This window comes from Nymphalis io, chromosome 12, assembly GCF_905147045.1.
Source record: "Nymphalis io chromosome 12, ilAglIoxx1.1, whole genome shotgun sequence".
In the NCBI taxonomy this organism is placed as follows: domain Eukaryota; kingdom Metazoa; phylum Arthropoda; class Insecta; order Lepidoptera; family Nymphalidae; genus Nymphalis; species Nymphalis io.
Window position 1 is genome coordinate 8,517,927 of NC_065899.1, and position 144,179 is coordinate 8,662,105.

Genomic DNA, 144,179 nt, shown 5'->3' on the forward strand with positions numbered 1-144,179 from the left:
TCAAGCAAACCAATCTTTGAATATTTTTTTTTAATCATTGTTAACTTCATTATAATTTGGAGAGAATTCATAACTGTAATAATATTTTTTAAAAAGGAAATATAAGAAGTTACCAACTATGAAAAATATGGCTAAAAAGCGCTTTAAATTACTACATCAGCCAAGATCAACCATACTATGCGGCAGTCACGATATCACATGCAAATGGATTCTAAGTTTCCTTGTTGGAGTAGAAATGAGTAATGCAACTTTAAAGCACATTTGCAGGTGCGCTACATGAACTAGACTTAACGACTTGTAACCAAAGTACTTTGTGTGTAAATAAAACACTAATAAATAATTCGTTTAATAAGTAAACTAAAAACAAAAATTACAACTTAATTAAAAACTAATAATAACATCATTAAAAACAGTTTATGCTTCAAATAAGTGTACTTTTAGATATATCATCTATTTACCTGAATATTCAATGATTTTATTTTTTTACAATTGCAACATTTTATTTTTCCATTTATTCAAGGTAACGTTATTTTAGCCTGTATGCGTTAAGAACCTTATAATTCGATTTTTAATATATAAACAAACATGTAAGTATTCTTACGCATACATATGTATCAATAAATAATATATACAATTATAATCAAACACAAATATTAACGTGCATTACCTAAACTGTTTGAAATGTCCATTTGATCAAAACCGAATAACTATTCGAATCAAATTTGTATGATATTAAGCAATCTAAATTATACGACAAAGTTGAAAAGTTTTAACGAATTCACTTCAGCCAACTCAACCATAAATGCCACCATCTGATTATACTCGTAGTTCGGTCAACTTAGACCATTCCAGATAGAGTTCCTAAGTTCATCCATAAATTAGCTCGGAATAGGTATTGAACGTTCTATGACATACATATGCTATGCTTAGACACTTTTCGAATACTAACTCAAATTCTAATGAATGTTATTTATATACTAGTTCTTATATGTTATTTATATATAGTTCTAGTATATACTAGTTCTTATTAGTATGTATCAATCTTAGTTGTAAAAAGCCAAGATGGCCTAGTGGTTCGAACGCGTGAATCTTAACCGATGATCGTGGGTTCAAACCTGGACAAGCACCACTGAATTTTCATGTGCTTAATTTTTGTTTATAATTCATCTCGTGCTTGACGGTGAAGAAAAAATTGTGAGGAAACCTGCATGTGTCTAATTTCATTGAAATCCTGCCACATGTGTATTCTACCAACCCGCATTGGAGCAGCGTGGTGGAATAAACTCCAAACCTTCTCCTCAAAAGGAAGAGGATGCCTTCTCCCAGCAGTGGGACATTAACAGGCTGTTACTGTAATCTTAGTTGTATGTATCAATTTAGAAAAAAAAAATCAAACGCATTTTTATTTATGGAACTCGGCAAATCAAATCTTATGTACCCAAACTGGTTGAGATTACAAGTAGCTATTTACAAGTTTCACTATCCCCCCGCTATCATCCTCTATCACCAGCCGTGGTACTAAATATTGTACTGTCGAGTTACATAATATACATTAAAATTAAAACAAACAAACACAGCCAAATATTGATCTCTTTTTTATGTCTAAAATTATTTTTTTCTTTTTGGGTTTTCTGGGAAACATATTTTTAAGAGTATATGCATTTATATTTAGTTTATTTTGTATTTTTTATCTGTTATTTTTGGAATGTGTAAGATAAATTTAATATTTCCATTTAAACCAAAATGATCGTTAATTTCTGGTCAATGTTAATTAACCAATTTTCTTCATTTTTACCAAACTAGATGTCAGCGGAATGTGTCCTTATCCCAGTCAGATAATTTCTCAAATAAAACTCTTTTTATACAAACTCCTTTTTATTATTATTTATATATTTTTATCCAACCTTATTTTCTTCGGTCTATTCTCAATTTTCATTCACAAATATTCTTTTGTAAGTTAAATCCTCCTCACTAATAAGGTGCTCACGACGTCTCTCTCTCAACTTTTCTATCTCTAACATCTCTTAATTTTATTCTTGTCACCTCACAGCTCATATCTACTTTCCATTTCAGCTGAATGGCAATCGTCTTTTAACCTCAACATTTTGATCGATACGTATATAAGATATTTACTAGCCAAGCCTAAGATATTTATTATCCTTAGCAGATTCCAATGTGTAAATCAAATGTTCAGCTTAGCAAGCAAGCGCTTGATGCCGTTTCGATGGAGTTTTAGTTTTTTGTGTAGAAATTAAAGAAAGCGCTTGCAAGCTTAACTTACTAAGCGTTTGGTCCACGCAATTTTACAAGCGTTTAGATATAATATTATAATATTTATAAGGCATACTGCAGTTAAGCTGCGTTCCGTTATAGTTGAATAGCTTTATTGGTTTTTTCTTTTTCCCAAGTTGCCAGTACCAAAACTCTAATATATATATAATTAGTAACATATTTGGTCTTTAACAACAAAAGTAAGACCAAAAGTAAAATTTCAAATAATAAAAAGATATTAGCTTGCGGATACCTTTATACAATTAGGAACTACAGTTATAGTTAATAGCACACCTCAGTAATTTAACCAGGTCGCAAATCGTCGCCAGGTAATTTTCATTTACAAAATAAAAAGGTGTAAAACACAATGTTATAAAGTTTTTTTTTTCATTCTATGAAAAATTGTAATATTGAATAAAAAATGATTATTTATTATCCGAATAGTACTCGTACTTAGACGAGGCGCTATTTTTATTTTCTTATAAAAGATAATTTGTTGAAATAAATTTATTAACACTTTCTTAAAAGCCTTATAAGTTTTTGTTTTTATAGAATAGGAAGCCGAACGAGCATATGGGCCATCTGATGGTAAGTGGTCACCAACGCCCATTGAAATTGGGATTGTAAGAAATGTTAACCATCGCTTATATCACCAATGCGCCACCAACCTTGGGAACTAAGATGTTATGTCCCTTGTGCCGGTAATTACACTGGTTCACTTACCCTTTAAACCGGAACAGAACAATACCAAGTACTGCTGTTTTGAGGTAGAATATCTGATGAGTGGGTAGTACCTACCCAGACGAGCTTGCACAAAGCTCTACCACCAGTATGATAATATTAAAGAAAAGATCAAAGTATTGATTAACTACGAATTAAATAGTTATTACTCTAACATTTTCTGTTGTACTTAACGGTATCATTAGGATATTTTTGGATAATTTACAAAATAAATAATATTTATTGGATAATGTATGTTTTTGCCACTATGACATATATACACACTAACTCAAATTCATAAAATTATTATACAAATTATTATATAATTTAATTATTATACATATACTTATATACAATATTACTAATATGATTTCGATAACGGTTGCTAATAGAGAACTACGAGGACATATTAGTAAAGTGCTCAATTATCCTATATTCCCTCCCTCTCATAATCATGGAATGGCAATCCGACACGGCTGTGAGAATTTCATGAGCAGGACGAACTGCTTTACATGTTTTCTGAAGCACGGGTATATTAACATTGTCAAATAAAAAAAATCGGGCTGCTATTGAGAATTTCTTGAAAGATTATTCTAATTTTTTTTGTTGTACTGACTCTACCTGGGTTCTGAACACAGGACTTCGGGTTTTGCAGCCTTATAAGCAACCAGATCAACGAGTCTGATAACTTTAACCAACTTTAGAGAATAAAACGAATAAAGAAGAACAATAATACAAATGACTATAACATATAACAAAGTTACACAATTCGAATCCACTAAAATGCTTTGTCTGTTTTCTTTTAAAAATAAAGTCTGTACCTACGACCGGCTCTGACCTCGTGCAGCTCTGATTAAATGTTTTAGCAAACAACTTGTTCCACTGTTTATCCGTTTAATGTAATTAACTATCAATTTAAGACTTTTTGGGTTTAAAATACTATTTTATTTAGACTATGACGCAAAAAATAAAACACAATCGACGTTTTTTATTAAGTTTCCCTCGGTTGTTAAGAACTTAAATTAAAAAAAAAAACGCCCTAAGCATGCATCTCCTATTTTGTAAAAAAACGACTTTTTATCTATTGTAATGACCAGTAACTGCATCAATGACGCTCATATTTATTGTTATCGAAGTAGTTTGTTGTTATGATTTATAAGATTTTCAGTTGAAAAACAAGAAATCTTGTTATTTTTAATTCCATGGTGTTGATATACGAAAAGCCGAGATGGCCTAGTGGTAAGAACGCGTGAATCTTAACCGATGATCGTGGGTTCAAACCCGGGCAACCACTGAATTTTCATGTGCTTAATTTGTGATTATAATTCATCTCGTGCTTTACGGTGAAGGAAAACATCGAGAGGAAACCTGAATGTGTCTAATTTCACTGAAATTCTGCCACATGTGTATTCTACCACCCCGCATTGGAGCAGCGTGGTGGAATAAGCTCCAAACCTTCTCCTCAAAAAGAGGAGAGGAGGCCTTTAGCCCAGCAGTGGGACATTCACAGGCTGTTGCGGTTGCGGCGGTGCGGATATACGAAAGGTTACTGATGTCTGAAATACAGATATTTGTAAATATGTATTATGTATACATATAGAGTAAGTTTAAATTCCGTTTCCGCTCAATTATAATAATAAAATAAATTATTACACGAATAAATACTACAAATATCAAAAGAATACATATTTTTGTTAACAATAACTTTCTAAAAATACAAAAGAAAATATAATAATAATACACAAGCACGATTATTAGTATAATATCGATGTCGAATATATTATCCGCAATAGGCTATTATACGTAAAATTGGAAACGTACTACAATGAAACGGTTACGTAAAATACAAAGCACAATAAATTCCTATCCGACTGGATTATAGCCTTCGTAATTCGAGCCTTTAGCTCCTAAGCGTAACTATCGCACTAATAGAATTGGCTCGCAAAACGATTAAATAAATGCGCGCCGCCAGTAGCGCGGAAAGCGTTCGATAGAATGGCCTATAAAGCGACCGTGTGTAGACTAGCCTGCCTTACTTTACATTCCTATGTATATTAAACTATATAATGAAGTATTAGTACTTTTTTAAAAAAATATTATGCTTACGATAAAATGCAATGAACATATAGTGCAATCAAATTGTATAATTTATCAATAAATAAATATCATATTTTTCTTATATAATCATAGCAAATATTTTTCGTAATAAAGAATTTTCGGTAATGACCATAAACGCCAGATAATGTTCCTATGTATATTTGTTTTGCAAGACATATTAACCACTCCTTATATCGCTAATGCGCCACCAACCTTCGGAACTAAGACTAAGTTATATGCTTGTACCTGTTACACTAGCTCACTCACATATTTATTCATTTTAGTCTAAGTAGCAATAGCAATATTTAAAATATATTAAATAAAACATACAAAAATCGATACGAGCAATACCCATTATATATGAATGTATTGAGCATATATTTTAAAACACAGTTACTGGTGGTAGGGCTTTGTGCAAGCTCGTCTGGGTAGGTACCACCCACTCATCAGATATTCTACCGCAAAACAGCAATACTTGATATTGTTGTGTTCCGGTTTGAAGGGTGAGTGAGCCAGTGTAATTACAGGCACAAGGGACATAAAATCTTAGTTCCCAAGGTTGGTGGCGCATTGGATATGTAAGCGATGGTTGACATTTCTTACAATGCTAATGTCTAAGAGCGTTGGTGACCACTTACCATCAGGTGGCCCATATGCTCGTCCGCCTACCTATTCTATAAAAAAAAAAAAAAAAACAATATCGATTAAGCTTCACTCAAATTCATAGAATGTAAACTTACAACAAACAAACAAAATTTACTCATAATACTTAATATCAGTATGAAGTTATAAGATTATTTTATAATTGCTCGTGTTAAAATTCCCATAGGACACAGAAGCCTTTCACACTGTACCTAGAGGCGAGTTTATTATCTTGTTCTTTTAGAACAAAATAAAATATAATAAATTGTACACCAACTTATATCTATACTGTTAAGAGTCTTCCGACGGGGTGTGGCCTAGCGGCGCGACTTGATCACGTGATGATCATCATAGTGGGATCTGGCCCTGCCGAGCTCATCGGCCGGCCAGGCTGGCTTTAGACACTTCTGCTTGGACTCTCGGTTGTGGCGGATATCTCATATATAAATAATATTTCAGTTGCTCAGTCTTGATTTCTTTTTTTACTATTTGTGTGTGTAAATTGTACGTGTCTGTCTACGTTTACTTTATTGCTGTATAGTTATTTTGATTTATCTCTTTTAAAAAACCTATTTCTATCTTAATTTCTAATAATACAATAAACAAGCAATTATTTACATTGAGGACTCCAATAAGTATATACATGTATATACAAATAAAAAATAATATATTTGTATGAAAATACTACTACTTAACTGCAGATATTGTGATCGCATGGTAGCAAGAATGCCAGCAGCATTTCTCCGTTGAATCCCTTGAAGTTATTACTTTAAAAGATTTTTATAGCTTTAACTGTAAGTTATCACTTTAATAATTTATATTTCATATACTTTTTTTACTTGCGTGCTGTTCATGCAAATAAATATTTTTAGCCAAGAATTTTAAAAGTTTGAAATAACTTGTTTTCGGAACAATTGCGCCGCTATCACAAAAATACAAGTAAATACGTGCACAAACTCAAATCTATTAAAGAAATGTTTGACCATTTTTTATGCTTCGTTATGATAAGTATATGTGTTAGAAGTCATTATAAACATTATTTTTAATTATATTTAAATCAATTGAGAAATTAACTTGTATTAGTAAATATCTTAAGTATTTGAAATAAGAATTAACTAACTAAACTAAAAAGCTAAGAAACATTTCAGACTAAAATATCGTTTGAATAAAATTCAAGAACAAAGATTTATTCTCTTATCAAGAACTAGAAAAGCAATAGTAAGTAGTCAACAAGTCAACAATATCAATCCTGCGTCGTCTTCCATCCGATAATGGGCTAGCATTAAACAGTTCTAAAGATATTGTAAACTGTTCTTGGTAATGGAAAGGATAAAAATCCAACAAATGACGTATATCTACATATATTTGAGTTAAATTTGGAATTTGATACAATGGGAAAAGCTTATTCGAAATTGCAATATCGTTTCTGATGCTGTTCAGCAAGCATTAAAAGTCTCATAACATTTAAAACATGCATAACCAAATGGAATCACTGTCCATTATATTAATAAACTTCTGCATACCTTGCTTTATTACATTATAAAAGCAATTAATAAGATTATAGAAGGCAAGATTATATAATACTTTGGTAAGTTTTTAATGAAAATATTGAAGATTACAATCCTTTGATGCATACAGAAGTACGTTGGCTCTCTAATACTGTTTATCTAAATTTTGCTTAAAAAGCATTGGTCTTTAGAATATACAGAGGGAAAATTGTGCAAAAACGTCATTACGTAAAAAAATTAATCGCTTTTTTAACAAATCTGCTTAAAACATTCAATCAATTCATTGTTGCTGTTAGGGGAAAACTTCTATTGTAATTAAATGTAGGGGCGTATTATTAGCAGTCTCTGCAGAACTGGAAGACTTACTTACACATTGCCACTATACTTAAAAGTTCTTTATGAGGATTTTACAGAGCATTTCTATCATATTTTAAATATGGATGATAAATTCTTAGAACTCATGCCTAACAAATAACTCAACTAAGCTTTAAACTTGAATACCAAGAATTCTAGCTTCGAACATTAATATCAGTTCCTGAATAATCGTGGGCAATAAATAGTACATCAAAGAAAAGCTACAGACTACACATCACTGAACTAGGCGATCTAAGATTGATGTTAACGAAATTAAAGAATTTATGTCGAATACACAGATTGTTAAAATTCCGCCAGCCTAAGCATGTCAAATATTTTTATTAATTCTTTTTTCGTTTTGTATATTGATTGTGTTTATTTTAAGAAATTTAATAAACAATTTTGTGTACATTATTTTGTTTATGTTTTTTATAAATTTTATCTGATTAAATGTATTAATATTAAGCAATATTTATGATACTTCATACAAAATGAATGAGTTTTGAAAAAAAAGGTTTTGATAGAATAGTAATGAATAAAACATTTTCTATTTTTAATATTTCGTGTAACTTTTTGAAATAATTTACGTCTTCTTTTACATATTGTATTTATATGGTTTTATTTATTTATGTTTGTATGTGTGGTCAAATTTTTCAGCTGAATTTTATACCCGTTCAATCCAATTGAGCTAAAATTTTTTACTCCGGTTTGGAACAGGTGACAATACAGACAATCTTACTGTATAAAAAACTTAGATTTGTTTTTAAAACTGTTTAATTTGAATTTAGGCTTATTTCATATATATAGCTAGATTTTGATATATTATTGGATTTTTTGTAATAGTCCTAATTGTGGACATAAACAATACACTTTATATTTTTTTCAATGACAGTATTTTTCTAATTTTAATTAAATCATCAACTTAATAAACTGGCGAAACTCATTATTTGGATAGATCCCACTCTCTTCTTCCAACTCGTCATAATTTTATTTTTTTCGAATCCGTAACGGAATATTTTTAAACGTATATATTCAACACTACAAGATCCACGAGATTTCATCGTCTGAGCTGTCCAAATAAAAGAAACTTTACAATTCAAATAGCGCCTTAGGAGCACTCCTGTAGACTAACGGTTCTCTAATGAGATCTGCTTATTTTTTTCTATTCCAATTCACAATTTCCTTTGGCGGCGCGTAGCTGATAAAAAATGTAGCCACACTCATTTAAAACGGGAATTTTCCGCTCGTCAAAGTGAATGGACACAATTGCATTGTTCAGTCTTTTTTGTTTGCTGTCACGGATAAGAAATTCTTGAAGTTGTCATTTGTTATGACGGTGTATTTCAGATGAAACAATTTGTTTGTGCAATCTGACTGTTCTTGTTTGGTCTTTTATTTAAAGAAGTAAAGACATAAAGAACTTTTTTTAAAGGACTTTATAATTCCGTCTAGAAAAAGTATAGTTTTTAATTTCGTTTTTAATTTAATTACCAAAACAGTTGCAGCACTTTAAGAACTTTTTTTTTCATGTAGTAGAAGCCTTCAGAAAGGTACCCGGCTCCCATGGTGTTTCAACCTGGTTGTATGGGATTCTTACCCACTAAAACTGCTATGGCTGTTCTCGGCACAGATCGGAGAGGCTGCGGGATCGTGTTGATATAACGCATCCTAGGCCTCTCCCGCGCTGTGCTCAGCTAGTGCGTACAGTAGCGCAATCCCGGCTGTCGTTCTACTCAGGGCCGTCTGGAATAAGATACGCGCTCCACCTCACGCATCCACGGTCCCAGGGTTAAGTCCTATCTTTTAAACCCCGGGTGTCAGAGCTGTGGGAGGGCTAAGACGATATCGTCTCTGCCAATCAGGATCGGCCCTTTACCGTTCCCGCTCCGCCGTCTCCTTCTGGATCATGACGTACGAAGCATCGCCGACACGATTGCTCGTAGGGAGAGGTCATGTTCGACATCGCGGACCAGGACCAGCCTCTCCGCGCTCCACGCAGGGCTCGCCACCAACGTATGCTGGGCAATGTCCAGATCTGACTGTGACGCACAGTGGTGGGAACATCACTGTTGATTCGCGTCCAATCTTACACAGGTATTCTCCATAATAACCGTGACCGGTCATTACCTACGTAAGGTGACTCGTCGCTTTTGTCTTATTAAGGCTTCGAAGGCTGGCAGGATTGCTCCGACGACGCGTTTGTGCACGTACCATTCATCACAGCGACGGTCGCGCCACGTCATAAGAGCCTTCCAATGTTCCGCCGCTTCCACGCCTCGAGCGCACTCGGAGTGGCCGTACTTTCACTGTTCTGACGGAGGATGCGGGTCTGTCGATATACTCTCGTGTCCATCTCCGCCAGAATATCTAAGGGCGGAAAGCATACTAGGACGGTTGCCGCCACGTAAGATATCGTGTGATTTACCCGCACTATTCGAATGACCACTCTCCGCTGCGAACTTTGGATCTTAGTCCTGCAGTAGTAGTTACGGGTGCAACGTAGAGGGCCATCGATCGCAAAACACCGAACTTCCTCCCTCGTGCACTCTAAGAACTACACTAAGCTAACCTAACCTATTCGTTATACGAAATATATATATATATATAATAAAGTTTAATATATTTATAAGTTATTATTATAATTTCAAGAATTTGATTTTTTATTTTACTAAATGTAACATAAATAAATAATAAATCATTAAGATTTTAAATTTTATTTTATAAATGGCAAAAATACAATCACTGCTATAGCATTTTAATTATAAAGTTAGTTAATTTTGCAAAATTTTCTGTAGCAAATTTAGTTTCGCAATTAATAACTATCCTAATGTTAAATATTCCACTTTTAATATTAAATTTTCATACCAGTAGCTCCTCATTTCGCACGTAACTTATTAATTAAGATGAAAATCGTTTCTAAATTAGTATTGCATCACACTTGATAAATATATATTGGACCGTCGATTGTAAGGCGATTGTTTATTTATGACAAGATATACAAGATAGATACATATTCTTAATAACAAGAGACTATACAGTAACATGTAATATATAAGGAGTCTCGACATCAGGATTGTCTGTTCCCATAAAGTGTGGTTATGTATTCGGAAGGAATCTCGACACAACGATGCATTTGAGGTGTAATATATTGCTTTTGTAGAGTATAAATAAGCTAGCATCCGTGGTACCTTCTAGCCATTATTAGAATTAAGCTGCATACCACTGGTTCTAACTTATGGGTATCAGAGGTGCTTTAAACAATTAAATACAACAAAGCATTTATTATGCGATGAAATGCTTTACCCACGAGTTGATTAGCGTGGTGTGATATGTAGATCCACTGTTTATAACCCTCTTTGTATATAATCAGTACACTGCAGACAGATTGACATTTAAAAAATGTTTATGTTTTTGAAATGAAATGAGAATATTTCTGTTTACATAGGTTATGACACTAGTATCACAACAAGACACACACACACACACCACTCACACGAGAAAGAGACAAAATTTATTTACTAACAAGTACATGTGTACTTATTATAAAAATGGACATGTATTTACGATTTTGTTAAGAATTACGGATATGAACTTGATGTATTTATTAAATATATAGAATAAAAAAATCAATTTCTTTGTCATGTTGAACGCATATTGAAATTTCGATCTTAATAAACAGTTGGTAGCGCTTCATGCAACTCACGTAATAGAAAGCAGTGTCGCGTCAAGACTAAAATAGACAAGATAAAATTTGCGAAGGTTTCCCGTGGCGCATGAGGTCTATTTATTAAGAAAAAAAAAACATATTAAATTTTTAATTCATAAGAAAATAAACTATCTAAATATAGTATGATTTTGGACACCATTTCATTGAAGACATTTTCTGCGTTTTTATGTGTTATAATATATTGGCAACATTGTGCATTTAAGGGTTATAGTCTGATGAAAGTGTTTTTTATCGTACTCTTTTAAGATATTTGAATAAATTAATGTTAATGTTAATATCCTAAGCCTAGCTCCATCCATCGGTAGTTTATCTCTAAATTTAAGAATCGCGAGGCATTTTCTAGCTCGAGCCCGTAAGGCCGTGTTGCCCACGCTTACACCACTCTTCGGCTTAACGAGCGAATTAGTTAATTTCAGATATAAGAAACGTAAAATCTTAGTTCCTATGATTAGTGACATATTTACTGGTGGTAGGGCTTTGTGCAAGCTCGTCTGGGTAGGTACCACCCACTCATCAGATATTCTACCGCAAAACAGCAATACTTGATATTGTTGTGTTCCGGTTTGAAGGGTGAGTGAGCCAGTGTAATTACAGGCACAAGGGACATAAAATCTTAGTTCCCAAGGTTGGTGGCGCATTGGATATGTAAGCGATGGTTGACATTTCTTACAATGCCAATGTCTAAGAGCGTTGGTGACCACTTACCATCAGGTGGCCCATACGCTCGTCCGCCTTCCTATTCTATAAAAAAAAAAAAAATCTATTGGGTAAAGAAGGATTATTATTTCTAGTACAAATGAAAAAAACTATTACACTATAAAAATATTTTTATACTATAAAATAGTATTTATACTATAAAAATATTTTTTAGCACCTTTAAGCTACAACATAAATTTAATTTCCTGTTTATTATAGCAATGTTTATATTATAATGTTCCGAGTCAATTTCGCAAATAAAATGTATAAATATTAAGTAATTATGTTATTAATGCGTCTGTGGGTCGTCGAGGTAATAAATCCAAGGCAGCTCCGATAAGCCTGCTTAATTCTGTGCTCGGGGAATACCCACTCGCAAAGTAATAAGAATAAATTTCAATACGTAATTTTTCCTACAGGGTAATAATTTAAACGTATATATGGAGTGCTTTAAGTATACAACCAGTCTAGAACTTTCCTAATGCTGGGCTGAGGCCCTTTCTTTTTTTGAGGCCCTTTTGTTACGAGATCACGATGTTTTCTCTAACACAAATTCATCATATGAAATTTCTGTAGTATTTGCCCGGGCTTAAATTCGCAATCTTCAGTTAAAATGCACGAGTTATTCATTGTATACCTATTACCAGAGATATAAACTGGCGTAATTTATCATAAATACTGATACATATATTAAAATTAATATATATCTAGCCAAAATATCGCACGTTCCATTGCGTTCAGTTGCCAGTGTAGGTGGTTCCGACAGATTAACATAGCTATCCTTTATTTTCATACTACGTAGTTATATATTATATATTACGTAGTTGATGTATCTAAGACACGTACTATACGATTTGCTTCCTCATTTTTAATACGCACCGCTTAGATCTGGAATACCCTCCCGATCTCCGTTTTTTCCACCACCACCACCACAATATGGGTACCTTCAAGTCTAAAGTGAATAGGCATCTTCTAGGCAAGCGCGCTCCATCTTAGACTGTATCATCACTTTCCATCAGGTGTGATAACAGTCAAGCGCTAGCTTATATATAAAAAATAATAAAAAAAAATAATATAAAATTGTCTTATCAAAATGAATTATAATAGAGAACCATACGTCGATTTCCGTATGCTATAGGTTCGTATAACAATAGACACACAAAAGGTGAACGCATCGTTACTTGTACAAGATTTATCCCTTATTGCGAGGGTGCGGAACCATAAGTTACGATGTCCGTCCACTTGTCGACGACATGTGCGAATTGGGATGGTAAAATGTTGCTACGCTGGAGGATCTTTTTGATAATATATGACGATTATAATTGAGAAATACTTGTATTAAATAAAATAATGAATGTATTTCTTTATGAAGACACCAACAACAGGTACCCCTGATTCGGGATTCGGCATGAAACAACTTTAACAGATACTCTGGTGGAGCTTTGTGCAAGCTCGTCTGTGTAGGTACCACCCACTCATCAGATATTCTACCACAAAACAGCAGTTCTTGGTATTGTTGTGTTCCGAGTTGAAAGGTAAGTGAGCCAATGTAATTACAGGCACAAGAGATTTCTTACAATGCCAATGTCTATGGGCGTTGGTGACCTCATATGTATGTGTTGGTGAATCATGTGGCCCTATGCTCGTCCAACATATTCTATTCTATTACTTAAAGTTTTGTAGCAATTTATAGCCATTTTGATAGCAATTTTTGTTTTGTCTTCGTCTTGTTAAGTGTTATTTATCTTTACTGTTGTTGTGTATTGATCTTAGTGGGATCATGAATTTATAGGCTGTTTTGATGGTATTCGGCCAGTCTGACCATGATGGGATCCATCTCTATTATGGAGCAACACCTTATTCATCAGATTCCCCGCCCCGTTGACACTGTGGTCGATGCAAATAAATTCTTCAAAACTGCGTGAAATCCAATGAACACTAGTATCATATATTTTTGATAAGCTTTAACTTTATAAATTGGAAATTGTAATGGTACCAGCGGAATTTTAGTATAGAATTGAATATGTTGTACTCCAAGAAGGATGTGTTGACTTTCCGAAGTCGGAAACTTGTTGTTATAGTTTGTGTTTACTTCTAGTAGTTATACAATATTTATTCTATTTCTACTTAAATTCTAGTAAATTAAATTCTAGTAAATTCTTAGTAGCGTGGAGTTCGGGAATTAATGGAACACGTAAAGTCATTGGTCCTGCGAATGAAGAGTTCAAGTGTCTGTTGTGGTGGATAATCGGCTCATCGAGTGTATAGCGATTGCATCTACGTTTGCGAATACACTTTTTCACAACATAGCAATAAATAGCACTAATATAGGACTGATACATAATTTCTACATTTTGAACCTACAAAATTTATTTATTTTGTAATCCAACTGTTAACATAACTTATTATATTTAAGTGTTATATAACATGTATCCAAAACCAAAATGGGATTACACAATTAGTTTAAACATATATTGAATTACTAACTAAGAAGACGGTAAGTTAAGTTAAAACTATTAAGAGATGAGAATCTAATGAATGTGTCATTGTGAGTGCGTGTGTATGTGTGTGTGTTTTTTGCGTTTGTATTGTGTTGTGTGTGAATTGTATTTATAGTAGTTTAAAGTAGTATTTTTATATATTTTAAGTATAGCCTTTTTACTTTACTTTCTGTGTATTGTGCATTATATGTATTTACCAAGCGATTAATTACAGAGTTGCGTGCGTTTACTTCAGGTGAGTTAAAAAATGCTTTGCGACGGTTACGTCGATTGGAAACTTGAAAATATAAAGCAATCATTAAATAATTGCAATCTATATGTCCTGATATTATTGCTTGTAACATACCATATTGTCGATGTGTCGTTACTAATGTTTCAACATTATAGTGCTTGCATATTCCGATATGGACGTTAAATTTTTTTTTTTTTTTTTTTTTTATCGCCGGGAGGGCAAATGACTCTACTCCACCTGATGGTAAGTGGTAGTAGAGTCCAAACGCGACGACGGCCAGTACAGACGGGAAAAACGTTCTGCACTAGCCGCCTTCGCCTTGCCGGCCCGCAAGATGCCTCTTCACGCCTCGTTTGAAGGAACCCGGGTTGTAAGAGGAGGGGAATACGTGAGCTGGTAAGGAATTCCATTTTTTGGAAGTGCGACAAAGAAAGGAGTTGCCAAATTTCTTTGTTCGCGATGGAATTGATGTCACAGTTAGGCGGTGACATCGAGAACCAGCCCGCGTGGACTTAAGAAGGAAGGGGGAAGCAGGAATTAGAGAGAATAATTCCTCAGAGCACTCGCCGTGATACAGTCGATAGAAAGCGCTCAGTGCTGCTATCTCACGACGCAATTGTAAAGGTTCAAGGGTGTTTGTGACCTTTACGTCGCCAATAATGCGTACGGCACGTCGCTGCAACCGGTCCAAGGCCTCAAGTAGGTACTTAGCGGAGCCATCCCAAAGGTGCGAGCAATATTCCACGCAAGACCGTACCTGTGTTTTGTACAGCAGGCACAGTTGTTGTGGCGTGAAAAAGCGCCGCACCTTGTTCAGAACTCCGAGTTTCCGTGAAGCTGTTTTTATAACAGCCTCGATGTAATCCCTTGGACTAAGGTCGCAGCGAACGTCAATCCCCAGCATGGCGATTTTGCTTTGCATCACCAGCGGAGTACCACAGAGGGAGGGAATAGGGGAAAATGTTGACTTTTTCGCCGTGAGAGCGCATACCTGTGTTTTCTTGGCATTAAACTCAACAAGATTATCAGAGCCCCATTTGGCGATGAGATCTAACGTCCTATCGAGTTCAATGACAAGATTCTCCCGCCTCTCCTCAGTTTCCGCCCGCCCAGCCACTGCGCGTCCGTGGTATCCACCATGCACTGTACTATTATCTGCATAGCAATGTATGTTCCCAAGGGAGAGCATATCATTGATATGCAAAAGAAAGAGTGTGGGAGATAGCACAGATCCCTGGGGGACCCCAGCATTCACTACATAGAATTGTGAAGCGCAACCATCTACTAAAACACGAAGGCTACGCTTGTGTAGGAAGCTGGCAATCCAGGTGCATAGCTGAGCAGGCAGACCATATGCCGGTAGCTTGGAGAGAAGACTTCTGTGCCAGACCCTGTCGAAAGCCTTGGAGATATCGAGGCTGACAGCCAACGATTCTCCATGCTTGTCGATAGCTTCACCCCAGAGGTGTGTTACGTACGCTAGAAGATCACCTGTGGACCGTTTTGGTCGAAAACCGTACTGACGATCATTAATTAGACAGTGATCTTCTAGGTAATGGATCAGTTGGTTGTTTAAAATCCGTTCCATCACCTTACAAAGTACTGAGGTGATAGCTATTGGCCGATAATTTGCCGGGTCAGACCGATCCCCTTTTTTGGGAACCGCTTGCACATTAGCTCTTCTCCAAGCCTCCGGCACACTTCCCGAAGAGAGAGAAAGTTGGAACAGGCGCGTTAACACAGGAGACAGCTCCGCTGCGCACTTCTTCAGCACTATGGCCGGTATTCCATCGGGACCGCCAGCTTTCCGTACATCAAGTGATTGCAGCTCCGCACGCACATCACGTTGCCTGATTTTAATGTCAGGCATCGTATGGCCACATGCAGGTATTGTAGGTGGCAGTGCACTACAATCATCGATGACGGAATTGTCGGCAAAGAGTTTAGCCAGGAGATCAGCTTGCTCTTGCGGACTGTGAGCTAGCGATCCGTCCGGATTTCTGAGCGGTGGCAGCGAAGGTTGGCAGAAATTGTTTTGCACAGACTTGGTCAGACGCCAGAAGCTACGGGAGCCCCTAGGATGCGAAACAAGGTCATGACCAATCTGTACAATGCGCTGTGCATCCGCTCTCGTGTATGCCTTTCTACAGGACTTGGAATTTTTATTATAGTTTGCTTTCAGTGAGTCAATGTTAGATGCCCCGCTAATGCAGCCGTTGATCCACTTGCGATATGCCGCCTGCTTAGCTGATACAGCATCGGCACATTCACGAGTGAACCAACGGTTACGCGTACTCCTACTGACGAGATCTGAGCTAGGAATGTAGTATTCCATTCCCAGCATGATCTCGCCAGCAACAGCAGCGGCACTAGCTGTCGGGTCATTCCCACTGAAGCAACGTTCCTTCCAAGGGACCGACGCATAGTAATCGCGCATACCGTCCCAATCCGCCGACTTATAGTGCCAAACGCGACGTTTGCATACCGCTAGTGGCGGCAGCTTGGCCTGTGGCACTCTGGTAGAAATAAGGCTGTGATCCGAAGAGCCAAGAGGAGCCTGAACCACAACCTGATATTCCACCGGGTGAGAAGTCAGCAGAAGGTCCAGTAGAGAAGGTGCTTGCCCATCAATGTCTGGGATCCTGGTGGGCTGATCGACCAGTTGGGTCAAGTCATGTGTGAGAGCAAAAGCATGAGCAGTCCTTCCAGCATGGTCAGTTTTGAGGGATTTCAACCAGGATTCGTGGTGAGCATTAAAGTCCCCCAAAAACACCAATTCCGCGTTAGGAAATTGCTCTTGCGCAGCATCTGCCACCCGACTAAGATGGTCAAATAGTCGGCTTGTCTCCAAGTCACCATTGTGGGATCTGTAGAGGCACACGTAGACTCGGCTCTGACGAACCAGGTCCACACGTACCACCAACATGGAGAAGGAGGGGTCCTCCAAGCAGCGCAGTCGGTGACAGCAAACATCCGTCCTGACGAACAAGCATACTCCGGCTTTCGCTTTGAAGGATTCTTCAAGCGTGTAGCCGGGATAATTAAGGTAGCTGGTATCGGCAGGACGGAGTATTTGTGTCTCCGTGAGAAACAACATTGCTGGCCGTGCTGTCTCGAGATGGTGGTGGACAGCGTTGAGGTTAGTGTGGAGTCCTCGGATGTTAGAGAACTCGACCTCAAACAGCGAGGGTAGGGTGGGGGTGAGCACCGCTGTACGACCGTTATTTCTTTTTTGTTGCGCCATTTGGGAGAAATTAAATGGAAAAGAGACGTGAAGCGAGCGACGTATTGCCACGATAGGGATGGGCAAAGTGTGGAGGCGTGTTTCCCCAAGTGGTTGCCAAAAGGAAAAATACACTGACCCGCCGGACGGAAGGGCCCCCGAACCCCCCCGGAAGTGGCCGCCGGGACCCCACCTACCGGTCACCAACCGGCACGACGGTCCACCCCGAGATTATGCGTGGCCTGGTGGGGCAGCCTCACGAGCTGGTTAGGCACGCTCGGGCCCCTGTACTATGCCACGGGCGGCCAGCGGAACAGCCGTTTCTTCGGGTCTCCCTGACCGGCAGGTCAATACAGTTTCCCCCGGCATTGGTTCAACAGCCGTCTCCAACCGGACCAACACCCATCGCGGCAATACTCGCTCGGGCTCTGGCTGTACGCTGGCTGACCTCGAAACGCGGCTGCAAGCCACTTCACGAGTTTTTCACCATGCGTACGGTGGTAACAAGCCAGGCGGATGTTAGCATCCTACCACCAGGTGAGCAGATGGTCGCTCAGATATCCCTTAGTCGCCTCTTACGACACCCATGGGAAAGAGAGGGGTAGTGAAATGTATTCTTTCTCCGTCACTGCACGGATATTATATTAACCATAAAGCCGTCCGCTTATCCGTGAGCTGTATTAAATATAAAGCTAAGTGAAATACCGAAAATGTTTGAAAACAATTATAAGCCCAATATAATAATTACAAGTGAAAAATTCCATAATCGAACATATTTCTACAGAAAGTAAAAATAACAAACGTCTCTCTTATTTCATTCGTATATCGAAGTATGTGTATTTCGAAACAATGGTGCCAAAAACATAATCCGCCGCGCAGCATTTTACTCGCCGTCACCGGCACGTGTCGCGCGATCTTTATTAGCGCGGTTTCAACAAATAGCCCGCTTTACTAGTCACCGCCCGTCTGAAGCGTTACCACGGTTTTAACAAACAAAAACAATATCAAAAAACTAAAATACGAATCTTTCTTAGATTTAATTTATTGCTTATTCATTTCTATAGCTTGGATTAATTAAAATTAAAAAAAAATAGGAGATCTTTCATTATCAATAACTTAGATATTTATAAATTAATCGTTGTAATTAGGTAATTCATTTAAAATATTATAATTGAAATGGAACATACCATTTATTTTTTGAACTCCACTATTCTCTCTCAGTTCTCGAAAACAACACAAATTCATGGTAGTAGCTCAACAGTGCGGATTATGACGCACGCTGTAACGTGTAGATAAGTCATTTGTTAAATACATCCAATGAAAAGTTCGTTCGTATTGCGCAATTATGAAGACGCGCCATTTTGGCTATTGCGACTTAACTGCGGTACAGTGTATGTGAATTAAACTAAAGTTATTTGAATTTATTGTTGACGTTAAATTAAATACGCTATTATATGAGTAGATAAACAATGTTGGTTATAAATAAGTTTTTATTTTATAGCTATACTTAGTCATAAAATTTGTTATATGTATTTTAAAATTAGTACTTTCAACCACTTTGAAATTGTTCTCTTAAATAATAGCCTGTCAAGCTAAGGTCTCTTATGAGAATGTTTTGAACATATTTCACTAAGCTGAACACACATTTGATTTTCAATGGTCCTTATCCAAATTTGAATCCGCAACCTTCGGTTAAGTTTCATGGGTCTATAACACACTATACTAAGCGCTACTGAGCTACTAGAAGTTACTATCAGCTTGGAGTATAGATTCTAACGAGAAGCAGCTGAGTCACCAAAGAACTCAGCATTACTGTTAATAATTAAAAAACGTAATACATTATGATCATTTATAGTTAACTTTAATTATAATAATTATTAATTAAGACATGCTTTAATTTACTTAGATTTACTTAGTGGGAAAACGAATCATATTCCAAGATATTTTTAAATTCAAATAAGTTAACTAATATTAGTATTTCGTCAAGATGTACAAAAATTATTTTTTCTTATATAATTATATAATATAATATATTCTGTATCATAAGACCATTAAAGGTATTTTCTTAAATGAATCATGTTTTATTTGTTTATTAAACAAATAACTAAAGCATTGCAAAATTTTAATTTTCTATCACTATGCATATATTAATTAGTACGTATTTTAAATAAAAACAATTCTAAAATAAAAATATTTTATATATCTCTAACTTTACGTGTTTATTATCAAGGGACTCATTTCTTTTCTCATTTTTGTTTTTCGAAATAAATGTAACGTGCGATGTTTCTGCTGCTTAATTAAAAAGGAAACTGTAAAAGGACACAAATATCACTAGACTTCCTCAGTGCAAAATGTAATAGGAAATGGGGTACGTTAATTCGCTACGATATAACGTAGGCAGAATTCGTAGCTCTTTGCTACGAAGCTCTACAAACGATGAAGTAATTAAGCTATACATACAACTCATTATATAACCTAATAACATTACAATTCTACTTGAACAATGTAAATTGATTATTAATAGCCTTAAAATTTGCAGTAGCTTTTGACTTAAAGTTAAGTGATATATATTGCATAACTCAAATTACACGAACTTTCCTTGACTAAAAGTTTATTTATATGAAACTTACTTCGTGAATATGATTTTTTGTATTATTAATATTAATTGTATTATTAAACTTATTAGTGGCGGCTAGGACATAAGTATGAGTCATAACTCACTGAAATATTAAAAATTGCCGAAATTCGTTGTTAAGTTCTATGTAAAATATTTACAGACTTAATATAAAAAATTGGAAGGAGACATTAATTGCATCTAACTCAACAAATAGGATTTCATATTTTTTGCATTAATAAACATATTAAAAATATAACAAGAATATAATATTCTTTATACACTACTTTGAAATTATTAAGTGTACGTATATATAATAATTTTATTGAAGACAATAATGATTTGTATAAAATTGAAATGTTTATTTTAAGAACTTCTGATAAGGCTTACAAACCTACTTCCGTAACAGCCTGTGAATGTCCCACTGCTGGGCTAAAGGCCTCCTCTCCTCTTTTTGAGGAGGAGGTTTGGAGCTTATTCCACCACGCTGCTCCAATGCGGGTTGGTAGAATTCACATGTGGCAGAATTTCAGTGAAATTAGACACATGCAGGTTTACTCACGATGTTTTCCTTCACCGTAAAGCACGAGATGAATTATAATCACAAATTAAGCACATGAAAATTCAGTGGTGCTTGCCCGGGTTTGAACCCACGATCATCGGTTAAGATTCATGCGTTCTTACCACCGGGCCATCTCGGCTTTTTTTTACCTACTTTAAATATAATATCGAATATAAATCTGTTGACAATCTCCTACTTCACTGTATGATCGTATATCATAAAGTATGATCATACTTATTCCTGCATACTTATTCCTCCTATAAGAAATTTATTAGAAAGCGTTGTCGCCGAATACCAATTGTTAAAAATTAAAGCAAACTAAATTGACAATTATGTATCGTCAATAAGTTACAATTTTGTGTGCACTGTTATTCCAGTTAGAGCAACGAGAACCTTTGTATGTGGTCTGTCATAACATACAGCTGTTATACAGAACTTATGCACGAACATATCAATCACATTGACAATAGATGTCACCGGGAACTGGATCTCTGAAGAAACAAAGGCATACTAAATTGTTTTAAATTATTATAAATAAAGTTAGGTTTACTTTATTCATAATTCATTAGACTATATATTATTTTAAAAATAATAAATATGAAATTTAACAATATATGATAACGATTTTTGAGAAATGAAACTTTGTGTTCAATTTCTGATCGGTACCTAAATGTATTATTTTTAGAATAGCCTAGGAGTGCCCGAAACCTAAAGTAAAAAAAAATACTATATTGTCTCTCAGTGTATGCGACATGAAAACCAAGAACATACTGTAATGAAAATTAGTTTAATGAATAATTTAACTTATATGATTCTTTTAACCATTGCTTTCATGTTCATGAAAAAACTTTTAATTTATCTCAAATTCTACGCACAAAAATCACAAGCTATAATAATATAGCATATAATAATTTGTCGAAAGAAAATTGTACAAAACTTAAATAAATTTGCTGAACTAATCAGAGTAATCAGAGTAAACTTGAAGATTGTAGGGAATTATAATTTCAATTGGGAATATATCTATAATATTTTTTATATTGAATACATGTAAATTTTGCCACACTTTAGTCATATTTGTATGTAGTTTTATATATAAAAATATATATAATATTTAAGTATCTTAAGAAGATATTCTTATCTATTTTGGTTTTCCATAAAATATCACAAAAATATTATTTTAATGAATTAATAATTTATTTTATATTTTACAACGTAACGCAAATAAAAGACAGTGATCACATCACTATCTTTTATTTTTCTCTGTTTTCGTTTCCCGCGTTCCCAGTCCGAAATAAAAACACATTTTTTTAGGGAAACTGACAACGATATGACACTTACAGCATAATAATATAAAATTATATATATCAAATAAGTTTCCTATAATAATTACATACATACCTATGTGATCATGTAATTATTATAGGAAACTTATTTGATATATATAATACGTAATATTATAAAAGGGATTATAAATAAAAAATATATTTATTGCTTTGTTTTTTCCGGATTCTCAGAAAAACTATTGATCTGATGGATATGAAACTTTCATATAATGGCAGTTTATATTTCCATAATACATCTAGGCTATGTCATGTCTTGCTTAGTTTTTGAGATATAGCTTATTATGGCATCATAGTCAGTGGAAAAAAATGTCGCGTATATAACAGATTCATGAGAACTTTGTGTGAAAGATTGTTAACTTTGTGTTATCTCTAAAATGTCCGTCTGTCTATTGTAGATAAGTCACAATCGTAACCCTTTATATAAGGTTTTATGTTTGAAATAAAAATGAAATAAAAATAACCATTCATAACATATTCATTATTAACGTATAACAATATAAGGTCACTTAAATAACTAATAGATCGCATGTCTCGACGCTGTTTTATTATATTTGTTTATTTCTTATTATTAAAAAATGCTTAGTATTTTATTAATATTACCTTCGCTAAGGCGGCAAAGATAGACGTACATCATTTAAAAATATTCTTATTAAAGTAATAGTTTGTTCTCGTGTTTAGTATATTTATTTATTTACTAAACGGCATAACATTGGACTGCGGTAAAAGGCGACCGGTATTATATGTACATATACGGTTCGAGACGGTTCCGTAGGCTCGAATACGCGGGATTAGAGCACGGATTACATATCTGGAACGGTTCTGTAACCGGCTGGCATTAGGGTAAGACGATTGCGTAAGGCTTTTGTTTTGAGTTAATCAAAGCGAATGATTCGTTATCTATTTTGGTAAACAGAGTATTAAAATCACATATTAAGCTATATATTATTTGGTTTAAGCTAGTACATACCATATATATTTATATGTAAAAATGTATATATTCGTTAAGACCCAATAAATAAACCACATGTTATATCATCATTCTAATATGGTATATTCGTATTAAAAATAAAAATCTCAATAATAAAAAAATATTATTGAGATTTTTGTTGAGGGACATCATATTTGGTAAAGTGTTATCTTTCATGAGCCAATTATGGAAAATAATATATTTTTATCCCGGAAAAAACCAAATTAACAAAACCGCAGTCTATAAAACGAACTCTTTGTATTTGTATGCAGCACGTATAAGCGACCTAGTGACATCAGTAATGAAATACAAGAACGATGTTGTGCACAATTGCGATAGTAATGAGAGAAAATTCAATTCCGATATCGCATTAGGTCTCTTTATAGGAAACCTGTTTCAGCTCGAACTATAATTAGATTTGTGTTCTAAGAATATATGTTTTAGTTTTCTTAAAAATACTGGTTTAAAATTTCAGCTTTTATTTCTTCATAGTAATTTGTCAGATGAACAAACGTCGTCAAAGAAGAGACACACAGAACACGCGATCTGCGTTTTACTTTCAAGTGTATAATCACCGAGCTATCTAGGTATTTTTTGAGGGGCATTAGAATGTTAGTATTTTTATGTTCTTTACAATTGTATTCCGTATTAATAAATACATATAAAATAATAATTGAAATAAAAGGATATGGTATACAGAAATATTTAAATTTTTGCTACAATGCTTCGTTTAACAAACCGTTTTTAGTACGTTTAAAACAGTGACAAGCGTAGACAATACCCGTGTGAAACTCGAGGTGCACACGACATTTACCCTTTTTACCTACAATATATTTTATGTTATAAAATTCTTGCATTCTCATCCTACAAAAATAACATTTACATAAAATTCGAACCGTAAAATAACCAGACGTTTTGTGAAGCAATGGTAATATTTAATTGGTACCAAAAATCTATTTTCTCCTATTAATATTTATATAAATATTTACAAAATAATCTGATAGCTTTTCTCATTTGGGTTTTCAATAATACTTAAAGATAATAGGACCTTTTATTTAAAACGAAGTTATAAAGCTGTAAAAAATTAGAAATAGTAGTACGTAGAAAATTTAAGTTTCCACTATTCTATATAGACAAAGTTTTATATGATATGGTTTTTATCGAATGTAACGTTTGTTTTAAATAAATAATTTTGTACGATATTCTCATAATATCGCATAAACTATTGCTTTGAAAATTAAAAATATTTTTTTATTTTTTTATTTTATATAGATCACCAACAAAATACACACTAAAAACATTCCAGATACATGAATAAAAAATAAGACTAGTTGTATCTTACTTATAGGTGATAACAGCATGCACAAAATAAGAGTTAAGCGACAACAAACAGAAGGTAAAAAAAGCTAATTAAAAACCGTTATATAACAACAATAAATTAGAATAAAGACAAGAACATAAGTAAACTATCTAAACTAAACAATTTTGAGTATTTTTAATTAATATTTTATTTTTAAATTTTTTCATATTACCGAAAATGTCTAAATCTTTGTCTCCGCTTATTGAATTATCTCATAATTCTACAACATGCACATGTATATGTTCGAGTATATTGTAAAATAATTTATGAATTGCAGTAATTCTGATTTGATTTGTTTTGGGAAAACTTTTAATATCTTACTTGTGGGGTATTTACTTTTGAGGTCGCTAATAAGGATTTGGTAGATTAACAGAGTACCTTTCCTTTTTTAGCGGTCAGCTAGGAGATCCTTGTGCTGGTGGATTGATTTAGATTTAAAAGTGCAGGATTTCTACTAAGCTCTATATTATTTTGCCGAAAACCACACGGAACACTTACATATATTCAAATCAAATCGATTTAAGTATATAATAAGTATAAGGAAACATTGTTTAATTGGAAGGGACATTTAATTTTTTAATAGAATCTAAAATTATCACATAATTTTATAAGAATTTCAAATACTACACATCTCAAAATTAATTCACCAACTGCAACTGCATTGCACTACAACAAAATGATATTGCCTCCGTACGCCAGTAGACGCATAAAGAATAATGAAAAAGATTTTCTTTATTACGGCGCGGCCATGCTGCAACTTTATCTGGTTACGGAGGGTCTTAATTAGATAACTTGAAGTTAGGTGGCCCCGCTCATACTGTTTGCTATAATATGAGCAACGGCTTTATTAAGGTTACGGCAGTTCATACTCGGTTAAATTCTCGTTGTTAAAAGTGTTAACTATTTCATGCATATTTACGTAATGTAATTTTTTTTAATGAATCCACATATTCAGGGTGGCTTTGAAGACCATTTTTTAAGCTTTATTTTGATAAAGTTTCTTACTTTATTTACCATATTTTTATTATTCTTTTTACTTGATTACTTAATATTTCCTAAAAAAAGTATATCGTATGTTTTCTTCTTTAAATTACCATCAGCCCCAGATATTTGCATAAGCCTACATGGCACCAGCTAAGAATTATATAGTTTTACTGCAATCGCTTCAGAATGGGGGGCCTCAAATATTAAAATGCATTCGATCTCTAAGTACGGGTCTGATTATCATATAAAAATATGTTTACGATACTTATAAAAAATATGATTTATTATAACTTTATAGATTTAAATAAAATTTATGTTAATACCTCTATAATTAATAAAATAAATGTCACCTACCATTATTATATTATGTTCACATTAAAATTATAATTACGAATGAACATTAGAATTGTTATGCAGCGAATTAAAACTTGTATGGTAGTTATTAATAACCTTAAAATTAATAATCATCTAAGGTTGCAGACAACGAATTTGCACGTAATTGGCTAGGTAGGTTGTAGTTAAATATATTATGCTATACAGTCATTTTTGCTGAGTCACCGAGCTAAACTTTGTACGCTTTGTTACGGGCCTCATTACTCCGAAAGGATGTTTTATGAACCATACATTAATTAGTACAGCTACCTTATTAGGTATAAAATTAATATATATAAACAGTAACAGCCTGTGAATGTCTCTCTGCTAGGCTAAGGCCGCCTCTCCCTTTTTGAGAAGGTTTTGGAGCTTATTCCACCACGCTGTTCCAATGCGGGTTGGTGGATTACAAATGTGGCAGAATTTGAGTGAAATTAGACACATGTAGGTTTCCTCACGATGTTTTCTTTCACCGTCAAGCACGTTCAAATTATAACGTCCCACGATCATCGGTTAAGATTCACGCAGTCTTGTCACTGTATATATGTGTGTGTGTGTGTGTGTGTGTGTGTGTGTGTGTGTGTGAAAATTAATAACTTCGGCAATTCCTTTTATAGAATTATTAAATTATGCTATAATACAATACTACTCTTAAAAAAAATTAATTGTATTTCAGTGTAAGAAAAAAAGTTGTTTTCATTTGTTTTTATTCTTCGAACGTGCTTGAATTGACAAATACCAATAATAATCTAAATCACTGTACTTATGAGATTCCTCATCAGTTATCTTAAGCGGTATCGAGAAATAATTAATTGCATCAATATTAAAAATCAATTTTTTTTACTTTACAGCCATAAAATAGAATGCCACAGGACAATCATTTAGACTGCGTGTTTTTTCTATAAATTTGTAATGTGTTTTTTGTTTTTTCATTTATTTTTATTTTATATATTATAAAAATAACTATACTGCCGTAAAATAATTTAATAATATAAAAACAAAACATTCTTTATGCCACTAAAAATTAAATTAACAATTTGTTTAGGAGGTCAAATAATTAATTATTCCTTTATACATGATTGCATTCATATCGCATTGATTCTGACATAAAAGATTAGTCTTGATAAAATTGACTTCTATTTGAATTTCAGAAATTAGTTTGGACGTGCATAATTTAACAGACAAGTATACCAACGCCACGAGAGAAGTTGAGGCTAGATCCAGGTAGATGGCATTTTGCTTTTTTAACTTTGGACTTTTAACTGCTCATTGTACAATACACTAAAAGAAAATAAATAAAATATTAATGTTCTATAATTAAGTTTTCTTAAATTTGTTAGTGGCAGATACGGTATCGGTGTGTCAATCAATCAATCAACAGCCAATCGTTGTCCACTGCTGAACATAGGCCTCTCCCAAGGTGCGCCAAAGCTCCCTGTCCTCCGCCTTCCGCATCCAGTTGGTGCCCGCCACCTTCTTAAGGTCGTCGGTCCACCTGGCTGGAGGGCGCCCTACGCTGCGCTTGCCGATTCGCGTATCGCGATTCGCGATCGGTGTGTATGTTCCGTTATTTATTTAGTTTTATTTTTATCAATGCAAATCTGGTATACTTATTATTATAAAAACATAAGTTGATAAATCAAAACTATAACGTGATATTAATTATGTTTTTGTATTTTATTAATTAATATGGCATTAACCATGCCATGTAGCTATTATATATTATTTAAATAATATTTTTGTAGGTGTTTTATACGCAAGAAAAAAGTTAAATATTTTGTATACAATATTCAGTCCAAAAATGAAACACTTTCTTTATTTAATTCTTATTTATAATAAAACTGAAATATATTCATACTCGTACATATATTCAATGCACCTTCTACAATTACTCATTAAAATTCCAATCGCTGACTACTAGAGTTCAAATACCGTGATAAAACGTATAATCTGCTTCATGAAAGCAGTAAATTTCTTCGAAATCCCTTTGTTATTTCATTATACAAAGTTTGTATTCGGGGTTGAACGCACATAAGTCCGACGATGAGTCCCTAGACAGCTAATGCGACGGACCTTTCCAGAGATTAAGCGAACAAATCCAGTCCAACGCTTCAATTAAAATTTGCATACTGTCAAACATTACAAGAGAAAATATGCTTATGACCTTGAGGATTAATTAGATTAACTAAATATATTTATAAGATATGGATGTCATGCTTTAAATTTTAATTCAGATTTAGCTTTAATAAATAATTATGAATTATATAATAATATCCTGGAACATTTTTGACACACGGCTATCTGATTCCGATTTAAGCTTGTACAAATCTTGTACTATGGAAACCAGACAACTGATATACTAAATATATTCTATTTTTCTTTTGTAAATACATACTGATATAGATAATTACACCTAGGCTAGGCTAAATTTCTGTCCTGGGTGGGAATCGAGCCCACAATCTTCGGCGTGAAAGGCAAGCAACCAACCAACCACGCCAACCTGCTCGTCATATATGCTATATGTAAATAGGTTCCATATTATGCACCTCAAAAGTAGTTTAAAAAAATTAAAAACTTAGTAAATTAAACAAATATAATATAAAGTAAATGTAAAAAAACAGATAATAAAGCATAGAAATAAATAATTCACTCAACATAATATATTTCACAATTTAGAACAAAAAAACAATTGTATGATGACCATTTTATTTACAAAGAAAATTTCACATCTGCGCCACTGGCATAGGTATACCCTAAACTCGTTAACTAATATGAGTTACAGAGTCGCACTGTTTTTCAGTGATTGCGGGTGGCAAAGACAAATTAGAATAATAATATATATACATCGGTTTAAGGCAGACGTAAATCTAAAACCTATAGGTCTTGGACTATGAAAATAGTCGTACATAATAAATTATTTACATTTTCTATGAAAACTAACGACTTATAGCCCAAACCACGCTTATCACTAACTACTTATGCTTTATCTGTTCTATCTTAAAATAGTAACGCTCGTTTTAAAGGAACAATAAAAATAGGATAACATATCTGATCTTATTGTTTACAATGCATTTACAGTACAACGAAATCGAAGCCCTTCGTTTACCCTTTTTGTATTTTTTTATTATTATTTATTTATCATCATTGATCATCTTAAGTTAAATGCATTATACATAAAGTTTTCTATAAAATAGGTTATACCACTTGGTAGCTGGGCTTTGTGCAAGCTAGTCTGAATAAGTACTACCAATTCATCACAGATTCTACCGTCAAACAGCAATACTGAGAATTGTTATATTAACTTCAAACACAAGGGACATAACATCTTTGTTTCAATTTTGGTGGCGCATTGACGATGTAAGGTATGGTTTATTTCTTACACGGGCAATATAAGCGACGGTAACTATCGACACCCATTTACCTTCAGGTGGCCCATTTTCCAGTCTGCTTTCCTATATTATATAAAAAAAATATATAGAAAAATATTTTATATTATGAACAAAACAATAGTGACTGGAACTAAAATATGAAAAAAAACACGAGTGCAAAACAAAGCTAACCTTTATAAAGTTGTTTGAAGCTTTGAAACCGATCGGTCACCGTCGTACCAAGCTTCAGTTATGTGTGTTAGTGAGCACAACATTTGTTTATAGTTATTTTTTTCATTTAAATCTGTGCAACTATATATAACCTGTGTTATAGTTATGTGTAGTGCTTTAACTAATTAATATACAGAATTTTCTATCTCCCGTAAATACAAACCTTATGAGTGGTTAACAAATTATGATTATTATTTTTTATTTAAAATAATAATCGTTTAAAACTACTTAAATATTTGATATTAATAGTTTTTGAAATTGCTGTAGAATGCTGTGACATAGTAACGAAATAGCGTTGTTTTGTTTTTTATTGTGTAATTAAGCTTGAAATATGTTTTGCTAACGGCGTGTTTCTGTTCCGGAATAAACTGCACGAATTTTTATTTGCTTGTAATTCAGAATGTCGATGATAAAAATATGGTAAAATAATAATGACGTAACCTAATAATTTATCTATATAACTGTGAATTATGGTATCTATTTATAGATATGCATAAGGCTGTCTTCTCTATGGGCGTTCGTTAAGGATCTAGAAATATTGTATTGATTAGTAAAAAATGTTAGTACATAAATCTACTTTTGGTAGCGTTCGCGTGGAAAACACCAGGCCTGGCAATTTGTAACTTATAATCATACACTATATCTACTCTAAAACTATAAACGAATATATAATATATATAAGTTCCATTTCAATCGGATTAATAAATTTTAGGTTAATTCGGAATGAATAAACAAACAAAACTTAGAATTTCAATTAAATTAAGAAATAAGGATTGATATATTTATACTACAACAATATATATATATATATATATATATATATATATATATATATATATTATATTTTATCTCCTGACGCGAATATCTTTAATTTGGTCCTGCGAGCGTGTACGATGCAATTCTATCCGGATACAATAAAAAACCTTTACATTATCATAATTACAACAATACCTATAGAACATAATGCCGTAACCGTAACAGCTTGTGAATGTCCCACTGCTGGGCTAAAGGCCTCCTCTCCTCTTTTTGAGGAGAAGGTTTGGAGCTTATTCCACCACGCTGCTCCAATGCGGGTAACATAATGCCGTAATTAATTTTATTTAAAAGTTATTAATTATGTTATATACAATACAATATATATTTATGGTCTATTTTACTGATTAAATAATTTTCAATAGGCCTCCTTTATGGATAGAACCCTATGTCTAACTTAAGAGTTTAATATTAAAATACCTTTCTGAGTACTCATCGAACGAAGATAACAATAATGAGTTACTGTAACACTATGTGAGGAGGGGAGATACTGTTACGTACCGTGTGTCCTTTTCGGTACCCTTGACAACGTTTATATTGATTTCATGATGATCGTTTGAATAGTTAAGTCGTGAAAGCAAAAAACTCACAAAGAGTTACTTTCGCATTTATAATATCAGTAAAAACTTTTTTGTATTTAATCTGTAATCAATTAAATACTGTAAGTAATTACAATTCACAATGTTACAAAATCTTTGTAATCATACGCATTAAATAAAACATAGTTTCCTATCTACCTATTCTATATTGTGTGCTTATATATAAGTGAAATACTATATTTCTTTCAGTCTTCTAAAAACTCCACTTTAGGGTCTTCATTACCATTTAAAGTGCGGCAAACGTTGGAACGCGATAAGAGATTATGTAAATTTAAATCAAATTGTTAGTGGCCAGAGATTTGTCCAACTAAGCCTTAGATGGGCTCCGCATACGTATCTAAGGTTTCTTTTATGTTCCAAGAAACCTTTCGAAACTTCGTTTTTAATCCCTGAATTAATTTAAATAAATTATTACTTTTTTTACTTTATTTATCGTTGCTTAGTTCGTTAGCTACGGGCGTTATCGAAACCAGGATCGCTTTTTTTTCAGAAAATACTATGAGGAACTGTCGACTTTTTTATAGAAAAGGAAGGCGGACGAGCATATGGGCCACCTGATGGTAAGTTGTCACCAACGCCCATAGACATAGGGATTGTAAGAAATGTTAACCATCGCTTACATCACCAATGCGCCACCAACCTTGGGAACTAAGATGTTATGTTATGTTCTTTGTGCCTGTAATATACAGAACAATACCAAGTACTGCTGTTTTACGGTAGAATATCTGATGAGTGGGTGATACCTACCCAGCTTGTATAAAGCTCTACCACCAGTCAAACTTATTGTGTCGTGACAGCAGCAAATATATCACTTGGGTATAGTAAGTATTACCTACTTTGTTTTATAGAATATAAATAATATACACTCAATGTGTAAATGACATGGCGGAATTAAATATATAACAAAAATAAGCTCCTATGCCAACGCATTTACTGTACCAAGACGGAAACTCGCAGCTTCTATTACGCGTATCAACAAATCAGTCCTTAGACGGTTTAAAAAAAATGTTATCGTTGTTTTAAATTCCAATATAAAGAACAATGCCCGAAACTCTACAGAACTTTGCCCAACTCGAAACTTCCAATGAACAACCAACTGATATATAGCATTTTATTGCAGCTTTATTAATGATGACTAATAATAAGATAAAGAAGTTAATAAGTAAAAATAATATGATGACATAATGACATTTAGGTTATTTTTTAAACAACATTAAATACTATCGTTTATGTCGTTTATTTTTACATTGCTATCCTAGGGGAAATTCGACTATAAAACTAAAAAAATAACGCAATACATACCTGTTGCAAAGTTTTCCATTTTGCGAGGACAGTTAGCACCGAATATTGTAACGAAGACACAACATGTCTTAGTATCCTATCGATGCACAGGCGAAAATTTAGGCACCTCAATATCATTAATTTGCGAGTTAGCGCAAATAATAATAAGAATCTTTAGTAGCACAAAATCAGCGAGTAAATGAGATCGAAACCGTCCGAAAAAAACAAAAGTCGTCAGCAAGTTGAAACAGTAATAATAACACAATAAAAAATCGTGCGTTACAGCAAGTACACTTCAGGATTAATGATACAGATTGTCGTTATTTGTATTGTCACCATTAGTCTTGTTTTGTTTATTTAACTATCCACTATTTAAGTGTTAATAGTCACAGAGTTAACCGGCACTGATTCTATCCATGTCATTTTATCTAATCAAAGCTCGGATTCGGATGAAAATATAGAAAATTTAGCACTTTTTAGTGATTGGACATATTCCTAATATTATTATATAAAAAGGTTCCATTCTCTGAATTTAAAAAGCCGTTTGAAATTTTAACTTGTATAATATGTAGGTACCCACTAATTAAATAATCAAAGAGGTATTTTCCGTTGTTTTGCGGATTCGCGCAAAGAAGTTTTAATCCGATGGATGTGAACGTTGTACATAATGGTAGGCTTTAGTTAAAGACCGGACATAGCCTATATATTTGTATGGGTGAAAGAACGCTACAAAAATTATAACCGTTACACGTCAACCTTTTTGAGTTGATATATATACTTATACCGTAATATTTAAGATAATTCGCATATATTTTTGTATAAATATTACCATTTAGACTGTAATTTTGATCAGTGGTTTGACAAATATTACAAGATATTTTCATAGTATCGGTTGAAAACGGATATAGATTAATAGTAAGATGTAGTATAGTCCAGTCCATTATTATAAATAGTAAGTAGGTATATAGGATTTGTAGGCATAATTCGCGGTTATCCTCGACCTCGACGTTCGGGGTTCGTGCACACCTATGAATATAAAATATCATGAAATTAAAAAAATCACATGGTAAAAAAAGTCAAATTCATAACATACGAAACTTTTTTTTGTATGTCTTAATTTGACCTCGTCGGACTATATGTAATACTGCTTAAATTGCCTACGCGCCACCAACCGCGGAATCTGCACTTCATCCTTTATGCCTGCAGTTACAATGGCTTACACAAACAGAAAAACTGGAGTACCAAGTATTACCGTTTGGCTAAAAAAAAATTAACAATTGTATACCACAACTGCTAAATTTCACAGGGTACACCACTTGGTACTGCATTTGTTTATATCTTATGATTTTAAAACAACCATGGGGTAAAACGAATATAAATTAAAACCAGTGTATCTATTATATTTACATGTATATTTTGTATATGAGATTTCAATAAAAACAACGAAACAAAAACAAGAACGAATAAAATATACTTTAAATAAAATTAGGATATACTTGCGTGACCATGACCGTGACATATTGTCAGAAAAAGGAGAACAAAATAATATATTTAATCAAAATATCGATTTTATTGTTTATTTTGATTGTCAAGCACACCTGAATAAAACTTTCGTCAATATTATACTATGCTTATTGCATTGGTTCAGAAACTATATTATTTCATTTTTAAGCCAATATGCTTTTATTGTTTGGGATAGTGTGTCGTCAGTAGTTGCCTGCAGTTACTACTCAATGACTTAATTCATACGAATTCTATTTAATGTAGTGTCTGATAGTGGTTATAGATTAAAAATAAAATTGAATAATTTCAACATATTCTAATGCTTCTTTACCACTATTAAATAGTGACAGTTATCAAAATTTCTGTAAAATAAATAAATTATATAAATATATTACATATAACGTAATAAAGTATTTTTTTTTTTATTTCTTTTTTAATATTTTTATATTTATAGGAAGGTTATGTTTCTTTATTTTCTCCCGGTGCACCGACAAGGAACCATCTCGTTCGCGCTTTAACCGCCATGTTTCTCACTAGCCTCTTTTTGTCATCGAGAGATGGCGCTAAATCTATTAAAATGTCCTGTCTGAAGGGTAGAAGTAATCTTGTGTCATATGAAGCCGCTATTTCGTATAGACATTGTAAGCTCTTTATTCTTACATCCTGTAATAGTTTAAGTACATATTTTATTTAAATATACTAATCAAGTACTAATTTATTTAACATACAGAGAAAGAGGTATTGAACTGTTACGTCTTTGCCTCTTTATATATAGACGTTCATTTGTTTTTGGAACATCTCGTTTCATTTTTATTAACCAGATGAAAATAGAACTGTAAATTATGACTGGTCGTTTAACGATTAGTACAGGCTACTAAATCTACTATTTTACCCCAAATTTAATTAAAATCTGTGAAGTGGGACTAAATATCAAATATCAAAACATTTTTTATATTTTTTCTTGTTCTATATGCAAAGGTTGTTTTCACACGGGACTGCAAAAGAAGCAAAAAGAAGCACCAATGGTCTTTTCAATGTGTAAAATAATTAACTAAACCCAAAAATTAAAAATTGCGGCACCACGGTACCGCTTGCCAACTACACTGCAGTATCACGATTCCTTCTGTTTATGAAAGCGCGCGAAAATATTGGAAAGACCACGAGCATCGCACTAACGGTGACGGTGCTGTTCCACAGCATATAAACAGCCTAATGACTCAGACAAAACTTTTTTATCTTGTAAATAATACATCATTTATCAATTTTGATAAAACTCTTATAAGAATACCCAGTACAAACTGCTCATTACTACTGTTTACAAAAAAAAAAGGTCGAATAATAACTACAATTAGTGTTTTTTAAAATGAATTCATTTATCCCAGTTAGAACTTACCATAGATTTAACATATGTCGTCAAATTTATTATTCTAGGTAATATAGTCTGTAAGCTCTGAGCTAAAGCGACGGTTTTCGCCTGAACGAAATGCATGAGAACATCAATCATCACTAAAAGTAGATCTTTATTGTCGTATTCCAATGCATCTATTGCCAAGGATGCAATCTGTAAAAAACAAAATATTTGTACATAATATAGTTAAATAAAGGCGATATTTATAAAAAAATGTTTTATTACTTTGTTAAACCAAAAAAAACGACTTTAAAAATTGTACATATTTAAAAAGTTTGATAACAAAGCGAAGAACTCTATGGCCTATTAAGTAATTTTAAATATTTATTCATTGTATTTCTTGTACTGTAGTTATAATTATTATTAAGAGCTTATTCTCACCAATGACATTTGATTACCTACTATGGTTTGATAAAATTTAAGCAAAACATATAATAATTAGAACAATTCTAAAAGAATTTAAATACCACATATATTATACAGAAAAACCTACCTTATTAACTTCATTATTAAGTACACTTTTCGGCGTTTTCTCCAAAATATATGCCCAACTTAAAATGTAAGCTTCTTTGGTCTCTGGACATATAGACATACTTTCAGACATTTTTGTAAATGTCAGGAACATTCTCTGTTTGTAAAGTAGACTTGTTCTGCAATGGTGACGAAAACTGAGACAATCGGGGAAGTCTGTCATGATTATCCTCATAGCTTCTGATCCTTGCTGACTACATTCAGGATTTAATATTGATATCAATATCTGAAATCACATTATTCAATATTTTGTTAAATAAAGATTTATGCACTTAAACATTTTTTAAAAAAATTAGTATTTCCATTCGGTAAATTATAATATGAAATTTTAGTAGTAAGTTAATTTGTGCACACAAACTTAATTCCAAATAAAAACCAATCCATTTGTAAGTTATAAACTGAATTTTATTATTTGACCCAGATTGCAGCATTATATCTAATGTCTATGCCAACAAATTAACAGATAGCAGATAAAACACATTATTTGGCTTGAACTTGTGTTTATGTATGTTTTATAATCATAATATCTTCCATCATACAAATAATAATGATTTAGATATAATTATTCATAGTTTAATTCATTAATATTGTCAAATTAAATTCAATAATTAAATTTTAATGGGTGTAGTCCCTTGAATATTTATTTTAGGATATTACTATATAACTAAAAATTAAAAAATATAAGCAATTATTGAAAATTTTGTTATTGATATTTTTTCAGTTGTAAGACATAAAAATCTTAAATTAATAAAAATTTTACAATTGTCCTACCTTTTTGAGCCAAAATTGAAATAGATCACTCCCTCTCAAAACAAGAGCCTTTGTTATCCATCCATACAAAAATATCAACCTTGGACAAATTTTCAAGTCATCTCTATTACATGAGGATAGATTATTCTTTAACAACTCATACATTAATTCAAATTTTTGTCCATTCTCTGCTTTATTTAAGAAATGTGCAATTAAATAACATGCCTTTAAACGCACTGTGTCTTTATCACTATTTAAAGCAAGTTTTAACGCTAAAGATAGGATTTCATCAAAATGTTTATTGTACACATTCGGTCTTATCGATCTATATAAACATTCTAACATTTGGAAGTTTGTCTCATTCATAGAACACTTTTCAATAAGAGCGCTTGTGTGGTTTGATAAAATATAAAGCTGCTTATCTGCAGGAAGGCTACAAATTGTATTTGATACTAAAGAGTAACCATTTTCCAATGATTCATTTGATGTCCCAATTTCATTGTACAGCCAAGTTAGTACAGAATCTATTAAACCATGATCACTTTCTATTTGAGCTACTTTATCATTCGAATATAAGCTTGAGTTAGACATTGAGCTGCTTAATGCTTTGATGACTTTAGAAGCTTCTTCGTTACTTGAAGTTATGACTTTAAGCATTTCTCCAATTATTACTTTAGTGAAATCATCTATACTAGCAAGACTAGATAGGAGATTTAGACGTTTCTGTAATGCAGTTTTATCTTGAATTAAATTCTCCAGATCACATTTTCCTTTGACAACAAAGTCCATTATTAATTCTGGATACTTTCTTGCAATTGCATGTATAGTTTCTACACTGATGCCTAGCACCTCATCGTCTTCTAAATGTTGAATGTTGTATGATAGAATCTCCACAAATGGTACAACAAGATCAATTTTAAGAGCATTCTTCGCTCTAATAAGTGTTCTAAATCCCACAACTTGGTATTCTTTTGTTCTTTCACTAGCTGCTGTCAAACACAATTGAGGTATTTCATCAACTTGTTTCTCTATGTGATCCAACACTCCCCAATGTTGGGCCAACTCATACAAATCTCCTAAAAATTCTAAGCTTGCTATCTGTAGTTTTGGGGATGTTTTGAATTCATAATAAGCAAGAACTGCGGGGATCATTTGCTTTGTAATTATTTCGCACGATTCTTTAGATGCATTAGCTGCCGTCAGTAATACTTTTGTTGCTTGTACAAATTGTATTATAGTTGTGGATTCTGCTATTGCTGATTGCATTGAAATGAGAATCCCTTTAATGAAATTTTCGAAGGATTGGTCTGTATTGGCTGTTGTAGACAATTTGGATACTAGTGCAGATAGAGATTCATGTGCAGCCAATTTTAAGACATCATCAGTTTTATGTGATATCTCACGTTGCAGAGATGACCACAAAGCTTTGAGAAATGGTCCATAGCTTTCTGCTTTAAATGTTTCACAACTTTTTGTCTATAATAAAAAAGAAAAAAAGATTAAGAAATTAAGATTAACCACACCACACATTATTCTATACCTTAGTAAGAATACTACTTACCAACAAAACAAGTGAATCAATTTTAGCTACTCTTAAGCTAGAGTCCAACTTTTCTATTAACAACACCAAACAATGCTCAGCAAATTCAGGAATTGCGCACAAACATGGGCAAAGGGCTGCTGCCAAATCATTTCTCGTTACTGGCGCTGGGTCATTCGGAGAAGGGTGGAAATCAATTGGGTAGTAACAGGAAATAACTTCAAACATTTCTTCAACTAAATGTCCCAATGGAATTTGTGCCAGAAATTTTGGCAGAAAGTTAAAAAGAAACAGCAAATTGCGAGGATCTCGTTCACTGTCCATTGACGCTATTACTCCATACACAAAATCTGGACCAAGTGTTTTCATATCTGAAAAAAGAAATCTTCCTGAATATGCAACCAATGCAATAATAGCTGCCACCTTGGCGACTTTTGGCACTTTAAATTGTTGATCATGTGTTAAATTAAACACTACAGACAGCTTCTATATACAGTTAGAAATTTTCTACTGTTTGTAGATAGACACGAAATAACAAATGTTCTTAAATACATTTATTAAGTTTTGAATAATAAGAATTTAAGGTACAGTAAAATTAAATTAAACTCAGTAATTTCATATTTAAGTATGTCTTTATACTTACATTGAACATCCTTTTCCAACACTTTTAGTATTGTCAGATAAATATTATATCTATCTTGCCTCACTTGTGATTGGCAAGCAACCTCTCTAAACAAAACATTAAAATATTCACCAGTTAACTGTACATTATAATTCTTCATTTCAACAATATAGAGGTATCCTTCTAAAACAGCTGGTATTACTTTGTGATTATCTTTTAGGCGATCTATATAAAATTTAGATATAAATTTAATTTGTATATCCGTTAAATAATCTTTAGGAATCCCTTGTAATATTTTTGTAAAAAATCTCATTCCTCTTTCCCTGTTGTCTACTTCTTTATTTGTTAATACTCCAGCCATATTTTCAACTAAGTTGGTTATTTGAAGCCGACCTGACAGGATATCTGAAAATGAATCAAAGTATTTATTTTAATTTTATATTATACAATTATTATACTCGTGATGTAAATCTTTATATTCCTGTTGACCCGAAAACTAAATTTAGTCTTACCTGTTACTATACTTTGTGTTTGTTCAAAAATATCATTGTTTTTTATAATTTCGTCAGCCAAATCCGATCTAAACCAAACAGGCTCCATTTTCGAAAATTTTTGTTAAAATTAGAATTTTATTAGATTCTTATTTTTAATTTCCCTTAAAATTTTGTAATAACTTAATTAAAGACCATTATTTAGAAAGAAAAATCATTTTTTAAAACTAAAACTATTGAAAAACGGGTTTGATAATTTTTAGGTTATATTTTTTGTATCATTAATGATTTATTGAATAGTACAAGTAACATCACATCACTGACAAGTGACACAAGATAATATGGCACACATAAATATGTACTATTATTGAAATTAACAATTTCATAATTTTACACTACCGTTTTTACAGTTTTAGTTAGTAGGTAATTAGTTTTAGTTTCATCATAATTTAAACTCGAAACACTATAATGCAACTGCGAAGTTAGTTACCTAATAGTTTAACAATGATTTAATAAAACTTAACGTAGGTCTTGTCTGCCAAATTTTAATAATACGTAATATAAACATCTATATATATATACTCATATTAAACTATAAGCCTTTTTATAATTTATATTATTATATATTAACAGTTAATAACAAATCTTTAATATTAAACTTACAACACACTTATAGTTATACTGGCAATATAAAATTTTGACATTGACATAAAAACAACGTGATTTTATTTGCGAATATGAGTTAAAACTGAAAAAGTGATGCAATATTATATTTACAATTTGATTTTCTGATATAATAGTACAATGTCTCGTAAATCCTTAATTGACTTCGTAGTTAAATATCACAAACCGCGTCTATTAAACAACGTGGTATGTTTTCCAAGTAATGGCAATTCATTTTTCGGAAGACGATTGTTAATCCCAACAGCTACATCTACGCCTCAAATTCAACATCCAAAACATTTTAGTACCTCATATTCAAAATTAAATGAAGTCCAGCTTACGAACGAGCCCAAGAAGACCGAAGGAAAGTTTCAGTTGATGTTTACATGTAAAAAATGCAATACACGTAACTCAAAGTTCATTACAAAACTAGCTTACTATAAAGGTGTTGTAATTGTTATATGTGACGGCTGCGATAATAAACATCTCATTGCCGATAATCTGAACTGGTTCACCGATATGAATGGAAAGAAAAACATTGAAGATATTATGGCTGAGAAGGGGGAAACTGTACAGAAGATTATGTCAAGTGATTTAGAATTTATAGCCAATGAAATTGTTAGTAATGTTGAAAAGAAAGCATTAGATGGGTAGTTTCTTTATTTAAAATTTCAATTTAAAGTAAAGGAATGTAGAAAAGAGATTCAGTAATTATTGTGGTTTTAATCTAGATCATGGTAGCAATTTTTGAAAGTAATTAAAAATTGCTGATTTATGAATTTAAATATGTCTTACTTGAAGCTATCATTAAAATTAATTTATATACCATTAAAATGGTAATCATTTCATTAAAAACTTACCAACTGTAGAGCTGTTCAAACAGCTCAAACAAAAAAATAAGAAATGTACCTACATTGAAACTAGCTTATCTACTTAACCTACTTATAAATATTGGAGAAATATAAAAAAAAATCTCACAAAAACAAACTTAAAGAATTCACAGTAACAGAAAATCAAAAAGTAATTAACAGTTTTCTTTCTGATATTACATGATTTACTTATATTTTACTTGAATATTATGTTATAAAAATAACTTAAGACATAGTTTGTATTATGCTGTACAGTAAATTATAATTTTTTTTTAATCTATTTTTATTAAAATGTTAATAGTTGCATCTGTTAGTTCTTAAGAAATTCATCAACTAATATGGATTACAAGGTTAAAATAGATATTTTTGTTGCATTATAAAATTGTTATTGCTTTATTTAAAAATTAGAAAACCTACAAGGTCCCATCAATTAGAACATTTTTATTAGTGAACTGATTGCTCTAAGCCTAAGGTAATAAAAATAAAACATTAATTTAATGATTACATGACCTATTTTATTTTATTATATGGCTGACATAGTAAAAATATAATAGAAAAACTTTGAGTAAGTATCTTAGCAAAAGACAAATTAATTATGCACTATATAAGACAGCACCATAGTGCTATTACAAATTATTGTACTTAACTTGGCACCAGATGGTAAACATTCATATTAAATCTAAGTAACATTAGTTTACATGTAAAAAATTGTCAAATATTTAAATAAACTAAAAACATTATTTTTTTAATCTATGGTAACATATTACCTATTTTCATCATATATAAAAAACATTTCTATAATTTTCTCTGTAATGTGCTATTTCTGTTCATATTTTTTTTATTACATGTAAACTAACAAAAATAAGGCACATATAAATCACATTGTAATAATCTCTAAATATCTTGTGCATCTAAATAATATACTTTAAATCACTATCTAGATTATGAACTAAAAAGATTTCTTAGACATATAAAAATATCAAAATGGGAATGCTAAAACAGTCTCAAATTTTAGATAATACTTTTAAAACAATTCAACAAGATTTATGTTACAAAAATAAAGATTCAATTCATGTAATGCAAATGTCACAGAAAAAAAACAACTATGACACACTGTTTTTTATAATACATGCTTGTAAGCTTATAAATATATATCTTGATTAAAATAACATATACATATATATTAATTTGAAAGTTGATATAGATAAGTAGTAAATAACTTGGGAATGCTTAATAATTTCACAGTATATCAATATCACTTATAAAGAAGGTAAATTAAACTGTAATTTTCAGTCTTTAGTATCCAATCTCATTGATAGAATTTTCGATTACACTATTTTTGGACGGCTAATAATTGCATAATCCATTCCATTCCAGTTAGTATGGGAAATATCTTCCAATCCAACCTGATTTTGAAGAATCTGAGCTTGAGCAGCTGTTGGTACTTGGGGTCCAGGAGTGTTTGGCTTCCTTATCATGCCATAACCTAAATGAGAATCATCAGCCAACCTTGCTGTTTGCATAACATTCTCTACTTCATCATAATCATTCCAAGTGTCTTTACTTTTTGGCTCAGTGAGAGCCAAAGTCGTTGGCCTCGCTTCTATCTTCTTATACCTTGACGATTTGTTTAATTTACTTGTCGAACCAAAATATTGTAACCTATCATAATTTTCATCCTCCGGATCAACAACAGAGCTGGGTAAGAGAATAATCCTTGAAGATTCCGGTCCTGATGTGTTTAAATTATCCTGAGATCTGGATATAAGTTTCATGCAGTTTGGACTATCAGCTAGATTTGGAGTAAATTCAGTATGATCTGGGTCATCAATACCTAATGTCCTCCAAGCTTCACTTCTGACTTCTACTTTATCATATGGCACAGATGGGGGACTATGTTCACGCTTTACTTGATCTATAGGTTCATAGTTGTCCAGCTTTTTATATCGTCCAAAGTCAATACTCTCATCTGATGAACTTGGCATGTCTTTACTTATTTTTTGCAGATTTATAATTTTACGAGGAGGTTTTTGTGGTTTTGGTTTGAGAGCAGGCTTAGGCATCAAAAGTGGTGCAGTATCTCTATCAGTGCTGGCTGACTGATGACTTGAAACCGATGCTGTTTTAAAGGAAAGAGAACTTAAGTTTAAATCATCTGGTCTGGTTCCTACAAGAGGACTTTTCGACCCAGGACAACAAAATTCAGGACTGTTAAGATTATCATTGCCAATCATTTGTTTCATCGTCTTCATCTTAAGAGATAGACATTTGAATATTTCTGATTGATTAGGGTGTTCCAAATGAAAAATTCCTTCCCCTGTGTCACATTTTCTACCAGCTTCAAATGTAAATTTACCCTGTCTATAACCATATCGCCTAATGTATCTATATGGCCATGTTGCATATAGCTTGTTATCATTGACATCTCTTAATTCAATAGCAGTTGTAGTTAAGAGAAGGAGGTATCTAATTGGCTCAAATCCACATCTAGTTGAGGCCTCTGAAGTACACATTTTTACTGAAAATACTCCTTCACCTGATGAACAGTACAAGTCATTATCTTCATCACAACTTATGGGACTAATATCTCTCCCTTTGAAAGCAACAGACTGTAAAGCAGTCACCCATTCTAATGTCTCTGCCTCTGATTGAGCACTGACTTGCTGGGTATGTGATTTTGTCAGTATAGTTATCATATTAGGACTAGAATGTGTAATTTTTATGCAATTTTCAAGGGTCAAAACTTTTGGAATTGCGCCAGATGTTACATCATCTTTATTGTCGTAAATTTCAAGTCGTTCAATACCTTGTATGCTAGCATTGAATAGCATACAGTGTTTTTGTTGCCAATTTTTCTGAAAACAATGAATAATTCACAAATATATTTTAGTTATAATGATGTTGACTTATAAATAGTAAAAATTAGGTTGGGAACACGTAATGTATATTTACAAATTAAGGATTTAATAAAATAAATAATTAAAAGTAATATTAATGAATACATTAGTATTCAATAGAACACTTTAATTGAAACAAATAGGAAATGCAAACAAATGAATTTCCGCTTGTTATACGCACAAACTTACAGAATTCGTAATCAGTATGCAGTAATTCTACATGTACACATATTTCGAAGTCCTGACTCATTAGAAAGCATATTGTCATAACTGTACCATGCCTCGTGTTTTTCTCTGTTTATTACTTACCCTATTAATTTATAGTTTTTATGTAAATACTTTATAAACATTAGAACAACTAAAGTACCTTTTTAGGGAATTTACTAAACATGTTTCCTCCCGCTGGTGGAAATAATAAACAGCCCGATTTTATTTCATCGTCCGGTTCCATAGTGATATTAAATTATTTAAACAAAATTGAAATCATACACGGTTATATTTAACATATCACGTTCAATTTATTGAAGAAAATGCAGGTAATATTAATATTTTTAAATTTTACACGGAAGACAATATTTTTGTGTTAAGTACCTACTCTGAAGTGCAATGCAAAATGCAATATTAAATGACAGCTATTATAGATAAATAATACTAGGAAGTTCACAGACTTAATACGTCGATATTAAATGCAAGAAAAGATGAGCCGCAAAATCATATTAAACATGTAAAAAGTACTTGTTCATATAATTGGAAATAGCACATTAGTTACAAAAAACATAAATACTTAAATTAGTAGATCATCAAAAGCACGGGGATCCTCTAATTTTAAAGAATGTTATATAACGCACGAGATATAATGTGAAGAAAATTAATAAATTTGCTGTAATTAAATTAGCTGTAATTAAATAAAATTATACATAAAAGTATCATATAACACATCTAATTACATTTTGCCCAAGCCTGATCACGAAACTGCTTATACATATTGTATAATATAGAATGGCAAGAAATTAAAACTTATTATTTTATATTCGGATGGATCTTAATATTATATTTAACATAATATGTACTCAATTGTTACCAATATAATAAAGAGTTTTTTTAATATATATAAAATTATTTGTAAGATACATGTTTTCCCCCCTCCCATAAACATCTTACCCCCTACTGCGCTCGCCAACACGCCTGCCCAGCGCGGCGAGTATGGGCAAACCCCTCCCTTAATGGCAGATGCGCCCAAAAAAAAGGCCCCCAGTTACCGGCAAGCCCGCTAGGCCCGACCAAGGTAGCGGTCGCGGTATCGGCAGGGCAGGGGGTGCTAAGAATCACCGGTTCACGGCAGGCTACCGTATAAAACGACTGAAAATGGCAACGTATAATGGACGCTCGATGAGGCTGGACCATCACCTCGCCGAATTAGAAGTAGAGTTAAGTCATATAAACTGGCATATACTGGGGTTATCTGAAGTCCGAAGACAGGGGGAGGACACGATAACTCTAGAGTCCGGTAACTTACTCTACTTCCGCGAAGGTGATAACCTCTCCCAGGGTGGTGTCGGTTTTCTTGTCAAAAAGGATCTCATTAGCAGCATTGTGGAAATCAGTAGTGTGTCGAATCGGGTAGCGTACCTTGTCCTAAACCTTTCCGACAGGTACTCCCTGAAGGTTGTACAGGTATATGCGCCAACTTCGACATACTCTGATGATGTGGTCGAAGCGATGTACGAGGACATCGCAAAGGCCCTCAACGACACCTCGAGGGCCCACTACAATGTTGTTATGGGAGACTTTAATGCTAAAGTGGGAGTACAAGATAGCGGTGAATCGAAAGTCGGACCTTACGGCTTGGGCTGCAGAAATCACAGGGGGCAAATGCTGGTAAACTTTCTCGAAGCGCAGGGGCTTTTTTTGATGAATTCTTTCTTTCAAAAGAAGCCTCAGAGGAGGTGGACCTGGCGAAGCCCCGATAACGTGACAAGGAACGAGATAGACTTTATCATTTCGAATAAAAGGCACATATTTAGAGATGTTTCAGTGATCAACAGGTTTAATACCGGAAGTGATCACCGCTTGGTTCGAGGCACTCTAAATATCAACTTAAAAGCCGAAAGATCGAGAATGATGAGGTCTACTCTCCGACCTACCATGCTCCAAGCTGCTCAAGGCTCCGAAAAGTTCCAAATGGAACTTCAAAATCAATTCACCGCGTTGGAAACCATAAGCAGCATTGATGAGAGAACCGACACGCTGGTCAAAATACTGCAAAACACATCCCGCAAGTGTTTTCCGCCACAGAGAAGAGACAACGCACCAAAACTCTCTGCTGAGACACTCGAGCTCATGAGAAAACGACGAGAACTACCATCGTTTTTGTCAGATAAGGCCTTAAACCGAACAATAAAAACGCTGACGCGACGCGATCTCCGACGCTCCAATACCCGTGCCATCAAGGCTGCGATTGAGCAAAATCGGGGATCGAAAGTGTTCGCTCGCAAGTTTGGGAGGCCGCGTCTGACAAAACTTAAAACTGAAAATGGTGGGGTCGTTACCTCTAGGCCTGAGATTATCGGAGAAGTAGAGAGGTTTTATGGGCAGTTGTTCTCTTCAAGATCGGATAAACCCGTGGGAATCAGTATTGATGACCAGCGCGCCCCTCTTATGCGCCATTACTCCGAGGAGCTCCCGGTCGTTGACCAAGGAGAGATTAGGGCGGCTCTAGAACAGCTTAAAAACAACAAAGCTCCGGGAGATGACGGAATCACAACAGAGTTGCTTAAGGCAGGCGGGACTCCGGTCCTGAAAGAGCTAGCAAGCCTCTTTAATTCCGTCATCCAACATGGCAAGACCCCGGAAACGTGGAGCGGGAGTGAGGTGGTACTGTTTTTCAAGAAAGGTGATAAAACCCTCTTGAAAAACTACAGACCAATCTCCCTCCTGAGTCACGTGTATAAGCTGTTCTCAAGAGTCGTCACGAACCGTCTCGCCAGACGACTTGACGAGTTCCAGCCCCCAGAGCAAGCCGGCTTTCGATCAGGCTACAGCACCGTGGACCACATCCATACTGTTCGGCAGATTGTGCAGAAGACCGAAGAGTACAATCAGCCGCTGTGTATGGCATTTGTGGACTACGAGAAAGCCTTCGACTCCATCGAAACCTGGGCAGTGCTCGACTCATTGCAGAGATGTCATATCGATTGGAGATATATCGAGGTACTGAGATGTCTGTACAACGCCGCTACAATGACTGTCCACATCCAGGACTGTAAGACGAAGGCGATCCAACTGCGCAGAGGGGTGAGACAGGGGGATGTAATATCCCCGAAACTGTTCACCAACGCGTTGGAAGACGTTTTCAAAACGCTGGATTGGACTAGGTATGGAGTCAATGTAAACGGCGAGTACATCTCACACCTTCGATTTGCCGACGATATCGTCATCATAGCAGAGTCGCTGGAACAACTCACCGAAATGCTGCGTAGCCTAGGTGAGTCTTCCCGGTGTGTCGGTCTCGGTATGAACTTGGACAAGACCAAGGTCATGTTCAATAGGCATGTCGTGCCGGGACCGATATACGTCGAGGGGAAACCTCTCGAAGTTGTTAGTGAATATACCTACCTAGGACAGATAATACAAGTCGGTAGGAACAACTTCGAGAAGGAAGCCGATCGAAGAATTCGCTTGGGATGGGCAGCATTTGGCAACCTTCGTCAAGTCCTCAAGTCGTCTATACCGCAATGTTTGAAGACGAAAGTCTTCAACCAATGCGTCTTACCTGCCATGACATACGGTGCCGAAACGTGGACACTAACTGCGGGACTAGTCCACAAATTCAAAGTCGCTCAGCGTGCTATGGAGCGAGCTATGCTCGGAGTATCTTTGAAGGATAAGATCAGAAATGAGATTATCCGGAAAAGAACCGGAGTCACCGACATAGCTTGCAAAATTAGCAGGCTGAAGTGGCAGTGGGCTGGTCACGTATGTCGTAGGACCGATGGCCGTTGGAGCAGACGAGTCCTAGAGTGGAGACCGCGAATCGGCAAGCGCAGCGTAGGGCGCCCTCCAGCCAGGTGGACCGACGACCTTAAGAAGGTGGCGGGCACCAACTGGATGCGGAAGGCGGAGGACAGGGAGCTTTGGCGCACCTTGGGAGAGGCCTATGTTCAGCAGTGGACAACGATTGGCTGTTGATTGATACATGTTTTATTTAAATCCGAAATTTAGAAACCAATTCAAACAAATGTTAAATGACTTATGAAACTAAAAATTATTTTTTGAGCATTAACGTTTTAGTTTGATGAATAGTGAGATATATTTAAAGTGAACAAAATAATTAAAAAAAATTAAATTCGTATTTCTAAGATATCACCATAGACAGAGAAACTAATAGATGCAATGACGATTTCCTTCTCACTTACACAAGAAAGAGAACGAAAATTACGTTACAAATGGTTTAGACAGAGATAGAATTATCAAATCTTTTGTTCCTTATCGCGTAATGAACAAAATATGTTGTTGTTACGTTGATTGTTGATGATGATGTTGGGTTCATTGTGCTTATTGTTCATTTTTTGCTTATATTTATGTAAGAAAACGATTCTAATCTAGTGAAAAGACAGAAAAACAATCTTTATATTATGTCATAGGGTGCATTGTCGTATTATTTCATGTTAAAGCGATAGCAAGAAGAAAATTGCCGGCGCGTGTTTTCACGCATAAGTACGGCGGTTTGGTCTCTAAATATAATTTCTCAGTGATGTTTATTTATGCCATAGCATGACGGAATATAAAAATGTAAAATTTAATAACCTTATTTTGTTTTAGTTAAATCCTGAAAATTATTTATCTCCCAAAACAGGGAATGCAGTTACTATGGCAACATTATACACATTGACCTACTATCTCTATCTCAATCGCGGCTTCACGGATCCTTGGTCTATTAGTTTTTCTGTCTACGGATATCACAATATAAATAATGAACAAATTCATCTAACAGCTTACATAATAATTTTAAATTGTTTAAGAAAATAGAATCATTATGTTATTTATAAAAAAAAATTTTACGGCTTAATAACGGTTTAATAGGTATGAAAAGAATACGATAAACGAATAACAATACAATGACAATGACAGGCTGAAATACTGTCAGTGTAATTTATTATTGTTTCATTTAACCGGGCTGGAATTGGAATTTAGCGAGAATTTAAAGTTTAAGTTTTGTTAATGTGCTTATAACCTCTATTAATTGCATTTATTACAAAAATAAAAAAATCACGATGTCAAATAATGTTAATCCATTAGCAGGAACAGCTCATTTGTTGGACGAATTGGACAGTAGGTTCATTATTGTAAAGTTAAAATGTTATATGTTACTTTTAAATATATCTACATGATAATAAACCTTATTTTATTAAGAGAAACTCATGGTGTTGCTGCGAGATGGCAGGACATTGATCGGCTATTTACGCTGCGTGGATCAGTTTGCAAATTTAGTTTTACACAAAACGATAGAAAGAATTCACGTCGGCAGGGAATACGGTGATATACCACGAGGAATATTTATTGTTAGAGGAGAAAATGTTGTCCTATTAGGTGAAATCGTAAGTATACTGTTTTATACCAAGATTTTTTTTTTAATATATTTCTGTTTTTGATGATACTTTGTTAAAAAGCAACCATAGAGTTTTATTTAACAGTATTGTGTTTTTTACTCTGAAGTATCAAGATATAAAATTGTCTTTTCATGACTACTAACTTGTTTATATAGGATTATTTTATGTTCATACTTCATAAGTACCTGGGCAACTGACCTTGGCCTTAATAATTAATTGTTAAAAAATGTGTATACAGATTACATTCCAAACTACAAAATTTTACCTTAAAAATTAAAGAAAAAAAAAACAAATTAAAAATCTTATCTTACAAAAATTGTGTCAAATGTTAAATCCATTTGCAAGATACACAATATTAATTTATATACAAGAATAATTGCTCATATAATATTATATTATTGTGTAATATTCTTTTTCTAATAGAAAGTAATCTAAGTTATAATATGCATATTCAAGTATTAATAATTCTTTCAGGATAAGGATAAAGAAGATAGCCTGCCATTGACAGAAGTGTCAGTTGATGATATTCTAGATTCACAACGAAGAGAACAAGATGCCAAAATAGAACAACAGAAATTGCTTTCAAAAGCACTCAAAGAAAGAGGGCTTAATTTATTAGCAGACTTGGGCCATGATGATATGTTTTGATGTATATTATAACTACAATAAATCGTTATTTAACACTAAAATATATTTTTGTGTTAGAGATTAAGTTCTGAAATATTTAATGGCTTTGCATTAAAACTTTTTTTCTTAATTTTTTTTCCAGATAAACTTATCTTGTTCTTTTAATATTGTTTCATACAAATGTCATGTTGTTTTTTAACTGTATAGAGCCTAAAACTAGCAAAAGCATCCTTAATGAGGGCATCATGCTTACATGGTAGCAAGCACAAGTGATCCTGTGGCGCTTCTCATTAAGACGGGAAGGGTACCGCTGGTTTTTTAGTAGACGTTTCGATGTTCAGGGCGCACCCGTCGCCTTGGACACTCTTACTGGCCTTTTTTTATCTCTGGAAAAACGCGTTACACGTTTCCGCCACGGGAACAGTGGGGAGGTATGTGAGGCTCGCCGGTGTTTCCGTCTTAACGAGGAGCGCCACAGGATCGCTTTCGCATGCTACCGTACCTTGGACACGACCTAGCCCCATATATTTTTTTGTTTATATTGAATAGGTAGGCGGACGAGCATATGGGCCAACTGATGGTAAATGGTCACCAACGCACATAGACATTGGCATTGTAAGAAATGTTAACCATCGCTTACATCGCCAATGTGCCACCAACCTTGGGAACTAAGATGTTATGTCCCTTGTGCCTGTAATTACACTGGCATAATTACCCTTCAAAACGGGACACAACAAATACCAAGTACTGCTGTTTTGCGGTAGAATATCTGATAAGCGGGTGGTACCTACCCAGACGAGCTTGCAAAAAGTTCTACCATCAGTCACAGTTCCAGTGGGGGAAACGCGTAAAGCGTTTTTTCAGTGGTAAAAAAAGAGTATCATGCTTAATGGGTTAGTATCAAGCAGGCCATTTCCATAGTTTACTAAAAGTGCAATCGGAAGAGAAAAGATGTTTTTTTTTTTTTATATAGAATAGGAAGGCGGACGAGCATATGGGCCACCTGATGGTAAGTAGTCTCCCGCCCTTAGACATTGGCATTGTAAGAAATGTCAATCATCGCTTACATAGCCAATGCGCCACCAACCTTGGGAACAAAGATTTTATGTCCCTTGTGTCTGTAATTACACTGGCTCACTCACCCTTCAAACCGGAACACAAAATTCTGATGAGTGGGTGGTACCTATCCAGACGAGCTTGCACAACGCCCTACCATCAGTTAGTTGATGATGTACATCATACCTTCAAAATATAACAACTTCTGCTAAGGCAAGGTCAGCTGTTAAAATAAACTACTTCAAAGATTATCCATTTTTGGTACTAAATTAAATATGTGTATGTAGCTTTGATGTCATTGATATGTAAAAAAGGTTTTTTATATATCAATGTTTGATGTTGAATTTTGAGTGTCATTGATGAACTAATACATTTTAAATTATACTGTTTCTATGTAATCAGAGAAATCCTATAATGACAAACTTAATCACTACCAGTGACATTCGATTTCATTGGTGTTATTATTTAAAGAACCTGATACCAGACATTGTCTTTCATTTTCTTGACATAGTTAAAAACAGGACTGTTACTTAAAAATATATATTAAAGTTAATCTGATTATTGATAATTTTTTCCTGACCGATAGCGGTCACGACAGTCAGTCATAATGGGGAATAGGCAAATGCGGAGAATATATTATTCTAGAAGCAAAGGTGCAAGACAACGGCTTTTCGAGGCAGGGGAGTGTAACCACTACACTCCCCTTTACACTGTAACCACTGCTCCCTGCCGACATCCAACTTCGGACAGCTTACTTGAAGAAAACACCTAATTAGTTTTTATTGACTCGATCCGTAGTAATTAATATTTTAATTGAACTATTATTAAAAGTTGAATTAGAATATTGAAATTTATACATTTAATCAAAATTTATGTATTTACCTTATAAATATATATTTGAAATTGTATTACATAATATTCAATAACTGTTTCACATTTACTAAATCTTTTTTAATCGATTTAAATTTAAAGTGTTATAGTTAGTAAATAGTTGGGTTGTACGTATATATAACTATTTTGAAATTATATTACTGTCATAAGCCATATCGTTAGACCTTAATAGTTAACACCGAACGATAGTCACAAAACCTCAAAAATTAAAAATTTTGGATTTTTCAATGAAAACACAATAATTTTTGAAATATCAGAAATTTTGTTTAAACTGATGACAAAGTTGTTAATCGATATCAATATTACTTATTAATAATAAGATAGGATAGTTAAGTCATGTATCATAATCAATAGATTACCTCGATATAATGTCATATGTCATATTTAGCTTTGAATTGACATGTTTTTGAACGTATTTCAATTTAGCCGTTGTATCTGACAACTGACGTTTCATTTAAAAACAAAAGTGTCGATAATTACTACTATACTGAATTCGTTCAAACATTTATTTCTTTACAAATACATATATGTCAAAGTAAAATAAATATTATTAAAGGATGCTGCGATGAAAGACAAAAAGACGAATTCATACTAAGTTATGGAAACTTCCGGTACAAATGCGTTATAACAGACGTCGCGCATTGTGAATTATTTTGTCGAGTTCAATTTCGAAATGTGTTCCTTCGATACGAAACTAATAGAAAGGCTTAGGCATGAAAATTTGGAGCAATTTTTTACATTAGTGCGCATGCATTTATCTTTTGTTGTAGATATAAACACAGACGAGTAAGTAAGCCCTGTGGGTTTATTGATGTGCGACTGTTGGAAGATTTATTAATTTTATCAATTGTTTATTAATATTTCAGTGTCGATTGTTCGACGGATAAACCAAAGCAATTCAGATGGAATTTTCACAAGAAAACAAAAAACTCTAATTCAAATTCTAGTCAATGTGTTGTTAGCACAAAGAAAAACGAAGAGGCAAATTCAATAACTGAAGATGGGATACTTAGGCTTTATGAGTTAATAGAATTTTTGTCTAAACCAGATAGTAAGTTACTTATTATATATACTCAAGTTGATACAAAATTATGTTTAATATAATTAATAATAAATATTATTTCCTGTTGACAAATAATGGAATGAGGTTAAATAAAAACTAATTGAAAATGTTCTATAATTAAATTCACAGATGTAACTCAAGAGGGTATATTTCGTCGTACTGGCTCACTGAGTCGACAACAGGAGCTACGTCAGCTGCTCTTAACTGGTTCAAGTCTTGGTCTTGATGATGGAAAATTCTCTGTACACGATTGTGCATCAGTGCTTAAGGGATTTCTGGCGGAGTTGCCACAACCTTTACTTATGGATCAGTATTATCAAACATATTGTACACTAGCTGGTGAGGAACTCTTACATATTAAATGTGTTAATCTGCTACTTAGATCTAGTTGAAATGGCCTATAGGAGTTTCAACCATGTACAAATATTGTAAATTTTTGTGTACATGGTTATTGAAATAGTATAATTACAATGTCTCATTATTGATTAAAAACATGCTTCTTTAAAAAATCTTATAAGATATGTAATTATACTTGTAAATTGTTTTAACTTGTATGTTTTATTTTGAGCTTTTTTACATGCATTAATCTATTAAACAACATGAGCTCAAAGTAATATTTATCATTAAATGTATTACATAAAACTATAAAGTAAGTGTGTAGTCGTGCAATTCTGAATGAAGTGACTGAGATGACAGATACCGTATTTCATACATAACTATAGGAACCAGCAGAGATGGACCAGTGGTTAGAATGCGTGCATCTTAACCGATGATCGTAGGTTCCACTGATCACCACTGAACTTTTCTATGTGCTTTATTTGTGTTTATAATTCATCTCGTTCTTGATGGTGAAGGAAAACATCATGAGGAAACCTGCATGTGTCTTATTTCACTAATATTCTGCCACATGTGTATTCCACTAACCCGCATTGGAGCAGCTTGGTGGAATAAACTCCAAACCTTCTCAAAAAGGAGAGGAGGCCTTAGCCCAGCAGTGGGACATTCACAAGCTGTTACTATTACTATAGGAACCAGTGCTTTTACCTACTGTTCTCGTCTATGGTCTGCAGTGTGCAGTTGTGTTTAGAATTATACTTTATGGAATAAAACAACTAACAGTATGTGATTGTCACTAAAACAATTTAACATCATCAAATTTGTTTTTTCTAGCTCAATATCCTCCTAATATTGACTCATCAGAAACTAAATTGCTGACAGCTTTACAATTACTGCTGTTACTTCTGGCACCTACCCACAGGAATTTTCTAGAAAGATTACTCAGTTTGTTGCGCTTAGTAGCCGATAACGAATCTAGTAATAGAATGTCACCAGACACACTGGCCACTATGTTTACACCTCATTTGTTGTGTCCAAGAAAAGTAAGATACTTTGTATTATATATAATAATAATAATGTCCTCCAGACCGATTTTGGCCATAGCGGCAAATCTCAAGAGATATTAGCCAACTACACAGGATATATTATAGTGCACAAGTGTGTGTGCAAACACAGGTGCACTCCCTATTCCTTAACTCTCATAATCCGATGGGATGGCAATCCGACCGGAAAGAGTTCAGGCGCAGGACCAATGACTTTACGTGCTTTCCGAAGCACGGAAGTGTACACACTTCCAACTTACAGACTCTGGTCTGCTACTGAGAATTTTCTGACAGAAAACCCTAATAACTTTGTATTGGTCCGACCTGGGAATTAAACCCATTTTATAATATTCTGTTTCTTTGTTTTGTAATGTCTACTGCCTCATGTCCAAAAATTTAATTTGTATGGCTGATATTGACCTGACAAATCCCGAGTGCGTGGCTGAAAGTTGTTAATATATTCTCTCATCTCAAAGTAATGTCTGTTGAAGAGCAGCGTTGTGGAATAAGCACTAAACCTGCTTCAAAGTACTTCTTAATTTATTAACTATAACATCAACTAAAGTTATATTTAACAAATAAAGTATTAATTTTTTGAGGAAATAATATTGTAATTATCATGAATGTCATAATTTTTTTTAATAACGTATTAAACATCCTTTATTTCAGTTATCACCAGAGACTTTCCACGCTGACTCCATAGCTCTCTCTCCTCTTATAAGTTTCATGATCCGTCAGTGTCAGCGTCTGTTCGAAGCACCAAAACGATTAGCTACAGATGCCTCTGCATACTTTACCTTGCGCGAAAGAAAACGTGCAATGTCGCCAGATGTGGATTTAGATGAGAGCATCACAGACAGGTAATATAATCAAGAATATATAAGTAATGAGAAAATTACTAGGTTTTTTTGTGTAGTTTTATTACATTCTTACTAATATTATAAATGCGAAAGTGAGTTAGTTTGTTTGGTACCTTTCTTTTGGTACTTTTCACTTTCCACTTCCTCCCTTAGGGGTGAAGCTAGGGTGGTTTTCAACATTTATTAACATGATTTATATTCAATATGAATGTATATAAAACATGTTAATATATAATATACAAATATACATTTAACAATTTAAAAACAAATTTTAGTATTAATATTAGTAACAGTTTTAATTTCCTTATAATTTTGATGGACAGCAAATTTAATATTCATTCAATTATTAAATAATTTCTACTTCTATACTTCGCATCGATACTGTATCTTATAATGTATCCGAACGAGCGTGACGTCACTATGGCGTTCCATAAGACCTTTGTGTCGTGTAACGGGCGACTTGGCGCAGAACGGCGGCCAGCACGGTGTACACGTTCGTGGACCGCGGCCGCACGCGCGCCGAGAACGCCAGCAACCCCACCGACACGGCGCTCGCGCAGCTCTACGCGCACATACAGGCGCTGCCGGACTCGCAGCACAAGCGGAGGCTCGTCAAGCACTTCAACAGGCAGAACGGATACGGTGAGGCACTAACTGAGCTCTAGGTCATATCGTCAGACGCAACTAAACGACGCCTGCAGCTTGCCAGATTGGGTGTGTAAGGTTACTTGTGGCGGCTCCACACGACAAAGATATATTGTAGCGATTTATATGCGCAGTCCGTTTTCGCAATTTATGTAACGTTTGCACAGTTGATCGACTTGTTGATCGACTTTTTGACGATGTTGTCTTATGAATGGCAGCATCAATCTATCGTTCGTTTTTGAAGGGACTTGCTGCAAGCAGACGCGTCTTTCGCCTTGACTTGTCGTATGGAGATCGAAGTGGACTCCATGAATAATTGGAGGATTTGACCATCTTCAATTGTTTCCGATGAAATGTTTGACGCGCTAGCTTTTGCAGAGAATTGACGATTGATGCAGATAATAATAGCATGTGGAGAACAGAGGTCCGTCCGAAATACATATGTAACTTTGCAAACTCTAATCCGTACGATATACCGTAGCGTCCATTATTCAAGAAATCTGTTTCAATAAACCAATTTATACGGTTTTACTACTATATGTTTTTGCAACAACAGTCCACTATTTAAAGCAAAATGAATTTTTCAAACAAATCTTGTGATTAGTGCATAATTCTGTCGCACATCAGAATAATAAACAAACAAATAAATATTAATATTTGTAAATATTTCAATTATAAACTTAAATAAATATGGTATATGTGAGTAAACACAGAGATAGAAATGTTATTAAAATTTACAAACATCCGTAAACATGTCGATTCTAAAAAATATATTATTTTCAATTAACTTGACGATCTTGTCGCTTAAAGAAGAACTCGCGAAGTTGTAAACTTACATATTCGGTAGAAACTTAGCTAGAACGTCACCATATTTTTTATTAAAATATCTTCATTTATTGATTGCAGGAACACCAATACAAATTCAACGGACAGGTAAAGTAGCTGGTTCTAGAAGTTTCGGAGATTCGATTAAGAGGCACATATTCAACAAGGGATTACTAAACAAGACGCCAAAGAAAGGTTCCGGCTCTGCTATCAATACAGTGGAGGAGGTGAGATTAATCATGTTTTTATGTTTTTTGATATGTTATGCAAAATTAGATCTTATACAATCAATATTATTTAAGTTTTATAAAAAAGTCCTAATAATAATCAGTCATTTTTATTTTATGATGGTTATTTAATAAAGTTTGTTTTTTGTCATAAATTTTTTAATTTTGCAACATATCGAAATATGGACGCATGTCTGTGTAACTAACAAGTTTGTGACCTTTGTCTTTGTCCCTCATACGTGTTTGTCATCTGTCTCTGTCTCTCTTTTAACTTTCGCTGAAACGATGCTAAACGCATGCGTTACTTACAGAAACACAAAGGAAAACGATATAACGATGATGGTAAAGTTGACGTGTCTCATAAAAATATCGTATTAAAGAATTTAGCTAATAAATTGGTTAGTTCGGAATCTCTGGATGATGATGATTACGATTCGGATGCCAGCAACGAGAGTACGTTATCCGAAGGTGCTTTAAACAGAACTAAAAAACACAGCCCGAAATTTGTATCCGAACCTAATTTAAGTAATCTAGATTCTAATGAAGAAACTCCAAAAAATACGAAAAAGCGTAGTTCAAGACTATTCCGATCCAAAATAATATCTGGATCACAAAATCTAAACAAAAAGTACCAAAAACGAAGCACCGTGATACGCAGTACACCGAAGTCGTGCGTCTCGTGTATAGATGATCAAGACTCGGAAAACGATACGTCCTACCCTGAAAAAAGTTTGGAATATACACCAAAGAAAAATAAACTCTGTAGCAACGACATAGAGTTTAAAATGCATTATTTAACAAGTACACCAGGAATATCAGAAGCGGTCTTCGACGAAGATTGTGCGACGCCATATACAGTTAACTTTAGAAGAGCATCTATGTCACCTATAACGAAATCTACACAAAAATTATCTAAAGCGATGCAGGTTTGTTGCATGTGTCATTGTTGCTTAAATCATTGTCATGTGCTTATCTTTCTAAAGACTCATACATATCACAAAAAAATAATTTTACGTACCACTTTAACGAGAAGGCTGTCCAGCTGTGGGACCTTCACAGGCTGTACAACACTTTAACTAACGAACGGCGTTACTAATTTTTTATTCATTGTCCAAAACAATTTTTTGGTATAAAAGCGGACTCACCGCCATCTAGGCAATTTATGCCAATCAACCTTTCTCCAAAGCAGATATTTCACGACGGTGGCAAAAGCTTTTACTATTTGTTAAAATGTATTAATTTTACTTAAAATTCGTAGGTGCTATGAAATTGGCAGTGCCTTTTGGCATTGATTATTATCAACGTCAACGTTGCTTCATTATTTCATTAAATAATTAAATAATGCGTCTTCTAATTGAAATGAATATAAAACGACTAAACATATCTGACTTCAAAAACCATGGTTAAGCATGAACAAATATTATTTCAGTTATAAACAATAAAGAAAATCATTGTAAATTGTAATGTAAATATATTAAACTGAAATACTATTAAGTTATATAAATTAAACAATATTGCATTCCTATTTGCAGTTTGGTTCTTTAGTTTTACATAAAAGTTTTTACATAAAATGTGTGTCCGACACGATTTTTTTTACAGTGAACACGTTTTCTTAGGGTGAATAATATGATTATAATAATAATAGTATCGCCATTCGTTGGTTATCATGCATTATTTCCATTTTAATTTTCTCTATAGTCATTAAAATTAATTTATTAACATTTAAAATGTCCTTAGTGTTAATTTAAAAAAGACCCTTTGACCCATGAGTACTAAAATAAAATATCGGTTTTTAATCTTTAAAAAATATAATTTTCTACTATAGAAACTTCTTTTAGTTTAAATAATTTGTATGAATAGAATGTTTTCTGCATAATGAACAATATTTTATTAAAAGCAAATTCAACTGGAATTTTTTTCAAAGTTGTTTATTTTCTAGGAATCCATAATGACACCTCGGTCTCGTAAACCCTTAATCATAACATCAGAACAACCAGAGAGCTCAGAACAAAAGGATTTATCGGTTAAATCGGAAATTTACCGATCAATATCTCCAAAGAACGACAGTGATTTTGTCTCATCCGATGACGACTTGATGTCGAGATCTTCGTTTTCTTGTGGCAGGTAAGTTTTAAATATAACAAGTAACGAATATTTTATTTATAAAATGTCATTATTAATAATTACATTTTAACAGGTCAAATCATTCCACAAATGCGTCGCTACGAATGAAAACACCGTTAGACGCACGGTCCGATTCGATATCTGACGTCAGTCAAATACGTTCTGGAGTTACAGGATTTGTTATCAGCCACGAAAATAGAAATTATGTAGACGAATTAAATACAACTCTATGCGAAGATGGTAATTTACCGAAATTCAAAATAACCCACGAACCAACGACTTTGGGTACAACAAAATCACTGTCCGAACCGTTCCGAGAATATTTGTTAAGCAGATCGGTGTTAACTGCGACACCGGTCGATCTATCGATTCTTAACAAATCGGATGCAGACGATAAAATATCGGATTCACTTATGTATTGTTTGGATGGTAACGTTCCTTCCGATTTAACATCATCAATTAGTAATCTAGCAATGGATTCTAATTTATCAGACGGCTTAAGATCGCCGTTAAAAAGTTTAAATAATTTAAATATAGAATTAAGTCCGAATAGAAAGCGATGTGCTAGCGCCTCGACTTGTGTCACAGATAATAAAAAAATTATGTTCGACAAAGAAAATATAAACGAGAACCAGTTTGATTTACGGGAGACAGATCTATAGTTTAATTGTATAAATATTTATATTTTCTCTGTCTTTGTCATTAGGTGCCTTTAAAAAACTATTTACTGATAATAGTAACATTATATTATAACTTTTTTTTAATTGTATTTCAATAATGAAAATTGTATTTACCGCGCAGTAAATACGCCTCGTAGATTTACAGTATATATGTGAAATTCAATTATAGACTTTTTTTTTATTAGTATGGTTTTATTTAAAATATTACACAATAAATATAATAATAAATGTGATTATAAAAATGCAAGTGAGATAGCAATAGAGTTGACAACAAAAACGGTAGCAATAATTGACGAATCTCACAGTTATGGAATCTCTTGGGTTGCTGAAATAGAATTATTTTTTATTATTTTAGGCTTGTCTTAGTAACTTTCTTAGCGTGTGTTTAACTAAACAATGAATTCGAAAGAAGAAGACGATATTGCTTAACTAATCACTCCCTCGCCAACATTTATTGCTTAAACCGTTAATTATTAGTTTTAATATAAATATTAGAAACTCGCGTCATTGAACAAGCAAATAATATATTTTGACTATTGATAATGATTTCTACTTTTGACGAATCTTGTTTCATAGTTAGGAATGTTATATATGCTAAGCATTTTGATTTTGTTATAAATATTGAAGCCTAATTTTTTGTAGTATTAACTACAGAAAATTAGTCTAACTATGTATTAACATAATTAGGTCAAGGTAAGTTGTTCTCTTCAGAGCGTAACGGTAGCATGCGAAAGCGACTCCGTGGCGCTCATCTTTAAGACGGAAATGGTACCGCTGGTTTATTTTTCCGATGGGGAAGGGGGAAACGCGTAGCGCGTTTTTCCAGCGTTAAAAAAATATAAAAAAGGTAAGTTGTTCTAAACCTATGTATAATAAAAGTAACATTGCAAAGGTCAGATGGAAATAACAATTAAACTAATGGTGGATAAATACTGGCACACTTTTTTGTACCTGTTCTAGATACGGTTTCCAAATTCTAGTGCAGGTACGCTTTATCCACAACAATATGCTGACCGACCGCAGCGTGAGCTGGCGAACCATTTGCTAATGCACTGGTCTAGTATTTATTATACTGTGACTTATAACAACTATACAGTTTTTTGACGTTTGTGTTACGGTATGCTAGTACATCACTAGCAACCGATCGGATAGAAGCTAGTATACTTGGTTAGCAAACTTAATTTTCAATTATTTTGAATATTACCTTGATACATTTGGCGGCAAATGACTCGCTAGCGGAGTCGTAAGTACAGTGCACAATTAAATGTACGAAAAAAGGAAGGACGCGCGTCCGATATTTTACGCACAATCTTGTTTTAAAGAGATGTAAATAATAGCAGTCTAAAGGAACTACAGTGAATTTTCTTTATAAGAAAATGTCTTATGAATGTTAAAATTAGATTAAATTACAATAATAAAATATGCGTTCATGTGGCTCGAAGTTTGTCATGAGTATCAATTTCGACTTTTATAAATACTGTAAATTGGCAATTATCAGTTCACAGAACATCACAATTAACACTATTTCAGTAATAGTGAAAGCAGGAACGTTACATGTCGCTAGTGCTAAGCTTTATGTTTATTTAATCATATCTGGATTAGATGATAAACTCAGTCTGATACAGCATGGAAAGATAATATTGTAATATTTAAACGTAAAGTCAACTTACTGCTGCTTGACGGATGCATATTTAGAATGCGCACGAGGTTTTACAATCGCGGCTTTGTTTTTTATATGTTTAAGTTTCTTTGGATGCGGTGGTAATAATTGTGTTGTCGTTTTTTCCCATTTAAATGTTTTCAGTGAAGGTGGTAATGAGCTCAACTTTTGCTGTTTTTTTTGTTCCCAATTGATTAATTCTATCATACGTTCTCTTTCACACTCCTCGCGTTTCCTCTGCCTTAATATTTCTTTCTCCTTTTCGTGTTCTTTAATCAATTGTTTTAAAGCTTTTCGTCTTTTATACCATCGGCAAATTGAAGTTGACTTTGGAGGTTGTGGTTCATATTTTTGCCATTTACGGATTTTCCATCCCCTTGAATTCTTCAAAAATTGTACAGTGATTGGGTTTTGCTTGTATTTTTTTTCTGCACGTGAACTGGAAACAAAATAAAGCTACAACATTTACACAGCGCAATACGAAAATACTAAAATTTTCTGGATAATAAATTGGTTAGTCAAATTTGTATCAATAAAGCGGTCAAGGCGTGCAATGCGTGCATATAACGTGGGCAGCAGTCTTAAGTTTTTTATTAGGGTTGTAATTACAACTCTTCATATAAAAACTCATTTCCTTCAAATGAAATGCCGTGGTAAATTTGAGTAAAAAGAGCTACATCATAAGAGCCGACTAAGGACTGTTATTGTGATGATCGATATTGCTAAGTCGATAAAGAACCGGTCCAAAAATAAAAGCACTTTCAAAAAGTGGTAAAATCATTTTTCCTGCAGTCATAAACATTAACAAACAAAAGTGAATGATAACGACAAAATGAGCGAAAATCTTTGACTTCAAGGACCAAGTTATGCACTTTACTACTCTCAAAATTTCAAATCAAACATAAAACTTTAAAGTCTTATATACGATTATTTAAAAGAAATGTAAAAAAATTGATTAAATATGGAACAAAAAATTACTGGTCATTTTTTGGCTTGCAATGTAAACATATCTTGCCTGATGGACAAGTACATGGTTTTCCTTTTGTCGATTTTAGGATTGAATTAATCATTTGCACATTGTTGGTGCTTAATATTATTTTTTGCCGATTTCGAACAATTAAACATGTCTAGGAATTGTTGACTTTTGTGTGACATAAATAGTATTTTGTCAATAGATTATTATTTTGGAAATAAAAATGTGCGTTCATTTTTCATTGTTAGCAATAAATACCATACCTTAATTCTTCATATACATTCAGTAATTTCATTTAAATAAGGTTTAAAATTGACTAACTATAAAATCTACATTGTCATTCATATTTAAACTTATTTATCACTAATTCAAAAACATTTGTAATTATAAACTGATAAAATACATTTACATGTATTTTATCAGTTTATACGATTTAAACTGTATATTACACATAATATCCGTTCAAATATTGTTAATTGCCTGTAATTGTACTCTATGAACACCTAATGATAAAGTCGTTGTATTTTTTTTTAAACTTATTTTTGGAATTATAAGAAGTATAAAGTTTAATGCATTTACGGGAGCAAAAGAAAGTTTTAATTGGCACGTTATTTTCTCTGTTACATCTAAGTAAATTGAAATTGTAAAAAAAAAAAACGTTCAGTAAATCGAATGAATTTTTTCAATTTCGATAGCTAAAAATATAATTAATTAGTAAGTCATGTTACTATCATGTTTATGTTTTCTTTAAATGACAATTTATTATTATACGATGTATATAATAATAACAAATATATAATAAATATAATATCTATAATAATAACAAATCGATTTGAATTCCTGTTTCATATCGTTCCATATTTATTGTTGAAATTAATTCATTATATATATGTTTGCGTATTAACTAGATACTACTAACGTAAACAAACTTAACAATGACCTTTATTTTATCGTGAGACCGCGGAAACATGATTTAGTTGAAGTGAAGTACATATATAGGAACGAGTTTCCTATTATAATAATGTACTTTTAATTAAAATTAAGTAAAATACAGACACTTAAAAAATGTATCTATTTAAACATATTATGTCATTATATACTAATCATTGCGTTACCATTTTTATACTTTGTTGAAAGAAAGGCATGATAATATGAAGATTTTGTCAAAATAATCAAAATCCTATGCATTTGTTATTTTTTAATACTTATTCATTCACACGCTAACGTTCGATATTAAATTTTAATTAATGACCCTTTTAGGTGCTAATCTGAAAACTAAAAATAATAATGGGCTCTAGTTAGTGCATCTAGAATCTAGATTCGTTTAAATAGATCTGTACGATGTAGTACGACGAGTGTTTATGTATTTTAAATGATTACGCATTAGACAATAAATAAACAGTAGGTATACTATATGATAAAATACGATACATAACACTCGTTCATTATCATACACGACATTTTATTGAAACAGAGTGGTCGCAATATTAAATATCACAGGATCGATGGAAGACTAAACGTTTAATAAAGTGAAAAACTCATCTTTTATAATAGGCAGAATATTTTCTTTTCGTTTTAACTATTAGATTTTTAGCAATGTGTAATTTATTAAATATCTGTGCAAAAGTGAATTTAAAAAATGTCATGTTAAGAAATTCAACAGTAATTTCCACGGCGCGAAATTTTAGTGTCAAATGTCGACATTACGTAAGTAATTGTTTATTTTTTTAAGATAAAAAATTATGGTTTATTGATGGTTTGATAATTTTAATTATATTAAGACAATATACATATTAATTATTAAGCTTGCGAATATGACTATTATTGTCAATAATGGGATAAAATCCTAAAATTGCATCAAAGTCGTTCTAGTTCTTTCTCTTAACTGCTATAGTATTTGACAAAATTGCTGTTAATAAACTTAAACTCGAATTACTTTATTCAATATGAAAGCAATACACTTACCTATGGACTGTCAAATTAATAACAAAAACGAAAAATACTTCAATTAAAATTCGAGCCCATAAAATTTTAATCTCCTATTTTCACCTTTAGTACGGCATTTTTTCTTCAGATTTAAATCAGACCAAACGGAAAAAAACCACTCTAAACAAAAAATAATTAATAATTTTCAAAAATGACTCAATTATGACATAACAAAGTTAAAAAAAAATACGACCGAATTGGGAACCTCTTCTTTTTTTTAAGTCTTTTAAAAACTACCGGTTTGGAAAAGAAAATACCCTGAACAGGTAAAGAAACTCAGCGAGATAAAAATTTCCAATGACCTTTTTAACACGGCACTACGGGTTTACAGATATGCGAGGAAGAAGTTTTGATAAAATTCTTTGACAACCGTTCATAATCAAGCGCGTGTAACATATTATCTCTCAAGTCTCGACATAGTAAATGGTTATGTTTTATTCTAGATGTTCTATTATAGAAAGACTTGAAGTTATTAGTTGATGATCATATACGACATTTAAATATAATTGAATGTGATAATTACATGTAATAAACGCCGATTTTTATAAATAATCGATTTTAATAAAAGGAGCTGTTGTAAAAATCTTTGGGTGATGGCAGGTTTTAAGTTTGCGTTCATGACTTCTGAAATAATTTATTAAAGCACATTGTGCATACATGAAACTTATAACCAGATAATGCAGCGCATTTTAATAATGTTTTTGTATATAATAATATATATGTAAGTAGCTTTTTACTTGGCCATCTCATCACATATTCTTTGAGCTTCGTAGTTTCACCCGATTTTAATGAATTTTACATTCTTATATACTCCATCAAGTAAATGGTCCATTGGGGGCAAGAATCATCTTTGTATGCCTTACTCAGCGTCTATATGGGTTGTGTTTAAGAATAAAAGCCATGAATTATAATATTATTAACATTAATGTATCTTGAAGTACGGTTACTTATTGACATAAATAAAAAAGATTTAACAATAACGGCTCGAGAAATTTTGTGTCATAGATATGATGAAGGAAACTGGGATAGTAAAAAGGATACGGGATAAGGTGCCATCGTCAAGGAAACGTACGCACAATGAAACTGGTAATGTAAGGTGTGGCTAATGCGTTCTACAATACCAATGTTTGTGTACAGAGGTGACCACTGACCACTCACCATTGAAACAGACATTGTAATATAACTTAAATATAAAATATGCAAGTCTTTAAAAAAATATTTCATAATGATAAATATTTCAGGCATATATATATATATACATGTGATTATGCTAGATAATTTACAGGTAGTAGAAAAAACAAAAGATTAAATAAACGGATTATATTTTTTACGTATAAAACTCAGCCCAATATGCAAAAAAACACATGAATGTATGTAACACTTATTTAAACTTATTATTTCTATATAAAAGAAATAATATCAAAGATAATTCTCAATAACGCACAACGGTAAACGTAAGGATGTCTGGTACCCCTTGGTCGAGTCCTACGTCTAGCACAAATTAAACAAGTTTCATAGTTAGATGGAGGGGAACAAAGGTATATTACTATTATAGAGATGGCTTAGGACAACCAGACAAGTCTGGATATACAGCAAATATATTTCGTTAACGCCTATTTAAAAATTACAATAGTGCCAAAATAAAGTGTTAGCTTTACCTTTAGTATAATCCTATAAAATACCTAACGCTCAATGGAACACGTAAATCTTATTCGATGATTGCGGGTTCAAACCCGAGCGAGCACCACTGACTTTTCGAATGCTTATATATTATAAGTAATATTCATTTCGTGCTCCGCGGTGATCGAAAACATCGTGAGGCATCCTGCATTTGTCAAATGAAAATCTACCACATTTATGCGGATACGTGTATCCATGAAGCTGCGAAGCTGGTGGCTTGGAGCTTCCAACATTCAATAGGAGAAGAGGCCTTAGCTCAGTAGTAGGATGTTTACAGTTACTTTGACATTGCTGTAAAATGACGGTTCAAAAATGCTTGTAAGACATCAATTTAAATAAAGGTTTTTAATTTCGGTTAAAATGTATTTCAAAATAACTTTATTTAAATGAACAGTAAAATTTTGAAAGTTGCTAATCTGTTATTATTGTTTTCTCTTTGTGTTTTTATTGTGGTAAGATATTTGTTTTATTTCCCAAATAAATAATATTAAACTGTATCAGTATGATATTTAAAAGGATTTTTGTGAAGACAAATAAATCTTTGATTAAATGTAATATTATTTTGAATCCGAAATATATAACTAAAATTTTAATATTAATAAAAGAATACACATTAGAATGATAACTAAAGCTAATACAATTTAAAAAAAACATACGTTTGTATTAAGACTTCTAAAAGTCTATATTATATATATTTTTTATAGAATAGGAAGGTGGACGAGCATATGGGCCACCTGATGGTAAGTGGTCATCAAACGCCCTTAGACATTGGCATTGTAAGAAATGTCAACCATCGCTTATTGCCAATGCGCCACCAACCTTGGGAACTAAGATTTTATGTCCCTTGTGCCTGTAATTACACTGGCTCACTCACCCTTCAAACCGGAACACAACAATATCAAGTATTGCTGTTTTGCGGTAGAATATCTGATGAGTGGCTGGTACCTACCCAGACGAGCTTGCACAAAGCCCTACCACCAGTGGTACTATATATACTAATAATTATATTTTTAAATTATATTTATATATTAGTATATAAAGAGTTATTGCGTTAGTAAATATATAAACTTCGAGTGCTGTTTCTATAATGTCATTAACAAGATAACGATCACTATTTGTTAAATAATCTAATACTTTAAAATAAATAAAGCAATTATGACCAGTCATTTTTCTTAAAAGTGTTATCGTTGTACATAATATATCATTTATTACATAAACAAATACTTTTATAATCAATCAAATCATCAATCAAAAATTAAACGACTTTTTAAATATTAAGGACCTATTTTAATTTTTACAAAATTATAAATACCGTACAAAAATACTGTACAAATTATGACCCTACCTGGTACCCTACCATAGTGATGATTAGAGCCCCGTTGAATCGTAATTCCGATGCAGGAAATACAAACGCCCTCCTCTCGCCTTTACTTATAGGTTACACGAGGTGTTAAGTCGTAAAATAAATGTAAACGATATTTAGAAATTATATGAAATCATTAAAGCTTTACAAACGGAAGCTAAGAATGTGTTTGTAAGTTTAATAAGGTTGTTTTTAAACTTTACATTTTAGTTATGAATAAATATTGCCATGAGTTGAGGCGTGTTTATCATCCGTCTGACGTAGGTATAATCTTAAATAATGCTTTGTACACATATATTTTAATATTACGTTGTAACAGCAGAGATGACTGCTTAAAAATATTACTCATTAATGTAACCAAATAAAAAACGATAAAAATATTCACTATTAATTACTTTCAATGGATATTCGGATTTTGTTAGGATCCAATTGTACTCACAATAACAGATACTGATCGTTTTGTAAGTAATATGTATTTATGTTATATAATTTAATTATAAATAGTAATACCTCTTACCTATTTTGGTTCGTCGTCAAGAAGTAATTTAGGACGTTCTTCGTTTCATCATATCAGCCGAAGGACGTCCACTGCTGGACAAAGGCCTCCCCCAAGGATTTCCACGTTGGCCGATCTTGCGCTGCCCGCATCCAACGGCTTCCCGCGACTCGTTCTAAGTCGTCGGTCCACCTTGTAGGGGGCCTGCCCACGCTGCGTCTTCCGGTTCGTGGTCGCCACTCGAGAACCTTTTTGCCCCAGCGGCCGTCGGTTCTGCGAGCAATGTGCCCCGCCCACTGCCACTTCAATTTAGCAATTCCTTGGGCTATGTTGGTTACTTTGGTTCGCCTGCGGATTTCATCATTTCTGATTCGATCTCGCAGAGAAATCTCTTCGTTTATTATTTTTCTAATTAAATGAACGTCTAACCTAAAATCATGATTAGAACCCAAAAGAACCAAGTAAAGCAGACATTTTCATAATTAACTCACTTAAATGCCGAGGGTTGTTTCTAATTTGAAAAAAGAATAAATTAAATTATACACTTCCTTTGTTTTTAAACTTACACAATTTATGATGGAGACTGTAAACAAACATCCACGATAGGAACGAGTTTGCATTTTTAATAACAAAAGCGGTACGTTACAAAACAAGTAATGAAAAATACGTTCAACTATATTGTATTTAGCAATATACATAATGAAAATAACAAATAAAAAAAATGCAAAAAATTGTTAAAAAAATGTTAATATGTATTTAAAAGGAGGCCATGCTGATAAAATATTTTCATATTCACTTTTTGTGAAATCGAACATGATAACCCTCACCCTTCGGATATAAATTGAAGTTATGATAACATTCGAATCGTGGGATCCAATAACTCGAAGTTTTACGGACCATTTTCACGTTACATAGTAATATGATATGTACATTCTGACTTTTATTTTTTATGACGTAATGAGGACGACATCTTAGAATGAAATATCGTGCGAGAATGTTGAAGATTTTCCATTTTCTTTTTTGCTTTTTTTTCTATTATTTAATGAAATATATTTTAAATAATTAATGTTACATAATATTATTTCTACAAATTGATTAATTTGATGATTATTGCAATTTAAATATTTTGATGAAACGTCCGAAGTTTTTACTTTTTTAATTATTAACACTTGTTAGCTTCTGTTGTTACTATTTAATCTGTACAAATTATCAAATTAAATATAATTAAAATAAGGATATGAACTATAATCATGTTTATATACCGCTAAGTCCACTTCATAATGTGCGAACAATTGATGTAAATATACTATATTGTTTTTACACTTAATAGGCCAGAGTTTGACCGTTGACTTGCCTGATGTTAAGCATCGTCACGGTTTAGGATGTAGCACGCATGCCTAGGAGAAACCTGTTTATTCTGGATTTGGAGGCACCAACTTAATTATTAGCCATTGCTAGCTGAATAATTTCTATTGGGTTTAAGTTTGATAACGAGTAATCCATTACTTTTTGTATGAACAAAGTTAGTTAATAACAAACATGTTATTATAATATTATCATTCCATAGTTTCTCTATACATTTGTTAATCATATTTTTTTTACAAATTAATATAAGTCAGTAAAACATTATTCTTTACACTGGGAATTGGATTTACGAGCAATTTTAATAAACTGATGAAAAAAGGGAGTGTGTTGTAATGATGTTTTAGCATTTAGCACAGTAGGTACACGGAAATGAGTTGTCTCGATACTGATTATACGTGATTTCTCCCATGTCGAGGCGGTTAATTCGTTTTTAGATATATTCATATCAGCAGACAGTATACATTAGATTTTACCCATTGCTATGAAGAAAATAATATTTAAAACGCCTTAAAAATATTCAGAAAATAATATTTAAATCGTTTATTTTATATTTTACAGACATACAGTAATAATTAAAAATGAACAGTTTACAGATAAGATCTAATGGTAAAAGTTGCCATACTTATAAGTAACCACGGCGTGCAAAAGAGACACTATCTTAAGTAATAATGAAAAAAAAAGAAATAGATAAAATAAAATTTAAAACATTTCGGAAAAATAAAAGATACGTTTGATTGTTATAACAAGGAAGCTCTTTGCATGTGTTCTTCTGGCTTTTATGGAAGATGGAATATGGATTTTTGTAGAAATATTCGCTCGGGAATCGTCTCCAATTCTCAGAATAATATAAAATATTAAATCATAGCATAAGTTGTTGCTATGCGAGTTTCATTGACATCCAATATCCTCGTGATGCGCACAGAGAACCTTTTCAATAATTCTCTTTTTTAGTATTTGTGTCGATATACTATCAATCTTATCAAATAGTGATATGTATGTGCATAAAGAAACAAAATTTAATCTTCTAATTTTTAAATATTTTTTTTTCATTAATAAAGATTTAAATACATATATATTTATATAAAATAATAATAATATAGATATAAAAATATATTGTCTATACCTCTCTTTGTAAATTTCGATTGAATTTTTAAGAAAAACAATAATATTTATCTATAGCAATAATTTACATAGTTAATATATTACCAGTGTAAGCCCTTGAGAGGTTTATTTAAATATTTATACATCAAGTCGCTAATGTATTCATTGCAGTGGACATGATACTTGTGTTAGTGCAATCATAGTGAATCAATTTGTTGAGATCAAAAGATCAAATGAATCGCTAGACGATTTTTTTCATATAATGTCCTCGGTGCAATAATATACTAAGCTTTATTGGCCGTAAACTTCTATCAAGAGTATTATACAATAAAATATGGTCCATAATGCGGGCCGGCAAGGGGGGCTGGCGGCTAGTGTAGAACATTCTTCCCGACTGTACTGGCCGTCGTCGCGTTTGGACTCCACTACCACTTACCATCAGGTGGAGTAGAGTCATTTGCCATCCCGGCAATAAATAAAATATAAAACATATATAAAAAAATAAAATAAATAGGAAGTTATGTTCGCAAATTAAACAATAGGTAGGTGTTACCTATACCTGTGATGTCCCACTGCTGGGCTAAGGCCTCCTCTCCCTTTTTGAGGAAAAGGTTTGGAGCTTATTCCACCTCGCTGCATTAATGCGGGTTGGTGGAATACACATGTGGCAGAATTTCAGTGAATTAGACACATGCAGGTTTCCTCATGATGTTTTCCTTTATAAATTATACAATATTTTATAAAAATTGAATTGTAAGATTTTAATAATAATAAAAAAAATCTTTGCACATCAAATAGTACCTTAGGTAATTGATTTTTAGTTTCTTTTTGAATGCGATAAAATCAATTGATAAAACTAGTGTCATATTAATGATATCCCTATTATTTATTAATAATCATCACCCACTTGCATTTATCCCATTATTTGGGTTCGGGTCAGTTAAATAGACCACTACTATGAATAGTAAAAAGCCGAGATGGCCCTGTGGTAAGAACGCGTGAATCTTAACCGATGATCGTGGGTTCAAACCCGGGCAAGCACCACTGAATTTTCATGTGCTTAATTTGTGATTATAATTCATCTCGTGCTTTACGGTGAAGGAAAACATCGTGAGGAAACCTGCATGTGTCTAATTTCACTGAAGTTCTGCCACATGTGAATTCTACCAACCCGCATTGGAGCAGCGTGGTGGAATAAGCTCCAAACCTTCTCCTCAAAAAGAGGAGAGGAGGCCTTTAGCCCAGCAGTGGGACATTCACAGGCTGTTACGGATGAATAGTACTTAAAAAAAAGATTTAGCAGACTTTAACGGTCGCTCTTGTAGGGTTACTTATAGGGGCTATTCAGTGGGACTGCTATTGTTGTTTGGGTTTACATTGCTGATGGCCCGTTAAATCCAAATTAAAACCCTTTACTTGGCTCTTATGATACGGACGTTTTTTTTGACGAATACAATGGAGCTGATTTTACCTACATCTTACAAATATAGGTTGGTGACGCTCGGTAAAGGATCGACTTTATGTATCATTTCTATGCTTGATGAATTCAATGTAACAGAACAAAGGCTCAACAAATCTACTAACTTAGATACTTAGTAGGTGGAGCGGGCAGAGAATTTTCAATTTAACAAAATGACTATCAATTCTTATATACTTTATTTCTTAAGACCAACGGTTTCATGGCTTCTAACTAAATCGCATCGGATATTTCTATTTGATTCAACAAAATTAGCTGGCTAGTTGCTTTTAATTGTGCCAAGACGGAGTAGCAATTTCTATAGATATAACTACTTAACACGAACGTTTTTTCTTTACATTTGATAGAAAATCAATGTCAATTTTAATACAACTTGAAATCTTGAAAATCAAGTAAAAACCAGAGATTACTAGTTAAAGCTAAACAAACTAATCTTTGCTTTTGTTTGTTAAAATTATTTCAACATTCAATATTTAGTTAGTACTCCTATCAAACGTTGATAAGCGCTCACATTTGGTTGTACATATTTAATACAGACGAGCGTGTTTATATATAAAATAAAAATATATTTATTACAAAGCATGTATATATAATATGTATTAGTAGTAGTGATTTGATTTTTACAACAAAATATAATAGTGCGAAAAATGTTGCGCGGAAATTTATTTAAAAATACATTAGGAAGGAGGTTTTATACTGTGGCTGGAAGCGACTTCTTACCATCAGGAAAGTTTAATTTTGGACAAGATGTGAGCATATTATAACTATTATTAATAGAGTTTAAATTTAGTAATATATTAGTATAGTTTAATACGTGTTTTTTCATCACTAAGCTGTATAAACCTGACAAAGTCAAGCAGTCTCTTATAAATCAATGAACGGTCTTTAAATTGTCATACACGACAAATTAATTAAAAATGACCAAGATATAGAATCTACCGGAAAACACCGATAATAACTAGGTAGTTATTTTATCCACCGATTAAATTACGTGTAATTTATATTAATAAAAAAAAATCGAAGTGTTTTGTCGGTTTGAACAAATGTCGCTTGGAGTGGAGAAGTTTCCAATTTTACTCGTGTCTTACGAAAACTTTGTATGATAATAATAAGTTGTAGATATAAAAAATATACTACAAATTTTCTTTCAAAAGGCACAACACAGCGCTCGCTGTATTATAATAATATATGTTAAATTTAGTTCAATTAATTTAGTGAATTATGGCGATTAAAGTACGACGAAACGCATTAATATTAAGTATGAAGTATAATAATTAATTTTTTGTCATGTTTTGTACCAAGAAAAAGTAAAAGTATTGTTTTCGCAAAACATTTTCGCGTAAACTCAACGTTTGGTTACTTCAGTTTTACTTGCGATATTATTTTTATCTTTGTTTATATAATAGTCGATGTCCTCTTTAAGTGCGTAATTGTACTGTTATGATTATTTTCATTTGCGTAATATTCGGAGGCCAATGTTTTTGGTTATTTATTTATAACCCTTTTATACATTTGTATTTACCTTATAAAAACATTTTGTAAGGTAAATGCACTTGAAAAGTCAGTTAATACGTATCATTTATAATGTTTATTTCAATGTATAATTATGTGTACAATATTTATCACAAACAAGATATAAATAGTTTGACATAACCTGGTTCCTTAATTATATATATAAATTATATATAGTGAGTGCGTTTAGAAGCATATGTGTCTTTTATGTTTTTATGCTAAGTATATGAAGTACATTTTAATTTACTGGTGGTAGAGCTTTGTGCAAGTTCGTCTGGGTAGGTACCACCTACTCATTAGATTTTTTACCGCAAAACAGCGGTACTTGGTATTGTTGTGTTCCGGTTTGAAGGGAGAGTGAGCCAATGTAATTGCAGGCACAAGGGACATAACATCTTAGTTCCCAAGGTTGGCGGCGCATTGGTGATGCAAGTGATGGTTAACATTTCTTACAATGCCAATGTCTATGGGCGTTTGTGCCACTTACCATCAGGTGGCCCATATGCTCGTCCGCCTTCCTATTCTATACAAAAAAAAATTATATTTTAAGTTAAAAGCACTTTGACTCAATAATAATTTCGATTTTTATAAACTTTAAGTAAACAAATTTTGTTTGAATTGTATTTGTAGAAAGTACACGAGTCGGTTGGCGTTGTTGGTAGATACTTGCCTTTCACGACGAAGATTGTGGGCTCGATTTCCATCCAAGACAGACATTTGTATGCATGAATATGTCTGTCTGTCCTGAGTCTGGGTGTAATTATCTATATGTGTGTATATTCAAAAGAAAAGTAGTATATGTATCAGTTGTCTGGTTTCCATAGCACAAGCTCTGCTTAATTTGGGATCAGATGGCCGTGTGTGAATAATGTCCCAGGATAGTATTACATCACAATTAATAAATAATTACTGGTATTTCAATAATCATTGCATTTGTATACAATTAAATAAATAACTAATTAAGTTAATTTTGAAGCCGTTGTGTCTTTAAATATGTTGAAATTGCCTTCTTTGAATACATTCGTCTATAGTATAGTCGGATTATAGTTTTCCTACTTCCTTGTACAGTCGACGTCACATCACTTTGTCCTTTCGTTTATTGAATAAACTTATTAAAATTCGTGTATTTATCGTTGTTGGAAAATAATTATTATAATAGCAATAAAGTATTGGGATCTTGTTCTATCAAGCCTCGTTAAGGCTTGTTGGGCTGACAGAATGTGTTCTCGCGGGTGCATTTTCTTTTACAATATTTTTCTTCACAGTTGAACACACTGTTGGCTCAGGTTTGAATCTGAGCAGTGTTTATAATACATGTATTTTGTCCATTAGAATTTTAATATTCAAAATAACTTTATTTATTTTACTTAGCGGTAGAGTCTGTGTAAGTACCAACCACTCATTAGATATTTTAACGCTAAACGGCAGTACTTAGTATTATTTTGTTCTGGTTTAAACAGTGAGTAAGCCTGTGTAACAACGGGCACAAAAGGCATAACGTATTTGTTCCAAAAGTTGGTGGCGTGTAGGCGATGTAAGGAATATAATGTTTCTTACAGCGCCAATGTCTAAGGGCGGTGGTGACTAATTACCAATTTGGTGACGCATTTGCCAGTTCGCCTAAGAAGTTTATAAAAAAAATGTTCTTACATAAAATGTCAAAGGCTTAAATGAAACTGGTATTTGAACTACATTTACATATATAGTTTTATTAAAAAATTGCAATAAATATGCGTTATATAATAAGTTCACTAAACCTACTGACCACTTTAATCTTTTCGTTGTGCAGTCATAGCTGACTTAAACTTTGTTATATCGAAACGTCAGGCAAAATTAAGAAGGTAATCGTGGTTAAAACTTAAATAATATATATATTTCCTACTACATTGTATGCTTATTAATTAATAAGGAAAAGTTATAACATAATACATACATAATTTAGGCTATCTAAGTAATTAAAACTCAAGTTCTATCACGTGGTGATACATATTAAAGTGTATTTTTGGTAAAACCCAATGATATTATTGGAAGAAATTGCGCAAAAGAATGTGTAATCGAAAATTATTAACATCAAAATAAACTAAGATTAAATAATGTACGTCTTAAAATTAAAACCACGCGTGATAATTTGTTTACGACAATCTCTATATTGTTTACATACAACTAGCTAACGCCCGGCATGCGTGTCCTCATGTAATTTATTTTTTACTTTCTATGTAATTCATTGAATTACATATATATTCTTTATCATGCTAATGTTGCGTTATTTTTTTGTGTATGCATCATGACGTTTTTGTTACTTTAACTCATAGTGAGGTTTTTATTCAAGTAAATTTATTACAGGAATTGCCAGCCCTATTTATATTTGTATAAATGACATGCATAGGAACATCACGGTGCGGTCAGGAGGCAAGGTCCATTCGTATTAATTGCACTTGCACGCGCGGTTTGCGTGTTTCGTTTGCAGATATACTAGAACAAACTACCATTACGTTATATTGTATATAAGATATAATACTCACTGCTGGCCTCCTCTCCTTTTTTTAGGTATGATTTTGGAGCTTATTCTACCACGCCGCTCCAATGCGGGTTGGTGGAATACACATGTGGCAGAATTTCAGTGCAAATAGACATATGCAGGTTTCCTCACGATGTTTTCCTTCACCGTCAAGCACGAGATGAATTAAAAACGCAAATTAAGCACATGAAAATTCAATGGTTCTTGTCCGGGCTTGAACCCATGATCATCGGTTAAGATTCATGCGTTCTAACCACTGCGCTATCTCGGCTTCACATTGTACATCTACCAGAATAAATTTAAAGCTCCTTTTAGTAAAATATATTCATAAGTAAGGCATATTATTTCATACAAGATTATAGATAATTAAAAAGAGTTAGTATTCGGTTGATTTTCATACATTTCAATTGTATAATTATTGATGTGTGTTTGATGAAAAAGAGTAACAATTGAATTTCTCAGCGGTTCTCTCGGCAGAATCTACATTCACAGCTGTGGTAGCTTTACAATACTTCTTTTAAAATGTCCATTCAAAAGTGCTTGTAAGAGCCAACCTGAAGAAAGTATATATATACGTATATAGGTATAATACAAATGGTAAACAAATCTATTTCAATACTTTTATATTTATTATTATTGCTGTTGTATATGATGAATTCTAAACATGTTTTCTAACGTCTTATTTCAAAGGTCACGATTTCCTGTTAAGAAATTTCTTCTATTAGAAAACTTTGACTGAAAATGAACGTTGGACGTTGGACGTTGGACTGGACGTTGGACTAGGTTTTGAAACAACTGTTTAAATAAGATATGTTATTCAATAATACATTATTATTGGCGCCAAGTGCTGAAAAAAATCATTCATCATATATATATATTATAAATTAAATACACACAACTTACAATTAATTAATTGTAAATTTAAGGCAAGGTCGCTACCAACTGCGCCAACGGGCCAGGTTATCGTATATTTTTGTATAAGTACTTAATGTAAATATAAGTTGAAATAAAGATATAATAAAAATCTTTCACCGAGATTTAAGAATTAAAATAAATGCGTACCAAAATTATTACTGGAAAATCACTGTTGACACCCTGATTTCTTAAAATCTCGGAAATGTCAAATTCCATTTACAAGGAAGTAATTTTTAAAGGAATCTGTTTCTACTTTATTACATTTTCACCCTTCATTGATTTCATTTTTATGTAAAAGGTTTGGATTATTATTAGACTTTGAGTGATTTTTTTATGTATTTAATCGTTTTCGCAGTTTGGTTTATTTCCTAAGCATTTTGTTAATATTTTTCAGATGTTGAGAAATTCAATTCCAATGTTTTAAACATGTATAATGTGCAATAGGTGATATTAAATCAAAACTGTTTATATAATGCATTTACTTCTAAGCGTAATTTCTTACTTAACATCCAATTTAATTATTTATTACATTATTATGCACAAGGAAACGAATAATACAGTCCTATAAGCGTCAAAAAATTGAAAGCAAACTAAAGTACAATAGGAAAGATCTTATAATAAAATTATTATTTTCAAATCAACTTAAATAGCGAGATTGATATAAAAAAATTAAACCAACATAAAAAAATAGTCATTGAATTAATACAAGTTTGAAAAATAGCATTATTTTCTTAAAACTCTGTTCAAATGGTTTCTCATTGATTTAATCGTTGATCATTTAAAATCGACTTATTTAAACGAAATTTAAGAGAAAAAATTTAAACAACTAATACAACTAAAAAACTTTTCCTTTTTTTATCTATCACATTATGTGTGACGAAATGTCGAAGTCATGATTTTAGGATGATACAAAATACTTGAATACCCATCAATCTCTTTCGTGTATTTTACGTGACCAGATATGTATCTTATATGATATCTGATCATTTTCTAAATCAGATATCGGAATTTCCCATTCAGTTTATTTTAAGACGATACGTTTTGTTTATATGCTATCTTAATAATAATAATAATAAATGGCCCCGTAGTTCGAACACGTAAATCTCAATTTAATGGTAGGGCTATGTGCACGCTCGTCTGAAAAAAACCGAAGAATGCTGGTTTAAGTCTGATCTAGCACCACTTAACTTCATTATTAACTTCGCTCCAGTGGTGTAGGAAACCATCGTGAGGAAACCTGCATGTGTCAAATGAAAATCTACCACATGTGTACCTAATAACACGTATTAGTTTGATAGAATGAGCACGAAACCTTCGCCTCAAAAGGAGGACTTAGCCCGGCATTGATATATTAGCAGAAGGTTACTTTTATCTTAATAAATCCGAATAATCCCAATAATGATCTTTAAATGCTGTCAAAGAATCGGATAAATTATGATGATACCGGGAATATTTATTTAAAAGCATAACTCATTGGAATTCAGAATAATGTCGTTATTTTACAAATAATAAACAAGTTTCCTTTATGTAAATGTCAGTATTGATTGCAATTTTACGTAGTATTTAACTTATTTTCAAATAAAAACAATATCTAAAGATACTGCAAATTGGAATTACACTTATTATTCAACTACTATTCATGAATTGTTTCGAGGACAAATTGTAATTAAGCTTGGCGCTAAACATAAAGTCTTCTTAAATTTAGTCTTAAGTATTTTTGTGAAATATATTCTTGGCAGTTCGTGGAAATTTCAATTAAATTCGGCCCAATAATATTTGAAGTGTAATCATTTTAATCCCAAGAAAGAATTATGAATAATAAAAACATTCTTTCTTTGATAACATATAACAAAAACTAGATAATCTGAATGAAATTGATCGTACTAATATTATTTACGCCAAAATTTGTGTTGGTGGATGTTGTTACTGTTTTACGAAAAACTCCAGAACGGATTTGGATAAAATTTAGCGTAGAGATTTCGGTCTGACTTCGTTTTGAGTACATTATTGTAAAAATAATTGGAGAGTTTTTCAGTGGCAAAGTAGATTGGGTTCTCGCTACCATAGGGGTTGAGGATCGTATATACTCGATTGATTTATGCCCTTACAAAAAATCCATTACTCGGCTTTGTACGCTCTCGGGTTGATGTGGGACCATTTTCCAATCTTCCATAGCAAACGGAATAAGATATATGTTACAATAATATAAAATTATTATAAATGTAAAATTACACTAATAATTACGCTCAAAGAGACTAAATGAATTCCTTTAAAAAATGATTGTAATAGAGTTACATTGTTCATTGTACATATTTATATTATTTATTTATTTACTTATTTAGTATCTCCAACAAAGGATACACACATACGAGTACATTAAATCGTGGAATGATGTTTTAAAATAAATGTGCCCCTTCAATTATAGGAGACCACATCAAACACATAAAATAATGACTAAATAGTTACTAACTACTACTAAAATTAACATATAAATTAAAAAAAAGATATACAATGGTTTTTAAGACTATGTTATGCAAATGTCAGTTTAAGTACATATTTAGAAAATAATTTAAAAAATAATTTAAATAATAATAAAATTAAAATGAGGAAAATAATAATAAAGCTTAAAAAAACTTAAAAAATAAATCAAAACAAATATTATGTAATGAAAAACTATTTTTTGAGATATTCTTTAAACTTAGATAAGTCTGAGGTATATATATATCTAAGTCTACATTTATTAATTAGAAGAAGAGGGGAATGAAATTATTCAAAAGAGAATGTGACAAGAAAGTGTATTAACAAAAGTTCGTCCACACGTGATATCTGGGAAGAAATAAATGGGAATATATTTTAATATTAAACAATTTTTGGAATATAATATTGTTCGTATCAATTTTTCGCAAGGCGTTTTTGCGGCATCATACTTAAGTAAATATATGGTTCCTTGTTCATCTACATACGGAGTAGTGTATTATTATGTTGGGATGTGTATATATACGCTGTTAAAAAAAAACCGTAATACAATATTTGAAACCATCATCAAATATCTTGTTCTAGTTTATTTACTTGTACAGTAACAGCCTGTGAGTGTCCTATAACTGGGCTAAGACCTCCTCTCCTTTTTTCGAGGAGAACGTTTGGAGCTTATTCCACCACGCTGCTCCAATGCGAGTTGGTAGACAATACTTGACTTATAAAAGTACTTCTTGCTAACCACGGATTTACATAGTACGATTTTAGTTTTCTGGCATTTATTATTTAACATAAAAATTATACAGATATTTGAAAGAACACGTTTTGATGGTTCAATTATAATTGATTGAATATTGGTCACGATTCTGGATGAAAAATAAGAATTCTTGGAACGTGTTTAAAATATATCTGATATTTTACAAGAAAAATAAAAAGGAATATTGTTAAACGAAGATTTTCGAAATATATGCTGAATTAGATTGAATTTTGAATAGACAAACGGAAAGAATCGTATATACTTATAAGGGAATTTTCTATTGATGTAATTTTAAAATATTAAAATCACCTACGAATGTGAGAAGATCAATATAAAATGCTGCTTTCTAAAGTTCGCAGATCTTGGGGTTCAGGGTACTCCCGGATCAGGTGAATAAAATGTTATTAGAATTTTCTGTCAAGGATTTCTTAGAAGCAGCCAGCAGTTAGGGAGTTGGTAAAGCTGTTGGTCTTTGGGCTGATTGCTGGTCTCTCTGGTTGATCAGACAGTCGCCCTAATTGAATTGAGTAAAATAAATGACGTGTCTATATTTGCGTACCCACAATTCACTACAATATTTCCTGCATAGGTGACTAGTCCTTGAGATAAGTAACCGAGGCCATTGAGGAGGAGATTGTATCTCAGCACTTTCGTTCCACATAGGCTCGTTTTGCTAATATGATCACAGGAAGCGGATCATGATGGTTCAGTCTATTTCATTGTCTTGTTCGCTTACATCCAACATAAATTATTAATAATTATTGGAATTAAATTCGACCTAAATGTGACAAATTGACGTGTGAATTGAAGTGTGAATATGACAATAAATGGATCAGATGACTCAAATCATTCTTAACAGAAGACATAAATTAAAATAAATTGAATGATTTTATTTTGAAACATTTTATTCCGCGCCTCAAATCGTCTTCGAAGACAATCGACTCTAGTTTAAAGCGTATATTTAAAATTAATAAATATAAACGGGCTTACTTGATTAGTTAAACAATGCTATATTCTTATTTCGAATGTCAAATCAATAATGACAGAATGAGCGAAATCAGGGAGCGAATCAGAGGCTAAGGAACTTTTAGAAGTAAGGACGTAAATAATTATTTTGATAAAATACATACTTTTAAAGGATAAATTAGATTGACATTTTCTTACATTTATATAAATAGCTTTAACGATAAGAAAAAAGAAGCTTAATGAATATAGCAGTGCATATACCTTTATTTATTTATTTATCTTCTAGCCGTTTAAAAGACTTGTTCCCGATAAAATGTTGGGACTACAATGTTTTATAGGGACGTAAAAAGAAGACCATATTCTTGTAAAGGGTAGACGGTAAAACTTATGAAAGGCAACCAAGCGTCGTATTTGATAATCAAAAGCGTTCAATCCTTAAGTGTGCTTGCCTGATATCGAAACACAATGGAATTACCAGTATTGTGAAGTGAAGTGAAGTGTTTAGAATTTTGTATGCTTATCATATGTTTAGTAATCGACATATTCTGTTCCAAATTAATGATAACTAAAATACGTTTTCACTGTACTATTTTTTATTTTGTTCGTAGTCAGGAAATCGAATCATGAAATTGAAATACAGGTTTTAAATCCCTTAGTGAAATACTCGAAAGCATCCTCCTTTCATTTCATGAAATGAAAGTATTCTATATATTGACGTCTGCTGACCCACTTAGAATTTCGCTCTTTTGTGGTTCTTGATAGACTACGGTCGAAAAGATCCCTGGTTGAAATCTGGGTAAAGACAATTCATTTTGTCTTGTGTTTGAATTTACAACCTTAATCAAATGTCATGGCTCTTTGATAAAGGAAAACATCGCAATGAAAAATGTTCGTGTCCAAAGAGCCCAAAAAATGTATGTCAACTAATCCATAGCAGAGAAGCTTAGTTGGATAAGCCGATCTTTCTCTTAAGAGCAGTGTCATAATTGGAATATATTTTTTAATATTTATATTTTAACTAGTATCACAACACTTGAATTATCGGTTCATTGATAACCTCGTGGTAATGAATAACATTGTGACCTATGCATCCTCCCAATTATATTATATAATAACTTCTGAAGTTAAACTATATAATATATATTTTATTATTTTTTATTTATACTAAATAAAAAAACTAATAAAATATATATTTTTTATATCTTAGGTTTATGTATGTATATTGAAGTAGAGATTTAATTAATCAAGTATAAATAATTTATTTCAGGGCGTAAACGTAGACAAGCGGACTCTTGTCAGTGCAGAGCGAAAAAAGCAAACTTTCTCGGATAGATCGCAGCTGAAGTATGCCAGAAGGCTTGTAGTTAAGCTCGGCAGTGCCGTCATTACCAGAGAGGACGGTAATGGACTAGCTTTAGGACGATTGTCGTCTATTATCGAACAGGTAACAAATATTTTTGAACTGAATGACTGAACTCGTTCCGGTCCGGATTGCCATCTCTCGGATTATAAGAGTTAGGGAATAGAGAGTGCAATTGTGTTTGCGCAGTGGGCTAACCTCCCCTGAGATTGGCCACCGTGGCCGAAATCGATCTGGAGGACATTATTATATGTAAATTTGCTTTTAATCATACACACGACAACCTAGATAGATTAAAAATGATCCCCATTCTAGTTCATACATTATTTATATAAATTAAGCTTCGAAATTTTTGTGTTTGTAAATTTAATATTTTGTTACTCGTAATTTGTTTGGAAACGTATTTTCTTTAGGTAGCAGAATGCCATCACGAAGGTCGGGAATGTATAATGGTAACAAGTGGCGCTGTGGCGTTCGGGAGACAGAAGCTGACTCAGGAACTGCTCATGTCTCTGTCTATGAGGGAGACGTTGTCACCAAGCGACCACACACGCGAGGTAAGAAAATTAAACTAACATCATAGCTTAAAAATAAAAGTAATTTAATCAATATTGAATATTGTCATTGACAAATAAAGTTATAAATATATCATGTCTTAATAATCATGATTTGTACAGTAGCTATTTTTTATATTATAATTTGTATATATTTATTTCGGGCTTCAATGTCAATAATTTTTATGTAATTATAAAATAAATATATTTAAGAGGGCCACTTGCATAGATATATATTCCTAGGAGAAGTCGTCAGTTATAAATAAAGCTTGCAATCAAGCAAACCTTATCGCAAGACAAAATCTTTAATAAAGATTCTATGTTATTCGCACTATCAGCATAAGTATACTATTAAGAAATCGTTATCACCACACGCAATCTTCTTACGAGACGAACTCAAATCAAAGTGATTTTACAATTTCTATCAATATTGATAATCTTTACATGGGAGAGATATTTTTTCCCAAAGTGCTGATCCCATTTTAAATGATAAATTTTATTATTCCAAGTGTATTAAACTGACATATTTTGAAGTCTTAAAGCCGATATCTTGATATACATGGTGTGATCTATCGTTCTTCTATCAGCTATCGCATGTCCTATCTTTGTACCTTGAGCCACTGCCGTAGTCTTATCTAGTACAATTAAAGTATAAATTATTTCATTCAATATAGAACTATCGGTTCGGAAAAGAAAATTCTTTGATCTCAGAAGAATCGAAAAAAGGAACATACTGACTTTTTGGCATGTTTTGTAGTTTTCTACAACTTTATAACTGCTTATTATAATAAAGTTGAAGATTGTTATCGGATGTTTAGTAATAAAATTAAAGTAACATTGCTATTCAATATTCTTGGGCCATTATCCCTTGTATTAGAAGTCCGTGTTATGTCATGGTTTTATCGGTTTCCATTTAACTTTCCTGTTACGGAAGCTCCTTCCTTCTAACGCTGAACGCGTTTTTTTAGTATACATTTCTGTCACCCCACATCCATCCCAGCATTCAGTAAGATATGTTTTTATTCTTTAAAAAACTTAAATATAAACTCTTTTTGTGGTTAGTCCCAAATTTTAAAGCTATAGTTACGAAATATTAAACAGAAACTTAAGAAACTTGAACTTTAGTAAAGTCATTATTATTAAACATTATATTATCAAATGTAATTGCAGGACGCGGGAAGCATTTTGGACCCTCGGGCAGCGGCGGCTGTCGGCCAGTCGGAGCTCATGTCGATGTACGATGCCATGTTCTCGCAATATAACGTCAAAATTGCACAGGTATATTGATATTAAATAATTTACATATTGCATATAATTATAAAGCCAATAATTCTAATATATAAAATTGAATCTCAGTATATATATTAGAGTTTAATAGACTTCGATTCTGTTTGATAAATAACCGTGCAAACTGCATAAGTATTTTAGTGAAGTTTTTATACAATCTAATTTATTGTAACTCGACACTAACACGCTACTGCAGTACAATAGTACATTATATTCTATACTGATAAACCAATCACCATCATAACGAGTAGGTACTTTTTAGCAAGGAGAATATTTTAGCGTAAGTCGTTCGGATTTTAAAGAGGCATTACAATGAATGCTGAGCATTGTCTGATATATTTGTCTACCTATTTTATTCGCTATTTAATATTTTTAAGAAAATTATCCCATGGGATGACAGCCCGACATTTTTTATAGGCATTATAAAACATATAAGCCTTTTCTCTCATCGTTATTCGCCATTGATAGACGTTATACCACTTGAGCCTGTAATATTGGCTCAACATCCAAGCTGTAATACAGCAACATGTTGTGTAACAAAATAATAAAAATATACTAAAGTTTTATTTCTATTAAAACTGTCAGATTAAATTTGTCCCATTATAATTAAATCCGTCAAGCTGAAATAAAGATGATTGTAAGCGATAACGCCGTCTTTGCGTGATTTGTGTAATTTGTTATTTTTAACTTAACACGAGCAAAACACATTTATTTTAATGATTAATTGACGATCTGAATTCATAATAGTAATATTTAAATAAATAACGTTTTTTGTTTAATTAAAAATTTAAATAGGTATTAGTGACAAAGCCGGACTTCTACAATGAGGAGACGAGAAAGAATTTATTCTGCACTCTCTCCGAGCTGATCTCCTTGAACATCGTGCCCATCGTGAATACGAATGATGCAGTTAGTCCGCCCATGTATATACACGATGATACCGTTGTACCAGGAACTGGAAAGAAGGTACGTGGAACAATGGACGCTTTTTCATTGACAGTAATGAGACAGTTTGCTACCTGTCATATGATTATGATGATATGATGTAATATGAATAATCTAACTAAAAAAAAGTTGTAACATAGTTTTAAATAACTATTCAAATAGGAATAAAATTGACTTTCTTACAAAATAATTATGTTATAATTCCACTCTTTTATACTCTGTCTCGCTCACACGCCACCGATTTGATTTTTAAGATATTAGTTGAGGTTTTTTCTTAAAACAATAGTGTTGGTATGATTTGGTTCGACCAACCTATCAAATTTGTATTCAAATGGAGTACATTTTTTTAAGCCGCAATGACATTAGAAAACGTATATCTTATAAAAGATATATAGATTCAATGAAAAGTAGTATACAATAATATTAACACCATTTTTTATGTCCAATTTTTTATCAATGAAATGATATTTAAATTATTACTGATAGTTTTATATAAACTCAAGAATATTCTAGTAAATTTGTATTTACATAAGTTGGACTTTTAAATTGCCAATTTGTTTCAATATGGGATATAGGCTTTCCCAAAATATTTTTCAATTTAACGTATTCGTGGGCACAACAGCTCGTCTAAAATACTAGTGGTATTGTAGTTGTTGCCAGATTTATCTTTATGGTTACAACGCTATGCTTTTGTGGATTATGGCTTCGTGCCATTGCGGAACATAATACTGAAGCAGAATATATTCTAGTGTACTAGTGACTATATTGGTACTTATTTCGCATGATACGACAATTTCTAGAAATTTCTAGTCGTCAGTTTTGCTTATACCAAAGTAGCATTGCATTACAATAATTTGTTTAAAATAAAACACGAATAGTTGTATGATTATAGAGGTAAATATATGTAGCTGTATGCCACGTGGTTTAAACACAGTACACAGTAACAGCCTGTTAATGTCCCACTGCTGGACTAAGGCCTCCTCTCCCTTTTGAGGAGAAGGTTTGGAGCTTATTCCACCACGCTGCTCCAATGCGGGTTGGTAGAATACACATGTGGCAGAATTTCAATGAAATTAGACACATGCAGGTTTCCTCACGATGTCAATCACGAGATTAATGATAAACACGAAGTAAGCACATGAAAATTCATTTGTGCTTGCCCGGGTTTGTACCCACGATCATCGGTTAAGATTCATGCGTGCCAGCCACTGGGCCATCTCCGCTTTTAATAAGTTGGCCGCTATCAACTGTCACGATGTTTTCCTTCACCGTTAAGCACGAGATGAATTATAAACACAAATTAAGCACATGAAAATTCAGTGGTGCTTGCCCGGGTTTGAACCCACGATCATCGGTTAAGATTCACGCATTCTTACCACTAGGCCATCTGGGCGTAGTTTGAAATATAGTAAAAATAGCACTGAGTTTTTACGTGCCCAATTTGTTGGCCATGTAAGAAAACTTCGTGAGGAAACGTTCATGTGTTGCAGACACAGACGTCGTGTTACAAGTATTCGGTCATCCGATAAGGGCTTTCGAACTTTGACAGTTGATAGCGGCCAACTTATTAAAAGCGGAGATGGCCCAGTGGCTGGCACGCATGAATCTTAACCGATGATCGTGGGTACAAACCCGGGCAAGCACAAATGAATTTTCATGTGCTTACTTCGTGTTTATCATTAATCTCGTGCTTGACATCGTGAGGAAACCTGCATGTGTCTAATTTCACTGAAAATCTGCCACATATGTATTCCACCAACATTCTCCTCAAAATAGTCCAGCTGTGGGACGTTAACAGCCTGTTAATGTACTGTATATTGTTGAAGCTACTTCTGTCAAATTTGCTTTCATTTATTCAGTCTGTTTTGCCAAGATTCAATGGATGGATATAGCCTTCAACAACACGTGCAAATAGTAAAATTGTTTTATCAAAACTGGTAAAGTTAAGCGCGCTTTAGCCATTTTACGGTCGCCATAATCGTTCTACTACTAAGAACTCGGCCTTTCGCAGATTACAACTTGGCGAATTTTGCGTCGAGACTTTGTTTAAGTTAAATTTAAAGAAAGGAAGCGCTTAATGAAAGATCCATTACATAGTAGTTGCAAGATAATATGTAATAAGGAACGGGTGGGGTGTACATCGTAAAGTAACAACTTTGTTAAACGAATTATTTCTAAGAGACAAAGTTCATGTCGGAACGAAAACGAGTACATGTCGGAAGAATTGATAAAAGGTCGCTTGTTTTTCTTTTTGAGCGTTTTAAAAAGACAAGATCATAACTTCATAACTCGATTATCGAACGAAACGTTGATCAGTTTCTGAATGCTTTTCTTTTAGCCTGCATGACGTTTGATAATATAGTCGATTGCAGCTTATGCAATTTCCTTTTTATCGGCTTGTACGATCTGCTTGGAATCACATGCAAATTTTACCCTTGCGTTTTAATAAATGGACAAGATTTAGGAAAATATTTAAAGAATAGCCAGAAAATTCTAATCCATAGTTTTTTTATTTTTATTTCATCATTAAACCATATACTAGAATAAAAAATAATTGAACGCTAAGACGCATCTTCGCATTCGAGGTATGCAGTAACAAAAATAAATAAACGTGGCGATTACCTGGCAAATCCCGGCAAACATCGAATAAGCAAGCAACGATGTAATTAATATTCCCCCAAATATTTATCATAATAACTCTTACCGTTTTAATTAAAATTTTTATATAAATAAGAAGAGAAGAATATTGTAAAGTCTATGTGAGTAGAACAAATAAATCCAGACGTAATAATTAATGACATTCAATCTTGTTTATAAATATGTTTCAATTCTTGTAAGAAACAACTTCGATAAACGCCAAAAAAAGTTTTAGAGATTTCATATAGAACTTTTTATTTTCTCTTTCAATGTTATTATATAATGGTATATAAAGAAAAATCGTGTATTTGAAATTAAATATTTGAGTTTTGACAGTTCATCTGTGATCTTTGATTGTCAGTAGCGCGATTATTAGGTTGTTTACACATGGTGTTGCAATCGAAGCGGTTTCCTAACAGCCTGTAAAACTATAAATTTAACGAAAACATTTGTTAGAGTTGTGGTATCGTTCAAAGCTAATATCGTCGTGTCTCGATTTGTTGCGTGTATAAAAGCGCGTTTAAAAATGTAGAGGGTCTTTACAAAGCCGCTACGTTGCGGCTGTGACACTTGGTTTGTAACGCTTTGTTTACACAGCCAGCCAGCCAGTCCAATTTTTTTAATGGTACTGTATTAAAAGGTATATTTTTTTCATTATAGGGGATTGGTATAAAAGACAATGACAGTCTCTCAGCATTGCTAGCTGCTGAGATACAATCTGATCTCCTCATCATGATGTCAGATGTTGACGGTATCTATAACAAGCCGCCGTGGGAGGATGGCGCTCGTATGATACACACGTATACGTCGAAGGAAAGAGATCAAGTGCAATTTGGGCAGAAATCTAAAGTAAGAGATTTTTTTTAAATTTTTAAGATAAGTATCGTGAAATATATTTCATCAATTTATCATTCAAATCACATTCCCTTTAAAATGGTATATACTTGTGTCTCATAGATGTGCAAAAATGTCGAATAATGTGCGAGTTTGACCACCTCACGATGCTTTTTACAATTATTGTGTCAATGTCGTACATTTTACGATTGTTTTCTAAATCATTAAAAGTTTATTTATTTATTTAAAACATTTTTGACCACCTCAATGTGTAGTTGGAACAAAAGGCGGACTTAATGCCTGAAGGCATCCTCTGCCAGTCGACCTTTAGCCTAAGCAGAAATACGTGAAGGCGGTAATTAGCAATCAAAAATATACATACATACAAAAATAACAATAATAATATATATATATATATATATATATATATATATATAAATATAAATATAAATAATAGGGTATTATAGATGTCATAAGATGATAAGAACTAGGAACTTTCTGACGAAATATGCCCATGGAGACGAGTCTTGAAAGTAAATTTAGAGGTAGCTTTTCTAATATGTTCAGGTACTTTGTGTAAAAGTTCTTATAGAATTGTATGTTTCACATATTTATTTAATATTGTTTCATTTGACCATTTTTAAACAACGGAGTTTATCAGTAATTATTCTACGTGACTAAGCTAAATTTAACTGATATGTTATTTAATAAAAAAAATCTTATTAGGTTGGTACAGGTGGTATGGATTCGAAGGTCAATGCAGCCACATGGGCGATGGCTCGAGGAGTCAGTGTTGTGATATGCAACGGTATGCAAGATAACGCTATCAAAACAATCATCAGTGGACGTAAAGTGGGAACATTTTTCACAGACTCCGCAACTACGTCATCAGTTTCAGTTGATGTTATAGCTGAAAAAGGTAAGAAGTTATTAAATTGAATTAACAAAGCTTCTGGTAATTTTCTAACAACTTAACTTAATTTTTTAACAAATTAACAGTTGTATTTTTTAGAATATTAAAAGATATAATGTTTGTCCTCACAGCACGATCTGGTAGTCGAGTTTTACAAAAACTCTCACCAGCCGAAAGGGCATCAGCAATTCATTCATTGGCAGATCTCTTACTGGAAAAGAAAGAGAAAATATTTGAAGCAAACGCAAAGGATATAGAAGAAGCTACAAAAACTGGTCTCGAAAAACCTTTATTGAACAGGTTATCGCTGAGTGAAGGAAAGCTAAAAACTTTATCTATCGGCCTAAAGCAAATAGCTGACTCTAGCTATGAGAATGTAGGCAGACTACTAAGAAAGACTAAACTCGCTGACAATTTAGTGCTCCGACAAGTAACTGTACCTATAGGAGTTCTGCTTGTGATATTCGAATCGAGACCAGATTCGTTGCCGCAAGTCGCGGCTTTAGCCATGGCATCAGCTAACGGCTTGCTATTAAAGGGTGGAAAGGAAGCGGCTCATTCCAATAAAGCGTTGATGGATCTTGTCAAAGAATCTTTGCAAACATTTGGAGCACAGGAGGCTATATCATTAGTGTCGACAAGGGAAGAGATAAGTGATTTGCTATCGATGGAAAAGCATATTGATTTGATCATTCCTCGAGGATCATCAGAACTTGTAAGAAGTATTCAGAAGCAATCTCAACATATACCAGTACTGGGCCATGCTGAGGGCATCTGTCATGTCTATTTGGACAAAGACGCAGATCCCGTCAAGGCTTTGAAGGTTGTTCGTGACGCAAAATGCGATTATCCAGCAGCTTGTAATGCTATGGAAACTTTATTGCTCCACGAGGACCATATGTCTGGTCCATTATTTACCGAAGTATGCAATATGTTGAAGCATGAAGGCGTGAAGATACACGCCGGTCCAAGGTTGGCGAGTCAACTAACGTTTGGACCACCCGCTGCAAGGACCATGAAGCACGAATATGGTTCTTTGGAGTGTTGTGTTGAAATCGTTAAGGATATGGATGAAGCGATAGATCACATTCACAAATTCGGAAGCTCTCACACAGATGTCATAGTCACAGAGAATGGTAAGCATATTAAACAGTATTAAAACCGATAACTTTATGAATAAACTACGCACGATTTAGCTGTCGATATTTAGCATTTGGCTAATTTCGCGAATGTGACGGAAATGTGTAACAGGAAATAGGGAAAATGCGCCAGTAAACTTACTATAATATAAATTAGGTTAAATGTTATACGTGACCGGATTCATTTGGCCATTATCATAATTATATTTTGCATTTGCTATTTTATAATCAAAGGCATATTAATCAACAAAAAATATAAAGATGAAAATAAATTGTATAAAATAAAGTTGCTATTTGTTTGTATGGGTTTTCTAACTTCATTTAAACGTCGAGTGAGAATTTTGATGCGGTTTTTACCATTATTTAGATAATTTATTCGGGAAGGATTTAATAAGTCATTAAAAGGTCATTTTTAGGGTGCTTAATATACCTATATATATAAGAGGATTTATTAAACATGTCTTACATTGTCGATGCGCCATCAACCTTGGTAACTAAGACGTAGAGTCCCTTGTGCTTGTAGTTACACTGGCTCACTCACCTTTCAAACAGCAACCCAACAATGCTAGTTATTTCTGTTCGCCGGTGAAATGTGTGGTAAGTGGGTTCTCCCTACCCAGACAGGCTTGCACAAAGCTCAACTACCAAGTGCTTCAGCATATTTTATATATATCTTTCATATATTTTATTTTTGACCACAGAAACTACAGCTAAACAGTTCCTAAGTACAGTAGACAGCGCGTGTGTGTTCCACAATGTGTCGTCTCGTTTCGCTGACGGCTTCAGATTTGGTCTCGGAGCGGAAGTTGGAATTTCTACAGCCAGAATACATGCGAGAGGTTGTACTTAGTTATATACATATATAATACTCGACAAAAAATATTTTATTACAGTTTCTTCAAATTATATTTATTTAAATATTGTTATGATAAGAAATAATCAACAATATAGCAGTTTTTTATATAGATTATTTGATAACAATATTGAATGATACATAAAATGCTGTTTACTTTACTACATTCAAAAATTGCTTCAAATAATTATAATAACCTATAAGTAAACATTTTCTGATTATTAAATTATGCGATTCTTTTCTTACTTTTCTAATAGTTAAATAATTCATTAATTTGTTCAATATGTAGTTAAGTATAATCTGTTTGTTTAATTTTTCAAATGTAATTAACAAAAACCATTTATATTAAAGCCTAACGAATCAAAATTTTGTGCTTATTTAAGTAAAATAAAAATAAAAATCGAGGGTTTTTTATGACAGGTCCGGTTGGTGTAGAAGGCCTTTTGACCACAAAATGGATCCTCGAAGGAACTGATCACACAGCGGCGGAGTTTAATGAAGGAAAACGAACATGGCTACACGAAAAGTTACCCATTAATTGACTAATATCGAATATATTTATAACCTTCTATAATTATATAATAAGTAGATTATTTAGTAAAAATCAGTTATGAGTATATACCAAATCTATACATGTAATAATATTGTTGAGCCTGTGTTTGGTTATGATATTCGGATGATACGTCAAAAGATTTAATCATCCGAAATTGAATAAATAAATTTGTGATTATTGATAAACGTTAATCGTGTGTTATGCAATGATATATATATGTTGTACAAATCAAAACAAATATACGATAAAAAAAATATTAAATGTTCGTTTTTTATTTCTTCTAAATCCCGAATCGTACGATTTCATTCTCGATTTGTTCATTGATATTTACTTATAAGTATATAAAAAAGTGTTTGTTTCTTTATGTATTATATTCGTTCATTTTATATATGCGGTTGTGATACAGTTGCATTTCAGTATGAAGAATGCAGTATAGGAGGAGACACGAAGTAAAAGTCTTTACTGAAATTATAACTTATGCAATAAGTATTTTTTGTGTTTTTTTTAACAATACAAAAGATTCTTATTTATTTTTAGTGGCGACTCAGCTTCAGTCTTTTAAAAAAAAATGTAAATATATTTAGTTTTTTCAGTAACATCCTGTGAATGTCCCACTGCTGGGCTAAGGCCTCCTTTCCTTTTTTGAGGAGAAGGCTTTGCAGCTTATTCTACCACGCTCCAATGCGGGTTGGTGGAAAAGGCACGCAAGAGAATTTCAGTGAAATTAGACATATGCAGGTTGTCTCACGATGTTTTCCTTCACGGTCAAACACGAGATGAATTATAAACACAAAATAAGCACATGAAAATTAAGTGGTGCTTGCCCGGGATCTTAACCAATGACAGTGAGTTCAACCCACTGGGCCATCTCGGCTTTAAATATATTTAAAATATATAATTATATATTCTTAAATATATAAATTATACTTTTTTATACATCTTAAATAAGAAATGATCTTGCCATTTGATTTTTTGCCTTACAAAAATAATTAAAAAAAATACGAATTGTTTAGAAACTTGAAAAAAGCCGCATTTTTGCAATATGTCTGTAACCGAAAATCATAAATAATAATAACTCTTTATAAAAACATATTTTATAACGTCCACGTGTAGCTTACGCACTGTATGTATAAACCATAAATATTTATTAAGACTCGCGGTTTCCATTGGTTCATTTAATTTTTAAATTAATATATTATGCCATGAATTCTCAGTGTCATGGTATCATTTCCTGAAAGTACAGATAAGGTTAAGTCGGGTCATTAGTTATTACATTTAGGTCGGACCAAACGGTCGACATGGACATCGGAATAGGGTGTGAACGCAAATTACGTATTACCTTTCCGGTTAGCTATAATTTAAAAGACATACAGAGTGAATTGCTCGGGAACAACTCTATTTACTCATAGCACGGACCTATTACGATTCAAAGTTAAGTTGATTAGGCCATTAATGTTATAGCTTTGAATGAAATGTATGTGGTATTACATAGAAAAAAGGCCACATTCTCCTACCAAGGAGTTCAAGCTTGCTTCACATTTTGTGAAAGCATCACAGACACAGCTTTTTTCGTATTTATAAATATTAAAATAGCTATAATAAATATATCATGATGTTATATGTCGTAGCTTGTGCTGACGTTAAGCCGGCACTATTAAATTGTTCATTTATTTCGTCAAAAGTAATTCATTATAAATTTAAATTTAATCATATTTAATTTACATACATTTGTAATGTAAGAGTAGTGAGCTTCTGACCGGTTTTTGTTCGTAGAATCTACATTTCGATATTCTCTTTACAATTCATATAATCCTGTAAAATGATCAATATTGCTTGTAATTGCCTACTTAAATAATTGGATATTTAGATTTTTCGAGACTCTTCGGGTAATCGTTTCCATTCAATCAAACTATTCAATTATTTAAATAGTCAAGACTTAACAAAATTGCGAGTAGCTACAGTAATAATAATTAATTATTTTTCAAAATATTCAAAAGTGAAAACAATGTATAGTAATTATGTATAGTGTAGTGAGTGAGTCCAGTGTCAGTTCAGTCCCGATTGAAAGCGCATTAGCCATCTAAGGAACGGTTAATATTTCTTACATCGTCAATTTCTATGGGTCTATGAGCAGTGGTAACTTACCACTATTTGGCTCATTTGTCTGTCCACCTACCTATTTTATATAAAAAAAAAAAAACATTCTTATACAAACAGTAATATTGTTTATTTTTTGTAGTAGTAATGGAGACTACATCTATAAATGTAGAAAAAAACTTTAGTAGTCAGTCGACATAAACCATTTAAAGTGTAACCATGCAAGAATGTGGGAAATTTAGCAAGTTTATTGCGTGTTACGTAAAATTGTACGGGATATCGCATTCCCTTCGAACCGACGGATCGTTTGAACTCAAGATATTGGATGTATGTTATTTGAAGCAGATGGTACAATTTAATCTTAGTCTATTTTATATTTAAAGTCAAAATACCAGAGTATTGTGTTTCCAACATGTATTTTATTGTACATACTGTTTCATTATATCCTAACTATAATTATAAAGGTGAAGTAAGTTTGTTTATTTGTTTATTCCGATCATCATAAAGTTTTGCATATCTACCCTCTCACACGCCGTTGGAACATCCGACGGAAACTAGTATTTTATATTAAAAACTTCTCTAACTCCTTAAGAGAGTTTTAATTAACTAAAAATAAAAGTAATAAAATTATAGTGAAATTGCTTTTGTGAGATACAATTTCTGTAATAAGCTGCGTTATTGTATAAAGTCGATTTATTAGCAATATAATGTTGATTAATAAAAAATTAAGACCTTAGAATACCGAATGATCAAAGATCGTTCGCTGTTTTCTTCTCATTTATTTCTTATTTACATTTCATTGATTGTTATCATAAGTTCACAGATCCATTATTTATCTTGTTATTTTTGATTTCTTTCTTCTCGTATTGAGGGATGTATAAGTAAAAGCGGTTTTCGTAAAGCACTTAGGGAGACGCGTTAAACCGATTTCACGGGTATTAGGGCAGCAGTTTGAATGGGAATGCCGCATTAAGTGAAACTATTCGTCATATCGCCCTTTCCTTATCCTTACTAATATCGTAAGCGGTAAAGTGACTTTGTTAAGTTTTGCCGCGTCTGTACCTCTAAGCTCAACTCTATTTTCAATTGGTATTAAATGTAATGTTATAATTTACATTGGTATAATTTTACTTATCTTAATATTATTTGTACGCATGGTATTAAATCTGCCTAAATATTTAGATATGTTATGTCTAACTTGTAAAAACAACGTAGATTGAAAAAAAAAAACTGATTTTTTCGAGAAACTTAGCAAGCAAAACGTTTGAAATACTTTTGTATTTGTTTTTTTTTTGAGAATTTGAAGTGAGTCGCATCGCTGAGCTTGATGCCAGGCGCGACCAGTTGAAAGCCCGACCACCCGCGGCAATCAACTACAATTATATCAATGGAGTGCTCACATGCCCGCTATGCGCGAGGATCATCAGTAAGAAGATTGGCTACATAAGCCACATGCGAGCACATGAACGACACCATGCAGGGAGTTGAAGCCGTCGCCGTGACCGAAATCGGTCGGGAGAGTATTGTTATTTGTTTTTTATATTATTAAAAAGTATTGAATTGGATTGATCAAAAATAGATTTGTATAATTGCATGATGAGCCTGTAATCACGATGTATGGTGTTTGTAAACGTATTCCTATATAGTAAGTAAAAAAAATAAAAAAATAGACATATCACAATGGAATATGTAACAAGATTCCAATACGAACAATATTATGAGCAAAACCTAATGTCGTAAATCCTGATTAAAAAATATACTTCCAAAATGATTTTAAAAATAAGATGAAATGAACAGTTCTGTAAATCCAACAATACGTTTCAGTTTTCAATATCAATATTTTTCGTTCGTTTCACTTGTCGATTTATTCGTGATTGAATATTGATGTTCAGTTTTGTATACGTAATCCAGAACTAAACGACTTCATATACAGTCGAGTGCGCAAGTTTTTTGAATAAAATAAAAGTGAATATAACCAATCTAAAAAATACAATTGACGTGCAATCTGTATTATTTGAAACAAAAACAATAGAATATATATTTTTGGTTGATATTTTCATGCTTTGTTTATAATAGAAGTAGGCGTTTCATTAAGATTTTATTACTATTCATATTTCAACTAATTACTTTTGGCTGATGTGTCTATGAGAATAGAACAGGATCGGAATGGCTATTAGCAATGTACGCTTAAGAGATCGTATCATTGAGATATAGATAGATTAGATTTAGAAGCGAATAATAAGTTATATAAATTTATTATATAATTATGTATTATTATTTAAATAAATTTAGCTTGCCTTATTTTATTGAACGATTCCATAGAACTATTCAGGTATATCTATGATTTATTTTAAATAAATAATAAATTTTATAATTAGTAAGTATAATAAATATGAATAAAATGCGATTACGAACGCCGTTCAATGTAAAAAGCCCAATATTATATATTATATAATGTAGATTTAATCATGTAATTATTGTTCTTTCATTTTATGAAATGATGATTTAAGAACATCGACCAAAACATACACGCAATTACTTAGCTTCACCGAAAGTCGAAACCTTGGGAATGAACGACAACACCCACAGAATAATATTCATTCCTCCATTCTCTAACTTTACGAGATTAAATTCACTGATTCCATCAACCGTGTTATATACACGTTCAGGAACTGAGATAAGCAACTGATAATGAATGAAAAAAACAGCCTGTAAATGTCCTCCATGTTGGTGGATTTTGATTAAAAATACATCTGTATTCAAATTGTAGTAATACTAATTGACTGGTGGTAGGGCTTTGTGTAAGCCCGTCTGGGTATGTACCACCCACTCATGTGGTAATGTTGTGTTCGGGTTTGAAGGGTGAATGAGCCAGTGTAATTACAGGCACAAGGGACATAACATCTTTGTTAATGCCGCCGATGTAAGCAATGGTTAAAATTTCTTACAATGCCAATGTATATGTGCTTTGGTGACCACTTACCATCCGGTTGCCCATATAATCGTCCGCCTATCTATACTATAAAAAAATAATACTGATTTTGTATGTAAATGAAAAATATCGTAAACAGATGTCACAGTGAAGACGATACATTAGCTCCGGAACACGGAAGAGCGTTCCAAATCTGTGTTCAATGTCAGTCCACTATCACAGTGATTATATTGAGAAAAAAATCCAGCATAACTCAATCCATGAGGGACCGGTGTATTTCATAGATTTCCCTCGCGTCAAAAGTAAAAAGATGAAAGAAATTGTATAACTATTTCACTAGATTAGATTTCTATGAAATGTTATTGGGCTTGGAAAATAAGCTTGCTCCTTTTATTGGGTCGGTTAAAAAGTAATATGAACAAAAAAATCTTCATATTTAAGTGTGCGTAAATGCATAAATGCGTGCATAAATGCGTGAATATTGATAATCATATTTTTTTTAAATTCATTATCATATAATTTGAAAGATACAGACAGTACTTTTTGCGATTCGTTAAAAGGAAAAAAGTGCAATTAACAAAGTACTTTGTGTGTATTAAAATTTATTATAAAGTTGGTAGATACCTTGATCCATACAACAGCGTTTAAAAAAAAAAAAGACGCGTGCTAATTTTAAGCCGCCATTTTGTTAGTGGACACAAAAATTAAAGTTTATTGAAGCGACTTGTGATTTGTTAATGTGTTCAAATGTGTTAATTGGATTTTTAAGAGTAAAAAGTAAGTTATTTCATAAATTTGTATGATTAGGTGTTATATTTTTAAAAAGATCAATTCGAGGGTTTTGTAAAATCAGACTACACTACTGGATGCTAAATATGTCGTATTTCTTGTAATAAAAGTATGTGAAAAATTAACAGGCCAATTGATTGAACGGAACTGTCTAAAATACAATTCTGGATTTTACCCAGACATTTATTTACTAATAGGTGAAGTTATATAAAAGCTTGTAAATAGAAATGGGTGATTTTCGACCACAAGCGATAATAAACATAAACATCTAAATTCAGTTCAAGTAGGAATGCATTTTAACTTTAAACGTTCGCTATAAACTCTCACATCGTTAAATACTGACTTTATATTCTCTAAACTTTATTCGAAACGATCGTGGTAACAGCTCTGCTTATGTTTTGCCAACTTGGAAAGAGTTTTGAATTTTTGTGTTATTATTGTTAAAATGACGTGCTTTATATTTTTATAGTTTAAGTAACTTTTTTGTGTCAGTTTCATTTTACTACCAGGTTTGTTTATAATCTTCAGTTTTATCACGTTTTATGTAATATTTACAACTGCTTTTGATGTGAAATATTATTGGCACACCTTGGAGGAATGACGCTCACTTAGGTATGCCATTGTCATGCAAGGGGCATACGCCGTCGCATTAAACTCGCTTGTATATGTGTGGTACATATACTATATATATATCGTTGATAACATAGATATTATTATAAGACGGGACAGTTGGCTTGGTTGATAGATACTTGCCTTTCACGCCGAAGGTTGTGGTTTCGATTCCCACCCAGGACAGACATTTGTTTGCATGAACATGTCTGTTTGTCCTGAGTCTGGGTGTAATCTATTTAGGTATGTATTTACAAAAGAAAAGCAGTATATGTAGCATATCAGTTGTCTGGTTTCCATAGTACAACCTTTGCTTAGCTTGGGATCAGATGGCCGTGTGTGAACTATTCACCCAACCCAGCCCCAGGTTATTATTAAGAAGCAAAATATTTATATATAATTTATTTTATAAACGAAACTCTGTTTGCATTTATTTTACTCAATATTTGTTTGTTTGGCTTTCTTTTTTATATCGATCTGAAGTTATTGAATAATTTCATTATTCATGGACAATAAACAAATATTCAGCAGAATATTCTTACTGTCCATGATGATACAGTCTGGAGAAAACAAATAGACAACTTTATAAACATCGAATGCGACGCGGCGTTGCAGTGATCTAATATTGGTAGTTATTAAATGCTCTTTTTACGAATTTTCCATGAGATTATAACTTTTGGAATATCTTTAAATAAAATAAATAACTATATTTAAAGACGTCGAATGTCTGTGCTGAAATTACAACTTATACTAAATTTTGTCAAGTTTTCGAGTATAATACATACTTATTTTATTCGAATGTACTTCAATGCAAGTAAAGCAGTTTGCAACGAGTCAACGAAATCTTTTATTCTAGTCTGTTCGCTCCGCCCTAATAGTTTTGTTCTAAACTGCTTAAACGTTAGCTTCAGATTTTATGGAGCGGGAATCTTGAACTATCTTAAGTTGATTTTATACCAAGTAACGTTCTGTTAACTGCTCTTTTGAAGGCGCTATTTTGTGTTTTAACAATGCTGCCAAAAAGGAATAAGATATTTATAAAATTTATATGTTTCAAGACAATAGAGTTAAAATGTCTTGATTATTTTTTGCCAAATAGTTATCGAGGTTTAAATTCGCTTTATCTAAAACAAAGGTCTATTGTTTTCGATTTGGAATAAAATAAGATTTGATTCATTGTTATTGGAACATTTGTTTTGTCATAAAATTATAAATATTTTTCAAATACCAAAAGTTTTTATTTAGTATTTTACCGTTATATTCATTATCTATCTAATAAATTCCATTTCAAGTATTCGTTTTTGTGAAGAACTATTATAATTCTGATTAAGTATAATTATTTGTCCTAAAAGAAAACAATATAAATATTAATAAACACTGAATGACATGTATGTATATTTAAAGAAGCCTTACCCTGTAACGAATTGAACTTCGTTGAAGTTAATACACAATTCTTTCTTGTCTCAAAACGACCTTACTTTTTCTACAGCGTATTTCTGTCATCGTACCTAATAACCATATCAATAAAAATCAAAGACCAATTTCAGAGACCGTTACGATTGCTATACCACAGAGATTAACACTAGATACTGGGATCAAAACGTATTTCAAAAGCTATACCAAAAGCAATAAAACTTTATGAGGGCCATGATCATTTCGACTTGTCTGCTCCGATTATGCGAAATCAAATACCAATGCGAATCACTGCTACTTATTGTAGGAACTGACGGGAATAAATTACATCTATATTGTGTCTCATTGTTCATTGTAGAAACTTACAGAAGGAAATATGTGGCTTATATATATATTATATAGGCCATATATTAGGAAATATATGGCCCAGCATTGTTATTAAATAGTAATCTTTGTTTTAAACTATCTTTACGCAAACAATTTTCGCGATACATTTCTTGTATAATCTATTGGTCTAAAATTATATTTTTAATTTGTGCAATGTGGTGTATAATCTTACTTATATACTACGAAAGTTTGTGAGGTCCATCCTCACAAACTTTCGTGTGTCACAAACTTTATGACTCTTTCACACAAAAACTAAAAAGTTCACAATGTCGGAGATTAATCGGTTTCACAGTTAACCTTTATCCGAATTCTGATTAGTTTGACAATTGATAGTAATTTTATATAAAAAAATATATTTTATTTGTACATCTATATCTTATCGTTTCTATATCTATACAAATAAATAAAATTGAAGTATCTTTTGATAAATTAAATTACAAATTGTAATAATTGAATTAATTATATTTCTAGGTTCCATTTAGTCTTTATTCATCAAAATCGGTTGACTTTTTAATGTTATCGGTAGGCAGAATAGGTCACCTGATGTTATTGGTCACCACCACCCATAGAAATTATCGTTGTAAGAAATAAAAATCTTTCCTTACATCGCTAAACCGCCACCAACCTTGGGAACGAAGCCCTACCACACAGTACATACTTGTAAATATGCCACTGTTGGACTACTGGTTTGTGCTTATTCTAGAATTTAAGATTATAATTTATTCTTTAACGAGCTGGCCTAGTGATTAGAACACGTAAATCTTAACCGATGATCGTGGGTTCAAACCCGGGCAAGCACCACTGACTCTTCATGTGCTTAATTTGTGTTTATAATTCATCTCATGCTTGACGGTAAAGGCTGTTACTAGAACGCTACTCTGATTTGGTTTTTCATCCAATCAAAAATGGTTTCTTCATGATGTTTATATTCATCGCCGAGCACGAAATTAATTATAAACACAAATTAAGTATATAAAAATTCAGCAGTGCAGTAGTAAAATTTTGTAAAATCTGATTAAAATCCGTAACTAAAAACAAAATATTAGCTATACATGTTTTCGAAATGTTTTTTGAATAAATGAAATATGGAGTTTTGGTACCTATCCAGCAAAGTGATGAATTACAAGCAACATTATAATTTATTCTGAGAGACGGGAGAAATGAAACTTCGTTGCAGCATAAAAAAATGTCGTTTTTGTATATGTATAGTGAAGTGCATTCGTCACTGACTTTATAACAAATGTATTTTTACTATATAATTTCGAAATTAATAAGGCATATTATTTTGTTCAAAATATATATATAATTATATAGCTTGGACAATATTAGTTCATTTTAATACAGGATCTTTTCTTTACTTATTGTTATAAATAGCAAAGATTCCTACATTACATTACAGACATTAAGTAAAAAAGGGTTATTTATAATCAATAAACTCTGAAACTACTGAACTGATTTTAATAATTCTTTTACCATGTATACTTACTGTCACAATCAAAATTCCATGCTGGTGAAAACGCGTAGAATTGATATTGGTCATTAGAGTTTTATTATTTATGTCAAAGTTTCTCAAGTATAAAACAATATTTGAAAAAACGCCAAAGAAAAAGCGTAGGAGGTGCGGTAAGATCCATTAGCATCGGTAGGCCGGTGCTGGCGAAACTACGGTTACGAATTACAAAGTTTTAAAAAGCAATTTGTAACTTAAAGATTTACACGAAGTTTATTTTTATAAGGATTAATGTCGTGCTAACAAGAAATCGAATTAAGAGGACAGTGTTTTTTAAGGAATACCCTTAAATAATATTTATAGGAAAACGCGTTTATGTATTATTAAAGAATTGAAAATGCCCCAGGATTCTTGTGCATATAATCAAATTTATTTAGAACCCAAACGCTAGTTTTTCCGAACCGGAATAAATTTCTTATTAGACTATAGTATAAATTGAAATTATTAATTTTTATTTTTATTTAAAAGACAATACAATCTTTTGCGCCACATGCGTTGAACTATTCTCTTCTCATCGATATCCGAAGTTCCCAAAATGACCGGTCGATATTTTACGCGCTCTCATAAAAAACTTTAATCTGTGTTATCTGTGAGTTCTATCATATATATAAATAAGTATGGACGACGATCCCTGGTTTTTTCAGCAACTGGTAACTTGTGGAAGACCGAAGACACATACTGGGCCCAGTCTACGTAAGCTAATTAGTGATTTTGAAGGTAGGTGCTTAGAAATAATTCCCTATTATGTATTATTTACGTTACACTACTTTAATGTTTTGAGCTACCTACCCCACCTAGCATTAGATTTTTTTTGTCTTCTTACTACGCAGGTATTATTCTTATTGTATTATTTTTATTTTTAATAATATTAGAAATTCTGAAGAATTAATTTCACATTGAAGGGGATTGCGTTTCAAAATAAAATTAAAATAGCTCAAAAATGATGTTTATTAACTTTGAAGAAAACGGATTTGCGACAGGTGTCTGTATAGATAGAAATAATTTTTGTATAAAAAAACTAATTGCATAAGAAAATATATTTTACTTTTATAGTAATTTTAAACAATACAATAAAACGAACATTTATACTTATATTACACAATCTAATGAACGTCTTAATTTGTTAACAATAGGGTATATAATTGAACAGCACGTGGTTAGTGGAATTAATTCTGCAAAACAACAATCACAGTAAGAGCGTTAAATAAATAAGATACTAATGAATTAACTAAGTAGGTTCCATTACCTACATAACTTTCAAATAATTGAATCGAAATACAAATGTTATAATATACATATATAAAATATCCTGGGACATTTTTCACACACGGCCATCTGATCCCAAATTAAGCTTGTACAGAGCTTGTACTATGGAAACCAGACAACTGATATACTACATATACTATTTTTCTTTTGTAAATACATACTTATATAGATAATTACACCCAGACTCAGGACAAACAGACATGTTCATGCACACAAATATCTGACCTGGGTGGAAATCGAACCCACAACCTTCGGCGTGAAAGGCAAGCACGCCAACCGGCTCGTCGAATAAAATAATATTGGGTACGTACGTGGTTGGGTATATGTACGTATGTTAATATATATTTTGGTTTTAATCATAGTTCGGATTCAGAATGTTTAACTTGTTTGAATAAACCGACGTTTCATGAACTTTTAGGTCAATTATAGAATATATTTGTTATCTGAGAATTTGAAGGAGGAACGGTTATGTATGGCCCCAAATTTTCCTTAAGCTTTGTGCACATTCAAATAATATCTGCATATATTTTTGAATGTTTGTGTTCTTTTTCTACCATAACAATCTGAAATAGAAGAGAGTAGAATAAAAAAATATTGAGTACAAGACATAGTGGATTTACATGAATTATGGAATACACATTAAAATAAAGTAAAAAATATTCTTTTAAACTTTTTTAAATATTCTATGAAACCGTAAATTCATTTTAATGTTATTAATTACACAAATAGTATAGTTATGAGAATTACTATAAATCGTACGTAAAATAACAAGAATCAGCGGCTATTTCAAATTTATATTTCATTATGTATATGAAAATTAATATGAATGTTTCTGTTATTTGCCTGAACTAAATATCCGATTGAGTTGGAGTTATTTGCAGTGGTTTTGGTTTCTACACATTTTCCATTCAACATGGTTACATTGTACAATCGACGTAATAGTAAAAACTCTCCGTATAGTGTCAACAGTAATTATATATGCAATATATTATTTTTCATTTCAATATCATGTCATCATAAACAAATTTAGGACACTACGGCTAATATCAAAGGCTAGGGTAGGAGATATTATAGAAAACACAGAAGCATTTTAGGACCGAGTTCAGGTGCAGAAAAATGGCTGTACACATTTCTCTGAGGCACGAAAGTGCAACACTGCCAGCGTCCTAAGCTGCAATAGAGAATTTATTGAAAAAAAAAAAAAATTAGTTCGACCAGAGTTATGAACGCAGAAATTTGAATCAGTCGACCAATGAAGCAATTTATTATAATAAACATAAGTGAACGCAGCCTAATAGGCAACGTTCATTAAAGCTTAAAAATGCGTCGTCAACAAGAAACGTCGTCATGAATCTTGATAGCGTAATTAAAGACGGTAAAGACTGGCTCCATTTTATGTTCCGTGCAAATTAACTTATAAATTCAAAGGACAATATTAAAATAACTTCAAGAAGAACATTAAACTTCTAAATAGTTAAAAAACGACATAACTACGAGAAAGAAATAGCGTGCAGATATCACCCTCTCATCAATAAAATTATTCTACCGCCAAGCAGCAATAATTTATATTTTTGTGTTTTAAAGGTGATCCTGTGCAATATAATTTCCATTAAAGCAATCTCAAGGCAAATTACTGATCATCCCATAAGTCCACCCTTTTTCCTAGCACATACTGCGCCGCAAATATGTAATGTGTGATGATGATGATGAAACTACATTTAATGGTTTATTAAAAGAAATAAAGTGCTTCATTCTTGTCATACGCGTTGAACACCTTAATTGGTTGAAATCACAGCCGTGTAAATTATAATTTAATAATAATTATTGCGTAGAATATATTTCTACTTGTATTTTATGATTTATGTCTATTACGTTTGTCCCGAGCTCGTTCAAGAGTAAGTCCTGATAAGGATATTTTATTAGAGAACCCCTTTTACAAAACTAACGTTGACATTAGGAGACCAATAGTGAACATTTTTTGTTCGAAATGTAGCATATACATATATTATAACTAACGCCGTCTTATTTAATGTGTTTTAGTTACAATGAAAATAAATTATTATAGCTTATATAATTTGACTTGGTCAAAGTGAAATCATCTCATGTCGTATATACGTTTTGAAGCCGAGATGGCCTAGTGGTAAGAACACGTGAATTTTAACCGATGATAGTGGGTTCAAACCCGGGCAAGCACCACTGAATTTTCATGTGCTTAATTTGTGATTATAATTCATCTCGTGCTTTACGGTGAAGGAAAACATTGTGAGAAAACCTGCTTGTGTCTAATTTCACTGAAATCTGCCACATGTGTATTCCGCCAACCCGCATTGGAGCAGCGTGAAGGAATCAGCTCCAATACCTTCTCCTCAAAAAGAGGAGAGGAGGCCTTTAGCCCAGCAGTGGGACATTCACAGGCTGTTACTGTTACTGTTGTTTTTTTAATAATTATTCAAATTTATTTATTAAATTATTTATTACATAATATATTTTAAACAGATGTCGCGTTAAAATATATACATTGATATTACTGAGAATTTTCAGGAGCTGCAAATTTGTGTTTATTATTAATTTTGTACGCTGTTGAAGGTAAACATCGCGGGGAATCTTGCATGTGATGGAAAAATTGTGTGCTTTTCATGAATTCATCATTCATAGAGGTTGATTTTTTATAAAATGAGCGTAGAAGGTCAATTATGAAACTAGAAATATCGAAAAAGGCTCTAAGGAAAGCTGATTTTGTTGAAAACTAAAAACGTAACATTAGATTTCACAAAAGTATAATTTCTGGCATCAGGTATGAAATCGATTTTGATAAAGAAATCAGAAAGAAGTATATCTCATTATACATCTCATTTTATCTAGGCTTTCGTGACGCAAGTTCTTAGTTATTTTTAATTTGATACGTTCAAATCAATTACAATTAAATAAGTCCAATAACATTTTGCTTTATATATATTGCCTGGCCGTCCTAGCTTCGCTTGGATTTTTGTCATTTTTGAAAAATTATTTTTTTACGGAAATATAATTATATAGATTTATTATAATATACTAATGCTACTTAATACTATAAGATTTTAAATAACGTAATTGTAATCAGTTGTATACAATATTATACTTTTTATAAAATACTAGCTGACTCGTGCCCACTTCGTTGGGTGGTAAACATTTTTACTTGCCATCGATTAGCCGAACATTAACAAAGTTATCTCGCGAGTTTGATATTTTAAATTATCTCTTGAAATATGCAACCAAAAAACAAACTGTAAAAAATGAATTTTATCTAAATAAAATTTCCTTGGTAATAAAGCAATTTATTTCTCAATAGATTGATTGATTGCTGTATATGAAAAAAAGTCTAATAGAAATATTACTCAATATATTACCACACGGTCGCGGTTCCATACCAATGTTGTATTATCTCTTTCCCCATTCGTCCAAATTAGTAGTAAAAGGGAAAAGCCTTATGTTTTAAGCACTTGAGACGCTAAGTTTTTATCTATATAAGTTCATAATTGTTGATAAAATGACCAATAAACATGACCTAACGATTTAAATTATTTTTTTAATATAAAAACTACTATTTGTGACTTAAATATAAGTTAAGTTAGCCATATGCTGTCGCTAACTTTTTTGTAGGCATTATCAACTTTTCTCTAGAACTCAATCATATATCTCCCATCGTTAAGGCAGCGTTCGTAAGAAACATTTTCGTTCGACCGTTTCTTCACCAACTTACTTTGCAAATCCCACTACCACGAATAAGTCTTTTTATTTTTCGGGTTAATATATAGTTTATGACACTCACAAATGATGTGGCTCTATATTGGAATGAATGAATTTTCAAAATCGGTTCAGTAGATTCAGTGATTACCCCTACAACCTCACAAACTTAACTTAACAAATATTTATTTATGTATGTATATGTGTAGTTTATTTTTATATTTTAGTAAAAACAATTTATTAACATTTGTTTTTTATCTTACTTTAACTGCACTGACCCATTTTCACAGATCGCTACAAGCGATAAGACCGCCTTTGCGCTCCATATTTTTCCCTTTCTACGCATGTTGTGCATAAAATAATCTATTAATGATAATAAAATAATTTTGGACAAATAATTCATAGAACCGCCGGCATTAGCTGTTACATTACCGTGACTCGGAAATCATGTATTGATACTGATTTCTTTTCGGTCGTGTCCATTTGCCGTACCGGATTTTGAGAGTGAGGATATAGAAGTTCACTTGTGTTTATACCCTATAAACTCTCAAGGGCTACTCTCCTGTGTAGCCCTTGAGATGGACCACGCAGCGTATCCGAAATCCGGCCAGGTAAAAAACCTTCCAACCAAATTGTTTTCATCCATTAAAGGTTTTATGGATCAAGCAAAATATTAACATTATTCATTTTATAAAACAATAAGCTAGAGATTAATTTTTGTGGGCGCTTTTATCGTGTTTGGTGCAATTATTTTTAATTATAGTTAAAAGTCATAAAGAAAAAGGAAATTGATTTATATGATGAATATTGGCTATATCCGAATAAAGTTAAATGGTAAAAATTAAGCAAGATAAGTAAGAGAGATCAATTATAAGAATACTTATTTGAAATACCACATTATAAAGAAGCAAATTTCTTGTGAGTTAACGTTTTTTTTAAATATTATAAGTAGCGGACGGGCATGTGGGATACCTAATGGTGTGAAGTAACATTACTGCTTTTAGACATTGACGCTAAGAAATATTATCCATTCCTTCCTATTATATTATATCGCTAATGCACCACCTACCATGGGAACTAAGCTGTTATTTTTTTATAGTATAGGTAGGCAGACTAGCATATGGACCATCTGATGGTAAGCGATCACCAACTATAGGCATTGTAAGAAATCTTAACCATCGCTTACATCACCAAGACGCCACGAATCTTGGGAACTAAGATGTTATGTCTCTTGGGCCTGTAATTACACTGGCTCACTTACCCTTCAAACTGACACAACAATAGCAAGTACTGCTGTTTTGTAGTATAATGTCTGATGGTGGTACCTACTCAGACGAGCTTGCACAAAGCCCTAACATCAGTTATATGTAAGTATCTTGTGCCGGAAGCTTCACTGGCTTAAAGAAACTATTAAAAACAGTGTATGATTAAATATTTATATACATACATTTATAAAATAAAATTATATCAAAATGAGTATTTTTCTCTTATTTTACTTTAAGGATATTCAGCTCACTTTCACTGTTCTTGCTGTGCTGACTTCTGCATTGCCGCATTACACTTCAAAAGACTTACTGCAAAGTGCTTACTTTCGGGCTCACTATTGTGAAACGAGGTTAATGTGAGTATATTGTGAATGAGTTTGGTATTGCATCTTTATAGCTAATTTATCGAAGCGTGTTTCTGAAATTGCAAGTGAAAGTGTGGAACCGTACAAATGAGAGTCAAATACCAAACGCTTTTAATTTTCCACAGTATACCCCTTATGTAAAAATATTTATTTCATGCGATCTGTATTAGGACTTAAAACGTAAGACAATAAAAAAAAAAACGCAACTTTTCTAAAATATAGCGATTATCCAATGATATGACTTTTTTTGTATGTCAGCTTTCTGATTAGGAAAAAACTTATATAAATGTTAAACAATTCACCTATGCTTTGATGTTTATTCATTATTTTTATTTATTTTTTCTTTTTTAAGCCAATGATTTATAATCAGCAAGTCACTTATATTTATTTTTTAGTCGAATACGAATAAGAATGGTGAAATAATACATATTAAATTTAATTTAATTTAATATACATATACCAGCTAAAATTAGTTACATATTAGAAGATGTAGTATTTACCTAGTAATATAGTTACCTACAAAGTAGCATGTAGTTGGAGATTTACATAACGAGCTACTTGTACACATCTAAGGATGGGTATTCATAATTATGGAGATTCTGGAATTGTTGACGCTAGTTAACCAATACAATTGTTTTAAAAGATACAATTGTAACAAAAACTTTATTTTTAATATCTCCGATTTCTCATATATAATTGGAGGTATAAATACACTGTATGTCATAATATTGACAATAATTGTGTTTTACTTATTTTTAAAATCTTGAACTATGAAACACTTATTATTTTTAGAAGCTATTGTGATTTCCATATGTTGTTTTATATAAAGTCACAAAAATACTTTATAAATTTGAAATTGCTTGTAATTGTGGTGTAAAAATTTTCCTGGCGTTTTCTCTTTATATTTTACGTTAAAATAATAATTGTTGAAATTAATGAATTGTCAAAATCAAGCGAAAAAAAGCTCATCTTATTAAAATTGAAATTTAGTTACTGACAGTAGTTTTATCATATCTGAATGAATGTAATACTCTCATTTAAATGTTCCCGATCAACGAGATTTGAATTTTTAACGCACTAGTGGAAACAAACTCCTATAATAAACTAACCATGCTGCCTATTATACATGCCTCACATTTAATTTCTTTTTTCTTTTTTTTTGCAAAAACTCAACACTTAATGCTCAAAGGCATTCTCTACAAGTCAACCTCACGAAATTAAGTGGAACACACGTCACCGAATCAGATTGAAATATTTTGAATTTTTTAAAGAATGAAAGGCGCTTGCCGACCTCATTTTTTATTAAAAAGAGTGAACTATTCGATTTGTGTGTAGATCCGATTTCCGAGTTGTTTGTTATTGTATGCAGCAATTATTACTTAGTTAACTAGTACAAATTTATGATAATGTTAGTAGAAAATGTGTGGCAATTGAAATCATTGCTTAATAGCGCTGTTGGAATACAATTAAAAACTATCATTAAATTTTAACATAGTATTTTTTAAAGGGACAATACGTCATCATTATAAGTCGTCATAAAAGACTCATAACCCGGAAATGGTTACGCAGTGAATTGTCTTTGTAGATTGAATTTATCCGCAGTATATTAAGGAAGTAATAATCTTGAATTCCTAGCAAAAGTTCTTTCAAAAATAATTTGGTATTAATCTCTTGGATTAAATTCACAAGAATATTCTCCAGTAACTAATTTACTTTCGTTATCTGAGAAGTAGTAGGGCTTTGTGCAAGCTCGTCTGGTTAGGTACCACCCACTCATCAGATATTCTACCGCGAAACAGCAATACTTGATATTGTTGTGTTCCGGTTTGAAGGGTGAGTGAGCCAGTGTAATTACAGGCACAAGGGACATAAAATCTTAGTTCCCAAGGTTGGTGGCGCATTGGCTATAAGCGATGGTTGACATTTCTTACAATGCCAATGTCTAAGGGCGTTTGGTGACCACTTACCATCAGGTGGCCCATATGCTCGTCCACCTTCCTATTCTATAAAAAAAAGTATTCTATTTTTATGAGATTTGACGTTTAAAAAGAACAAAACAAGTATAAATAGGTTACCTGTTAAATTAACTTTCTTGTATTGATATGCTTTGGTGGTGAACTATAATATCAGTAAAACATAACTACATAATCAAACATAAATAATCCTGAAACAGAAGCCTTGACCAAACATTTGTACATGGTATGTTACAATGGGTTCACACACAGTTAGTATTTATTATATGTAAAAGTAAATTACGTCCTGAATTCATTAATTGCGGTCAAATACAGTATAATCGTTTTACAATGAATTGAATTGAAAATACATCGACATAAATAGTCGTAGATCTAATTGCGGATGCCAGTTCAATGAAATTGGTGCGGCGACTCGTCATTTCATTTACATATACAGTCCCGCGTTTTATCGGTCTTAAGGCGACGTTGATATGTTTCAATTTATTTATATACAGTTTTCCAGCCTATAATTAAATTGCATGTGACGTCATATCATATATCCATAATTCCCCATTATACGAAATGTTATATAATACATGTAAAGACTTTACTTTATTGTACCACCACGCCACAAAGAGAAAAAAAATACAATACATGGATACAGCCTTAAAAAGTAACATACAATTTGGTGACCTTATCGCTACAAAGCGATCTCTTCCAGGCAACCAACGGTGTGGGGTGCATGTCAGTCACCTCCACGTGGTGCACCCTGGGCAACGGGGTCGACAAGCAATCCGATGTTTTTTCGGATTGCTTGTCGACCGCGACTGAGACTGACGCGGCGGAAGTGTCACGGGCCGCTCCTGGTACTTCTCTATTCAGCAGAGTGGACCAGTGAGCGTCTTCGTGGCAAGTAGGAGGACTCCGGGGTTCTTTTGAGCCGCCGGAGAGAGGAGGAAGAGTAGAAGGAGGAGGAGGAGGAGGCGGGTTCGCCTAGTTTCGGTGTCGATGCTGGGTGGACAGACTTCGGTCACCGCCTTATCATACTCGTTTGCCCATCCAGGCATCAGCCTGTGGTGGGACCGAGGGCCTTGCCTTCACCGGCTGGGCCAAGAGGAGAAAACCTCAATTAAAAACAACCTGTGGGTCGCTAACCCATAGTGACGGCCGCTGGCGGGGTCACGGTGGTGAGCGTTCCCGTAACCCCGCCACCATGCGGTGAGGCGGAAACGAGGAAGTTTTAGTGAGTAGGACGGTGGCCTTCTGCCCCGTGAGTCCCACATACCCGTCCCGATCGTAGTCCGGGCTTAAATAAATGCCTTTCCTCCTCGAAAAAAAAAGGCAAACAACGGTGTAAGTAATAACTCATAGGATATGAGGTAGGTGGTGCTGTAATAATAAATAAAATAAACATAAACATTTCAAGATGTAAAAAAATTGTCAATTCTTAACAACTCTCAATTTTGCAACATTTCAACAATGTTTGGTCAAATTGACAGACTTTAATTTAATTAATTATTATTTTTTACATTTTAAAAGAAAACAGATAAGTCGTTATTGATGATTGATGTCGATATCGTATTTTGGTTTCAAAGTAAGAGAAACAATGTATGTAACTAACATACTTCATTGTTGTAGATATGTACACAAAGTAAGAGTGTATTTGAGTTTTAGTATTAAGTTGCTATTTAATTGATATAAAACATAATGTTTTTCAATAATACTCGTTCATTTATTTCGTCGTTATTTGAGTCGTTTTGACAACATAAATAAACAATTGAAAATAATAATGATTGTTAACTTAGTAAAATTTATATAGTTTTGTTAGGCACGTACGCTTAACCATTTAGGTATTCTATATCTCTAAGCCTTTCCAAGCATTTAGAGCGCCATATCTGCCTTTATTGGTTCGCTTGAAATGAATTTGAACAGAGCCTAATGCTGAAATAAAACTATCAATTTCCAATTCAGCATAACTGACATTATGGCATAACAAACATAACATATTATGTACAGAAATAGCTTGATGTATTTTGATTATTATTTTAGGATTCTTGTGGCTAGATTGGACTCTTCTTAGCATTTACGAATTATTGAGCTTGTTTGTTCTTAATCTTGGTGTCATTTTGTGTGTTTTTTAATTGTCCCATATTTTTCTAAATTTGTTATTGTGTATGCAATGTATATTCATAATATATCAATAAATAGCTAATATCTGGCATCCGTTGCGTTGCCTTTACATGAGTATATTTGTATATGTTATTTGTTTATGTATTCTTAACGTATTTCTTTGTCTCTCTTACTTTGAAACCAAAATATATCGACATCATTCATCAATAACGACTTATCTGTTTTCATTTAAAATTTAAAAAATAATAATTAATTGAATTAAAGTCTGTCAACGCTAAGGAGATTGCGTTGAGAAACTAACTTGTATTCAAGACAAATTTTCAACGTTAAAACTGTACATAATTTTTTTGTGCATAAATATCAGTCGTAATGTAAATGTAAAATTACATATATAATTAAGTTGACATGTTACACAAAGCTTCATATTAATTAAATTAAAAACGTATTAATGGAACAGATATACTCATTTTGGTAAGCGAATAACTAAAATTGTTAAAAAATATTTATAGTTTTTATTTCTTTAAATTGAGTGAAGATTTATTTGTGTTTGCCATTGTAAGTTTTACCATACTATCTCATGTCGTTTTAAACGAGTCGAACAGACCAAGTTGTCTATTGAGAGCAATGTTATTTCCAGCCAGTTACGAGCAAAAAGCGTACCGAATTTCGAAATTCAATCTAAAATTCTTGCTGGCCCCAACCCCATTGCCGTTTTGTTGCAACCGTGGTCAATAAACTGTGCGGCTCATACGTAAAAATGTTATTTAACGCAAAACATTTGTCATTTATCTTTTAAGAATTAATATGTCATCTATTAATACGTCAGAGTCCAGTGTGACATCACATGAATGAATTCATAATAAAAATATCACACTCATTTAAAATAATTTCAGAAATAAAAGATACAAAACCAATAACATAAGATATAGCTTACACAAAAAAAATCATGTTGACGCTGTAAGGGATGGTTAATATGTCTTACAGAACCAACTTCTATGGGCGGTGGTGACCATTTACTATCAGATTTGCCAGTCAGCCTTCCTATATTAAATAAAACATACAAATTCGAATTAATTTAACCTGTAAACTGTATTAAGTTATCCGTTATAATTTCTGCTTAGACTGTAAATGCTTATTGAAATGAAACTATTTTGAATGCCATAATATTGAGAATAGTAGTGGTAGGTGTGATATGTGAGGTGTGTGAAAATGCTAACTTTAAATTATTCAAAACTGTAATTGTTAATCACGTTCAAAAGTAAGTGTGACAGTAACACGACAGGTTTATTTGAAGTTAATTTTATCATCCCCATCATTTTAATGAGCAGCTTACGCAAACTCGATGTATAAATTCTAACGAGGCACCTGTTTCTCATTATGGTATTAAATGTTCCCCGCGAGCTCATCAGCCTCAATGTTATTTTCCCCTTAATCCCGTAAATTATGTCTTTTGTCAAATATGTCAAATTTCATTCTGACCAGTTTAGTAGCTTTGTCGTAAAATAGGCAAAGATGCAAAAATAATTGGTTTTTGCATTTACAAATAAACTTGGTGGCTCTGTGCGAGACCGACTGGTTCGGTTACTGACGCATTCACCACATATTGGCTTATTTGCCGAAAATTAAAAAAAATTGAATTAATATCCAATTTGGCTTTTCTTCAGCGAAGATGATATATACGCCAGGAAAAGCACCACTCAGTTTTCATGTAATTAATTTGTGTTCCTAAAAACCTCGTACTCGGTGATGAAGGAAAACGTCATACCTGCATGTGTCGGATAAAATTCCGGCAAATGTATCCCGCATTGCGCTCTCGTTCTTCTCAAGTAGACTATTGTCTAAAAGGTACATTTACAGGTGAATAATGAATGTTATGAACTTTTAATGATTTCCCTTTGGTAATTAATAGTAGCCTTTAAATGTTCAAATTAATCCACCACGCTTTAAGGAATATATTCGTAATTAATGTTCATATTATAACACACAACGTCGTCGGATCTTCGTTAACGTATGGATGTGCTCACGATATATGCATTATTCATGCGTTACGATGACATATTAAAATGCCTACAAAACATATAACTTTCACATTTATGATTATGGCAATAAGAATAATCATAGAATGTTATTGATCTTTAGAGGATTTGGACGAATTTCTCTAACACATAGTTCAAAGGTATTCAACTGAATACATCAATAATTATATATTGTTGATCACGTGATAAATCGAATGCATATGTTATTTTCCATACATTTTGTCTTTTACATACAAGCCATTTTTAAAACAAGTGAACTAGCCGTTGGTTACTTGAAAATAAGTGGTCACTACCGCCAATAGATGGTGCTATAAGAAATATTAACCATTCCTTTCATCACTAACGCGAGACCTTAAGTGCTAAAAAGTGTTGTCCATTGAGACCGTTATTATAGCGGCTTACACAATCTTAAAATCGGAATATAACAATACTAAGTATTCTGTTTAAGGGTCAAATAGGGGCGTAAAATGGGTGGTACATACCTAGACTGTAAATGTCCCACTGCTGGGCTAAAGGCCTCCTCTCCTCTTTCTGAGGAGAAGGTTTTGGAGCTTATTCCACAACGCTACTCCAATGCGGGTTGGTAGAAGTTGACATATCTAGACGGCGTTGCACAAAGTCCTACTAAGTGAACTGTGACTTGTCTAGGCGAGCTGCTGTTAATGGTATATATAAGTTAATGTCGGTAATATCTATTTGAATTAAAAGACTTGCCAATTTTCGATTAACTACACATATTTATGGATATTTTTATCGTCGACTTTGTTGCAACTCGCCCCACGCCACATCAACCGTTTAACCGACAGCCAAGACAATTGGTATATTTATACAAAAAATACAACGTCTGCTATGGGTTGTGTATAAAATGGCAATAAGTTACTTACTCACATGGAGCAAAGTCAATTTAAACGCAAGGGTGAAACAATGTACTTTGTTAAATAATATTCTATTTAATTCATTAGCGATGGTTTGACCTTAATATTAGAACAGTATAAATTTATATTCCAGAGTACTCTTAGTGAACCGTTTATTTTAATATACTCATTTGAGATTCAAAACAAACCAAATATAATATATAATGGCGGAATTTGTATCTTGGATTGTAAATATAAACCTTTTTTGTTAGACATATTTTTTTTAATTAAAAAATGAAGAAAAGGGATGAAGTTTTTAAGCATATTATTTATTGAACTATTTCATCAATTCCGTTGGAAAGATAACGTGTATATTTCTAGAATTAAGGGTCGAGTTTAGTCTGTAGTAGTTTACAAAATAATTTGCTCTAATCAATTAATATTTTGATTCCATTTTGTTATATGGTTGAAGTGTAAAATACTGGATACTTTAAAATTTAATAATTCTGTCACTTGTTGATCTTAAGCATTCATTGTTATTGACTTTAAACTTGAAAGTACGCCGTAAAAGATTAATTTAGGTCTTAAAAACTACCTTGAATATAAAGCACTAATAAACCTCAACTATTTACGATCCAACAAATCTCAGCTACTCTACATTGAAATTGTTTAAAATAAATTATTTCAGAAAACGACTTTAATTAAAGTTTATAACGTGAGTTATAATATAATATTTACTAGCAAAATAACACTTGAAATGTAAATAATTCTATCATTCTAGTATTATGAGGAGGTATGTAAGTCGTTTTTTTCGTATTTACGTGAAAACTAATCTGACAATTATAGATATTCGAGTTCTATAACGAGCCCAGTAATTAAAGCATTAACCTTAATTGTACATAGTGAGTTCAATTCCGGACAAGTACCACCGAGTTTTCATGGGCTTAATTTATGCTTCTAATTCATTTCATGCTCGGTGGTAACATAAAATATCGTAAGTATTTTGTGTCGCAAATTTTGCTACATCTAGCATTGAAGCTGTGGGGCAGAGTAAGCTCAAAGCTTCTACTCAAGGGGAGAGGTGGCTTTCGGCTAGCATTTACGGGCTGATATGAAATTACAAGGGGTTGCAATTGATAAATAAATTAAAGAGAGAGAGAGGGGGGGGGGTTAATAGTTCGAGTGGAATCGATTGAATTTATAAACATTATTGATGCCACCCTATATCATCATTCTAGAAATTAGTCATAGTACCGCAAATGTGGTTCAATAATTTATACACGTCGATAGTGTACGCTTAGCACACTAGTTACTGTGGCGGTATTATTTCTTACTGCATTATACATTGAGGTAATAAATTCACTGTCTTCATAATATTTATTCTACATGGTCGAATACAGTAGATCCTTCGTAATTCAAGTTTCGTAAAATAAATTCTAAGTATGCCTATCCATTATATGACTTATAGTTAAACCATTGTGGGTTACTCAGTCAGGACATTGCCTTTTCTTAATATTTGTGTGTAGATAATGAAATATATTGATTTCATATTTGTATGTGTCAGAATGAGAGACAAAATAAATATTAAAAAATAAATAGTAATATCCAAGATTACTATTTATTTTTTAATATTTTAATATTTTTATAGATTAACTCAATATAAAACAATTAAAGTAACACACATCATCAACATAAAAAATTCACCTGTTTGGTTACCATATAAAGAGTTCGTAGAAACGATGGTGTTGACATTAGTCAAGACATATATAAAACCGTCATTCGAATAAATAGCGTAAGTGTGTTATAAAATATTAAATATTATCTCCCACAAAGTATTAAACGCAAATACTTAGATGAAAGCGAGTTTCAAGCTCAGGGATACTGAATAATCTCGGGTAGGCTACGATTTGTGTAATTGGTTTTCAATTTACGGTATTTGTGAATTAGATCGAATCGGTTCAGTGTGTTAAATCTAAGCAAGAATTCCTGCGTTAAATTGGGTAAAATTCTATACAATATGTGTAATGTTTTTTGTACATTATTTTATACCGGTGGTACTAGTTAGTATGGTTCCAGCAGAGTAAAACCATTCCATTGGCTCTAAGGTGTCCAAGAGGTGATTAAGGGAATATTCGGTCAATCTATTTTTATAAGCAAGATCGTGCTTGCAATGAAGAGTTTTATGTTGTATTAAATTTTATGGCAAAAGTTTATTGTGATTGCTGGTATTTCTGTACCGCATTGAAGTTGGTTCCTCAGAGACTTTGATAAACGAGATCTAATAGCAATTAAAAAAAGATTGGCATTTTTTGTCATTTGTATATTTATTTTGTCCAAAAATTTGTAAATGTTTATTTAAATATTTAGAAAATTAATAGAAAGTCTCTTCTTATTATGTTCTATATAAGCATGACTACGACCTGATGAAGTTGACAGAGAACCGGAAGATTTGATTCACCTTGGCTATGTCTACTGTGGTCTGCGATTGGATGAATGATAGGTGTCGGTACATAAGACATCGGAAATGTTAATTTTGATCATTATGAGCCAAGTCGAAATCTAAACTTGTATTATGTTTATCATTTTATACAAAAATAATAATTTCAAATTAAAAAAAATCATAACTGATTAATATGCATGTGCTCCCCGTGCAGAAGCGCTAATATTTTTGCTGCAATTTACGTAATAACTATGAAACCCCACGAGAAATGGCCGTAAGCGTATATTTTATTTGACTTTGCTTACACCGATTCGGTAGTTACGTATTTTTCCATTGACAACAAACTTTGCGGGAAGTTTTGCATAGCTTTAAGTCCCGAAACAATTTCTCACTGAATATAATTTTGTTTTTTACACGTCACGCTGACCAAACTAGTGAATTGTGTAGTGTACAAGGGTCTTACATATTGCAAGTGCATTCCTATTCCTTATATCTTGTAATCCGATGGGATGGCAACGTGACACGAACTTTCTTATAATATGAAGATCAAATGAAATAACTTTAGTTTATATTAATATTTATAAATGTAGAGTTTGTATATTTGAATGCACAAGAGAGATGACGACAATAGATAACAAGTTTGGTGGTGCATTGGCAATGTAAGGTTAAGATTTCTTTGTGTCAATCATCAAGTTCATCAATGGCGGTGGTGACCGCTTACTAACAAATGGTCCATTTGCAAGTCCGCTTACCTCAAAATTTAATATGGGTAAAACCGCGGGGCATAGCTTGTGGTATTTAAAGACATTAATAAAATTATAAGAGATTTTCGTGTTACTTATAACCTGCATTTTTCACAATGTATTGAAATTAGTTTTGTTGTAGTATATTGTGTTATAAAGGGCATTGACTTCCTCAAAAATATTTAAGCCAAATGTATGTAAAGAATTGCTTTTTAAGAATACTTATTGTGGTTTATAGGGTTTATAGGGTATTTGAGCCGGAATCACAACACAGCAAGTAAAAATAATTGATTTGAAAGATCAAAAAGTCTATAAGAATATGGCCATGAAATTGTAATTATGAAATAACTTTCTTCATACACTTTATATGAAAAGTTATGACTGATGGATTTTCACCGTCAATCAACTGTTTAATGTTTTTGCGTAGCAACATCGGTTCAGTTACCTCACACTCTTGTGAAGGAATATTGTGTTTTAAAAGTGGTAAACAATTTACACATCATTTTTAAATCAATGAAAAACGAGGCGCCGGTCGTTAAAACCATTAAAGTAAATCGAATCGAGACGTAAAAAAACCTTGCTGCTTTCTGTATGTACATCTATCTACGTTGTTTAAATTTCACTAAAGTCCGATTCAATTTCCAACGTATTTTCGTTTAGAGATTAAAAGGGATTTTTCGCTTAGTTTTTTTTAATGTTTTTGAATAGATCAATACGTAAGTGTCTATAGTTTTATTATCGATCTATAAATGTTTACTCTTATTGATTGCAATATATAAGTATAAATATGTTTTTATTCAAATTAGTCTTTGTTTTTAAGTATTAGTATATTGTTAAAGGTTTCAAATATTATTATAGAAAAAATAATCTATTATCAAAAATTGGTATCCTCAATATTTGTCGCGCAAACTTGGGTCAGCTATTTGTTTTGTTCTCATAACGTTAGGAATACAAAAGCTAAAATCTGATATTCAACAAATTATTACCGCAAAAATTATAAAACATCGCAACAACTTGCTATTTAACTGCAATTACCTAAATAAATAGTTACTAGTTACTTACTGCAACACAAATGTTTCGTGACCTTTAAAATATTGCAAATAAAAGAGTTATTTTATTGCTACGACAATGTTGTAAAAGTAAGTATTTAAATTTTAATTATTTTTAATTTTGCGAGCGAATTCCAAATTGATTTTGCTAGATGTCTATATCGACGATTTAAAAGGATAAACTGAATTTAATAAAATACAATTTGATTTAATGTTAAAACTTAATTTATCGATTGTTAGATATAAAACACAAATTATTTAAGTTACATGTTAGCTAAATGACATCATTAAAAAGATTTGGACTCGCCATCCGACGTGTCAAAACTTTTAATGGATCCTAAGCAACACATCAGCGGAGTACGATTAGTATAATTATACATCATAATACCCTTGCATAATATAATCTAATCTATATAATATTATAAACGATCACTATCGTAAAGGTTACGTATATGTGAACATAAGTTTTGTTCTTTATATAATATAATAGATATATAATAATAAAGTTCGATTTTTTCAATTGATTAAAAAAAAAGGACGAGGTTTTATGTTTGGCTGTGTTTATTATTTTCTATAATAGGACGCCAAATATTTATTTATTGTTATAGTTTTGGCGAACTTACGCATTATGAACTTACACTTTTCGAATAAATATTATCATATTTGGTCTTATTTTCGAATTACAAAGAATAGAAGAATATTACAAAGAATTTGTATGTTACAAACGATGTTCTAAACATATCTAAAGTTATCAAAGCATGAATATCTCATGAAGATTTCACTAAAAAGTCATTAAAATAAAAAGTTTCAAATGTGGGAAAACTAAGTCGTATCTGTTTATCAATCCAAAATCGCAATCTGTTTTTAATTTCCAGTTAGAAAAATGCAATACCGGGCAAGTTTTGTCTTGAACAACAATAAATCACTAGCGGAATCTTTACAGAAAAGAAAAAGAAAAGGAAGAACTTTCTTGAACGAACAATTTACGGGGTTTCGAATAAGTTGTCGAGTCCGATAATTAAACTAACTTCTTGAAAATGGTAAAAAATAATAATGAAAACGATAAATACAAAATAAGAGTCCGTAATAAACTATATATATAGACTATATATATATAGACTTTTTTCGGTGCAGTGACGGAGAAAGAATACATTTCACTGCCCCTCTCTGTCCCATGGTTGTCGTAAGAGGCGACTAAGGGATATCTGAGCGGCCATCTGTTCATCTGGTGGTAGGATGTTAAACATCCGCCTGGCTTGTTACCACCGTACGCATGGTGAAAAACTCGTGAAGTGGCTTGCAGCCGCGTTTCGAGGTCAGCCAGCGTACAGCCAGTGCCCGCGATGGGTGTTGGTCCAGTGGAGACGGCCGTTGAACCAATGTCGGGGGAAACTGTATTGACCTGCCGGACAGGGAGATCTGAAGAAACAGCGGTTCCGCTGGCCGCCCGTGGTATAGTACAGGGGCCCGAACGTGCCTAACCAGCTCGCGAGGCTGCCCCACCAGGCCACGCATAATCTCGGGATGGACCGTCGTGCCGGTTGGTGACCGGAAGGTGGGGTCCCGGCGGCCACTTCCGGGGGGGTTCGGGGGCCCTTCCGTCCGGCGGGTCAGTGTATTTTCCCTTTTAGCAACCACTTGGGGAAACACGCCTCCACACTTTGCCCATCCCTATCGTGGCAATACGTCGCTCGCTTCACTTCTCTTTTTCATTTTTTTTCCAAATGGTAGCGCAACAAAATAGAAATAACGGTCGTACAGCGGTGCACACCCCCACCATACCCACGCTGTTTGAGATCGACTTCTCTAACATCCGTGGACTCCACGCTAACCTTAACGCTGTCCACCACCATCTCGAGACAGCACGGCCAGCAATGTTGTTTCTCACGGAGACACAAATACTCCGTCCTGCCGAAACTAGCTACCTTAACTATCCCAGCTACATGCTTGAAGAATCCTTCAAAGCGAAAGCCGGAGTATGCTTGTTCGTCAGGACGGATGTTTACTGTCACCGACTGCGCTGCTTGGAAGACCCCTCCTTCTCCATGTTGGTGGTACGTGTGGACCTGGTTCGTCAAAGTTGAGTCTACGTGTGCCTCTACAGATCCCACAATGGTGACTTGGAGACAAGCCGATTATTTGACTATCTTAGTCGGGTGGCAGATACTGCGCAAGAGCAGTTTCCTAACGCGGAATTGGTGTTTTTGGGGGATTTTAATGCTCACCATGAATCATGGTTGAAATCCCTTAAAACTGTCCATGCTGAAAGGACTGCTCATGCTTTTGCTCTCACATATGACTTGACCCAACTGGTTGATCAGCCCACCAGGATCCCAGACATTGATGGGCAAGCACCTTCTCTACTGGACCTTCTGCTGACTTCTCACCCGGTGGAATATCAGGTTGTGGTTCTTCGGATCACAGTCTTATATCTACCAAAGAGCCACAGGCCAAGCTGCCGCCATCAGCGGTATGCAAACGTCGCGTTTGGCACTATAAGTCGGCAGATAGGGACAGTATGCGCGTTTACTATGCGTCAGTCCCATGGAAGGAACGTTGCTTCAGTGGGAAAGACCCGACAGCTAGTGCCGCTGTTGTAGCTGACGAGATCTTGTTGGGAATGGAATACTACATTCCTAGCTCAGATTTCAATTTCAAACTACAATAAAAATTCCAAGTCCTGTAGGAAGGTATACACGAGAGCGGATGCACAGCGCATTGTACAGATTGATCATTACCTTGTTTCGCATCCTAGGGGCTCTCGTAGCTTTTGGCGTCTGACCAAGTCTGTGTAAAACAATTTCTGCCAACCTTCGCTGCTACCGCTCAGAAATCCGGACGGGTCGCTAGCTCACAGTCCGCAAGAGAAAGCCGATCTCCTAGCTAAACTCTTTGCCGATAACTCCGTCATCGATGATTGTAGTGCGCTGCCACCAACAATACCTTCATGTGGTCATACAGTGCCTGACATCAAAATCAGGCAACGTCATGTGCGTGCGGAGCTGCAATCACTTGATGTACGGAAAGCTAGCGGTGTCGATGGAATACCAGCCATAGTGCTAAAGAAGTGCGCGGTGGAGCTGTCTCCTGTGTTAACGCGCCTGTTTCAACTTTCTCTTTTTCTGTTTCTTCTTTCTTCTGTCTGCCGGAGGCTTGGAGAAGAGCTAATGTGCAAGCGGTTCCCAAAAAAGGGGATCGGTCTGACCCGGCAAATTATCGGGCAATAGCTATCACCTCAGTACTTTGCGGATTCTAAACAACAAACTGATCCCTTACTTAGAAGATCACTGTCTAATTAATGATCATCAGTACGGGTTTCGACCAAAACGGTCTATGGGTGATCTTCTAGCGTACGTTAAACACCTCTGGGGTGAAGCTATCGACAAGCACGTGGAATCATTGGCTGTCAGCCTCGATATCTCCAAAGCTTTCGACAGGGTCTGGCACAGAAGTCTTCTCTCCAAGCTGCCGGCATATGGTCTGCCTGCTCAGCTTTGCACCTGGTTTGCCAGCTTCCTACACAAGAGTAGCCTTCGTGTTTTAGTTGATGGTTGCGCTTCACAATTCTATGTAGTGAATGCTGGGGTCCCCCAGGGATCTGTGCTATCTCCCACACTCTTTCTTTTGCATATCAATGATATGCTCTCTCTTGGGAACATACATTGCTATTCAGACGATAGAACAGTGCATGATGGATACCACGGACGCGCAGTGGCTGGGTGAGCGGAAATTGAGGAGAGGCGGAAGGATCTTGTCATTGAACTCGATAGGACATTAGAACTCATCGCCAAATGGGCCTCTGATAATCTTGTTGAGTTTAATGCCAAGAAAACACAATTATGCGCTCTCACACCGAAAAAGTCAACATTTTCCCCTCATCCCTCCCGATGTGGTACTCCGCTGGTGATACAAAGCAAAATCGCCATGTCGGGGAATGACGTTCGCTGCGACCTTAGTCCAAGGGATTACATCGAGGCTGTTATAAAAACAGCTTCACGGAAACTCGGAGTTCTGAACAAGGTGCGGCGTTTTTTCACGCCACAACAACTGTGCCTGTTATACAAAACACATGTACGGTCTTGCGTGGAATATTGCTCGCAATTTTGGGATGGCTCCGCTAAGTACCTACTGGAGGCCTTGGATCGGTTGCAGCGACGTGCGGTCCGCATTATTGGCGACGTAAAGGTCACAAACACCCTTGAACCTTTACAATTGCGTCGAGAGATAGCAACGCTGAGCGCTTTCTATCGACTGTATCACGGCGAGTGCTCTGAGGAATTATTCTCTCTAATTCCTGCTTCCTCCTTCCTTCATAAGTCTACGCGAGCTGGCTCTCGATGTCACCGCCTAACTGTGACATCAATTCCATCGCGTACAAAGAAATTTGTCAACTCCTTTCTTTGTCACACTTCCAAAAAATGAATTCCTTACCAGCTCACGTGTTCCCCTCCTCTTACAACCCGGGTTCCTTCAAACGAGGCGTGAAGAGGCATCTTGCGGGCCGGCAAGGCGAAGGCGGCTAGTGCAGAACACTCTTCCCGACTGTACCGGCCGTCGTCGCGTTGGGCCTCTACTACCACTTACCATCAGGTGGAGTAGAGTCATTTGCCCTCCGTCTAATAATAATACTTAGCTGATACCTTTTCTTACTTTAAGCAGATATATTCGAAGTTTCTATCTTCTGTTTCTATTATAACTTTCGAACTAATAATAATAATAGTAACTAATAACTTTTCTTTATGCGTTTGGTATTGTTAAAACTTATAGATGAAGAAATACAACAGCTCTTCTTAAAAAATTAAAAAACCAGACTGTCCTGAATGAATGAATAAATTTATAGGCAATGTTATTCAGGATTATGTAAGGATTCAAACGATACCCCAGACATCCAAATCTGTTCACACATTTAAACGTTATGATGGAACATATAAACTCACACATATGTAATAACCCTGGAAAAATTACATTCCTTTTTTGGGCTATCAGCTGAAAGACGTCCACTGCTGGACAAAGGCATGCCCCAAGGATTTCCATTTTGGCCGGTCTAGCGCTGCCCGCATCCAACGGCTTCCCGCGACTCTTTCTATGTCGTTGTCTTTTTTGGGCAGTCGTGACTAATGCAATAATTTTATAATTTTCATTTGTTATATATTATTGTTACTGTAATCTTAATACATACGACGATTTACAATTCTTTATTAAAAATAAAACTTTATATCGGTCTAACTTATGATTATTAATGTTATTTAGCAAATATTAGTTAAATAATGCTCTCTTCTTCTTTCGAATGTCAAAGCAATCATTATTAATGACAGAAAGAGAAAAATCAGCGTTTCACTAACGATAAGCACCCGCTAAACAATGTTTAATAATAAGTATGACCTTAAACATTTATCGTAACCTCTTTTAAATACAACCTTAAATAACTTTTGTTTGTATTTTTATACAAAGGTATTTTTATTACGATTTAATTTACTTGTTATTATTATTTTAATCAATGAATATATAGGTCTGTTTCTCAAACGTTATTAAGTGGTGCGTAAGCGATGTGGAATCATGTGTAAAGCTGTGACCGTACCTGCGCAATCAAGCGAGATGATTACTACAAAGAACTCCTCCGTGAACTCTTTTATATAAACGCAATAAAAATATAAAACAATTTTATATTTAGAATTAAAATATTTTTACAGGAAAAATTCATATTAATATCCATAAAACGAATGAAGTTACTAAAACGGTTCGTCATTAATGAAATACGATTGTATGCTTTAACTGTTTACATTTAATTTAAGGTGACCAAACAAAGCTCATTCAAACAGTCACGAAGTCAAGAAAGTTTAACTTGATTATCAACGTATCCTCGGATGAGGAAAAATTTCAAATTATGAAATGCCTCGTAAACTTGAGCCGCGTAAATTGAAACTGCTTTATTAAACTCTGGAAAATACAAGCGTCAATAAAAATAATAACAAGTTCATTATTTAACGTATTAAGGATTATGTTATTTTCTAATAGGTACATTCTTATTTATAAAAACACTTATTTACCTTTTATAATAAGTACTCATAGACTTACATATTTACGTCAAATAAAGATGGATATTATTATATTTCTTACATTATTTTCTTTTTTTTGTGTTTATCAGAAAAACTTCTTTATCGGCAAATTTCTCTTCAATCACATTAATAACAACTTTCTATATTAACTAATCGTATATAAATGTCCATGAAGTAAAAAGTTTTACCTGAGAAGCAAACAAAACATTTTTTATTTTAATTGGACTTGAATTTTATTAAAGATTCCATAACTTATGACATTTTATAATGTTTATCTTTGTTTATTTATTCACAATCTCAGCAATTAACTCCAAAATTAAGAGAAAAAAAACGACTAATGTTGATGAAAAATGCTCGATAGGTTAATTATAATAAAATTACGAACAATTACGGTTTTCTTCGTAGTAAAATCTTTGTATTTCACACATGCACATGGTGTAGTAAAATATGATTAAAAATTCCTTACTAAAATTAGTCAGTCAGTTAATATTGACTAATAAAATTAGTATTCATTTTTGTAAAATATTAATTTTCCGTAACAGCCTGTGAATGTCCCACTGCTGGGCTAAAGGCCTCCGCACCTCTTTTTGAGGAGAAGGTTTGGAGCTTATTCCACCACGCTGCTCCAATGCGGGTTGGTGGAATACACATGTGGCAGAATTTCAGTGAAATTAGACACATGCAGGTTTCCTCACGATGTTTTCCTTCACCGTCAAGCACGAGATGAATTATAATCACAAATTAAGCACATGAAAATTCAGTGGTGCTTGCCCGGGTTTGAACCCACGATCATCGGTTAAGATTCACGCGTTCAGACCACTAGGCCATCTCGGCGGTGTAAAAACTAAGGAATAATTATTTTCTTCTTTTTCAATGTGATATTCTTAGAACAGCTTACTAGCATGATAACTTAAATTTATTTTATAATGAAGAAACGTACTTTTTGTAGCTTCATGGATTTTCCGCAAAATTTAAAACATGCCTTGGATTAATACTGTACTTAAATTACATATACAGCAAATATTTATTCATACGTATCAGTATTCGCCACACACTGCTTGGCTACACCTATCACGTTGTTAACTCTGATTAGTTAGAAGCGTGTTCCGCAAACAAAGGAACTTTTCTTGAACATTGAACTAGATTAAGTTTCTGATAATTAACCAGTCAAAAGCATGGTTTAAACGGCTCAATCTGTTTTTTTTAATTCAGTTGCGTACATACTTATAGTCGCGATGGCCCAGTGGTTAGAACACGTGAATCTAAATTGAATTTTGCGGGTTTAAATCCAGATAAGCACGACTTACTGATTATATTTTAATGTCGTGAATTCAATTACTCTTCGCATCAAAACGCAAAAAAAACTAAGTATTATTGTTCGGCAGCAAAACAAAGTATTCTTTCTACGTATTGAAAAAATAACACACAAGTAAAGTAATAATTCCATGATTGAGCAAAAGTCTCGTTCCCTTTTTTCCAGTAAAGAAAAAACGTAACAGCTTGTAAATGTATTCGCCTATCACAAGACGGACTAGAAATACAAATTAAGCACGAAAAAATTTTGCAAGCCCGGGTTTCAGGCTGCAATCTTCGTTTAATATTCACATGTCCTAAGCATGATACTGTTTCAGCGCTATAAAAAGAAAGCTCATTTCAGTATATTATCTCAAAACTACGTTTTCTAACTACTAGCATGCTTATCTTATCCAAAATATTAAATGCAATAAACTCAAAGGTAAAGGTAGTTACTAAAACTTGCTCTGATTAAAATAATACAAATACCATACCGCTGAAACATTGGACAAGAGCCAAGGATTATTTAACAACTACTCTGAATCTATTCACAAGAAAATAAATCGTTAAGCCTTTATTATTTCGCAATATAAATGCGTAATACGCTGTCATAGAAGGAAGATAACGATTTAAATGTAATAATGACAATGGGAATATACGGGTAAAAGGTCGTTTCAAGTGGAATATTTGAATATGATCTTAGCTGATGTACAAAAGGTTATAAGTATGTTTAAAATAATTGGGTTTACATAAGTACGTCTGTATATATATTTTAATGTTTTTTTTTTATAGAATAGGAAGGCGGACGAGCATATGGACCTGATGGTAAATGGTCACCAAACGGCCTTAGACATTGGCATTGTAAGAAATGTCAACCATCGCTTACATAGCCAATGCGCCACCAACCTTGGGAACTAAGATTTTATGTCCCTTGTGCCTGTAATTACACTGGCTGTGTGAGCCAGTGTAATTACAGACCCTTCAAACCGGAACACAACAATAACAAGTACTGCTGTTTTGCGGTAGAATATCTGATGAGTGGGTAGTACCTACCAAGACGAGCTTGCACAAAACCCTACCACAAGTGATTTTTTTTAAATTGCTTTTTTGAAAATAAAACCCGGTTTTGTCACGTAATTCTTTCAATTCTTTTTCTTTTTTAATATTTTAAAAGTGTTACACGGAGAATAAAATTTTCGGTTTTAAAGGCTGCGACCTTAGTCCAAGGGATTACATCGAGGCTATTATAAAAACAGCTTCACGAAAACTCGGAGTTCTGAACAAGGTGCGGCGTTTTTTCACGCCACAACAACTGTGCCTGTTATACAAAACACAGGTACGGTCTTGCGTTGAATATTGCTCGCACCTTTGGGATGGCTCCGCTAAGTACCTAATGGAGGCCTTGGACCGGTTGCAGCGACGTGCAGTGCGCATTATTGGCGACGTAAAGGTCACAAACACCCTTGAACCTTTACAATTGCGTCGCGAGATAGCAGCACTGAGCGCTTTCTATCGTCTGTATCACGGCGAGTGCTCTGAGGAATTATTCTCTCTAATTCCTACTTCCCCCTTCCTTCTTAAGTCCGCGCGAGCTGGTTCTCGATGTCACCGCCTAACTGTGACATCAATTCCATCGCGCACAAAGAAATTTGGCAACTCCTTTCTTTGTCGCACTACAAAAAATGGAATTCCTTACCAGCTCACGTGTTCCCCTCCTCTTACAACCCGGGTTCCTTCAAACGAGGCGTGAAGAGGCATCTTGCGGGCCGGCAAGGCGGGGACGGCTAGTACAGAACATTCTTCCCGACTGTACTGGCCGTCGTCGCGTTTGGACTCTACTACCACTTACCATCAGGTGGAGTAGAGTCATTTGCCATCCCGGGGCATATAAAAAAAAAAGAACAAATTTTAATATATTAACTTCATAACATATGAATACATTTACATAACTATTGAAAAAAAAAATCTCTCGCAGAGTCGATGTCGCTTCATTCCCGAAGACGTAGGCAGGTCCATTGAATTTGTATAAAATAAATATTCCTGTTCCCCTATCGGATAGAAAGGCGCTCGACTCGATTATCACAAAATTGATTTTAATGAGATAATCTCAGCCTTATAAGGTTAAGAAATTTTTAAGAGCCATAAAAATTTTCATATTCATTATTTTTTACTGTTATATATATTTTTTGAATAAATAAGACGACTATTCTTTCATTATAATATTTTTTTATGATAAAAAAGGATAGACCTCGTCGAAGTTCTATTCATTATAATAACGTTTGCTTTAATCTATTTGAATTAATTTCCCAAAACCAACTAAAGCTATTATACATACATACGCTTTATGTCAATTTTGTAATTCATTGACTTTACCACGCACTGTGAAGCCATCGAAATCAATTCGGAACGTTCCCTATACCTGTGTAATGAAATCTTAATGAATCTCGGAAGCGTACACGTCAAATCAATACAGTGACGCCAATCTAAATGAAATTGTGAAACCATGAGCAATTCGAAGAATCTGTTTGTAAACCGTTAGATTAGAAAATGTATACATTATTATTGTTCATTAGTGCCGAGTGCCATTGTAATGATTATTGTCGTTGTATCTATAAATATTGTTTTAAAATTAAGGTAAGCACAAATGGGCCACCTGATAGTAACCTGATTATTACCGAGATTATCACCCATAGACATTGGCGCTGTGTTTCTGTATTTCTTAATCAAGGACAATATCAATTAATTAGCAATTTATTTGAACAGCTTAAACAATTAATTAGCATCAATCTTAGTTTAATAACTAAAATACTTAATAAATAAGAATTATAAATTGTACATTGACTTTATAATAAAGAATATTAATTAATTATCTATAGTGTCGAGCTAGCGGATTACAATTACTTCACCGGTGCAGAGGTAAGACCGCCCGAGTGCCTTTTTTCTGATTTTGTAATTGCTGTTGGCTCTAAATTACGATACGATAAGTATTACGATATGTATCACGGACGAGTTACTATAAATAATATGGATCAGAAATTTGTATTTAATTGCTGTATCTCATTTGTATTGACTTTTGTTGTCTGAAATAAAATATTATTATTGTCATACAAATATTATTATTTAAATTAGTATATGTAGCATTCAAATTAAAATACCTTCAAATTTTAGTCATATTTCGCTGACGTTTCGTTATGTGAAGGTGACGTTGTTAAGATAGGTAGCGCTTCTGCTGCATCATTTACTGGTGGTAGGGCTTTGTGCAAGCCCGTCTGGGTAGGTACCACCCACTCATCAGATATTCTACCGCAAAACAGCAATACTTGATATTGTTGTGTTCCGGTTTGAAGGGTGAGTGAGCCAGTGTAATTACATGCACAAGGGACATAAAATCTTAGTTCCCAAGGTTGGTGGCGCATTGGCTATAAGCGATGGTTGACATTTCTTATAATGCCAATGTCTAAGGGCGTTTGGTGACCACTTACCATCAGGTGGCCCATATGCTCGTCCACCTTCCTATTCTATAAAAAAAAAATCCAGACTGGTGACAAGCCACCCACAGGATGCTTTTATACTTCTTGAAGAATATGACACGCAGCGAAGAGCTTAGTAGCGTGATCAGTGCAAGTCTTGGTTTCAAAGAATACCTTGTTTTTGTTGTTTTATCTATATCAAATTATTATTTTTTACGTGAATCTATAAAGATCAGAAATCATGAATAGACATATTATTAAAGCTTAGCCTGATTTCTTGTTTATGTAAATGTAATCAGTGATTGAATATTTATATTTAAATTTAAAATAGGATGTTTATACAGGGTATAACTAACAACGATATATGCATATTAAATAGGACAAAAGAAGATAACCAAATATATATGTAAACAAAAAAAAACAAGTAGTATTTCGATTTGACGCAGTTGATGCCAGTAAATATTAAAAAAAAACCTTTATTATAACATTCTTTTAAATCTCGTATCGCGACATTAATGTTTATCAAAAACGTTTTATATTACCGCACTTTGTCATAGTGGCAACATAAAACTGACGAATTCAATATCATACTCGTAAGTCAAGTATCAAGCAATAAAAAAGGATAAATTGCACCGTACTATAATTTGTGTGTAATACATTTTACGCGTAAAATAACGTTAGGAAATTTTTCTTTGATTTGAAATAGCAAGTTGCTGTATTAGTACAAACTTATTTTCATAGGAAACAACTTGAACAAATATCACGACATTTTCGGTGAAATTTCCGTAGATTATTTTATCTGTTGAGTATGCGGTTGAGCCCCAAAGAGTGCTTACTTCCCATTTTTTCCAAAAGAAACTGATATTGCTTCCGTGTGAAGATAATGGGATCAGGAAATATCGTTTTCGTAAAAAATCTTTGCGTGTGTCCAATCGCGTGTTAGTAAATTTATAAGATATAAAAAAATGAGCAATAAAATACCCTTAGAAATCAGAGATCGTACTTTCCAGCTTTTTGAGTTGAATTTCAGCAATAGTTCAACCCAAAGTTTTCATAAAAATTCAAGAAGTTCATTTCGTTGATTTGCTACAGTGTTTTTTTGTAAATAATCTGATACAAGTTTAATTTTAAAGTCTGTCACTCAAAACACTGATAGACTAGAATTGAAGAGATTCCCCGCGACTTGATAAAACATAAAATTTTAAATTATTTGACTCGGGTTAAAACTCTCATAAAACTTTATCAGTATTACAAAGTCAAATCTTTGCTAAAATACAGTCAGTTTTTCATGTCCATCTATTTGGATGTATACTATAATAGGGAATCTTGAAAATGCAGATTAGCGATCAAAGTGAACAAAAGTTTTACGAGCTTAAATTGAAAAGATAGTATTTTACTTGCCTTTATAACAACTTTAACTTGAAGTAAAGCCTTAAATATGCTGAAGCAATCTTTTTTCAATTTTTGTGGCAGTTATACTGCTTTTGATAATTAATACATTTTAAATTATTTAAAAACATTATTATTATTGTTAAGACATTATTATTATTATTATTATTATTATTGTTCAAAGGTTCATAGTGAAAACTTATTACTTGATGTAATTTTGTATTATTGCGTTATAGGTGACATCTCATTGTATGTTTCTCTAAAAAAAATACCGAATCAAGGGTATGGACTGCTAAAGTTTATTTTCGTTTAATTTCGGTACGAACCGTTTGTCGAACATTGCATTACATTTTAGTGTTACTTTGAAGTTTGAACTGACATGATAAGATTTTAAAAGTACCTTCAAAAAGTTTTTTTTTTAACAAACATAACACACAAAATACAATGATTGTAAGCTGTATTGAGAGTGGTTCTAATTATTAAAATATTAACAACCATACACTTAATTATTCAGAAGTGTGTATGTATGGACAATTATTCAACAACGTCGGGGTACCAGTGAATACCAATTTCCGCAGAGCTGTGATCGTATCTTAAGGATGTGTTGTCAACAAACTCATCATCAATGTAGGAACGCAGCCCATTTCTTGAGATCTTCTATATTCATAAGAAACTCAAGGCAATATAAAATACTTTAACGGGATATTAAGAAGAAAAAACTAAAAACTTGTGAAATATTATTCACATACATGTACATGCAGGAAAATGGCGAAGGTTTTTTGAATAAAACGTAATTAATTTAATTACGCTATTTAAATGTTTCAAAATTGCGGTTCTCTGCTGCTGCTGATTTAGATATCAGATTTCCGATTCTGAAAGTTAGCTTAGACACTAGATTTCTCTGTAGATTTAAACTCGAACTTCGGAACTTAGAATCAAGTTAACATAAAGGAAGTTAAAATGAAAAAAACTAACAAGGAATCGTGAAACTACTAAGTTTTAGACGAAGATTTGTGGAATTCTGAATAAAGTTTTGAGTTTTTATTTACTTACTTTTATGTTCTTACATATTATAGAAGGTGGATTACCAGGGTGGCGGCGAAAATGACGATACGTTATATAAGAAAACACTTGTAATGCTCGTTACAACGGTTACAATACCAATGCCCGATATATTTAAACTGGCGGTATTTATACAAAAACATCTTGACCTAATTTAATACTAAATTTACAAACTTAAAAGATAATATTAAACATTGTTTATCTTAATTATTCTAATGATTATTTACGGACAACTATTATTTAATAATACAGGATTATGTAACATTAAATATTAAAGATTAATATATTACACCGGAAGTTGATAAGCAGCAGATAACCTAGCCAGATCAGTAAAATAAGATTCTAGTAGCTTAATCCTTACATTATACATAATAAAACAAAATTATTATAGCGTTGATTAATCGACATAATTTGAGAAAATATAAATAAACAATAAGCACTATTTATTAATTGCGCCGGAAGCTGACAAGCAGAAGGCGCCATTAATAAATAGAATAATATATAATAAAATGTTCCAAATATAAACAAATATGAATCAACTATTTATTTGATTATGAAATTACTAATTAAATTGTTAAACAGAAGTTTTAATCTATACTTATAAATAATCATCAAGATGTACCCGAACTAGCCGTATATGCAGGACCGGAAGTATTAATTGATAACATTCGGCCATCCTGTGTATGCCGTGTCCCACGGCGATCAGCGCTGCTATTGGCGCCTGGTTTGTCGCTGCTGTACGGCACCTGAAGTTGAGATGTCTAAGCCGTAATTAAATCTTGTATTATCTAATTTAAGTATACAACTTTTATTTATCCTAGATAACACAACTTTTATTGGTCCTCCTTCACACAGTTTTTATTTATCCTATATCACACAGCTTTTATTTGATCTACATCACACAGCTTCAATTTATCCTACATCACACAGCTTTTATTTGTCCTACATCACACAGCTTTTATTTGTCCTACATCACACAGCTTTTATTTGTCCTACATCACACAGCTTTTATTTGTCCTACATCACACAGCTTTTATTTGTCCTACATCACACAGCTTTTATTTGTCCTACATCACACAGCTTTTATTTGTTCTACATCACACAGCTTTTATTTGTTCTACATCACACAGCTTTTATTTGTTCTACATCACACAGCTTTTATTTGTTCTACATCACACAGCTTCAATTTATCCTATATCTCTTTTTTTTTTTTATTACACAGCACCCGGCTTTTATTTAATGTAATTTATACAACCTCTATCCTAAAGTAGTTCGATTTTTTTTTTATCGGATAATTGATAGAAAGAATGGATAAATATTTTGTATAACAGTTTATTTTTTTCAATACAATATTTGTTCTGCACAAGTTTTGTTCTATAAATCTCATAACTTTGTAAACCGTCATGTTTATCAGTAACAATTTCCGCGCGTGCTATTAGTCTATTCGGTTCCCATTCAATAACTTCGTTTCCGATATTAATTATTTTTAAAAAGCTATCTTTCGACCTTACAAGTCCCCCTAAAATTACATAGGACATACATCCTAACTCAACATATACAGAACTCACAAGATATGTTTCATTACTATTAGTATCGAGATAAACTTGCACCAAAGCAGCACTTTGTTGTGGTATTATACAACTGTGTCTCAAATACACTGGAAATTTTGTTATAAAGTGTGTATCACATAGTTTTATATCACTAAGAGTACTATTAAAAGTATCACTACTACCAATAAATTTAACAGAATTTTGTGATATAATTAAACTGATATTAGGTTGATTTATCATTGATTGTCCGATTATTAAATCTATATCAGCTATATCGTAATTGGTTAATTCTACGAATCCACTTAGAACAACATTGTCTATGTGAACATCCACGTGGGGTTCCCAAAGAGGTCGAATGTGCACCTCCAAAACCTCTCATTGTAACAACGGACGGCTGAATTTTTAATTTTAGCTTATCAGCATATGCCATAGTGAGAATATTTAATTTGCTGCCCGTATCTATGTATGCGATGAGACTACAACCATTAATTGCTACTACCTTTTTATACAAATCTATGTATATGTTGTATGTTGTAAATAAAACATCACTTACTTTTTGGTGTGAAGAGCTGGCCGCATGCCAGCAGCTGGCAGACGTGTGACCCGGGCGATGGAACACCTCGCAGCGTGGCACCTTGCAGTCCTTTGCTTCATGACCTTCTCTTCGACAGGCGTAACATTTCTTCGGTTGAAAGTCACTCCCTCTTGCAATTGTAGCAATGGCGTCCGCTCTTCGCCACGTGGTAGTCGGTCGCGGATGGCTGGCTTCAATTTGTCTGTAGTTTTCCAATGACGACAAATACCCGTAGTATAGTTGCTGTGGTGTACTGCATTGGAAAGCTTTCGCGTTGGCTCTTATTTCCATGGGTAGACCGCGAATTATGCACGAAATTGCAGACTCGCCAATGATATTGCATTTTTTTTAATAAGGAAACCTTCTCGTGGAAATATTTTGTCATAGTTTCCGTATTCGTTTTCTTTCTAGCAAGCATAGATTCAAGTAGATCCACAAAGTCAGTAGAACGTGGGAACGCGGTCCCTAAAGCGTCCTTCCACTCCATCCATGTGAGGTCATAGTCATCCAGATCGTCATACCAGTCTCTAGCCGACCCTCGAAGACGTATCTGCATGATGAACTGTCGATCTTTGTTGTCCCATCCGTACACGTCGCCCAATTGGTCGATCTTATGCAACCATCCCTTGACGTTGCTAGATTTTTCATCCGGTCGGAACGTTGGAATAACCTACGCATCGGTTTGGGTGACACGCCGCTTCTTATATCGCCTGTGTTTCTCCAAGATCTCTTCGTCATCGGATGAAGAAAAAAAAACTTGATGATTCGTCGCTGTCGAGTACAGCGTTCTCGCAGCGTCTCCGTTTCTTCGTACCAAGTCCGTCGATATATGGGCCAGACATTATCCCACTTCTGAAGTATAGAAGGTGGATTACCAGGGTGGCGGCGAAAATGACGATACGTTATATAAGAAAACACTTGTAATGCTCGTTACAACGGTTACAATACCAATGCCCGATATATTTAAACTGGCGGTATTTATACAAAAACATCTTGACCTAATTTAATACTAAATTTACAAACTTAAAAGATAATATTAAACATTGTTTATCTTAATTATTCTAATGATTATTTACGGACAACTATTATTTAATAATACAGGATTATGTAACATTAAATATTAAAGATTAATATATTACACCGGAAGTTGATAAGCAGCAGATAACCTAGCCAGATCAGTAAAATAAGATTCTAGTAGCTTAATCCTTACATTATACATAATAAAACAAAATTATTATAGCGTTGATTAATCGACATAATTTGAGAAAATATAAATAAACAATAAGCACTATTTATTAATTGCGCCGGAAGCTGACAAGCAGAAGGCGCCATTAATAAATAGAATAATATATAATAAAATGTTCCAAATATAAACAAATATGAATCAACTATTTATTTGATTATGAAATTACTAATTAAATTGTTAAACAGAAGTTTTAATCTATACTTATAAATAATCATCAAGATGTACCCGAACTAGCCGTATATGCAGGACCGGAAGTATTAATTGATAACAATATATATTATCCAATTAGGTTAAAAAGGTGAATAGTATATTTTAGCAGTTAAAAAGATGCTTTGTATTTTTAATAGTACGTAAACTTCGGATTATTTATTTTTATGGTTAGTTATAAGTAATATTTTTATATGGATCACCTGTTTTATATTTCAGCATCAAATGTTAAGGCAAGAGTACAATAATAATATAAAGGCAAGAGATAAGAAAAGTTGACCATTTTGTTCAAATCAATCCGGTTCCATGTTGATGCCTTAATGAAACTTTTTCGATTTCTGTTTGACTAATTCACGAGGGAATTGAGGTTATGATAACTTTTTACCTTTGTGGAATTGATAGATCTCTTTGATTTACAATGGTATTACGGATGATATGGATTATATCTTACACACTCTGTCATTCTTTAATGATAAAATCATCATAATATTAAAATATTTTTTTTTGTAATACGCAAAGAACAACACAAACACAACGATCGACCTTGATATAAGCAATTGTTCTTTCACACAGTAAAATCATACTCGATTTTAATATTTTGGTGTAAACATTTATCGCTTATTATTTATTTACATCAGCTTTATTATATACGGATTCTTTATTCTAAAGATAATAAATACTGCGATTATGATTATCTTGAATTTTAAGCCAAACTTATTAATTATTACTAAAAATTTTAAATGCGAGTACATATCGTTATAGGGAGTGATTTCAAATCCTTTGTAGAATTATTACGAAATGGGATTTAGACTGCATGATAAATTCGCTTCCACTCGTGATTCACAATATTTTCTATATTTGAAATGCTTTTATTACTTTCAGGAAATGTTTTGTAAAAAATATAAAAAACGAATTTGTAAAAACATGACCTTTTATTGAACAACTTGTTAAAGTAGGACAAACGAACAGGCGGGATAATTTTTCTCGTATACATGTATGAGAAAAATGAATACTATAATGTAGTACTTTTAAGAGACCTGGTGGTTTCGTAGTGATTTTTTCTTATTTTAAGTGATTTAACTGGTTAGGAAATATTTGTAAATGTCTATAGGGATTTCTTTGAAGCACAATGCACTTGTTTTGAATAACGTCCCAAAGCTCTTCGCGATCAAAATACTTCAATAGAAAATAACCGTAGTTTGTTTAAATACAATGTTCAACCAATCGAGAACGTACACAAATATGATGATATTCTCAGGATTGCGCAAACAATGGTTCCATCAGTGTTCGTTTAGATATATTTTCTGAGCAACAGACACCATCAGTCATTTTACAGTATCAAATTAAATTTAAAGCCAGGAACATTCCTGGCTTTAGTTTCTATTGAGATGAACTGGCAAGAATAACTCTGTAGTTACTTGTAACATTTGTGAAATCACGTAGGTGATTAGACTATTATACATATGTATATTTTGTAACGACTGATACTTGAACTGGGATTCCGCAACAGCCTGTGAGTGTCCCACTGCTGGGCTAAAGGCCTCCTCTCCTCTTTTTGAGGAGAAGGTTTGGAGCTTATTCCACCACGCTGTTCCAATGCGGGTTGGTAGAATACACATGTGGCAGAATTTCAGTGAAATTAGACACATGCAGGTTTCCTCACGATGTTTTCCTTCACCGTAAAGCACGAGATGAATTATAATCACAAATTAAGCACATGAAAATTCAGTGGTGCTTGCCCGGGTTTGAACCCACGATCATCGGATAAGATTCACGCGTTCTTACCACTGGGCCATCTCGGCTTTTTTACTAACTTTAACTAACTGGGATTCCGTAATCCGTCCCACTGCTGGGCTAAAGGCCTCCTCTCCTCTTTTTGAGGAGAAGGTTTGATTACTTATAAAAAATTTTGCTTTAACTAAATTTCTATCAATATTAAAATTACTCTTAAACTGAGTTCAAAACAATATGCAAAATATTTAAATAACAAAGAATAATGTTCTTGATTGTATTTTTAATTTTGAATGAAGTTAATTAATTGTTGTAATTATATTTATTTATACAGTATTAACTTATATCGTTCCGTAACAGCCTGTGAATGTCCCACTGCTGGGCTAAAGGCCTCCTCTCCTCTTTTTGAGGAGAAGGTTTGGAGCTTATTCCACCACGCTGCTCCAATGCGGGTTCACATTCTATATTTAGTGTAAAAGTAAATAAACAAACAATGTTCATATTAAATTATAAAATCTTTTATACAAAATAGTTAATTATCAATAATAATTTTCTAGTTTATTTTACGGAGAGTTCAGGTCTACATTTTGTAGCCGACCGCTCTTTGAACGGTGATGTCATCAAGTGCTTGCGTTAGCTTAGGTAATTACGCTTTTAGTCGGTGCAGTCGAGTGTAACACGTTTCAACTTAAACGTGTTACACTCGACTCCATGCTCTTTCTCGTCCTCATCTTAATTTATTTTGAATGATAGAATATGCACAACAGAGTATGATCGAGACTCCTGTAAATACTTAAGTATGAGTAGGTGCTACTTAATTTACAGGCAAACATTAACGGTCTACCTTGTTAAGCGGATGTTTATTTAAATGCTGATTCTTTCTGTCAGTATTGATAAGACATTCAAAAGAAGCATTTTTTTAATTAATGATCACTTAAAAAGCATTGATTGATTGATTGCACCTTCACAACGGAATTAGCCTTTTCGAAAATGAAACACGTTCTTTCCGATGCTTATTATATATACAAGTAGAACGGGATGTAAAATTATGAAAAGTCAAACACGCCCACATAAATAATAATCACAGTCATAATTTGCTAATATCCTGTTTCCCTCTTGTCTGTCAGAGTTGGATAATTATTTTTTTAGAAATTCTTTGTCAACGCTCCTTTGCTAGAAAACTGTCATTTTCGATATACTTTGACACAGTTCCACTCTATTCTCTTAGTGCGCGGAGTTTAAAGCAATAAATGCATATAATTAACACATTGTGTACCAGTACCATTTCGACTAAAAAATAAAATTGATACATATATATTTTTATATATTTTTGCGTGAAGTGGTCACTTGAGTAAACACAACATTTAAAGTAACATTTTAGACATGCGGGTAACAGTGCCACAGTGAGTCATGTGCTTAATCTCCTCTTTGCGGCTTGCAAATCAGGTAGGTAAGATGCTATATTTATTTAAGTTTCCAAGGCATGTGTAAACCTGTACATATGTATGTTACTTTAATTAAGAGTGTCCGAAATATACTAATTTATTGATATTTAATTAATTGTATAATAACCAAAGATATATCTTAATAAAAAAAATTAATGATCGTATGTTTGTCCTCTTTGTGTCTAAAAAACAATATAGAATGTTGTTAAAGATTTTTATTAATAAAAAAAAAAACTGAAAATTAAGCATCACAACTAAGTGCGCATTTCCATTATGGGAAAATAATTATGCGTAAAAATTTCATCGAGAGCCTTTTGAAAGCCAGCGGGCTGTAAAAATTTCAGGCACTCCGCCGTCTGAACTGTTTTTAATAACAGCTTGTTGTGGCTTTTTAATTTTATTTGTTTTTCTAAAACGAAAATACCATACCTTATTAAAAATATTACAAAGGAATTTCTAAATGGCTTTAAAAGAGACCATAAGTAGACTGATGTGACATTACAAAATTACTAAAGTATATATTTATGGCAATTTTATTTGTCTCAGTGTATGAAAGATACATACAAAGATAAGAATTATAAGAAAGTTCCTCTCTTTTCTCTGTTCTAAAGAAGAGAAAACTCTGATTGCTTAATAACACATCGGTGATCCACCACGACATTTCACAAGAAACTTAGCTTAAGATTTCATTACGTCATATAAAATTTTAAATATTTTTCTTTTATATTTTTTTTATATTTAATAATATAAAATTTATAATAGTTTTACAACCAATCTATAACCAACTTCTGGTATATTATACTTATAACGCTCACTCTTTTGAAACCCTATGAAAAATGCAACACGTTAAAACGTAATATGTATTATAAACATTATTAATACATATTGTGTACCTTAGTATTCTGCAGTTACCAGTAGATCAAGTTGAATATTTGATACAAGTCAGGTTGGATTTGTGCCAGATAATATAATCCAATACCCCATTAGCTAATATCTCCCATTAGCCATGTCTATGTCTGTGGCTTAAACTCCTAAGTAAAAAGCGTATATCCGATCAAATTTTTTAAAAAAATCACGTGGTATTTGACTGACTATCTTAAGGAAAAGAAAATAAAGTATAAATTACAATGAAAGAAATTGGTTGGAATTGATTGGCTGGAACTGTCTGCCTGCACTAGCGACTTTCAATTTGATGCTTTTAGTCGAAATAAAAATCTTTATTCGATATGGAAGACACTTGCTTATTGATTGTCTTTAGAGAAAAAATAATATTTTTTATGCAGATATTTTACTATAAAAATGATAAATCAAATTCAGAGAAGACTGAATAATATAATAAAGAATTGATATGCAAATTTGTGTCAGATATGATATGTTTAGAGTCGAGAAACGTTCATAAATATACGTCAAATGTAGGTACATATATAAAAGCATTAACCCTTCGTATGCCGTATCACACACCATGAGGCATGCTATATCTGCCGCCGATTTATCGGGTGAAAGAGAAAGAACATACCTTAGAAAGAGATAGTTTTTTTCTGTCTCTTTCATAGGTCGCACGTTATGATTTGGTATAGCCACCGGGCTAACTTTATTTTGGCAATATTATTGAAAGTTTTTGTATACTCTTTTTTATCACTAGCTCTCATATCCAGATTTTTTTAAATATTTGTTGAAGAAAAGTCTCAGTGTTTTACTCATTTATTATGATCGTTTTTACTTTTTTACAACACAGTTTTAATTACGTTAATTGTGTTAGATTTAACACAAAGTGAAAATACCATAGAACCACAGTCTAAATTTTGTTAATAGGGTTAATGACGTAAAAAAAATATTGTATGGGATTATATTATCGCAGACTGGAAGATTTTTTAGGATTATTCTCGACTATAAACATATAATTGGTAATATTCCTTCTATATATATAAAACAATACTTCGTTAAACCCTTGTATTTAAATCTTGCATTGGCTCCATTGAACATGTACTATATCTGCCCACTTTGGCATGAAAGCTTATGAAATTCCTTGAAGCTGAAATAGTATTTTTTATTAAATATGTAAACGCAAAACATTGGCAAGAACAAGGTAACGTCATCGGATAAGGTAATTGTATATACAGCAGCTTCGTCAAAAATTGTCCTCAAATCAATCAAAGGTTGATCAATGTTTATAAACATTAATGATTTTTTATCGATAGAAAAAACACGAAGTGATCCCTGACATTTATTAAATCCTTTAGTTTATTGAGACCAAAGCTGGAAGATTGATTGAATTTAATCATAATCTAGGGCTGACATCCGTGTATTTTTGTTACATATATTATAAAAAAAAGGTTTTAGCGCTTTACATTGTCTTTTCATATTTTAATATTCATCATTGCGACTGCGATCTCCAAATTAAAATTTATACAGTTTCGCTACCGTAATTTCATAGCAATCCTGAAGACGAGATTCGAGAGGAATCCCTTACTTGCCACCCAAATTAATTGGTATGATGAAAATCTTTTCCATTATGCTTTTATTCCATGTAGCAAAAATATTTCAAAAGTCTAAAGGAATTGGGTAAAGAAGTTTTCTTTTTACCGTAAAATGTTAAAAATGTATCTGTTCATATAAGGTTTTCTCAGCCCGTTATAGTCCACGGATCGTCTTGACGCGTTTTCATCATTTATATCACCGCTTCCTCCCTGTAAAATCCCATGAAGATCTGATTCGAATATATCAGTTACAAGTGAATATTTTTTTCTTATTATGATGATTATTTGACATTTCTCTTACGTTGCCCTCATATCGTTATTTTATTAATTAGGAAGCCAACATTATATATTAAGAAAAACATTTTCTTATTGCTTATATAAAAATAGTGTAACAAAATATATATCAATTATAGGCTAACTCAAATTTCACATAAAAACAAAATAAAATATTTTTTATTTTTAGAATTTATTAACTAAAACATTAATTCAATTGAATATGTTTATTGAAAAGGTATTTTTTTAATTCATAATAAGTTTACTCTAAAAAGGTGTTTTAAATTACCAATTAATATGAATAATATTATTATACCTACAAATTCAACTACCTACTATCAATACTTACAATAATCTCTTGGACGAATCTAGCCTGATTTTGTTGTTAGCTTCAAAAAAAAACATAAGCCTGTAAGCTGTTGGGTTCAGATCTTTGCATGTGGAACTTATCAATGTTTGTATGATATGCAACATTTCTCTAGGTGATTCCAGAAAAGGCAATGTCTAAAATATTATCCTAGATAGATCCGTTTCTATTCCATCTAAACAATAATAATATCTTAGTTTCGTAATTAACAACACCATTTTACATATAATATATATCATTATATTAGTAGTGAAATTAATATGCAATTAATGTGTAAGTAAAAATATCACTATTAAGGTAAAACAACAAAATATGTAAAAAAATTAAAAGTATTTTTCGTTCTCGCTTTATTGTCTATGAAAATTATTAGGTTTTTTATTCCTTTTCTTGTATATGAAACAATGAAGTTATAAAATGAGTTCACAATAGTAAGAGCCGAACACAGCCCGAAACTGACACCTGAATCTTATTGATACAAAAATGTTTTTAAAAAGATTGATGAACGTATGAAATTAATTTAATATGATAACTTTATTTAAATAATCAAAATATTAATTATGAATATTATAATTGAATGATAAGTTTAAAAATAAATATAATATTAGTTTTATTTAGGGTAAACTAAAATCTTTACGGAAGAAGTGCAAAAAGCTATTTTATATATAGAATATACAATTATATTCTACGCTTACCCGATAACCTTTGTTAACATAAATAAAATCACTTGACTGTTGTTAATTGTATTTGAAAAACATTTTGCAATTTACGAAATTTTCACAAATATGGCCGCGAGCATTCAAAAAAAAGATGTTAACGCGCGAATTTGCGACGTGACGACGTTGGTCGAAATTATAATCTAATAAAAAGAGAGAGGGAGACAATTACATATCAATTACTATGGATAAAAAAGAGCTAGGCATATGTTTCTCTAGTGTAGTGTAAAACAAAAAAAAATTAACTATGAGATAACGTTCGAGCGCATATCTACGCTCCGGCATACTACAGGTACAAAATCAGGAGCGCATATATGCGCTCCGGCATACGAAGGATTAATTCTTATCATTATGACTGCGGTATTACGGTATAGACGATGTGATGTTTGAAGATAAAAGTCTTCAACCAATGCGTCTTCACTGCCATGACATACGGTGCCGAAACGTGGACACTAACTGCGGGACTAGTCCACAAATTCAAAGTCGCTCAGCGTGCTATGGAGCGAGCTATGCTCGGAGTATCTTTGGTTTTCTGAAAGTGTTTTGGTCTGGAAATTGGCTGTGTGTTTATGTTCCCATGCCTCGGAAAGGAATTAAACAAACGGAATTAAACAGTTGGTCCTACGCATTTTTTGTCTGCGCATTCTTTACGATCGTGATAGATTCTACGTTCTATAAGATTATGTAAGTTTCATAAGGTGTGCATGTGAGTTTGCGTAAAATAA

General features: G+C 32.9%; 8 protein-coding genes across 11 annotated transcripts; 4 read left to right on the forward strand and 4 right to left on the reverse strand.

The window, feature by feature from the left end:
- Positions 1-33,927: 33,927 nt before the first annotated feature.
- Positions 33,928-39,571, reverse strand: LOC126772311 (MMS19 nucleotide excision repair protein). Its single transcript, XM_050492609.1, has 7 exons — positions 39,332-39,571; positions 38,841-39,224; positions 38,219-38,568; positions 36,679-38,133; positions 35,870-36,133; positions 35,362-35,529; positions 33,928-34,631 (listed from the first exon to the last, which is right to left on the reverse strand). The coding sequence occupies exons 1-7, from the start codon at positions 39,417-39,419 to the stop codon at positions 34,428-34,430; spliced, it is 2,913 nt and encodes a 970-aa protein (XP_050348566.1). The 5' UTR covers positions 39,420-39,571; the 3' UTR covers positions 33,928-34,427.
- A 454-nt stretch (positions 39,572-40,025) lies between these two features.
- LOC126772424 (DNL-type zinc finger protein-like) lies at positions 40,026-41,346 on the forward strand. Its single transcript, XM_050492795.1, has one exon. The coding sequence runs from the start codon at positions 40,115-40,117 to the stop codon at positions 40,625-40,627; it is 513 nt and encodes a 170-aa protein (XP_050348752.1). The 5' UTR covers positions 40,026-40,114; the 3' UTR covers positions 40,628-41,346.
- A 19-nt stretch (positions 41,347-41,365) lies between these two features.
- Positions 41,366-44,329, reverse strand: LOC126772345 (uncharacterized). Its single transcript, XM_050492681.1, has 2 exons — positions 44,107-44,329; positions 41,366-43,697 (listed from the first exon to the last, which is right to left on the reverse strand). The coding sequence occupies exons 1-2, from the start codon at positions 44,188-44,190 to the stop codon at positions 42,171-42,173; spliced, it is 1,611 nt and encodes a 536-aa protein (XP_050348638.1). The 5' UTR covers positions 44,191-44,329; the 3' UTR covers positions 41,366-42,170.
- A 4,524-nt stretch (positions 44,330-48,853) lies between these two features.
- LOC126772435 (U6 snRNA-associated Sm-like protein LSm1) lies at positions 48,854-50,037 on the forward strand. Its single transcript, XM_050492805.1, has 3 exons — positions 48,854-49,070; positions 49,152-49,336; positions 49,823-50,037. Exons 1-3 carry the CDS (start codon positions 49,013-49,015, stop codon positions 49,994-49,996), a joined length of 417 nt encoding a protein of 138 aa, XP_050348762.1. The 5' UTR covers positions 48,854-49,012; the 3' UTR covers positions 49,997-50,037.
- A 2,364-nt stretch (positions 50,038-52,401) lies between these two features.
- On the forward strand, positions 52,402-59,896 carry LOC126772315 (rho GTPase-activating protein 19). 2 transcript variants are annotated; one of them, XM_050492621.1, is made up of 10 exons: positions 52,402-52,708; positions 52,789-52,973; positions 53,115-53,324; positions 54,156-54,364; positions 55,034-55,224; positions 55,694-55,866; positions 56,776-56,921; positions 57,233-57,847; positions 58,861-59,045; positions 59,119-59,896. In XM_050492621.1, the coding sequence occupies exons 1-10, from the start codon at positions 52,596-52,598 to the stop codon at positions 59,705-59,707; spliced, it is 2,616 nt and encodes an 871-aa protein (XP_050348578.1). In that variant the 5' UTR covers positions 52,402-52,595; the 3' UTR covers positions 59,708-59,896. The 2 variants fall into 2 exon arrangements, with proteins under 2 accessions (XP_050348578.1, XP_050348579.1); XM_050492622.1 differs by lacking the exon at positions 57,233-57,847.
- A 16-nt stretch (positions 59,897-59,912) lies between these two features.
- Positions 59,913-62,692, reverse strand: LOC126772413 (uncharacterized). 2 transcript variants are annotated; one of them, XM_050492783.1, is made up of 3 exons: positions 62,622-62,692; positions 61,396-61,824; positions 59,913-60,050 (listed from the first exon to the last, which is right to left on the reverse strand). In XM_050492783.1, the coding sequence occupies exons 1-3, from the start codon at positions 62,651-62,653 to the stop codon at positions 59,930-59,932; spliced, it is 582 nt and encodes a 193-aa protein (XP_050348740.1). In that variant the 5' UTR covers positions 62,654-62,692; the 3' UTR covers positions 59,913-59,929. The 2 variants fall into 2 exon arrangements, with proteins under 2 accessions (XP_050348740.1, XP_050348739.1); XM_050492782.1 differs by lacking the exon at positions 62,622-62,692 and adding an exon at positions 62,364-62,492.
- A 1,110-nt stretch (positions 62,693-63,802) lies between these two features.
- On the forward strand, positions 63,803-92,305 carry LOC126772320 (delta-1-pyrroline-5-carboxylate synthase). 2 transcript variants are annotated; one of them, XM_050492627.1, is made up of 10 exons: positions 63,803-64,065; positions 82,237-82,413; positions 82,743-82,886; positions 84,054-84,161; positions 84,966-85,136; positions 88,413-88,601; positions 89,313-89,505; positions 89,631-90,635; positions 91,340-91,477; positions 91,912-92,305. In XM_050492627.1, exons 1-10 carry the CDS (start codon positions 63,955-63,957, stop codon positions 92,031-92,033), a joined length of 2,358 nt encoding a protein of 785 aa, XP_050348584.1. In that variant the 5' UTR covers positions 63,803-63,954; the 3' UTR covers positions 92,034-92,305. The 2 variants fall into 2 exon arrangements, with proteins under 2 accessions (XP_050348584.1, XP_050348585.1); XM_050492628.1 differs by lacking the exon at positions 63,803-64,065 and adding an exon at positions 72,434-72,575.
- Positions 92,306-133,321: 41,016 nt separating this feature from the next.
- Positions 133,322-136,045, reverse strand: LOC126772432 (uncharacterized). The gene is made up of 2 exons (XM_050492803.1): positions 134,975-136,045; positions 133,322-133,617 (listed from the first exon to the last, which is right to left on the reverse strand). Exons 1-2 carry the CDS (start codon positions 135,284-135,286, stop codon positions 133,483-133,485), a joined length of 447 nt encoding a protein of 148 aa, XP_050348760.1. The 5' UTR covers positions 135,287-136,045; the 3' UTR covers positions 133,322-133,482.
- Between the last annotated feature and the right edge of the window lie 8,134 nt (positions 136,046-144,179).

Excerpts from the sequence above, each read along its gene's own strand:
- LOC126772311 (XM_050492609.1), bottom strand. The coding sequence starts at position 39,419 with ATGGAGCCTGTTTGGTTTAGATCGGATTTGGCTGACGAAATTATAAAA. Across the intron at positions 39,225-39,331 it reads AACACAAAGTATAGTAACAG|ATATCCTGTCAGGTCGGCTT; the intron begins GTAAGACTAAAT and ends ATTCATTTTCAG. Across the intron at positions 36,134-36,678 it reads TTCAATTTTGGCTCAAAAAG|ATATTGATATCAATATTAAA; the intron begins GTAGGACAATTG and ends ATGTGATTTCAG.
- LOC126772424 (XM_050492795.1), top strand. The coding sequence starts at position 40,115 with ATGTCTCGTAAATCCTTAATTGACTTCGTAGTTAAATATCACAAACCG.
- LOC126772345 (XM_050492681.1), bottom strand. The coding sequence starts at position 44,190 with ATGGAACCGGACGATGAAATAAAATCGGGCTGTTTATTATTTCCACCA. Across the intron at positions 43,698-44,106 it reads TTAGTAAATTCCCTAAAAAG|AAAAATTGGCAACAAAAACA; the intron begins GTACTTTAGTTG and ends CATTGTTTTCAG.
- LOC126772435 (XM_050492805.1), top strand. The coding sequence starts at position 49,013 with ATGTCAAATAATGTTAATCCATTAGCAGGAACAGCTCATTTGTTGGAC. Across the intron at positions 49,071-49,151 it reads TTTGTTGGACGAATTGGACA|AGAAACTCATGGTGTTGCTG; the intron begins GTAGGTTCATTA and ends TATTTTATTAAG. Across the intron at positions 49,337-49,822 it reads TTGTCCTATTAGGTGAAATC|GATAAGGATAAAGAAGATAG; the intron begins GTAAGTATACTG and ends TAATTCTTTCAG.
- LOC126772315 (XM_050492621.1), top strand. The coding sequence starts at position 52,596 with ATGTGTTCCTTCGATACGAAACTAATAGAAAGGCTTAGGCATGAAAAT. Across the intron at positions 53,325-54,155 it reads AACATATTGTACACTAGCTG|CTCAATATCCTCCTAATATT; the intron begins GTGAGGAACTCT and ends TGTTTTTTCTAG. Across the intron at positions 54,365-55,033 it reads ATTTGTTGTGTCCAAGAAAA|TTATCACCAGAGACTTTCCA; the intron begins GTAAGATACTTT and ends CCTTTATTTCAG.
- LOC126772413 (XM_050492782.1), bottom strand. The coding sequence starts at position 62,455 with ATGATTAATTCAATCCTAAAATCGACAAAAGGAAAACCATGTACTTGT. Across the intron at positions 61,825-62,363 it reads TGCAAGCCAAAAAATGACCA|TTCACGTGCAGAAAAAAAAT; the intron begins GTAATTTTTTGT and ends TTTTGTTTCCAG. Across the intron at positions 60,051-61,395 it reads TATGCATCCGTCAAGCAGCA|CAACCCAAGAGATTCCATAA; the intron begins GTAAGTTGACTT and ends ATTCTATTTCAG.
- LOC126772320 (XM_050492627.1), top strand. The coding sequence starts at position 63,955 with ATGTGTAATTTATTAAATATCTGTGCAAAAGTGAATTTAAAAAATGTC. Across the intron at positions 89,506-89,630 it reads TGATGTTATAGCTGAAAAAG|CACGATCTGGTAGTCGAGTT; the intron begins GTAAGAAGTTAT and ends TTGTCCTCACAG. Across the intron at positions 90,636-91,339 it reads TGTCATAGTCACAGAGAATG|AAACTACAGCTAAACAGTTC; the intron begins GTAAGCATATTA and ends TTTTGACCACAG.
- LOC126772432 (XM_050492803.1), bottom strand. The coding sequence starts at position 135,286 with ATGGAAATAAGAGCCAACGCGAAAGCTTTCCAATGCAGTACACCACAG. Across the intron at positions 133,618-134,974 it reads CCAGCTCTTCACACCAAAAA|GTGCCGTACAGCAGCGACAA; the intron begins GTAAGTGATGTT and ends TCTCAACTTCAG.